We start from the raw sequence: 144,179 nt of genomic DNA, 5'->3' as shown, positions 1-144,179 counted from the left end.
AGATAATACCGTTAACATACTGAACAAAATCTGCAACCTGATACAGAAAATGAAAACTTATGTAACTACTGCAGTGGAGCATAATACTAAATAAACTCAAACCAGAACTAAAGGTTGTGTTTGAAGAACAAATTGGATCCAAATCTAGAAGAAGCACCACAGACTACATCTTCAACTTCAGAATCAGTTGCAAAAATCATTCTTAGTTCTTGACTCACTCTAAGCAGGATGACAGTTAGGTCAATAGAATGCTCCTCCTGAAAGATGTGGGAAGTCAGGGAACCTCATTGTCTCCCTGATGACTACATCTGTGAGAAGTGCACCTAAACAAGCTGGGTCATGGAGCTGGATCTAGATGTACTTGGGATCATCTGGGATGCTGAGAGCATCACAGATGAGGCTTCAGATAGATGGATGACCACCACGAAAAGTGAGGGGAGTAAGTAGACAGTGCAGAGTTCCCCTGTGACATTCCCCTCACTAAGATGTATACCTCTTTGGATTCTTTTGGGGGAAATGATCTTTCAGGGGCTAGCAGTCAGGTCTCTGGCACTGTGACTGCCTCTGAGGCTTAGGGAAAGGGTGCAGTCAGCCAGGGTGATAGTGATAGGAGACTTGATAGTGAAGGGGATAGACAGGAGATTCTGTGGCTGCAGAAGAGATGCTAGGATGGCATGTTGCCTCCTGAGTGCCAGGATCAAGAGGGGGAGGGTGTACAGTCAGAGGTTGTTGTACATGTTTGTACAAATGACGTGGGTAGAACAGAGTGAATATAGGGAGTTATATAAGAAGCAGGACCTCAAGGGTAGTGATCTCTGGATTATTCCCAGTGCCATATGCTAGCAGGGTCAGAAATAGAAAGATAGGCCAGATGAATGCATGGCTGAGGAGCTGGTGCTGGGGGCAGGGATTTGGGTTTTTGGATCATTGGGATCTCTTCAGGGGCAGAGGTGACCTGTACAAGAGGGATGGCTTGTACTTGAACCAGAAGGACCAATATCCTTGCAGGGAAACTTGCTAATGCTACATGGGAGGGTTTAAACTAGATTGACGGGGGTGGGACTCTGAGCAGGAGCGAGTCATGAGATGAAGCAGTAGCTGGTGAGAGCAAGTTTAGTAATCAGGATAGCCAGGGACACAGTAAGGGCAGGGAAAGGAATACCAGTTAAGCTGCATTTATTGTAATGTATGAGGCAAGGCAGACGAACTAAGAGTGTTGATTGGCTCTGGGGACTGGGATGTCATAGCCATAACAGACTGAGAGAAGGGCAGGACTGGCAGTTCAATGTCTCAGGATACAGGTCCTTCAGGTAGGAGAGAGGTACAGGTAAGTGAGGAGGGGTTGTTGCCTTTTTGATATGGGAGGGCATAACACCAGTACTTAGAGGTGACATTCTTTGGGGATTGTCCAGTGAGACCATATGGGTAGAACTTAAAAACAAGGAGAATCACTCTAGTGGGACTGTATTATAGCCCCTGTTTTTTCTACCCTGCCCTTCCCCCCCGCCCCCCAATAGTCAGTGGGAACTTGAGCAGGTGTATAGAAAAACTGCTCATGGTTGTAAGAATAATAGAGTTGTATTTGTGGGAGATTTTAATTTCCCCAGTATTGACTGAGCCATCCAGAGTGTTAAGGGCCTCGACAAGGTGGAATTTGTGAAATGTGTACAGACAAGTTTCCTGAGTCAATACATAGAGGGCCCTACTTGGGGGGATGCAATACTGGACCTTCTTTTCAGGAATGAGGCAGGGCAAGTAACTGAAGTGGCAGTCAGGGAGCACTTTGGCTCAAGTAACCATAATGCCATTAGTTTTAAGATGGTGATGGAAAAGGACAGGACAGGCCCACAGGTTAAGGTCCTAAACTGGAGCAGAGATAACAGTGGGGAAAATTAGGCAGGATCTAGCAAAAGTTGATTGGGTAAGCCTGTTTGAAGGGAAAGGAACAAATGGCAAGTGAAGAGTGTGATAGCAAGAATCAAGGAGCAGCATGTTCCTGTTAGAGTAAAGGGTAAACCTGGCAAGTTTGGAGAACCCTGGCTGATGAAAGATATTGAGGCTCTGGTCAGGAGGAAGGAAAAAGTGTACATTGGATTTAAAAGGTCTGGGATGAGGTGAATCCCTTGATTTTAAAAGGTTAACACTTGAGGGAAATCAGGAGAGCAAAGAGGGTATGAGATGGATCTGGCAGGTTAGTTTAAGGAAAATCCCAAGAGGTTCTATAGCTATAGAATGAGTAAAAGGGTGGCTAGGGAGAGAGAGTAGGTCCCCTTAGAGATAAGCAGGACCACCTATGTATCAAGCTGCAGGAGATGGGTGGGATTTTTAATGAATATTTCTCCTGTTTACTGAAGAGAATTGTGGTTCATCAAGAGATAAGGGAAACAAGTGGAGAGATTCATATTACCAGGGAGGTAGTATTTGCAGCCTTGCAATGCATTAAGCGGATAAATCCCAGGGCCTGACTGAATGCATTCTCAGACTTTATGGGAGGTTGGGGAAGAAATTGTGGAGGCCCTTGCAGAGATATTTGCTTCATTGTTAGCCACTGGTGAAGTTCCTGAAGACTTGGAGGTAGCTAATGCCCTTCTCATTTAAGAAGGGTAGCAAGGATAAGCCAGGGAACTACAGGCCTGTCAGCCTGACATCAGTGGTGGGGAAGTTACTGGAGGGAATTCTGAGGGACAGGATCTACCAGCATTTGGATAGACAGTCTGATGAGGAGGAGTCTGCATGGATTTGTGGATGGAAACTTGTGCTTGATGAACCTTTTAGTTTTTTGAAGAGGTAACCAAAAAAAGTAGATGAGGGTAGGGCAGTGGATGTTGTCTATTTAGACTTTATCAAGGCTCTTGACAAGATCCCACATGGTAGACAGGTCTGGAAGGTTAGGTCCCATGGAATACAGGGAGAGCTAGTTGGGTGGATTCAAAATTGGTTCTGAGCTAGGAAGCAGAGGGTAATGGTTGAAGGTTGTTTCTCGGAATGGAGGCCGGTGACTAGTGGTGTGCCACAGGGGTCGGTGTTGGGACCCTTGTTATTTGTTACGTATAAAAATGATTGGGATACGAATACACAAGGCTGGAGCAGTAAGTTTGCATATGACACAAAATTAGGTGGTGTTGATATTGAAGAAGGTTATTGTAGATTACAAGGGGATCTTGATCAGTTAGGGAAGAAGGCTGAAGAGTGACAAATGGACTTCAATATAGATAAGTGTGAGGTGGTGCATTTTGAAAAGTCAAACCAGCACAGGACTTGTACAATGAATGGTAAGGCACTAGGGAGTATAATGGAACACAGGGACCTAGGAGTACAAGTGCATAGCTTATTGAAATTGATGTCAAAGGTACATAGGGTGGTGAAAAAGGCACTTAGCACACTGGCATTCATCAGTCAGGACACTGAGTACAGGAGTTGAGACATTATGTTGCAGCTGTACAAATCATTGAGGCTGCACTTGTGGCACTATGTACAGTTTTGGTCACACTGTTATAGAAAAGACATGGTTAAACTGGAAAGAGTGCAGAAAAGATTTGAGGATGTTGCAGGGACTAGAGGGCCTGAGTTATTGGGAGAGGTTGGCCAGGCTAGGTCTTTATTCCTTGGAATGTAGGAGAATGAGGGGCGACCTTGTGGAAGTGTTTAAAATTGAGAGGCATAGATGAAATGGATAGGAAGTCTTTTTCCCCAGGGTAGGGGAGTCCAAAACTAAGGGGCATAGGTTTAGGGTGAGAGACTTAAAAGGGACCTGAGGGGCAAATTTTCATGCAGAGGGTGATTATATGTAATGAGCTGCCAGAGGAAGTGGTTGAGGCAGATACAATAGTATCATTTAAGAAGCACTTGGATAAGTACATGGAGGGGCAAGGCTTAGAGGGCTATGGGCCAAACACAGGAAATTGGGACTAGCTGTGTGGGCTGGTATGGACTGGTTGGACCAAAGGGCCTGGATCTGTGCTGTTGCTCTGTCTCTAAGAACTGGAGAAAAAAATCTGAAGGCTACAAATGATATGGAATGGTAATTTGCAAGGTGGAGAACAAAGTAATGATGTTCAACCTGTAACAATGATGCATCAATGAAAGATGGCAATGAGAAGTAAGGAAATATAATGCATATTAAATACTTTTGACATGGCATGTGCTGCTCCAAAGAAATAGATACAAAAGTGCCATTATCATTGGACCATAAGCAAAGCTGAAGAAAATTTAGAGTAGCAACAACACACTGAACTCTAAATGGCTAGTATATGCTGCTGTCATGTCAAAAGCACTCTATGGATATGAAATCCTGACATTAAGGCACTTGAAAAGTGAGTTGAGAGTATTAAAATGATTCAGAAGAATTCTACACATCTCCTACAATGAATACAGAACAAATGAATCTGTGAAAGATCAGTTTATGCAAGAAGTCAGCAAATACAAATATTTATTTGAAGGTGTAAGGAAAATGCAATTGTTGGGACATGTACCAAGAAGGCGTGGTATCATAAACAACATCAGCTTTTTGGGTGCAATAGACAGGAGGAACAAGCTGGACCACCAGCTTCAGAGACTAGAAGGGAGGACTAGGTGGGACGTCAAAGGTATTCCAACAGCCATTGCATGCTTGGGCCTAGTTTAATGACATTTTCTAGAAGTACTATTAAAAGATAAAGCATCCCATGTCTCCAATGAGCTGGTTATTTGTTAATAATAATTTCAAAATAAAACACAAATCCAATTTATTATTGCAGCTGCAAGCAAGTTATGGGCTCCCTCTCTTTCTATTTTATATACTGCACTCACTACATTAAGACATTTTTCTCCACACCTGGTTTTGGGTGGGGAGAAGGTATATTCAAATTGGAAATGAGTTTAAATAAATCCCATTAACGCTGTGGCAAATTAAACCAAGAGGTCAAGTCATGTTTTTAATTAAGGATTTGGTGGGGTGGGGGGGGGGCTGGTGGCAGGGAGAGGAGCCTGCAAAGTTGAAGAAACATTTTCAAACAGCGTCATTGCTAAAATCTAATCCAACATTTCTATCTTGATGTTATTTCAGTTTGAACCCATTGTCTTCCAACTCAACCCAGAAGACAATAACACATTGCCACAGTTCCCTGATGGGACTAAATCTATGTGCAATGTCTACTTCAATTAAAATATCCAATGAACCTTTCAAGGTGAGCAGTATCATCATTTTCTTACCACTAATGATTCTCCTTGTCACTGTCATGTTCAGTAAAGGCCATACAAACAACTAGGCAAGAAATGTAGCTGTTAAGGAAGCAAACAATTAATAACTTTAGAAGAATGGATATTTTAAGCATAATCATGGAACTATTGAGTTCCTTTTGTCACAAATAACTTCTTTAAAAATCAACTTTGTCCCTTCGCTTTCTACTGTGCAAATTACAGCCAATCACCTATTCAGTCATTTAATCAGTCATAAATGTTGCACGTTGATACACTTTGCACCATTATAATGACTCTCGTTATAATGCAACAAAATAACAAATAATATTAAATCAGCCAGCATGAAAAACATGCTGTGCAACTGTAAAATATGATTTATATTTCACTTTTTAAGATTGATAGATCTAATTTGTGACTTTGACATAAATGAGTTATCCAGTCAGCCTCTTTTGTGAAATATGAATCATCTTTCACAACTGCTCCTCAACTTCCTGTAGTAAACACTAATGTCTCCAATGCAGCTTGCTTCAGTTGTGGTTTACTTATTAATTAAGAAATGAAATAAAGGACAAGTATAAAAGAACCATAAATATTAGAAGTCTAAATTAGAAACAGAAAAATGTTGGAATTAAACATTTATCAGGATCTGCTGACAAAAAGCTTCAAGTGGAACTGCTTCATTAGATTATTAATAATGTTCTAACAAAGGGTTTACTATCATTTAGATAAAACATTAACCTTGTGCATTCTTCTAAACATTAACCCGTGGGAGCAAATAAATCAAATGTAACTTCACTTTGAAGTTAATGAAATCAGATGGGTGCATACACACATACACTCAAACACCCACTCAGTCCCCTGTGGATTCCTCTTCTTCCTGATCTCCAAATATTTCCCCAAGGAACATTTGTGGAACATCCCTTGGCCTTAAGCATGGTTCACCACCATCCACTCCCACACTCATCCTCAATGTGGTGTAAATAGGTTTAGGATTAATATATGTAAGTAGCCACTTTCTCTTTCTGATTGCTCATTTACCAAATTGATAGCAAGTGGGCCTTGAGTGTCCAAGGGAATGTTGTGTTGCTGTCATCCTCAACTGAAAGAGGCAAGTTACAGTTGAAAAATCACACCATGTATCATTCTGCTGCCAAGGTAAAGCTACTTGTGCCATTATGGCAATAACATTTAGTCAACATTGATGTCAAGTACACATGATGTAACTTGCTACACAGTTCATTTAAGATCCCAAAGACACTGTGACTCTGATCCCTCTCCATGTTTGTCTGAGCAATCCAAATGACTGTCTTTGAAGCTTTATGCTTTATCAAAATCTCACTGGATGGCTATGATCGACAGAATGGATCAGAAATTGGCAGAGCATCCCAAACCAATTTCATCCATTTTCCTTTGCATTAGACTGCTAAGGAAAGTCACCAGTAGGATCATTAGCATTTTGGACTGTGGAATTGTCAGCAATTATCCTCAAGGAGACTTTACCTGATGTGTTGAAGTGGAAGGAATGATAAATATAACTGGCAGAGGCCCATGATTTGAAATGTGGAGCCAGAAGAACTTTTTTTAGAATATGTACCTGTTTGGTTGGCTGTTGCAGCATCCCTTAATCTGGTTCTGACTTGGTACTAGATATACTGAATCAATTTATTAAAAGGGGCATCAAAACAGATTGGATGAGACTAACCCTTACCTGGGACAATTTCTTGGTGTTTCAACATATCAAAAACAATGCAACACTGGCTGTTTTGACACTGGCTTTATGCCTATGAAACTGGGTCATAACCCACCACCCCTCCCCCTCCCCCTCCCCTGGTGCCCCCCCATAATTCTATTAATTTGTAGTAGGCATTGTAAAAGTTATCATTACAATATTCTTCATTCATTTTTGAATAAAAGTTTCCAAAAGATTATTAGTTAAATTTAAAGAAACGCTTTGCAGGTATACCAAAGATCTTGATGTCATTTTACCTGAATACAGTTATTCTAGTCTAGTCTAGAGGGTTAAATTATAGAGGAGTGATCCAAACTAAGATCAGGTGTGCAAGGTGGTAATCTAATACAAAAAAACAAGAAGTCGTCAGAAAGATTAATGACACCAATTTATTATTAATGACACGTGGAAATGAGCTCCAGAAAGCAATCTGAAACATTTTCAATCAGAAGTGCACAACACAATCTTAGCTAATGCACGGTTAAGCCTATGGGGTCTTCTTCACAGAAATTATTAAACACATGATAAGATGTGAGAATAAAATTTGAGAGTTTCAGCATTGTTTTGCCCCATTCCATATTTCCCTTCCAAAATAGTCACTCTAAATGGCAGTGAATCTTAACACATATGACTCACTTGCAAACTATAACATAAAGCAACAAGTTGTGAATGAATTATTGATTGTGCCAACATAGCACAAACACTTCTCTGCAAACCAAATAAATAATTATTTGCATGATTATCAAATAAAATAGAAAGGGTGTGGTAATCACCATTAAAACCTTGATGATTTGCTGTTGAAACCTTTTTCAGGAACTGCTTATTTCACAACCTCACACAATAAGAGAATCTCACTAACAGCCTGCTAGAACCCATCTGAATTTGCCTTTATATTTGCAATATATCAACTCCTCTTGAAGATGTATCAATACATCTTCAAGAGAATCACAGAAAATATTTAAACCAAGCAGTATTGATAATTACAAAAATTGCTCCCCGTTCTCATCTATATACAGGCCATCAAATCCCAGCATTGTACTGGGACTACAACTTTTCATGACTACTCTTTCCAGTCACAAGAGAGCAACACGAGATTTGTCCCTTTGCACACGTTTCGTGACAACAAGTGTTAATGCTTATAATATAATGGCCCAGGTTTTATAACAAAGTGATAGCATTCACCTCAGGAAACCCTTTAATGAGCATATTTCTGCTACAGATCAGAGGATGGCCTGCGAACTGGATTGGCAGTACTGACATGTTTTTACTACAAGAAGATTCTAGCGGATTACCAGGTGCTTCAGAACAAGAATGTGCATTTTAATGTACATGATCAGTAACAATTAAACCATTGGTACTTATGTCATTATGATGTCTATGTTAGTCACATGATTTAGTTGCAATAACAGTAAACAACTACTACTTTCCCTTTTTATTTCCAATGTATACACAGCTATTACAGATTCATTCTGCAAATTGGTTCCCTTAAACACCTCAACCTTCTCAATTGTGCATGGGATGTTAGGCATTGCATTGGCTCTTGAAATGGAGAGTATGACAATGCTACTCTGTGGTACTTCAACAGCAGTTGGTTCTACATTTACATTGAAAGGACATTTGATGCATCATCAAATGTCCTTCCAATCTACAATTCTTGCCCTTATTATTTGATCAACACAGACACTTCTTGCCTTCTATTATGATGCAGATACCTGATAAAACCACTGGTCAAGTGACTGACTCTTCTGCCTTGTCTAAAATGCTTACTATGTCGTTTATTAATGACTTTTGTTTCATTTGCTGGCTCATTTTCTTCTCCAAATTAGGCCATAGGTACACTCAATCAATTCAGAATCAATGCCACATTAACACCACTGCCAGGATGAAATTTGGGATAGAATATGGGATATTGTGGGATGTAAATAAGAAATTAGATTGGTGGTAATTCACTGTCACAATGAAGGAACCTCCTCCAGTATGTGAACAGCTTTTTCTGCTGTACATTCAAGGTCAGGTGATAAGAAGGAATCAATGGCTGTTTGAGACTGTTGCGTGGAGTTAAGTTTTAAAGCAAATTTTCAAATGTTAAGTAAAGTATGGTCCACTGTTGGACATCAACTCCACTGGTATTCCATGTGTCACAGAGATCCACTGCAACTCTTCAATCATACATCCTGCTTTCACACAAGTACCACCTTGTCAAATGCACATTCCAAGTGGATAGTGCCATATATCATGGAAACAGGCCCTTTAGCCGACAATCTGCTGGAGGATCTGCTCAACCCACTGAGTTCCTCCAGAAGATTGTTTGTTGCTCCAGATTCCAGCATCTGCAGTCTCTTGTGTCTCCTTCAGTCTACCAAGTCCACACAGACCATCAAGCACCCATTTACCTTAAGTTTACACTAATCCCATGTTATTCTCCCCACATTCCCACCAATTCCCCCCAGATTCCACCTAGTCACTTACACACTAGGGGCAATTAGAAAAGAGAACTTAGAAATGATCATTTTCTTTTTGACAAAATTTGACACTAGCTCTTTGGAATGGTTGAATCAGCCATTTCATTGACTGCCATGGTGTCTTGCGTGATGTTGTTTTGCATTGTGAGCATATTCTGCATACTTAAGACAGCACAGCTCCGGAGACCCAGGATCAATCCTGACCTCTGGTGCTGTGTGTGCGGGGTTTTCTCGTTTCACTGTGTCCATGTGGATTTCCTCTGGTCGCTCCAGTTTCCTGCCACATCTCAAAGACATGCAGGTTGGTAGATTAATTGGCCACTGTAAGCTGGCCTCAGTTTGCAGATGAGCAGTAGAATCTGGGGGATGTTGATGGGAATGTAAGGAGAATAAAATGGTGTAGATTAGTATTACTGGTACTTAATGATTGGTACAAATTCGGTGGCCATAGGTCCTGTTTCTGTATGTCTCTATGATTGACACCGTCTGATAAATATACAAAACTCCTTACTGTGGTTTTCATGTCAATGATACTGGAGGCAACTTTCCAAAATCCATCTTCTGAGTACATCTGGGATAGTGACTTGATAACCATATTCCAAAGAACCATCAGCTGTTGGCAGTTTAAACTTTGTTATAGAATGGCTGGAGGTCTGTATTTGCCCAGGCTGGTTCATTCTCTCAGAATATGGTTTTAAACTTGCTTTAGGAGTATCATAGGTGCTGTGACCAACCATGAGTTGCAGGGTGAAAACTGTGCTTTCACTCCCTACATCTGAAGATTCATGAAATAATCCAGATTGACTACCAGTAATAACATATTGCTTCAAAGGACTATATTTTGTTTGAATAATAAGAATTGCCCATCTTGAATCCTGGAAGCGCTGACATTTCATGCTGTTTATTTAGGGCCTAGGATAACTAAGTTCATTTGTCATGGAGACATAGAGAGCTACAGCAGAGGAACAAGCCCTCTGGGTCAGAGTCTATGCTGAATATCAAACACCTACTTACGCTAATCCTACCCTAGCCCATTTTACAGAACCACAAAGTCATGAAGTCATACAGCACAAAAACAGACCCTTCAGCCCAGCATGTCAATGCCAACCTTTTTGTTGTCTGCGCTAATACTATTTGCATGCCAATCCCATTTTATTTTCCCCATATTCCCATTAACTACCCCCAGTTTCTACCCCTCAACTAAACAGTAAGGGCAATTTACAGAGGCCAATTAGCCTACCAACTCTCACATTTTTTGGGGGATGGGGGATGGGGGATGGGGGATGGGGGATGAAACCGGAGCACCTGGAGGAAACCCATGGAATCACAGGAAGACCCTCCTACTCCACGCAGACAGCACCGGAGATCAGGATGGAACCCAGGTCACAGCAACTGTGAGGCAACAGCTCTACTAGCTCTACCACCTGTTAGGACAAAAGGTCTTCCCAAAATAAACTGGTGAAATTTCTTTTCACGGAAGATGAATGTTAGCACTTCTTCTTAACTTGCATGTAGTCTTGCCTGCTCTTGTTGAGTGTGTGAAATGCAAATGTTCTTGTTGTTTCCTGTTGAGCATCTGTCCAGGAGCATTTCTCATTTATCTTAAGAAGTCAGCACAGTGGTGTCAACACCAGAGTTAGATCCAGCAAGGATAATATTGAATCATTTTCAACGATATCTGAGTCCTGCTGGATTCTCAGGTGTTTTGACCTTCATAATAGCATCAACTTTGTTTTTGCCATTAGCCATTACTGCCCATCTCCAGACCCAGATACACCACCTCTGGCTGTGCAAAATCACATTTGCAATATTTAAGTTTTATGTTGTAGTGGTTGAGGTATTTCAGAACTCCCTCCAAAATACAAAGCTTACCCTTTGCTTTGTCTATAGCAATTAGAAGGTCATCTTGGTTGCAAAGACAATGTCTTCAATTTAAGTTCTAGTCTTCTGACCCCCAACACTGAACAGTATTTGTCTGTTACAACTATTGGTAACTTGAGACACTGGCCATTGTAGCAAACCATACATTGTATCTGACCCAATACTTTCAGAGCTTTTACTGAATAGGTTCAAAAACTGGCCACCCTCTTTGCTAACAAGACGTGACTGAATTTTCTATCACTGGTATCCTTACCTATATTGGAACAATCTGCAACTATGTCAAACAGTAATACTAACAACTTGACATTAATCAGCACTGTTACTTTCCATTTTTATGGCTTCACCCCATGGTCACTTATAGAATCGATGCTGTACAGATTAAAGACTACCTTCTCTGCATCTGTTCTGATGTTATGCAGATTTCCCCCTGTGGTTTCTCACAGAAGCATTCCCCCATCTACGCCAGCACTGCATTGTATACAATTCTCCAATCTGCCACCTTGTGTTTAGATTTGCACACTGTTGCTATGTGTCCTTCCTTCTAGCATGCACAGTAGCTGGTGTCCTCAAGCACATGGAGAATGTCGCCTTGATATTTGCACCACAGATTTGCACCACTGTCATGTGGCGTTGCCTTTGATTCTGGACTAGAAGCTTGGTTGTTTTCTTTTGACTGTTAAGCTTTGGGACCAGCAGAGGATGGAACTCCTCAGCATTTTGGTTGTCAAATGCATTGAAGTTGCAGATCTACAAGCCAGATCAAATAAGAGGCTCTTTGTGCCTAATGGGTTAGACTGGACCTTATCATCATTCAAACCACATACTGATCTGTCTCCCAGTGGAAAATTAAAAAGCTCTCTGAAATTACATTGCCTTCACAAGTCTTTCACCATGATTCACTGTATCTCCCATTTTCTGGTTGTAAGCCGAAACTTGTGACTCTACATTAATCTCAGAAGGCAGCAGGTTAAAGTCCTGTTCCAGCTTTTGTACTACCTCTGTAAATCTTTAGTGTTTTGCGGAGGTGTTAGGTGCTGACTGTGGGATATATTTCAGGGCCAAATTCTGAGAGTAAAGTTGTCTCTCATTCTCTCCCTTTCTTTCTCTCCTCCTCTCTCTCTATATCTCTCACCATCTCTCTCTCTCTCTCTCTCTCTCTCTCTCTCTCTCTGTATACAGTATATCTCTCTCTCTATCTCTCTCTCTCCCTCTGTATACAGTATATCTCTCTCTCTATATCTCTCTCTCTGAGCAGCAATCAGGGCCTGAACATTCAAAACATGGTCTTAAACTTCAAGTATAGTACTGGCTTTGAAAAACATTTCCACCTATTCCATGTAAACTGCAAATGATTCACAAGCTTTATTGTACATCCTTTAGGCTGCCAATGAAACATGTTGGTCTTGCACTGCCATTTTTTTTCCATTTTTATATTGATGTAGTACTCAAGTCTCCTGTGTGTTTACCTATCTTGCTGCTGACTAACACTATCTGCTGCACTCTACCTTCACATTAAGAGCGATTGCTACTGACTGTGCCTTTCATCTCTCTCTCCCATATCTAACTTGCTATTGATCATGTAAATTCAGCAACTTGCATTATTCCCTGGAACCTTGAGAGTGTTCCTGTATTTTCCTCTTAACCTTGGTCTTTTGCAAAATGCTATCAATGAACAATGCTCCAGAGCTTTTGCAAAAAAATTTACAAATGATTGCTGTCACTGTCTATCTGGGTTGATAGTGCACACTATGTTTGTCGCCAATTGCAATGTACCCAAGGATGGATTGTGAACTAGGCTGAACGTACCGGCAAGCTGTAACTACCAGGAAATTCTAGAAGATACTAGGAGCTGCTAAACAAGGGTGTGTACTTTACTAAAGACTGACAGCAACAACTGAACACATGGTGCTTATGTCATGATGACACATTGTCACATGGCTTTCTGATATAACTATATACAAAGACGCCACAATCACCACATTAAGAATAATCCAAGATTGTGATATTTGATCTCAATCTCAATCTCAACCACATGTGTTCTCGTCGGCCATGGTCTGCCCCAAGACTAACTCCTCATGTGGTAGGTTATTGATAATGGTGAACATGCTCCAGAAACATCAGCCAAGGAGACCAGAAATGAAGAAAGTTGCCCACTAAGGATTTAATGCTCTATGTACCTGAATTTCCTCTCTTTCCACATCATTGTATGAATACTGTCCAGCAAAGGAACAATCGCATCCAAGAAATTCCACAGACAGCAAACTATAAAGCTCTTATAGTTAACTTGTAAACTCTAATTTTTTAAGCATTTTACAGAGAGCTAAATAACCAGAATAAAAGTGGAAGAAGGAATATTATAAACCAAATGTTAAAAAAATTAAACATTAATTTTTATTTCAAGATGCATGCAACTCTGAAATAGTTATCCAAGAAAAACGCAATCTATCATCAAAAAGCAAATCAGGACCCTGCACATCTGGCCCAGTTGTTCCCATTTGCCCACACTTACCTGGGCCAGATGTGGAGGGTTTCTCTCACTGGTTCACCACACCTTGAAGTCCAATGGTTTTACACAACAGCTACTGGACTCGGCACTACATGGTGTGGCGGTTCCACTCTCAAAACACACTGACAGGCTCTCACAGCCAGGAAACATTTACCTGCTGTGAAAGTTGTCAATGGTTTGGATGCGTTTTAAATGTCACTGACATTCGGAGACATCTAAGCTTATTATTGAAATAAATATTAAATAAAACAAAAATAATGAATTTATTTAAAAACACTTAGAAATAATTTTAAATATTAAATTAAAGCAAAATAATATTCATAAGGATTGCTTAGGTACCTCTTTGCTTCCTTATTCATAGGCCTGAAATCCCCAATTGAAGTCAATGCAGTCTAAGATCTTTTGTAAGATCAGGCCCAGCACAGGATGTAGAGGTAATTCCCTAATGAAATGATGGGCCATCGATGGCACGATCATAGATACAGAGCATCTAACATGCAACAATTCCTGGATTTCTGCAAGAGATCAGACCTTTGCTGGCACCCTATCCCTTAACTTCTTCTAGGGTCAGAATGATTATTATCCTTTGGTGTATCATTACACCTAATGTAAAGCAAAACACTTTTCAGGGATTACTTTTGACAGTGAGATTAGTTCATGACCAGTTTAAATTCTTATCAGTTCACTGGTTTCTGCAGATTTTTTTTATTTCTGCAGATTACACTGGAGAAGATTGCAACAGCACTCCACATGGAGGAGCTGGGAATTACGTACAGCCATTTCAGGATTTCTCCCACATGTTTAAGTCCAGTTGAGTTTACTGTCATATGCACAAGTACATGTATGCACAGGTGCAGTAGAAAACTTACTTGCAGCAGCATCACAGGCACATAGCATGAGAGGCACAACATTCAGAAGGAAATAAATAATACATAATTATACAAGAAAGAACAAAACTAGAACCAAAAAATAAACAAAGTTCAGTCCATAAGTTATTATCAGATATGCCCCATTACATTAAAGAGTATCAAAAGCCTCATCTTTACATCACATCATAAATTCTGGTCCATTGTAAATGAATCTTTTTTCTAATAACATGCCAAACAGTCCTAAAGTGTACTGACAAAGGTTCTGAGAGATGCTGGTAAGCTCTAAGTTTCTGATTGATTCAGATCATACGGATAATTACCAACAAAGAATAATGAAGAACAAAATGAGGAGAAGACTCCAGTAATGATATCTGTGTGTTTGATGTGGCTTAACCAAATAGTGTAATTTTCAAATAAATTTAAGCAGTAAGTTTTCTCTATACCTTTGTTTTTTTAATCTGTACTGGTATAGAAAATATGTGGAATTGGAATTGGTTTATGTTTCAAAAATTGAAATAACTATCATGTGCATTAATCAGTATTAACATGGCACAAGGTTGAGAAGCCAAACATGATGATCAATTAAGTCAAAGTCGATACAAGTGGTAAAAGGTACAGTATGCTAACTAGGAACATATTTGAAGCGTGCAGACCATCAAGATCAGTATACTATATTGGAACAAACTGTCATGTTTTAAACTATGAAAAGAGCATTAATTAAATCTGCAAGGAATATACAAATGACACATGATTGTCGAAAGAAGTAGATTGAGGGGCATAATATTGATTAAGGGGCAGAGATTAGCAGAAAGGTTGCAACATCTGTGAGCACTCAACATTGAAGTAAAGAAACATTGGTACCAGGGTGCAAGACTGGCTAAGTGAAAGGTAATAGATTGGGAAGTGAATGGAACAGGGTTGAATTTGTTGAGGATTAAAAATGACAAGGTGTGAGATAACTCAGGAAATTGTTAGTTACCAAGTCAGATCAAAGAGAAAAAACAAAGAATGCAGGGTCAGAAAGAAAGACAAAAAGCACAACCAGGAGGAACTGAAAAAGGCTGCGCCACAATCACTTGGGGCTTCATCGCTGAGGTTTTGAGGAACAGATTCTGACTCTCACTATCCTTAAGTAGAATTTTTTTTTTTTGCTGGGTTTAAATTACTTCATAAATCTGTTGTGCTTACAACCAGTATATACCCACAATTATAATGGTTTGTTGTGGTCATGAAAGTCCTGAGTTAGATTAAATCAAATTCCAAACATAGGAAAACCAATAATTGGCAATGTCTTGCATGTGTAATGTGTCTGATTTACAATTCAGAATCCACAACATCAAAATAGAGCCATTAGTACATAAGACTTTGCAACCATCTTCATGAGGCAACAGAACCGTCTAACGTTCCTTGAGAAATGTTAGTGTTTCATTAGATTTCCTACTGATGAAAGGTAGATAATGAAGATCTATCATATCACAGGTTGTGAAGAACATATATTACAGGTACAACTGGGCGTCTCAGTATTGATAAACAGGTTTTGCAACTACTGAAGCATGTTACTGCAGAAGGCCACTAATAGAGAAGAGAACGTTTGTCAGATGCCAATTCATTCACCGTTCTTTGAACAGGATTTTTTTTAAATCTATAATGTCTCTGAGTCATAAAGTCATTGAGCTATACAGCATGGAAACAGGCCACTTGGCCCAACCTGTCCGTGTCTACCGAGTTGCCCAACTGAGCTATTCCCATTTGCTTGTGTTTGGCCCGTATCATTCTAAACCTTTTTTTTAATCCATATAACTGTCCAAATTCCTTTTAAGTGTAGTAATTGTACGTACCCACCTCCACCACTTCCTCTGGCAGCTCATTCCATATACTCACCACCCTCTGTGTGGAAAAAGATGCCCTCATATCCCTTCCAAATCATTCCCTTCTCACTTTAAACCTATGTCCTCTAGTTTTGGACTCCCCTACCCTGCGGAATGGACTTTGGCTATGCCCGTCATGATTTTATAAACATCTATAAAGTCAATCCTCAGCCTCCTACACTCCAGGGAAAAAGGTCCCAGCCTATCCAGCCTCCTCTTAGAACCCAAAACCTCCAGTCCCAGTAACATCCTCATAAATCCTTTTTGCACCCTCTCCAGCTTAATGACATCCTTTCTATAGCAGAACAACCAGAACTGCTTACAGTATTCCGAGCGTGGTCTCACCTACATCTTGTACAGCTGTAACATGATGTCCCATTTTCTGTACTCAGTATTCTGACTGATGAAGGCAAGCATACCAAATGCCATCTTCACCACCCTGTCTACCTGTGTCACCACTTTCAAGGAACTGTGTACCTGCACCCCTAGGTCTCTCTGTTCCACCACATTCTCCAGGGCCGTACCATTTACTGTGCAAGTCCTGCCCTTGTTTGTCCTACCAAAGTAGAACACCTTGCATTTATCTGAATTAAACTCCATCTGCCATTCCTCGGCCCACTGGCCCACTGGATCAAGGCTCTATTGTAATTGGTGCAAAAATAAGGCAGAAAGGCTCACCAAGTATAATTTGGAGTTGCCATTCCAAAATTCTCCTGAAATGTTTTCTTTTTTCAGTTTCCTCTCTATGTAAAAGGTTACTGGTTGGAAACAGGTAGACTTTGCCTTTTTGCAAAACCTCCCCAACTGCTAAATGCCGTTGGTACCTTAGATTAATTTGGCAACACCTGCTCCTGCCTAGAAATACCCTGCAAGGCTTTCCTTGTGTTTTGTAACTCAAATACAACTTACCAATCTGTCTCCATTAGAGCAACTATTTCAGCTGAATAAAGACATTTAATGAAATAAAGAAAGAAACACAATTTACAGTGTGCAAGATAATTATGGAGGTCAGCATAGAGAGTAATTCAAAGGCCGTAAGCTAATTGAGAAAATCATTTGTTATTATAAACAGTGTTAAACTTTTACCACAGTCACTGAAAAGCCAAGGCTTGACAACAGTCTCAAAGTGACTTGCTCACTTTTGTTACCACTTATTCTAAACTTAAACTTGGTTATTATACTTACCCAAGCCTTTGTAAGCTATGTGAGTCAAGGGTTGTGTAATTGTTAATCAAAACACTGACAGTGGAGCATGCGTAATGAATTATATTTCTGTACCTTCAACAACATTGCTGTCAACTACATACATAAGCCCAGCTTGTTTATCTTTTGAAATGCAGCTGTTTCTGAAAATAATTTTGTTTAGTTTGTTCTGATTAATGGACAGTAGAGACTGCAATAATGTAATCTATTAAAGAGGTTTTTGGTGTGGGTGGCACATTACTGCAGGGAAATTAGGTATTCAGCCATTACAATACAATGGAATCTCAATTCATAATGAGCCTAGAACAAATCAGTTTAAGTTGTTCAATCTAAAAGTCCATATACCTGTTGTCGTGTCAGGCATGCTGACAATATATGGATTTCAACATTAGATTATGATTTTATTTTAAATGTTATCCTCAAAGGAAATGTTCATCATAGAGCATCACAATGGTGAGATAAAGTAACCATGTAACTGTACACTTAAGAACTTAAAGAAAGGAGTGGACCATTTAGTCTTTCAAGCCTATTTCATCATTCAGTTAGATCACAGCTGAACTGAGACTTGACTTCTTTCTATATGCTTTTTCAAGCACCCCTTTATATATTAGTTAACAAAAATTTATCAGCCACAGACTAAAAACTAAGAATTAGTCTAGCTTTAACTGCTGTTGGTGGATGAGAACTCTAAGGTTCTACCTCTCTTTGTGTGTAGAAGTATTTCCGAAATTATTTAGCCTCCACTATCTAGTCTTAAACTACCTAACCAGTGAAAGTAGTTTCTCTCTATATACCCATAATAACTCAATGTTACATACTTTTTCACTCCTGAAGCAAATAAAGTACTGCATATCACTTGTTTTTTTTTTAGGAGCATACTGTACTACATGGAGAACTGTGTTTCCCATTGTTTGGTACTATTAAAGCAGGTTACTGCAGAAAGACATTCATGGAAAAGGCTGTTCATTTGTCAGAAGCCAATCCATTCACCATCTTTTCAATAGGCTTTGGTAATGTCTCTGAGTTGGACCAACAATACATGGAGGAAAGCTTGCTTTAACAATAATCAGGAATTGACATCACAAAGTTCCCCTTAATATCACTAAACATCCAGAAAAAAATCAATCAAACTGTCCCTTAACCTTCAAATACAAGACATGCAGCCCTTGATTTTACAGGCCTTGCATCCTTCCTAAATTGTAGTCAGCACTAGTTGCTCACAGCAGTCTGGGCCTGGTTTAGGCAGGGCTACATATCATGTTCTGCTCCAGATGTCTTGATAAAAAGATTAGAATGTAATTAGCCATTTTCTCTGCTTGTCCATTATATTTTAATGATCTTTGTGCATGAGTCCTCAAACCTCTGTTGCATCCGGCTTTTTTATTTCCATTTAGAAAGTATTCTGTTCTACCCTTTGAGGCCCAAACTGGATAACCACACTTACCTACACAGAAATCCATTTACAGTAGTTTTCCCCATTTACTTAATTTACACATCTCTAATTTCTTACTTCTAACTACACTGCTTCTAATCGTCAAAATCTTTTTCCCATGGTAGTTGTATCAAAAACAAGAGGGCATAGTTTTAAAGTGAGAGGAAGGAGTTCTAAAGGGGATATGAGGGCAATCTTTTTTTGACTAGAGGTGGTGGTGGAACCAGCCACAATTGCTGCATTTAAAAGACATTGAGACAGACACTTAAGTAGCAAAAAACAAATTGCTGAAGGAACAGGTCAGGCAGTCTCTCTGGAGGGAAGTGGACTGTCGTCATTTTGGGTTGAGACCCTTCATCTGGATGGTGCTCCAGCAGTTTGTTTTTTGCTCCATATTCCAGCATCTGCAGTCTCTTGTGCCACCAGATACTGAAGTAGACAAGGCATAGAAGGATATGGTCCTAATGCAGGTAAATGGAATTAGTGTAGATGGACAAAAAGGTCGGCATTGTCATTGTGGGCTGAAAGGCCTGTTTCTGTGCTGCATGACTCTATGAAAAGCTAATTTTTTGCTTAAAAAAACCAATATTCAGTAGCAATAAGGGTACTCTGATTTAGTAAAGCTGGGCTGGATGAAACCCAAGCACTAAAATTAAAGTGACCTTGATAATCTTGAAAAGTAGCTTCATTGAGAAGAGGTAGACATACCCTTAGAAGCATAACAATGGCTAATATACAAATGCTTGCTGAACATGTGTTGCCCCAGTGATGCAGCAATTATAACAAGGAAAAGAAATGCCATTTGAATAAATGCCTAATTTACTTTTTACATCTCAATGTGATTTTAGATGAACTGTTAAATATTATAACAATTTTTAAAAGGTGTTTATTGTTTAAAGACTAGATTGAAGGTTGTCATATATAGGCTGCTTGCATCATTGTCTATTTGCTATTGGCAAAATTGATATTTTTTTATATTCTGCCCGGGAATTTATGGTCATCCTACCTCTTATCTATGACTCAGAAGTCTGTGGGTTCAAGACCCGCTGCAAAGTTTTGAACATAAAAATCTGGCTGTGGCAAATAACACTCATGCCACACAAGAGCCAGACAATACACTATTTCCAACAATTGCGTTTAATCAGCTCCCCATAACATGGACGGACACTGGTGCAGCTAGTAGACCTGCTGCCTCACAGCTCCAGCAACCCTGGTTTCAATCCTGACAACAGGTGTTGCCTGTGTGGAGTTTGCATGTTCACCGTGTAACTCCGTGGGTTCACTCCAGTATCCTCCCACATTCCAAAGGCATATGGGTTGGTAGGTTATTTGGTTGTATTGGTATTGGTATTGGTTTATTATTGTCACTTGTACCGAGGTACAGTGAAAAGCTTGTCTTACAAACCGATCGTACAGATCAATTCATTACACAGTGCAGTTACATTGAGATAATACAGAGTGCATTGATGTAGTACAGGTAAAAAGCAATAACAGTACAGAGTAAAGTGTCACAGCTACAGAGAAAGTGCAGTGCAATAAGGTGCAAGGTCACAACAAGGTAGATCGTGAGGTCATAGTCCATCTCATTGTATAAGGAAACCGTTCAATAGTCTTATCACAGTGGGGTAGATTGCCCCTAGTGTGCAGGTGGGTGGTAGAATCTGGGGGGAGTTGATGGAAAAGCGGGGAGAATTTTAAGAAATTGGATTAATGTAGAATTAATATGAATGGTTGCTTGATGGTTGGCACAGACCATTTGGGCCAAGGAGCCTGTTTCTGTGCTGTATGGCTCTCTGACTCTTAACATTCAATGACATTAACACTGCCAACTCCCACACCATCAACGTCCTGGGGGGATGGTGGGCAGTGGCAGTGGCAGAGGCAGAGGGAGTTTCCATTGACTAGAAACTTAAAAACAGAAAATGCTGGGAAATTTTCAGTATATCAGGCAGCAGCTGTGGAGGGAGAAACAGTCAACAGTTCGGATCTGCGACCCTTCATCACAACATATGTTCCTCACATCGTGATCATAGTGAATGACAGAACAAGTTCAAAGGGTTTGATAGCCTTCTCCTGCTCTTGTTTTCTATGTTAACAGTAACAGCCCCATAAATATTATAACCCTGAGATCAGGCCAGAGTTGGGTATCCTGTGGTGATTAACTCACCCTGAAGCTCTCCAAAGCCACTCCACCAGCTATCAATTACATGAGGAGTGTAGTAAAGTGCTCTTCACTTGAGTATAGCACCAACCTTACTCAGGAAATTTGATATCATCCAAGACAAAGTAATTGCCATCACAGGTACCCCATCCAAGATCTTAGGGATTCACTCACTGGCATTGCTACAAAATCCATCTCAGCAATCCTTCACCTCTTCAGACCCATGACCATAATCATTTAGGAGATAAAGAGCACCAACCGCATGAGAACACCACTCTCTCTAGCTCACACAACATTCTCACCTGGAAATTTGATGCTGATTCTTTATTGTTAAAAACCTGTAAATCGCTGCCTAATGGCACCCTGAGGGAATGTTCATCACAAGAATGTACATTAGACATCAAGCCAAGGCTCCATCTGCTTTCTCATAGGGTCATAGGGTCGTACAGCACATAAACAGGCCTTTCAACCTGATTCATCCATACTGACTAAGATGCCTATCTACACTAATCCCTTTTTCCTGCATTTGGTCCATATCTATCTATTCCTTTCCCATCCAGATATCTGTCCAAATACTTTTTAAATGCCTTGATTGTACTTTCCTCTACCACCTCCTCTGGCAGCTTGTTCCATATACCCACCACCTTCTGTGTGAAAAACTTGCCCCTCAGATCTCCTTTAAATATTTCCCTTCTCACCGTAAACCTATGTCCTTTAGCTTCAGACTCCCCTACCCATGGAAAAAGACTATCTACCCTATCTATGCTCCTCGTAATTTTATAAACCTTTATCAAATCACCTCTCAGCCTTCTGTGCTCCAGCAAGAACATTGAATGTATTTGATCACATAGGACTGCTTTGAAGAAGAGCTTGGGAGTTATCCTGGTCCTGGCCAATATTTACAACACACAAAGCACTGGAGGAACTCAACAGGTCAGGCAGCATCTATGGAGGAAAATGGACAGTTGGCATTTTGAGTTGAGACCTTTCATTTTGGATTCTCCAATATTTGTATCTCCAATATTTATAAGATAAGATATTTTTATTAGTCACGTGTACATTGAAACACATGGTGAAATGCATCTTTTTGCGTAGAGTGTTCTGGGGGCAGCCTGCAAGTGTCTCCACACTTCCGGCACCAACATAGCATGCCCACAACTTCCTAACCCGTACGTCTTTGGAATGTGGGAGGAAACCAGAGCACCCGGAGGAAACCCACACAGACACAGAGAGAACATACAAACTCCTTACAGACAGCGGCCGGAATTGAACCCAGGTCACCAGCGCTGTAATTCTTTATTAGAACCGATTTATCATCACTGATTGTGGGATCTTGCTGTACAAGATTCCAGCAGTTTCATTGCAGTAATGACTAAGCTTCCAAAAAACTGCTGGTGAAGCATTTTGGAACCTCACGAGGTTATGAAAAGCATTGCATAAGTACGAGCTTTTCTTTCTCTTTCATTACTTTTTTCCCTTAAAGATGATGCTCACCATGTGTGCTTATACAACAGTGAAAATAGGTGCTACATCTTGCAAGTAGATTAAGGATAGTTTAGATGGCATTATGGTTGCTAAGTGCCACAAGTGTGGCATGACTATTGAAGAAAATTATTTATCATAATGGTGCAGAATTCATCTACATAGGAGAGAGAGGGAGCTTAGATATTTCTTCCTCCCACTCTACATAAACCTTAATCGAAAGCAGAATGTTCGCAAACACATCTTAGAAATTCCTTTACTGTGATTCATGCATTTTTCTTTATATCAATAAAGGCTGTTGAATGTGTAGTTAAGTAACTGTGCTGCTGAATGTACAGGTCACATCACACAATTTGCAAAACAGAACAGTCCAAGCTTGATACTTGACAAAACATGCAGATTGTGAATTCTTCTGAAAACTTTAACCCAACCTATCACAATTGAATCAAATCTGTCTTTCACAAACTGTAACCTAGAAACAGTGCCAAGGGGTTTTATAAAACTACCAACACTGCAGCTTTCTGTGAGATATAATTACCAAGATAATTACATACAGGAGAGATATGTAAGCTAGTTAGGATGTACTTTTTAATTTGGTTTCCTTTTCACTATTAAATTATTAATCTGGAAACTTTAGTTCAAAGGCATCAAAATGTAAAACACATGGGAACATAACTTTAGCCATGCTCAGTTTTGATCCCTGTACCTGAACATTGAGGCCCTGGGTGGAGCAATATTCGACCTTCGGGAACATCACCACTAAGTATGCACAATAACACAAAGGCGCCATAGACAAAAAGTAAAACAAAGCTCAAGCTACAACTCATGATGCAGTTGTTCTTTAGGTAAGGGTCAGATGGAAAGGAGATAGGAGGACTGGATAATGGCAGGGTGAAGAAAAGTGGAAGCCCACATTCATTAATTATGGAGTCAGGAGAGATTACATTCAGGCATGACATCGAAGTTATTGCATGTAGGAGGGCCAATTGCATCATACAGGTTTTTGCTCCATAATCATGTCCTCTAGATCTTTATTTAACCCTATTAATGTATCCTTCTTTTCCTTTCTCCCTTCACAGGTTTTCCAGCTTAAATGTATCTAGACAGTTGCCTTAACTAGTCCCTGTGGTAACAAGTTGCATATTCTAACCACTTTCTGGGTAAGATTTACCTTGAACTTCCTATTGGATTATTTTTGACTTGTGTCTTCCCTGCTGACCTTATTAATCTGCAACACTGCATTTAGTAACCTGTATGTCAATATTCACAAATACTTTACTCACAAACCCTGCATCCAGTTAGACCTTCAGTGGAGATTTTACAGTTGTGAGGAATGGAGGTAAGAATAATACATAAAAAGTGCTGGAGGAACTCAGCAGGTCAGGCAGCATCCGTGGAGGGAAATAAACGGTCGGCGTTTCGGGCCGAGACCCTTCATCAGGACTGGAAAGGAAGAGGGCAGAAGCCAGAATAAGAAGGTGGGGGGAGGGGGAGGAGCACACGCAAGCAGGGGATAGGTGAGTTCAGGTGGTAGGCGAGCCAGGTGACAGGGGGAAAGTAGGTGGGTGGGGGAGGGGGGAAGATGTAATAAACTGGGAGGTGATATGTAGAAGAGGCAAAGGGCTGAAGAAGAAGGAATCTGGTAGGAAAGGACAGTGGACCATGGAATAAAGGATGGGGGAGGAGAGGAGATGGGTAGGTCATCAAGGCCAGGGAAGGGAACTACAGGAATAAGGGAAGACAAGGGAAGAATAAGGGAAGAGTGGGGGGGGGGGGGGTGGGATTACCGGAAATTAGAGAAATCGATGTTGAGGCCGTCAGGTTGGAGACTCCCAAGGCAGAATATGAGGTGTTGTTCTCCCACTCTGCTTCTGGCCTCAATGTGTCAGTAGAGGAGGCCATGGATAGACATGTCATTATGGGAGTGGGATGTGGAATTGAAGTGGCCTCCCAGTAGCCACTGATCTCCTGGTGGCCACCCACTTCAATTCCACATTGCAGGACTCTCAAGACCAACAGATAAACATGTGTACAACTCACCTATCACCTGCCAGCCTGTGCTCCTCCCCCTCCCCCAACCTTCTTATTCTGGCTTCTGCTCCCTTCCTTTCCAGTCCTGATGAAGGGTCTTGACCCGAAACGTCAAATGAACTTCCTAAACTTTTCCACTCTGTTGGTTTGCTCACTCATTTTGGAGAGGAGAAATCCTTAGCTTGATTCCAGTTGGATACCAAGTGCTGTTAATTCCAGCAATGCATGGAAAGTTATGTCAGAGTCTTAACCTACTTCTCCAGCACATCGAAGGGTCCGGTTTCCACAAGTTAATCCAACACCCTAAAGCTCCCATCTCGATAATGTTGTTAATCAATCAGCAAGAGATATTCTTAATTAAGAAAATATAAACACCTCACAATTCATCGAACATTTTTTCAGTTATTCAATTCAGAACAATTTTTATTTCCTTTCTGTGCTAATAGTTCATAAAGTGTTCCTGTAAAGAAAGTTCTCTTGCAGTAATATGAATGATATGTACTTAATTTTATCAGTGAGCCAGTCCATAAAATACATACAGTTTCAATTAAAATCTGTAAGATTATGAATATTATTTGTCATTATTCTGCCAGTAAATTGGCAGAATTCCAGAAAATCAGACATTGATCATGTATGTGATTCAGAAAAGCCACTATATTACTCCTTCGGTCTGCAACTTATTCCTCATGGAGATGATTTTTTTTAACCTAAGGAATTACAAGTATCCATTTCCTTATGACTTTTTCAATGAAATTTAGTCAATTTTCTCCTGTGCAACTCTGAAGGATTGATGTTGATGTACACAACCTCTATCTTAAACAAGCCATTCATTATATCCTCCACTCCAGGTGACAGTGTGCTATTGTCCCAGACTAAAAGACTACAATACAAAATGGTAATTTACTTACTCTATTTTGATAGGTGGGGTTCAATTTCATTGAAAATACACCTAAGATACACTGATTCTTGAAAAGTAAGATAAAAAAATTCAGTTGTAAAACAAAGCAAGAACGTTTAACTGAATAAACCCAGATTAAAAGCATTGGGTGCAACATTTACTCTCTAACTTCTGCAGCATGACATCACATGACTTCTTCCCCCAAAATGCATTGCACTATATTGGATAGATGGTTTCCTCCCACATTAAAAAGACAAACTTCATAAAAATGCAGCCATTAGTACATGGAGCTGAGTATAGTTCATAGAGGTCATTGAGGTCATAGAGTCATACAACATAGAAACAGGCCCTTAGGCCTACCAAGTCCACACTGAGCATCAAGTACCCACTCACACTAATCCTACACTAGTCCTGTATATTCTCCCCCATTATTCAAACACTCACATACAAACTAGGGGTAATTTACAATGGCCAAGTAATCTACCAATCCACCCAGAAAAACCAGAGGATATGTACACAATTGCAGGGAAAACATGCAAACTCCACATAGACAACACCAGAGGTCAAGATTGATCCCAGCTCACTGGAGCTTTGGTGAGATTTGTTTTGATGTACTCTGTGCTGTTTTGGTCATTGTACGTAAAGAAGGTTATACTTGCCTCGAGTTGGTGCACTTTAGAATCACCAGATCTATTCTTTGCTGAAGGAGTGGTTGTATGGAAAAGGTTAAGTAATGCTTATTAGAGATTAGAAGAATGAGAGGTAATCTCATTAGAACGTGCAGGGAGTGATGGGAGTTGATGCCAAGATACCGTTTCATCTAACTGAAGAATCCTGAAGGAGAGAGCTTGTCTCAACATTGAGATGAGGAGAAATTTCTTTGCACAGGGATTTGAAAATCTCTGTAATTCTCTGCCTCAATGATAGAGTATGTTCAAGGCTGAGATCCATAGAATTTGGGATATTAAGAGAAATGGGGATCAGACTGCAAAGTGAACTTGAGGCACAGAATCACCTACGAGCTTAATGAATGGTGGAGCAGGGTCAAGGGGTCATGTGCCCTATTCTACTAATTACTACAATTTCAAACAAATCTGACATTTTGATTTCAAAAATAAATTAGCAGTTGCAACTCTTACCATTGGAGCTTTGTACTACTTAACGTCTAACTTATTTTTCTCTATTAGTATGAAATGAGGCATATGGACAATCTCAGTGTGACTATGATTATAAACAGCTATAGAACCCAGTTTACAGGGTAAGGAACATGTAGCTCACAGCAGAAGCATCTGCCAAACGCTCACTGGCAGGTCTGCCACTTGCACACTTTTCTTTTCTGTAAATTCATTAATTGCTGGCAAATACATTCTGTTAACATTTTATCTCAGCAGTAGACAAAGGTTACATCCTTTGGAATACTAGCAAGGTAGTTTGTGAGGCACAGCACCTCGGGAGGTCTGTCTTCTCCAAGTCTGCCTTAGTCAACAAGCAGATGACTTTACTGGCAAATGCATTCAGCCAAATGGAAGCATTGACATTGTGCCAAACAAATCACTACTTTAAGCACACAGATCACTGTATAGCGGCATGATAACTGATGTCATTCACATTAAAACCATCTTGAGAATAAACGTTTTAAAATGCAAGTTGGAACAGAGCACTCAAAAATCCAGAGAATTTTGCATTAAAAGTGTATTGCTATGAAATAAAAAAGGAGTCAGCTTCATTTTATTGAGTAACATTTTGAAAGGAAGTATTTAAAGATGTGCATCTGAAATGATTCCATGCTTCTTATTTCAGACCATAACCATTTAAAAGTCCTGTTGAGAGTGATTTAGGCAGATTTTGTGCTGAAATTCAGTTAATGTCGTACAGAGCCATCCTTTGCATCAACCACCTGGGAAGTGCTCTATGTGGAGTAATCTGAACCCCATTGCTGAAGTGGAAATGTAGAACATACATAGAGGAGTATTTAAATTAAATTATGTTCCTACATGTGCAAACAGCGATTGAACAAGAAAGTATTACATTTTCTCCAGGAAACTGGTCCCACTTCAGTTAATGTTATCCCTATGGTACAGCTCCTTCCTGACCAAGTGCTGTTCCAGTGTCCATGAGGCAGAACCCGCCCTTCCATCCCAGGCTTTCGGTTTTTCTTTCACTTTCCAGAGCTACTGGATCAATAAAGTTGCAGGTGACTCTAAGACTGGTAAAGTTGTCAACATTTAGCAGGTGGTTTGTGTAGTAACTCTGCAGTTATCCAGAGTGAAATTCTGATCCATAATCCATGTCCTAACTTCTCATTGGCCTTCAGTGGGATTTCTTTCCTTTGTCATCTCCCAACGGGGACTGTATCTTCCTTCAGCAGAGAATTCCATCCAATCCCTTAATCATTAAATCATCTATGACTCTGAGCTCTCTATTCTATCTTCTCCATTTTATCTTCTCCACCTACCTCCACAATGCCGTGATTAGTTTATTGGCTGAAAACCCTGCATCCTGCACGTATCCTCACAGGAAACTATTACCTCAGCAGGATCAGTCTCCATGGAATCTCCTTCTGTGTCTCTCAATGATTCTCCTTTTATCTGTCTGACTAATAGTCACACCCTTCCCTTCTGCACCTGCGCTTTCCACTGAGGTGTGGTTGTTCTCTGGAGAAAACTATACAAGGATTTCTCCCTCTCCATAATATGTCAGAGTCTCACTGAGTTCCATGTCTCAGGTCATATCTTTACCAAAGACATATTTTGCCAATGTGGTAATCTCAATCTATTACATCTCACAATCACAACACTGCTATGTGAATGGTATGGATGTGGATGTAGGTAGCATGATCAATAGGTTCGTGGGTGGCACTAAGATTGGTAAAGTTGTTGATAGTGTTGAGGGTGGTCTTAGGCTACAGGGTGATATTGATGTGTTGGTGAAATGGACTGAGAAATGGCAGATAGAGTTTAATCCAGATAAATGTGAGGTGATAAACTTTGGAAGTACTAATGAGGCTAGGACATACACCATAAATGGTAAGATCCTAAGGAGTATTGAGGACCATAGGGACCTTGGTATGCAAGTCCACAGATCCTTGAAGTTGGCAGCGGAGGTAAATAATATGGTTAAGAAGGCATATGGGATACTGGCCTTCATTAGTTGGGGCATGGAGTACAAGAGCAGGGAGGTTAAGCTCCAACTTTATAAAACATTGGTCAGACCTCAACTGGAGTACTGCATGCAGTTCTGGTCACCACACTATAAGACGGATGTAATAGTGCTGGAGGAGGGTGCAGAGGGAATTCTCAAAGATGTTGCCTCGGATGGAGCAATTTAGTTATGAGGTGAGAATGGAGAAGCTAGATCTTTTTCCCTGGAGTGGAGGAAGTTAAGAGGGGACATGACTGAAGTATATAAAATCCTTTCCCCTTATCAGAGATGAATAAAACTAGAGGACATAGATTAAGGATAAGGGAGAAGAAATTTAAGGGGATCTGAGGGGGACCTTCTTCACCCAGAGAGAGGTGAGTACCTGAAGTACACTGCCAGACAAAGTGATGGAAGCAGAATCACTGACAGCATTTAAGAAGTGTCCAGATGAGCATTTGAATTGTCTCGGCATTGAAGGAAATGAGCCAAGTGCTGGAAGAGGGGTTAATGTGCATGGGTGCCCACTGGTCAGTGTGGATATGGTGGGCTGAATGGCCTGTTTCCTTGCTGCATGACTCTATAACTTCTAATTTTTATTCATTGGTTTTAACTTCGTTCTAGGTATAAAATTATTACTTGAGATCCATATTGTAATTAGTAGATGAATTTAGCTTGATTTCCAGATTAATTTAAAGCTAATTCAAAATGTTTTCATTGTTTATTAATATCCTTTTTTTGGTTATTAGCTTAATTCCTCTTTATTGTGTATAGATTTACAAAGGTAGGCCATTAAAGCCCTCAAGCATATTCCACCCATCAATGTGGTTATGGCTCATCTGTATCCAAAGTCAACATGTCTCCTTTTACCCCATTTCCTTCTAATTAACAAAACTTCTGGAATCACAAATTTAAAATGTATTAATTAAGATGGCAACAATCAGAATTTGTAAAAATGTTTCATATTTCTACCACTCTTGAAGTTTTTCCATAGTTCACCCATGACTGGCCTGCCTCTAGTTCATGCCCCTTGTCCGAGACTCTGTAACGATCCCAAAGATTGTGAAAACTTCAGTCAGATCACCCATATTCCAGGAACTACAACCCAAGTTCTGTAACCTCCTCCTATTAATGTAACTTTCGACGCTAATGCGTTATTCTGGTTAATCAATGCAGCATTCTGTCCAAAGCCAACATTTAGTTCATGAGGTGCAGCTGTTCACAATATTCTGGGTGTAACCAGACCAAAGATTTGACATAAAATCTATCATCTTCTTCTCTAGTTCTCTAAATATAAAGACCAGGTTCCATTAATTTGATTACTTTCTGCACATGTACACAACATTTACTGATTCCGAGGACATGGTCTGCATCTTACCCATGTGTCTTTGGACCTCCACTTATTCTTGATCCCCAGCATTTAAAAAATTTTCTGTTCTATCTGTTTTGGTGTCAAGATGGATGACCTTATACTTGCCTCTGTTAAAATCTATTTGACATGATTTTACACATCTCCTCAAGCTATTAATATCTCTTTGGTAATATTGCTTTAATTTTACAATACTGACCAGCTTTATGTTAGTTGGATACATGACTTTCTATTATAGTCGTTTTATAAATTTAATGAATAGTTATGGGCCTAACACAGATACTGCTGCACATCATAAGTCACATCCTGCCAATTTTTATGCATGGCCTTTATGCCCACTCTCTGTCTCCTGCTACCCAGTCAATCACCAGCCAAGTTAACACTTTGCCTTCAATTCCATCAGCTTTAACTTGAATTGACTTCACCTGACAGTCTCTAAGGAGGGACTTTACCAAATGCTGTCTGGAAGTACGTCTACAGAGATTTTCTGTCCCGTGTTTTGGGTCTTCTAAAAATTTAATCATATTCATCTGGATTGAGCTGGCCTTCACACATACAAACTGGCTTCTCTGATCAAATGAAGATGTTCAAGATCACTTAATATCCCTAATAATATGCTCTGGTAATTTAGTGTAGCAGTTAGCATAACGCTATTACATAGTCAGCGACCTGGGTTCAATTCCGGCCACTGTCTGTAAGGAGTTTGTACGTTCTCCCTGTGTCTACGTGGGTTTCCTCCGGATGCTCTGGTTTCCTCCAACATTCCAAAGATGTACAGGTTAGGAAGTTGAGGGCATGCTATGTTGGTGCAGGAAGCATGGCAACACTTCTGGGCTGCCCCGAGAAAATCCTACGCAAAAGATGCATTTCACTGTGTATTTCAATGTACATGTGACTAATAAAGATATCTTATCTTACCTTATCTTATTTGGTTACAACTCTCTGATACCCTATTACATTCTTACTAGCGGAGTGACACACGTTTTTTCCAATCTGAAGGAATAGTGCTCAAATCAAGATAATTTCAATAGTTTAGATTTAAGACAGCTGCAGTGTTTTAATTAGTTCCTTTAAAACTACCCGATCCTGTAGATCTGTCACCTTTCCCTCAATGTCAGCAAAACAAGAGAGCTGGTCATTGACTTCAGGAAGGGGAGCGGTGCACATGCTCCTGTCTACATCAACGGTGCTAAGGTCGAGAGGGGTGAGAGTTTCAAGTTCCTAGGAGTGAACATCACCGTTGTCACTTTAGCCACCAGTCAGGTGTTCCTGGTGGGACCAGTGGGGAGGCATGACTCACTGTGATGCAGAACCCAAAAGAACACTGCATCTATAGTGTAACCGGACTCTAAATGGCTTGGTGGCGGGAAGCCAAGTGGCTATGCCAAGAGAGTCATAGTTACTCCCAAGGGAAGAAGAGAGAATGTCCTGGGTGGGTGGGGTCTTTGATTATGCTGGCTATTTTACTGAGGCAGCAAGAAGTATAGAGAGTCCATAGAGGGGAGGTTGATTTCTGTGATGTGCTGAGCTGTGTCCATAACTCCCTGCAGTTTCTTGCAGTCACGGGCAGAGTAGTTGCCATTCCAAGCCATGATGCATCCAGATAGGATGCTTTCTATGGTGCATCAATTAAAAATTGGTAAGGATCGATGGGGACATGCCAAATTTCTTTAGCCTCCTGAGGAAGTAGAGGCACTAGTGAGCTTTCTTGGACATGGCATCTACGTGGTTGAACTAGGACAAGCTATTGGCGATGGGCAGAAGATACAAAAGCCTGAAAGCATGTACCACCAGGCTCAAGGACAGCTTCTATCCCACTGTTATAAGACTATTGAATGGTTCCCTAGTACAATAAAATGGACTCTTGACCTCAAACTCTACCTTGTTATGACCTTGCACGTTATTGTCCACCTACACTGCACTTTCTCTATAGCTGTTACACTTTATTCTGCATTCTATTATTGTTTTGCCTTGTAGCACCTCAATGCACTGTGTAATGAATTGATCTGTATGAATGGTATGCAAGGCAACTTTTTCACTGTACCTGGGTACAAGTGACAATAAAAAACCAATTCCAATTCCAATTCTTTGTCATTGTCATTTTGTTTATATTAGTTTTGGCAAATGCCTCTTTGTGATTGGGTATTCATTTTCACTTCATGTCTGGGATAGAATTGCTCTTCTGTTAATACTGATGAAATGCAATCATTTAACACGTGAAGCATTTTCTTACTTTTATTGACAATATCACTGCTCTATTTTTAGTGGTTTGTGTTGCCCTGGACCACCTTAATACAAGGCTCATTTCATTTAGAAATTCCAGAACCATTTCATGTTAGTTCCTTGATTTAATTAATTTCATCCCCTTAGATCTGATTAGTGAATTAAATACTTGTCAATTATATAATAACTTATAAATTTAATGACATTTACTCGAATCTTCTGCTGTCACAGGTTTAGATACAGAACTGTTTTACCAATTTCTCCCTACATTGCAGAGTGACCCTTCCACTCAGTTGCTTCTGTGTTGTCTGGCCATATAATAGGTGACACTTTAAGGACAACATTTCATAAAATCATAGGTACTTTCATTTGGGGCATGGAGTAAGAACAGCAGAGATGTAATGCTGCACCTGAGTAAATTACTATTGATATATTAACTCAGAAGAAATGGGCAGCCAACTAAATAGAATAGGAAACAACAAAGACTCTGCTTGTTGTCTAATACCGATGATAAAATGTCCAGGAAAACCCATAAACATGGAAACCAGCTTCAGGTGGAAGCTAATTTAAATATTCAAATCACTCTCAAACTTTGACTGCAATTTATTAAAGTGTGCAGAGGGTACACCCTGTCCATTTGTATCTGTCAGTGAAACCACCAAATTGGCAGTACATGAAATCATTCCCCACAATAGTCCCTCCGTGTTTCATTAAAGTATTACCACCAGCCTTAGCTCACACTGTCCACCTTCATAGGCCCAGCACAGCATCTGGTTCAATGTAAATGCTGAGCAACTTCCTGCCCTCCCACACTGGAGGGATGCAGTCAAGTGGTCAGAAAGTGCCCACAGATGAGATTTCAACCTGGAAGTGATTTGAGCATCCAGCACCAGCTTTAGATGGACCAAAAATGGCTACTTCTTGGCTTCTTGTCCCTTCCCAACATCTTTGTAATTTGTTTTGACCCTCTATGTTAAGAAAGGTGCAGAACTATGGGGAGCATTTCATAGTTATTTAGTAGGGTATTACCATGGATGAGAAGTTTCAGCTGGAAGAAGAAAATGGGCATAGGATTCAATGGAATGGATACAGTCAAAAGATGCAATGGGTGTGTTCAGGCATGTGAATAGTTTTGTTGAAGCACTGGTTGCCAACTCAGTAACTTGAAGACATGAATATAAGATTGGCAATACAGTGGCTCAGCTAGTAGAGCCACTGCCTCACAGTGTTAAACAACTGGGTTCGATCCTGACCTCTGGTGTTATCGCTGTGGAGTTTGCACATTCTCCCTAGGACTATGTGGGTTTCACCTAGATGATCTGTTTTCCTCCCAATTCCAAAAGACTTATGGGTTGGTAGGTTAATTGGCTGTTGTAAATTGCCCCTAGTGTGTAGGTGAGTGGTAGAGTTCAGGTATGTGTTGGAGAGAAGGTGGATTCTTCTCCTGTGGGATCAGGTAGCTCTGCACCATGACAACCAAGACAGCTGAAATCCTCCAGTGACAAAAGCAGTTTGGGTCGACTACCTGCAGGTTAGATGTGAAAGTTCACCCTTTGCCCGGAGACTGATGTCTATTTTACTTTTGTAGCAGTACCTGCAGGAAGCATGGCCAACTCTCCCTGGGCAGCTGTGGAGGCATTGACTAAAAAGCACAGCTTCCCATCATGCTTTGAGAGAACCAGTCTTCTAGAAGGTTCTGAACATTGGCAGAGGACTGTGAAGAACCGAACAGCTGGATGACAATAAGGACTCAACAAGGCTAGCCTTTGCAATTGGGTGGCACAGCTAGCAGAGTTGCTGCCTCACAGCCCCAGAGACCTGGGTTCAATCCTGACCTCGGGTGCTGTCTATGTGGAGTTTGCATGTTCTCCCTGTGACCATGTGTGTTTCGGCCATATCTCAAAGATGTACAGGTTGGTAAGTTAATTGGCCACTGTGACTTGGGGAGGAGTTGGGGGGGGCAAGGGAGAGAGATATTGAAGAGAATGTGGGTAGAATTAAAAAAAGGGATTAATGTAGGATTAGTTTAAAATGGGTGGTTGATAGTCGGTGTAGACTTGATGGGCCGAAGGACCTGTTTCTGTGCTGTCCCTCTCTGTGACTCTACGCTCATCTTAAGAAAGAACAGAAATGTCAGAATTTTTTTACCCTGCCATTGAAGTTTGGTAGGACCAGGAATGGCCTACAAGAAACCGTGATGGGAAGATAATCTTCTATAGCATATAAAATGGAAGCGTATAAATAAAGTGAAAAGGAAAATATGATTATGAGGAAAGGGAAGGGAATAGGATCAAAGGGGAGGACATCTCAGACAGCCTGTGCTGGTACAAAGGCTCCAATAAACTCTTCCAGTGCTTCACAGAGCTCTCTGCTTCTAAATACTGAAGGATTATAGGGCAATTCAGTAAATGTTCTTCCCTTTTCACAGAATCAAATGAAAGAATGATTAAAATATGCAACCCATGTCTCAGTTTCCATATTTATATGAAGAGCAGAATTGTAATTATACTGTGTAAGTGACCTATGAATGGTAAGGTCACAGCTCATGACAGCACGTTGGAACACATTAGTTTGCTGTAGCACATAGCAGGGTGTCTCCATGGAAGAAGAATACACTGAAATTTTACTTAAAGAGTGAGTTTCATTATCTAGATCTCTATTAAAAACACAGAGGCTGCAAAGAATTCTGATTAAATCCAATCTCTTTTCACACTTTATTCTATCCATTTCTGTTGAATTTTAAATCCCAGGGGCAATAACTTGAATCACTGAGGAATTTCTCAGTCGAAAAGAGAAGTATTTTTAGCTGAGTTGGAGTCGTAAACCTTGGGATGATTCAACATCAACCACAAATGTCAATTCAGACCCCTCACACAATAACATTTCCAAACCGTGTTCCATAACTTCTTAAAATAAAATCACGTAGTTAATGATTATTTTTACATGCTCCGGAAGAAAATTCTTCTCCTTTGAATAACCCTTAAAATCAAAATGAGAACAGTAAGTCTTCAATACTAGTATAAGAAAGGCGATTCTTTCCAACAATGTGATTTCTTTTTATTTTTAAAACAGCTCACAGAATAACAAGGTTTTGAAAATAATATCAACTGATGGGATTCACCAGACTATATAAAGTAGCACCCACAAACAATCCATTATCTTCCATATCTGTAGAATAATTAATACTGGTGAGCGCTGTATAATCGTAAACTAATCACAGGACTTAGATGTCACTGTAGCCTGAGAGAATTAACTCCCACGCTGCTTATAAACATCTCAACATAGTTGTTAAATTTCAGCTTTAAATTCAGTTCAAATAGTGAAATGCATCATTATAATTTTTTATACTGAACGTCCATGACTTTTGTTTGTTAATTGTACATTATTTCCTATTTCTCTTTGTTTAGAAAAATCCCAGTGATTTAAAAGGGCGGGATTATTTTCAACTGAAATGGTAGAAAGGCAGTGTCCTGTTAATTACAGAGATAAACAATTCATGGAAACTATGTTTCAAAGCTGCAGGTTCCTATAATTTCATCACTTAGTGTATTGTTTATAGAATAGACAATCTTCCTTTTTTTTTGAAAAAAAACAGACATTTCAGGCTTTACTGCTGTGGTGCAATCAATCCTAATTACCTTTAATCTGTTACCAGATCACCACTGGGTGTAATTACTGCAAACATTACACACATTGTTTGGTATTGTTTTGGACAACGAATGAGGTGTTCTCCTGTTGGTAGTCCAGCTTTCAATGCAGGTTTTATTCCACTTTTCTAATTGTTGAACAAACTTTTGAAAGGTCATTTTCATTATTTATTGAGATCTCGTAAATGGGACCAATTTTCTTCTCACATGATCCCATTACTGCCTTAACTAAATTAATGAAAATAACATAGTTCACTCATTTATCTTTGTTTTAGTTTAAGCTCCTCTTCATGATAAATCAGAGTAAATATGGTTCTGAATAGAGTCAGAGTAAATAGGGTTCTTATGTGAATCAACCTACCTAGTCTGGACAATATCGTTCCTTTTCAGTTTTGATGCTGAAATAAGTATTATGACAACAACAAGTTTGGAAATGCCTTTAATGTTGAACAAGGTCTCAACAGCAAAGGGGAGAAAAGGTACTGAATCAACAATGAAACACTTACTCAAAGCAATGGACTTCATTGAGTGCTTTGAAAGAGGAGGGGAAGGGAGAGAAAGAAGTTCCAAGAGTTGAGTCCTGCATGGCCATCAGGGTAAAATCCAATAGAATCTCCTGATTTTTAGGGAATATGAAGACAGGCAATAGACTTGTTTGGAAACAAGGGAAAAGATGCTAAAATTAGTTTTGCTCATCAGGATTATCTCTAGTGTTGGGGTGCTTTGAGGAAAGCAAGATCTAATTGGCTGAGCTAGATCTGGCAGTTGATAATTTATGTGCCAAATGTTCAGTATTTGGGCTTGAATAAAGATTAGTCCTGTATCAGGTGAAACAATAAAAGGAGAAAATGGTGAAGGTTTTGATCAGAAGAAGAGTATTTGAGGTGGAAATAAGGGAGAGACTAAGAAAAACAGCTGCAGAGGTGTTGTGGAAAATTGAAAGCCAAAGGTTGACAATACCAAGTTTGAGAAAATAATTCAAGATTACTTGGAATCATAGAGTCATAGAATTCTACAGCACAGAAACAGGCCTTTCGGCCCAACTTGTCTATGCTGACCAAAAGATTTTCTCTCAAAGACAGGAGCAGAAAGAAAAGAGGTTGAAAAAGAGCACAAGGATCTAAAGAATAGAGGGACAGAGCAACCTTGACATGATTGAGACCACAATGATAGAGAGGCCATATTTTCATTTATTCCTTTATCATCAGGTGTTTGTTACTTTGAGATTATGCCAAGTATCTTTTAAGTACTTGACATAATACTTCATTGGGAGTATCATGTTTTACTGTTTCATGCAAAAATCAATACATATGTGTAGATCAGTGACTGTCCACAGACCGCATATTGGCAATAGTGTTGTGCGGAGACCATGTGCGTTGATCAATGTCAATAATTAAAGATTAAGCTCCCACCCATCCTGGATGCCACCTTCTGTCTGGGTGGTCTTTGTTCTCATGTACTTCGAATCAACTTTTATGTAGATATCCTATCTGCCACCACTCCACCCAAATTCCCAGCTGATTCTAAGGCAACCATCCTTGCTGTCTACAACTCCACCGATCTTCATGCTGCCAGCAAACTTACTTATCAGACCACAGATATATAAATGTCTTGAATGAGAGTGTACAGCACACAACTTGAGACATTGAAGGATTTTTAGGGAAGATGTGAAGGACGAAGATTAAACAAATTGCTCAAAGGACCACAAAGTGCTGTTACCATGATCAATTTGAAACTGAAAAGTATAACAAAGTGGCTGGATTTGGTAAGGGTCTCATTGGTTTGGTCATTCATCAGCCAGGTTCTGGTCAAAGTCAAAATACCAAAAGGATAATTTATCAAAAATGAGGTTATGGAAGCCTTGGGATTTGTTTCTAGATGAGTAAATGTTCTTGAAGAAAATTTAGAGGAGTAAGGTACTAGAATCATCCTGTTTCTCATTCTCTCCCACTATTCAACTCACTAGATCAACCATTCAAATCCCTGTTTTTTTTTACAAGCTCTATTTAAATAATGTCTTGGCAGATAATTCCCAATTCTCTGTGTAAAGAACTTTTCTTCTCATTTTAAATATTCTTGAGAAGTACCATATGATTATTCTTGGAAATGGAAATAATGCTAAAGACCCATATGAAAGAGCCCTGGAATTTCCATTTAATAGTTCATCATTCAGTAATGATTACATCTCACAACACCAAACATCAAGTTCAATCTACCTCTTTTCTCAAGTCAGAAATTAAACTAAGTATCAACATATAAGATGAAGCACCAAGCTCATCTTCATTACTTTGGTTTGGTTTTTACATTACATTTGAACTTTCAATTTAACTCAACATTCAAAACCATTGAAGGAAACAGTCTACTCTTATTCACTAAGGACCTGAATTGTAGATATTATTCATGCTTAAGAGTGGAGTGAAGGGTGGGGGGGGGGGGGGGGGGGGAGGAGAGGTATTTGTAGCCTCTATTCTTGCAGTGAAATAGAGTTGTTTCATTCATGATGTTTCCCCTCTTGCTTTGTTGTTTCTCATGGCTTATCGGTCAAATGCTTGTTGTGAATAAATGTACTGGGATCTATCGTTGAGTCAAGAGTCCATTCTTGTGACCTAGTGCTGTGAAAAACACAGTCCTAATGACCAAGTCAATCTACTCTTAACTATCTTTATTACAAATAGCTGTTATCTCAAAGGAGTACGTTTTAAATGGAAGACATCAGTCTCCAATGTTTGCATGGAGTTAAAGACGAATAGATTTAAATGGTTTTCCTCATCTCCATTTTCTGCTAGATACTTTCTACTGAGGTCTTGGACCATGGAATGTATGCTTTTCCTCCTCGCCACACGCCCACCCCCCCTCCACCACCACAAGTAGCTTCTCACGAGAAGCCACTCCTGTCAATACGCTTGAACTCCTGTTGGGGAACACTCCAGAGGAGGTCCCATGTCAGGGAGCTTGCATCCCAGTTAACACAAGAAAATGGGAGGAGGAATGGGCCACCTGGTTGTTCACGCCTGACCTGCTATTCCATATGATCAAGGCTGATCTATCCAGGCCTTAACTCCTCTTCTGTGCAGTTCCCATAGCCCTCAGTTCTCTGAGAGATAAAGAGATATATTGGTGGTGGTGGGAGGGAGGAGAGCTGGAATTTGAACCCTATGGGGAAACCCTCATGGAGAAGAGACAGATTCCAGTGTTGCAGGGAAGTTACAAGAGATTGCAGATGCTGAAATGTGGAGCAAAAAATGAGTTGCTGGAGGAACTCAGTAGGTCAGGCAGCATCTGAGGAGGGAAGTGGATAGTTGACATTTCGGTGCTGTCTGACCTGCTGAATTTGTCAAGCAGCTTGTTTTTTGCTTGCAGGGAAGCGAGTCCCAATCTAGGGAAGGGTGATAATTCTGATCTTTAATTTTAGGAGGTTCAATTGTGGTGTGATATTGGGGGAGGAGACATTGTCTTTGATTTGGGGAGTGCAACAGAGTTTGGGGGTTATGAGGTACAGGGCAGTTGCTGAGTGGGGGTCCCAAGGTGACATGACAGAAGGGGAGAGGAAGAAGCACTTGTTCCACTTGACCCACAGATAGTTCTGCAAAGACATCCAACTTTTTTGGAAGCAGTCTTCATCTCAGGATAAAGCCTGATTATTTTAGTACAACCTCACCTCATCCAGGTATTGGTTACCTGGCCACTGTTCCTCCTCCATTTAACCCAAAAGTGGTGGGCTGAATTTGAGATTTTTTAAATTTCAACTTCCCTTCTGACTTCAAACCACCTATTTTTGGTGCATAGTGGAATAATCAGTCAAGTTATTTATGAACAGGTAGAAAGCTAGCTACATTTATTTCAAAAGTTCTTTTTTAAGTTGCTTTAGAACATAGAACAGTACAGCACAGGAATAGGCCCTTTGGCCCACTATGTTGTGTCAAACTAATTAAACACCTAACTAAACTAATCCCTTCTGCCTACACAATGTCCATATCTCTCTATTCTTTGCACATTCATGTGCCTATTTATGAGCCTCTTAAATGCCTCTACCATATTTGTCTCTACTACCACCCCAGGCACACATTCCAGGCATCCACCACTCTCTATGTAAAAAAACTTGCCCTGCACATCTCCTTTGAACTGACCCACTCTTATCTTAAATGCATACCTTCTAGTATTAGAATTTAATTGCAACTTCCAGAAATTCTTTATGCACTGTTAGTGTTGGAGTTAATAGCAGCACTTGCTTTAGTGGGGGTAGCAAAACAACCGTTGCCACAAGTGGACCAAGTTTCTGATGAACTGAACCTTGATAGATGTGTTCTTCAAACCCAAGAAACTACTCTTTACCTATGCCCATCTGTATTTGAGATCAAGTACAAGGTGCCAGCTCTGACAAATGGTGACTGCATGTCAGAACTTCACATTCACTCTAATATCATGAACAACATCATCATAAGAGAGGCCAAGGCACAACATGTCAATGTTAGCTTCAGCATGTAAGTTTTCAAAACAATAAAAAATTCTTTTTAGCCACTTCTGAGGCCTCAGGGAGACAATATTGCTCCCGTGGAGATATTCTTCACCATCTCATGTCAAATAGACAGCATGAAGCAGGGATGTGACAATGTCAGGACTGTTGCCCAGTAATATGTCCAGATGAGATATTGTGAGATTGATGTCTCCTCACCATGTGGTGAATCTTTAATTATATCTCTGTCTTGAAACCAAAGTTATTCTTAGCATCTGATTAGAATCTGCGAGTAAAATAACTGAACTAGCGGTCCAAGGACTGATACAATTATCCCATTGGAACCAAGTTTGTGTGTCAAGTATGCTTCACATTCCATTGGCTTCAATGTCATCAGTTGGTCCACCTCAAACACTGTTAGTACTATCTGGACAACTCCGAGTCACAAGTTCACAAGAACCACTCCTTCTACTATGGGACTTTCTTCTTGTGATTTCATTCCTTGCTCCAAACCAAGCACAAAACCAATAATGTTTCTCCTTGGACCTTGCTAACTGAAAATTATATTCTTTACTGACTTTCTTTTGTCTACATCTGGACATAAGAGAGGCATAGATAGGGTAGATAGTCTGAATCCTTTTCACATGGTAGGTGTATCAAGAACAAGGAGGTATTATTTTAAGGTGAGAGGAAGGAGTTTTAAGGGGATTTGATCTGAGGGGAAAGTTTTGTTTTTACATGAAGTGGTTGATATCTGGAATGCACTGGCAGAGGCCGTGGTGGAGTCAGATACGTTCACTACATTTAAAAGACATTTAAACAAGCACTTCAATAGACAAGGCATAGGACACAGTCCAATATGGGCAAATGGGATTAGTGTAGTTGGGCAAAAAGGTTGGAGTGAATGTGGTGGAACAAGGACCCATTTCTGTGTCGTAAATCTCTGTAATTTCTTTATGCGAGTAGTTTCCTTTACTGTTGATGCTCACTATCACTTAACCATCACCCTCAACCCCATAATATTTCCATCTTAACACCTTGCTCTTTCAATTAATTTTATGGGCAGAATGATGCTTTTCAACCTCTGCATTGTTCAATACCGAACTGAGCTTGAGCCTCTATCTCCTTTCCAACACCACTTACTTCCACCTCACCAGCTACCTCCACCTGTATTGCCTTGATGTCACTAGTTTCAGACTCTATGATGACTTTCCACAACATAGGCTGACTGTTTTCCTTCAATAGGAAATATATTTCATTATTGTATAGGAGACTAGTCAGCCCATTGAGACTATGCCAACGCATTGGACTTGATAGGCAGTGAACTCCACTACTGAAATTTGGCTCCTTTAAAGACAATGGAGGTGAATTGCAGAAGCAGAGTAAGTCCACGGTGCTATTATATTGCATATTCATCCACGTGGCTGGGAGTGTATGTTGACCTCCATTACTCCAATGCACTTCTCGCCTACCTCGGTATGCAAGTTTTTCACTGTACCTCAGTACAAGTGATAATAATAAGCCAATACTAATACCAATACCTCCTAGTCTCCCATCCCACTAATTCAAAGTCATCTAAAACCAGACAATATATACAAATTCCTGAAATTGTAGTCTGACTTCATTTCAAGCTCACAGACTTCCCATTAATCACATTTTAAATCTTCACTTGACCAACTTCATTGTGCATTTCAGCTGTCGCTTGGACCATTCACCAGCCCCAAGTCACTGCAAGTTATCTTCTGGTATTGGTACTTGTTTATTTTTGTCACATGTATGGAGATACAGTGGAAAGCTTTTGTTTGCATGCCATCCGAGCAGATCGTGCACCCTTGTCTCTGAGATTCATTTTTTCGCCATCAATAACAGTCTTACTCTTCTTTCCCACCTTTAAAAGTGACCTGAAGTTTTTGTAAGTAAAATGACTTTGCAAGACCACTTCCAGTAATCTCTAATATTTAGGCTCCTCTTGCAGTTTGTGGCACTTTAAAAATACTATACAATTGCAATTTGTAACACTGCTAAGCCACAGCTAATGTAGCAGTTAGTGTAATGCTATTACAGCACCAGCGACCCAGATTCAATTCCTGCCGCTGTCTGTAAGGAGTTTGTATGTTCTCCCCATGTCTGCATGGGTTTACTCCAAGTGCTCCGGTTTCCTCCCTCATTCCAAAGGTTAGGAGCTGTGGGCATGCTACATTGGTACCGGAAACGTGGCGACACTTGTGGGCTGCCCCCAGAACATTCTACGCAAAAGATGCATTTCACTGTGAATTTCGATGTATGCGTGACTAATAAAGAAATCTTATCTCCAAACTCCGTGAAGGCAAAAACAATGTAAAAAAATCCCTACTCAATTCTAACATCTACGTTGGTCAGCTAAACGGGAAGAATCAGATCATCTTTTAATTAAGCTATTAAAATGACAGCTTCATCCTGAAACAAAAGCTTAGCCTCAAAGAATTTTCTGTTTAGAATAAACACCTCCATTTACAGTACAATATAGGATTGCTCATGGATGGAATTAAATAAAATCATTATCATTACAAAGGCCTTCCAGTTCTGTCATGCATTTGACATGAAAGGTAACTGTCTTCCAAATGGGCTACTCAGCAATAAGATCCAAATTATTCTGATTGCATTTCTCGTCTACGTTATTTAATAGGGAATGCAAAACAAAGGAATAGATCCATCAAGTTACTTGGTCCTATATTTGATTTGGATTGTATTTTTCCTTAGATTTTCAAGTTTGATTGAAGTTGTTTGAAATAATGTGTTCAATGATTTGTAAAAACAAAACCATTAGTTCATTTCCTTCATCATCAATTTTATGTCAATATTATAGCATTGTCAATGATCAACTATATTTACTTTAATAAAAGCTCTAAACCATTATACTTTATTTATGAAAATCTATTGATAGCCATAATGAGGCCGAAAGACTGAATATATTATATCGATCTACAAAGAATTATTTTACACATAGATAGGTTAACTAATTTTCAAATTCTGCAAACTTTAGTCTAATGTTCCTGAAACAGTTACAAGTTGTTAGAGTAAATTTCTTATAATACACCATTTTTCAATTGTGGTTTATCTGTATGATGCCAAAATAAATTATTTGTTGAGTAATATATTTGCTGAAAATCCAAATTATGCACAATATCTAACCCTCTATGATGTGAGACTTATGAAAAGGTTCGTCACGCAATTGGTTGCATATTTGGGAAATGTTATTTATTTCAGATAAACGCAAAGTTTTGCATGCGAGATGAAAACATTTAGTAAGAGAGGTATACAATGAAAAAGGAAAGCAATTGCAAGGGGCAGCTTATAGTCATTTCCATCACAATGTGGAGACTCAGTTAAAACCTCCAAAATAATATTGGAGAACATATTATTGTCAAGGGTACATTGTTCCATACAAATTAAACTAATGCTTTATAATTGTATTAATTGGAACCAGGGTATAAATTGAGTTCATTGCAATTGAAAGGGACTAAATCACGTTGGTGAGCGTGGAAATTTCTGTTATGATCCCAATCACTGGGATGAACAATGTGATAGTTATGGGTGATTCCATTATTAAAAGGACACGCCTTTGTAAACAGGATTGAAGGTCCTATATAATCTCTGGTAACTGCCTTGAAGTGGCAAAATATACAAGTGTAGAAATTAGATAAGCATGTAGTTTTAATAAGGAATTTTAACATCTATACAGATTGGGATAGGCAGAATAGCTCATCTTAATGAGCTGTTAATACATAATAGATTTCTGCAACAGCATGTCCTGGAACCAAAAACAGAGAATATTTTAGAATTACTATTGAGTAAACAACCCACCAGTGTATGGGAATATCTACAACTATCATAATGGGTCTAAATTTACTAAACCCTTCAGCTAGCAATTTGGTAGAGAACCATAAGGGGCTTCTTCAAGGAAATCAGACACAAGCTAGATATCAGACACTGGGGCATCTGGCCTCCTGCTCTGCCACTGGACTCTGCACTGGGTGCAAAGACAGAGCAGAGAAGTCCTCTGGATGAGTAGCCAGATACTCTCTGCATCGGGCTACTCAGCACTATGCCAACCATGACAGGCATTCACAAAATGACATTTCCTTTGAAAGGGGTCATTGATATTGATAAGAAAATACTGCAAAGTGGTTGGTTTATTTTTCTTTATTTTAATTTATGCTTATGCTCTAAATACTGATCCTTTAAGATGTTTTCAAGTCATTTTATTATTTTTCTTTTTTATTGTTATTTAAAGCCATTTGAAGGCCTAGAAATGTATTTGTAAAATGACCAAAACACCATTGTACCATCAAATTTCACATTAACATTTCCTTGATTATTTTTTGCACACAATTCAATGGGATTTAATGCCAGACTTTTTCTTGGTAGGAAAATTTTATGTGTCAGTGTTATTTTTCTGGCACACCGGGTGTCCAGGCAATACTCAAACTTTGTTTGTGGTGAGATTTTCTCCCACATTGATGGTAATAAGACTGATGTGTTCGTTCACAGAGAAAACAGCTTTTAACAACACTTAAGGTTCAAATTGAACATAATTTGGAAGGCCAGACACATTTCTCCTGCTGTCATAGGCAGTATGCTGCACAGCTCTGTAAAACACATCACATGCAGACTGACTGGTTCTCCCTCACACATCGGTGACAGAAATATTAGAAGCAATCCTGCAAGAACAGAAGTGTCCCCATTATTATGGCAGGATGTAACAGAATTCCAAGTCCACTTTTTCCCTGAGGACAGAGGAAACTACATAAGCTTCTGAAGGACAGTACACTCAGAAAGCAGTTTCCCCTTGGTAGGAAGTTGCCATGGACCACGTACATAAGTATGAATGCCTGCGCTATTGACAGCACTCAAAGCAGTCAACTGCCCCTTCTAGGGATGAATTCAAGACTCAGTTTGATTAGCAATGGAAGATTCCTCACATTGCTAGTTGAAATTTCTGGCACTCCTGCAATGTAGCAGAGAATAGCAAAAAGTTATAGGAGGCATATCTCAGCAGAGGAAGCCTGCACAGATTACAAGGCAAGGACCATAAGAGTGAGGCTGACCCACTGAGAGACCAGTGCAGGCACTTGTGAGAGCTAGTAGAGGTCACAATTGCGAGGACAAGCTTGTGGAAGACTTGGCTGTTGCCTATAGGAAGCGTTGAGCAGAAGCTGCCTCCCGATAAAGCCAGGGTGAAGTGGCTTTTTGGTGCTATTTTTTGAGTCAGGTATTTTTCTCCCTTTTTGCACTCATTTTTCATTTGGTGAATATGGGACCACTTCCGCTTGTGCATAGTTTCTTCCAGTATCTGTCTACTGATTTTTGAGGAGGAATCAGGAATCTGTTGAAACCATTGGGTGGGGGTGGAATGTTGTGACTAGAATCTCGGTTTACTTCGGGTGGCTTGGTAGCTCATGTTGGTATTGCTGCCTCACAGTTCTAAGGACCTGGGTTCAATCCTGACCTTGGTTTGCTGATGACACTAAGATTGGAGGCGTTGTGGACAGCGAGGAAGGCTTTCAAACCTTGCAGAGGGATCTGGACCAACTGGAAAAATGGGCCAGAAAATGGCAAATTTAATGCAGACAAGTGTGAGGTGTTGCATTTTGGAAGGACAAATCAAGGTAGGACATACACAGTAAATGGTAGGGCACTGAGGAGTGCAGAGGAACAAAGGGATCTGGGAGTTCATATACATAATTCTTTGAAAGTAGCATCACAGGTAGACAGGGTTGTAAAGGTGGCTTTTGGCATTCTGGCATTCATAAATCAAAGTATTGAGTATAGGAGTTGGGATGTTATGGCGAGGCCAAATTTGGAGTATTGTGTGCAGTTCTGGTCACCTAACTATAGGAAAGATATCAGTAAGATTGAAAGTGCAGAGAAGGTTTTACTAGAATGTTGCCAGATCTTCCGGAGTTGAGTTACAGGGAAAGATTTAACAGGTTAGGACATTATTCCTTGGAGCGTAGAAGAATGAGGGGAGATTTGAGAGGTTTACAAAATTATGAGAGGTATAGACAGAGTAGATGCGAATAGACTCTTTCCACCTAGATTAGGAAGATAAGTACGAGAGGACATGGCTTTAGGGTGAAAGGGGATAGGTTTACGGGAACATCTTCACTCAGAGAGTGGTGGGAGTGTGGAACGAGCTGCCATCTGACGTGGTAAATGCGGGCTCATTCTTAGGTTTTAAGAATAAATTGGATAGATACATGGATGGGAGAGGTCTGGAGGATTATGGACTGGGTGCAGGTCAACGGGACTAGCAGAATAAAGTTTTGGCACAGACTAGAAGGGCTGAATGGCCTGTTTTCTGTGCTGTAGTGTTCTATGGTATGGTCTAGGTGGAGATTGCATTTTCTCTCCTATGCCATAGAATGGCATAAAATTCTTCTAGGTGTTCTAGTTTCCTTCCACATCCCGGACATGCACTGGTGAGTTAATTAGCTACAAGTTACTTCTTAAGTTAATGGCAAACAAAATTACCACATAATTAATGGCAAACAAAAAAAAGTGGAGCTGATGGGCATGTGAGAGAGAGCACAAGTTGCACAATGTGGGATAAGGGGAATGGGATTAAGGGATATTGATAAAAGTCACACAACAATTTTCCACTCATTGCTGCATTGTCTACAAAAGTTCATCTAGCACCTTCCATTTTTGGTCAATGTGACTTTTGCATTCACACATGGAAGGAGCAGTTGGCTACAGAGCTGAGCTTCTAAAAGTGTCATTCGTAACATACCTCCATAATATCTCTCCATATTTTTGCACAAGGAAACTGCTTGTGTGCACCGTTCTCTCTTGAACACACCAGCTTTTTTATTTTTCCCTAACTCCACCAATAACGTCATCTCCTTTTCACAGCACCTTCCTACACAACCATAAAGGATGCAACACCTGCTTCTTTTATCTCTTCCCTTCCTGCTGCATTGAGTACTTAACATTCTTTTCAGGTAAAGCTGCAATTTACTGGTACTGCTTCCAAATGTGCATTTCATTTACTGTTCACAACCTGGTCTCTAAATTGGCAAGACCAAATGTAGATTGTGGGGGAAAAATCCCATTCCAAACCACCTCCATTCAGTTTGAGGGTGAACCATCGTTTTAATTTCCCTCCCACTTTAACTTCTGTCTAGGTCCTCCTGCACTGATCCAATGAAGCTTTGCTCTTCAAGCTACAGCACATTATCTTCCAATTGGGCACATTACAGCCTTCTGGACTCAGCACCAAGATCAATTTCAGATAATCAGCCATTTTAGGCTGATTGTTTATTCTCATCTACTTACAGCTCCCTCAGACATAACTTTTGTTCTCTAGCCATACCATCCTTTCAGCCAACACCTCCACCTTAGGTCATTAAATCTTTCCTGGTCTCCAACACACTGCAGGCACTCCCCTTTGTTCTCTCTATTCCACTCTTTTTTCCAAAACATTTCTACCTTTTCCAGGTTCTGATGACAGGTTATCAACCTGAAATGTTTATTTCATCTCCCCACAGATGACCCATGACCTGATTAGTTCCAGCATCTACTGTTTGTTCATTTGAACTATTTAGTTATGAAGCCTTCTATCATTTATTTAAACCAGAGGAGATCTGCACCCCAATTAATTTATCCAAATTTGATGCTCGCAGAATGAAAAAAAATCAACCATGGTCTTGAAAAGTTCCATACATCTAGCAGACTTCTGGTGGAAGGTAAATGGCCCAATTCTCATTAAGAAACCCCAGAGGTTAGGCACATTAGTTTAATTCTCTACCAACCTTATCAAATCCACTATCTTAGTTAGATCTCGATCTAAATGCAGGTAAATATGCATTAGGAGTATGCAACCCATCCTCAATTTAACCCTTAAAACCCTGTTGTCTTTCTGGTGAATTTGAGCTGTCTCCCATCCTTAATCTGCTCCTTAATGTTTGGTGCATGGAACTGAATATATATAGATTTTGATCAATGTTTTATACAACTTAAACAACGGCTATGACTAAAACTGGGATTTTTTCAGGTATCTTTTGACCAGTCTGTCTTGCACTAGCAGACTATGCATGGAATCCAACAGGGCAATGAATATTCACAGGCTTCTGAGGTATTAGGCAGGATGTCTGCCCACGAAGCCTGCACCAGAATGATAGTTGGGAAGCCCGTGGATGTTCAGCCTGATGCAAACATAGTAGTCCCCATTAAAATCAATGGGCAAAAGCAGCTGTCAGGAGAAAGCTATGTACTGTTCTTATTACTAAATTTCAATGTTCTTAATTGTTTGTATTTGAAATGATGGAAAGAAAAAGCAAAGTATATTTTTAAAAAAATTGTTTAAAAACTGGTTCCAAGTTGTGTGTTTGTTATAGCCATTCAGAGATTACAACCAGATGTTTGTACTAAGATAATATCTTTATTACAGTTCTCAATGCTGAAGTTGCTTAAGTGTTGGACATTGGATCCCAGAAGAACCAGGATCACACAAAAGGCCAGCCCTGGGGCAGGTAGACAACATTCTTGGGGCAACAGATCTACATCACTGCTTCCTCCAATTAAGGGCAAAAACCATTTCTGTGAAATAAATATTAATGTTCATGCATAGGCACTTATCTCTGTGTCTCCATTGCTTGTCTCCCTCTCCACAACAAATATTTTAACGATGTTTTCCTCACATCCAAATTAAATGAACTCTCTCCTTCCATACTTAATTTCATTTTTGAGTTGCCTACTAAGAGTGCCTTTGTCCATTTGTGGCTTTCCGTCAAAACAACTTGCTAGTAGTTTTAGAATGCATAAACCTTGAGTAAGATAGAACCAAAGAGTCATGAGGAAACCACTGGAAAAGTCAAGCTTAGATGTGACAAAATGAACTAGGATCACTAAATGCAATAAAAACCCCTAAACAAATGTGAAATTGACTTTCTCCACATAAACTCAGATTGAGTCATGCAAGATAAGCGAATATATTTTAATCTGGAGCTGGTATTTTTGTGGCCCAAAATAAATTAGCAATTGCAGTTCTGTGGAAATCAGGTAGCCTGGGTGAACTCCCACAATGATTGCTGGTAGAAACTTCAAATGACATTTTTTGTCAAGTACTTACTTGATAAATGAAGTCTGCATGCAAAGACCTAGATAAGATAAAAATATAGATTTTGTTTGATTAATTGGAGGGGTGGGGTGGAATATGGACCTACATCAGAAATACATTTGAGCGTTGTGCACTTTCTGTATAAGCAAAAGTGAGCACATATTCAAGCACTTGTGTACTTAAAGCTGTTGTGTGAAAGAACCTTGCAGTTAATGTGCATGAATCTCTGAAAGTGCATGAATCACCTGAGGCCATCACAAAAATCAAAGTGATAAGATGCCCTGCCAAGATAGTTAAATGAGCAAGAAATACTATTCTCTGTGCAAGTCATTGGTCAGGTTGCCTCCAGGATATTGAATCCAATTTTGGTCGTCTCATTATGGTAGTTGAGATAGAGATACCAGAAAATGCCCAAAGTCATCTAGATTGACACCTAGTTTAAATTCACTCAGCAACTATGATAGGTTGAAGCTGGTCTCTTTACACATGGGGGGAAAAAAAAATTTAATTGAGGCCATCAAAATATAGAATTACATTCACATTACGGAGGCAATTTGAGCTGGTTAGGGGATCAATCAGGAGACATGAATACAAATTGCTAAACTCATTTACCACTGTAAAAAGTTGCTGGCTCATACAGCGAGTGCAGATTTGCTGCAAGCTTTCAAAAGGGTGATGGACAGCTTCCTGTGTGGAGCCAAAATCCCCAGCACCTTAGAAGGTAGGTGGGGATTTACAAGTCAGGCATCTACCAGTGACGGTAGTATACTAGATCTTGTTTGATGTCTTGTAATTACAGAGACATATCCCAGAATTTCTGCCCAAGACATCTTTTTTCCTGCCTCTCCCAGGAACATTTCAAGGCCAGTGCATGGGAGACAGAAGGAAAATGCCCTCCCCCCCAAAAAAATGTAGAGGCTGGAGATGTGAAATTAAAAAAACAAAATTCTGGAAAAACTCAGGTCAGGCAGCATCTGTGGAAAGAGGAAAATGTTAACTTTTAAGAACAAGGACCCTGCATCAGAACTCTTCCATATTGGGTGTTCTTCTCCTGCCTTTCATTATTGTACATTCAAAGATGTTGACTGAGACCACTTTGATGTTATATCAGAGTTTATCAATTGTAATATACCATGACAAATCAAAGTAATCATGTGTGATGCATCCCCAAAGGCTGCACCACAGGTCATGCGATCTTCGTAACATCCAAAAGTTGACACGTAACTGAACACCTTTGATATACAATGGCCTAATAATCAATGAAACACCCTTGGTCCAAAAGATCTTACTACAACAAGAATGTTTTGTTAATGGTAAACTTTAAGTATCTATGCCTCTGAACTAATTAGTCAGAAATCTACAGAAATATAATTAAAGGTATCACTTCTTCCCACCCCCCCATGCCCATATCTGTATCATACAAGTTTTAAATACTGTTGACAATGCACCCTTGTTCTAATTATGTTTAAATGTAGAATACATTTTAACATAATTAAACTCCATGAACAGAATTACTTCTGCTTAAAAGATACATGGAGCTAAATCTATAACTGTAATTCAAAAACATTTTCAATGAGTTTTATACAAGGCTGCAGTAGGTAAGCACACTACTTTGTTATGCGCTTATATGGAATAGAAACAGTGAGCTGTAATTTCAGAATGCTAGAAGCTAAAATGGTCTGTCAAAACAGTAACTTTATTTGAGAATTATAGCCAGTACAGAGGTAAATTTATAGTTCAAAAGTATTTAAATCATGAAAAAGATTTTTAAAAACATCCTTAGGTGTGGTACATTACATCTCTAGTTACTAATTTAGGATTGTCTTCCAATGATTATCATACCCATTACATTTTACCTTGATATATATGATTGCGTAGCACAATAATATTTTGGCTATTTAAGCTCTATTGACCACAACCAAAGATCATATTAATGTTGAGGGATGTGTAAAGAACTTGCTTCCTTTTTTGTAAAGGGAAAACAAAAAATATGGTAGAAGTTCCCTTTTGGCTTGACTGCAGGATGAGGGTGTGGGCAGGGGAAGGGAAGGCAAACTAGTAGAAAACAAGTATGTAAATTCAAAATTGCAAACCATTCCACACATTAACAAACCAACTAAAGCAATTAAACCAATCAAAATCACTCATGAATGTAACGCCTTAGTCTTTCATTACTGTACAAATGTGAATAATTATTGAAAAAGATTTAAAAAGTTTATTGCCATCTCACTTGATTGTAAGAACTTGTGGGCTTTAAAATTCAGTATTTAAACTGCACATCCCTCAAAAAGTTATAGTTTCTTATTTTATATTATTAAAGAAGGTATTTGTCAACTTGATACCAGAGAGACAGACAAAGCTCAAATTTGACCTAATGTGAATATCTTTTCAACTTCCCATACCAATTATGGAATGGGGCCTAATTTTATTTAGCTTCAAGAATGTGTAACTTGCTATGATCCACATTTATGTATATTAAAAGCCTACATTTTGTTTTATTAAAAAGTTAAAGCAAATTATAGAAAGAGTTCCTGAAATGATTCAACTGTACTTTTATCAGTGATATATTATAGGAATGTTTTCTTTATTTTAAATGCTATCCATAGCTTTGAACTCGCTGAGAGCCTGCACTGGTGAGACATGCTTTTTCTGAGATGATCTTTTAACTTTGTGAATATCATCATTTTTCTCCCTCTTTACCAAGGGCTTCTTTTCTGGAGCCCTCATCTTCCACGAAACAGCAGGCATGTTCAATGATGCCATGCCAAGAGACTTCTGGTATTTAGTGGATGCCACGTAGGAAGCTTTAACTGTTTGCACAACAGCATTCATCAAGTTCTTTGCAGCTTGGATCAGAGACATTGCACTATCCACCTGTAAATGTATAAAATTTAAGAAACTTTAAAACTTTTTCAATCTTTATATTCTGGTGTTAAAATTGGACATCAAAACTACTCTGATGCTTAAGACATCAAATTTTCTATGAATGAATTAGTTTTATGTACAATTTTGCCTTATAGTGCACAACAATGTCCTTTGCCAAATTTTACTTTTAATACACCTTCAAGATTAATTTAAAATTGCTGATTATACACTAAGTTATTTCCTAATTTCTCCATTGCTCTCCTGAAATTATTGGCTTGAGATACAGCCTCATTGGTTTTGATAGCTGTCCAATACCTTAGAAAATGGCCGATCTTCACAAGCGAGCCTGCACAGCAAGTATGGCATACAAATGATTCTAGCCAAGCCAAATCTCGCCCTTACCAACAGCTTTCCAGGATGGCTATGCATATATGAGACCTAACCAAACCTTGACAGATGGTAAGCGATCAGTAGATAATCTAACTCTTAGGTTAATACAGTAATGAATCATGTTTAAACATTTCATATGGAAACTCTCCAACTCAATTCATATTTTGTAGTAACAATGGTTAATGCTTCAATTCTATAGCAAATAGCTAAAAATGTTGTAAAAATAATATACCAAGAAAAAGTAGACCTCTGTATTAAATTTCAGATTTGCAAACTGCCCCCCAAGAAAATTTAATCTAAACATAGAATTGATCTAGAGTGAAATGCATTTGTGCTGCTTCATCTTTCTCACCTTATCCAATAAAACTTAAGACATACGCCTAAAAATTCTTAGTGTTACGAGTTTTCAGAGATGCTGGCATCCGTCCGTGAAACATCAAGCACTGCCTATATCATCTTTCTCTCCCAAGATTTACTTGGTCAAGTACTAAAATTATTATGTATATTGCACAGCTAAAGTTGTCATCTTAACTGGGCATGGTAAAGTTGCAATGTAGAGAGAAACTTAAATGTTATTTTCTGTGAATAGCTCTAAGGATTTAACTCAGTTGGCATAATCCACTGTGTTGTGTAAATTAGGCAGAATACTGGAAAAACTAGTCAATTTAGAACCTTGTAATTTATTTTCAGCAACATATAGATATTTGGCTTGCCAATTAATGTAGTCGATTCATCTAACATATTGATAATGTTAATGTTAAGAATTTGCTGCATATTACTAACTCTCTATTACTTGATTAACTTTTCTAGTCCACAGCAATGTACTTGAAGATTGGCAAAAACTTAGGTGGATCAGACATATCAATTTTAAATTTACATATACAGGATACTGAAATTCTATGGGAGCTCTGTGCGACTCCAACTGTTATACCAACAGAACCTAGTTGAAAAAGGTAAGGAACTGATTGTGCCTCAGATTTACAGGTTGTTTTCAATAGGGCTAAAACATTTTTCCAACCTTTACAAAGAAAATGACAAGTATGTTGCAAATGAACGACTACCAATACAACCTACTTAGTTCACGTCTGGATAACTCAGCACCCAGAAGTAACTGGTCTGAAGAACCAAGGAAATTAAAGCACCCAGAAGTAACTGGTCTGAAGTACCAAGGAAATTAAAGTCAACAGCCTCCAGACATGAAGCTATGGGGTCCATCATGGGGGACCGAGTACAAGCTATTACCCTGCACTGAACTACCAAATGATTAGATTGCCACACCATAAGAGCTAAAGAGTAGAGGGCTTAAAGTAACCCTCTGCTGCCCAACACCACCCCAACCAGCCAGACACACAATTTTCTGTCTACACTGTATAGGTGCACGTCAAGTATACACATACCACCATGCAAATGAGCTGCCCTACTGTTGGCCCAGAAAGCATGGTATAGAAAGCCAATGTCTGCTACAATCTCAATATAACAGTCCATATTTTTCAGTAATTACAGAATACTTACTCCAGACACAATGAGCTCTCCACCTAGGTTTTGGACTTCTGCCTTTACTTTGCTACAGATGTTCAACTGATGGCAATACAAAGCAATACGCTGCAGATAAGCCAATAAATCTTGCTTACAGCTGGAGTCTGGACACTGCAAAAGAAAATTCCAGTTAAGAATTTCATAATTCCTATGAATAATCAGCTATTTCAATTCTGAGAGAAAAACATCAGCATTTCAAACTCATGATTTAACTTCATATTTATATTCTATATTGCAAGAAGATTTGAGCACAAGAGTAGCAATGTCTTGCACTTTTTAAATAGTGCCTTGGTGATGTTGCATTTGGAATAGTGTGTACAGGCCTGGACACGCGGCTCAAGGAAGATAAATGCAAACTATCATGCTGCAAATCACCAGATTAATTTCTGGATGACAGGTTTGTTGTACAAGGAGAATAAGCAGACTATGCCTTTACTCTTCGAGAGTATAGAAAAATGAATTAATTTCATTGAAATGTATAATTTCTTATGGGCTTGAGAGGATGGATACACAGTTGGTGTTTCCATTGACTCCTGGTTCAAAATATCCCAGCCAAACTCAAACTAAGGAGTTGGCCTAGCAGGACGCAGGTGAGAAGAAATTTTTCACCCAGTGGATGGTGAATCTTTGCAAGTTACCATGCAAGAGGGCTGCAGAGGCTTGGGCAAGACAAAGATCCCTAGATTTCAGATATCAAGCAAATTTAGGGATATGGGGTTCATGTGAAAAGTGGTGCTGAGGTGAGCTGACAAGTTCAGTTAGAGGCAGAGTCTGCTGGATCCAGACTCCAATCATCATGACCTCCAGAATCAACTTTAACTAGCATGGATAACCTGAAAATAGAAATGACCTGTACGATTCCCTATGATTAGGTAACAGTTTATCTGCATCATCCGGCTGGCAAAATCAACAAAATTAAATTCAGAATTTGCAGAAGGATTCCAACAAAAATTGCAGAAGTTTATCTGAAATTAGTACCAAAGGAGCTTGTGTACATTATTTAGCCTCCAGTATTCCAGAGAGAGATTCAATATTGACAAGGTAAAAAGCTTAGAAATGCTCATGCTGCTAGCCCATCTTCACAAATAGACAAATGACTGGCAGGTCTGAACATCTCTGGGCAAAAGACCAATCATATTTCATTCTAAACCTTCAAATAGTTAACACCCTCTGCTTGATTGTCTCTTAAGACACAAATCCCTTCATTAGTAACCAATACTAATGCAGTCTGCCTTTTTTGACTCACATCTGATACTGAAAGGAACTCTTGGATGGGAGGCAACAATACTGCAATAATTTTTTCTTTAAACCTGCTGAAACTGATTTAATTAAGTGTTCCTCTGCAATATTTTACCATTTACTTATGCTGGAGTGATGCCTGACTCCTCTATAAGCAAAAAACTAAAGTACATTACATGGAAGAAAGCTGCGATAAATGGGTCAAAAATATTACCAAAGATTTTAGTACCTTTGTGCAGGGCTTTTTGTAATCCTACCTTCTATTCTGCTATTGTGTTTTGAAATTACAAGAAATGATCTACCTCAGGAATTTTTTCAACGAATCCCCCACAGATCAATCTGTACTCTAAGCTTTCGTCACAACTTTAATGCCGATATACATTCACTACTGGTATTGCTGGTTTTACATTTTAAACAGAGTCAGGTTGTATGTTTTTCTATTAAAAGATGGATCTATGTGGGCTAACTGGGTAATTAACCTGCAAGTAATTAGCTAGCTTTTCAATCAACTCAGGACTGAAAATCTCATGAACAATTCAGACTGTGTATATCCCTGGTAATACATGACAAACCTAAATGAGCCGAGTACAAATATCTTTAAATGCAAAATTATAGGAAAACTAATTAGCTTTCATCTATTATGTGCTAATTTAATATTTTATATCAACTCTCTACAAATTGGATGTTGACAAAAATACTCAAAGGTGAAAGACCACACCAAAAGATTTTTCAAAAGATAATGTAAGATTTTGAAAAAAGCTATTTTAAATTAAAGTTATGAAGATAGACAAAAGTTTTGCCATTACAACCTGGCACAAAAATATATACCTCTGTATACAGATGAATAGAATAATTTTTCCGATTTCATTCAGCAGGCAATTTGATTAACCTGATCTGCTTTTCCAGCTAAGTGTTTCAAATTAAAAACAATTCTAATTCTTAAAACTAATGGATTTTAGCACCACTATTATGTTAAAAGTACTGCTTGTTACAAGTACTGTTTATTCAGACTTAACATCCGTAGCAACATGTAACTGAAGCAATCGGCAAAGACTGCATCGAGATGAAAAGGTCTTCAAGTCACCTTGCACCACATGGATTTGAGTACTCCCACAATATTGAGCAAAACAAGCAGTGAGCAAGTTCAGATGTCCGCACCTGCTTGCTCTCATGTTATTTACCAAATTACACATTTTAATTGTGAATAGTGAAAATTACAGCAATTATGTACTAGAATTTATAATTTATCGGTTGTATGTTATCCTCTATTTTCTAAAAGATCCAGTATTGTAGTTAATGTGCTGCATTTAAAAATGACAAAAATCCTATTAAATTGCTAATTACATTCCAGTTTCCTGTGGTAAGCTGTTGCAAGAAAACTTAAATGGATAGTCAATGAAACAGATTGTTGGCAAGTCAGTGCATAAATTTTAAAACTCATTAATGTGCCTATTTTAATATTCTATATAGTTTGGAAAAAAAAAGCTTTGCAGGGTTCAGAAGCCTAATTCAAGTACCCACTATACCATAATGTTTCACAGCCAACGAGGAAATGGGCTTCAGATGTCCTACATGGAGATCTTGGATGGACAAGGCACATCTTGGTACTTCTGATAATATCCCAGATAATTCCACATCCATTTTTGTTCATCACTGCCACCTACCATCGAGGACGAGGGCAGGGTGGGGGAAGAGAGAGAACGAGAGCAAGAGCCAGAAACATGGGGGTGGGGAAGAAAGCAATGTGCCTGAAGACTCACGTGATCAGCAATAGTACGCCCAAGTTTATCCATTCTTGAACCTGCTTCAGCAATTTTTTTGGCTGCACTGATTACATCAGATGTATTCTTTAGTGGACCTTTCCCTCTGCAAAGGAGATCAGTAGCAGCAAATATTAAACATAGCAACTTACACATAACAACCTGTACTTACAGAATGCCCCAAGGATTTTTACAAAATTTAACACCAAATTAAGGAGCTAGTAGGGCTACTGAGCAAAAGCTTGGCCAAGGTACAATAAAACTCTGATACCGTGTAATCCCATTATTCAGAAATCCCTACAATTCGGCATGTAGGTTAGCTGGTTTTGTTTCCTCCACACCCTTTAAACTCACTGGGACCCCATTTCCCATGCTTACTTCAAAGGGCCCTGTTTTCCTGCCCCCATTTCCCAAGCTGCCTTCAAATTCACCAGGTTCACTAGAGAGTGTATCATATTACTGTGTAACATTCAAAATAAAATGGGGAATTCAGACTAGGAGTAATATCCATTACTTCAAACAAAAAACCTTAAGGTCTGGTACAACTGAAGTCCCAAGAGTGCAAGATTATCAGAGTTTTAAGTTTAAAGGAGTTTCTTACATGATAAAGTAGTATATAGGTACAGGGGGTTAGGGAAGCAATTTCAAAGCTTAGATACTTGGCAACTGAAATTGCATCATTGAACTATAAGCTACAATTCAGCACTAAATAACACACCTGGTGAAGTCTGTCATCTCCATCATAATCATGCACATCTGCTTGGCTAAGACAATAATATCATTTCCACTGTCATCCCATTTGGAAACTTCTGCATCCAGCTTGATTTTCTCCTCCTCAAAGCTGGCTACCTGCTCAGCAATCTTTGCTTTCTGCTCCTGTGGAAGCTGGGCCATAATGGCCTGAAAAACAAAAAGAATCACAGCTAGATAAGACTTAAAAAGCTAAAGACCGTCCAAATGTCACAAATGTGAATTATTAAAACAGGACACAAAGCTGACAGCTGAATCTTGTTTTTCAAATAGAAAAATCTCAAGTAAATTTTATTTCTAAGCACTATTAATCTAATCGTTACAACAAAAAAACTTGCAAACTTCACAGAAAATAAATAAAATAGAATGCCCACTCTGATATTGTGGACATCTGATATAATTGGAATTTTTCTTCTTCGTGAGTGAGATCAACACCACCATAATAAAAGCATACATTGAACATTATTTTTAAAACACCACCTGATCTTGAAGATATTCAAGCAGCCCAGCCAAACAGTAGGAAAATAATGATTTTTCTGATGCTGATCCGTATGTGCACAAAATTCAAAGTTTAAAGTATCACAACATAATATCTTCAGGTTTTGTTTAAAAGTACATAGTTATTGGCTATTCAATACCTCATGTTTTTCTAAGAATATGATTAAACGATTTTAGTTTAGAATTCTAGTTTAGGATTTATTTTTTATTCAAAGAACAAAAACAAAAGATTTTTTTTTAGAAAGGTTTAACTTGCCAAATTGAGTCACTTTCTACAGACTAACTTGACCATACTGCCGTGCAATTTCTGCACTTTTCATAGAGTCAGAGTCGTATGGCACAGAAACGGGCCCTTCAGCCTGCCACATCCATGCTGACATTTTAGCCCATCTACACTAATCCCATTTGCCTGCCTTAGGGCCATATCCTTCTACACCTGGCCTATTTAAGCATCTAAATGCTTCTTAACTGTTGTTATCGTTTCCGATTTCACCACCTCCTCTGGCAGAACATTCCAGATATGAACACCTAAAAAAAATTACCCTTCAAGATCCCAATTAAAACTCTTTCCCCTCACCTTAAACTTACACCCTCTTATTTTTGATACCCCTACTATGCATAAAAGATTCTGACTATCTACGCCATCTATGCCTTTCATAAGTACTATCTGATTATCCTGTAGCCTCCTCCACTCCAGGGAAAACAAACACAGCCTATCCAATATCTCCCCATAACTGAAGTCCTTCAATCCAGGCAACGTCCTGGTGCATCTCCTCTGCGCTCTCTCCAGGATCAACATTCTTCATTTGCTGCCAATCAAAGGAATTTTTTTTTTGAAAAGGTGCACAACAGGTTGAGAGCTTCAGACATTCATCTAATGCATACCCTGGATGTAGTACTTTCATCAAACAGCACAATGAACATCTCTGCATATTCATGCAATCTATTCATTTGCTGAGACTAACTGGCTTTCTATTTTATTTGTTGCTGTACTTAATACAGCAGCAAATAAAAATTAAATGAATATGTTGCTTGGCTCCCAATTGCAATTGTAAATGGTTCAATTTTGCAAGAACCAAAAAATTGTGAGCCTGTATTCTTCCTGACGCTGCACATGCAGTTACATTGTTTGCACATGCAAGTACATGCCCTTGCAAATACATGCAGAGTACCGGCATATGCAGCTTTTTTTTTGACACTTTCTTTAATTTCTCCAAATGGGTAAATATTCTGCTGATAACTGCTGTGAAAGAGTGAGACAAAAATTGAACATGTTAAGCTTTATTTACAAAGGCTATTAGAAATTAACACAATAAACAATACAAGCAGGAAATCCACAAATGAACAAAACTACTTTTCAACTCAGCTCTGTACTACAAAACATTGGTCTTGCTGATGCTCTACAGTGCTTCCCTTATTTGGATAAGATGCCTTAATCCCAGCTTCAGAAATACAGCACATAACATTTTCATTTCCCTTTCCCATCGACTTCAAAACACCCATTTTCCAACAGTGGTAGACAGTGCCAAAAATCAGAGCAGCTGAGCACTGTGGAACTGTCCATTGGGAACTGTACTGAAACTGCCCAAACTCATTCTTCAGATCCTAACAGCTGTCATCTACGTTCAGTCTGCCTCGGCTGTATTCAAAACAAATTCCCATTTGATAGAGGACAGCATTCTGTAGTCTTACATTTTCCACAGCTATTTTAAAGAAAATCATGCAAGCACCCCTCCCCCCAAAAAGGTTCAATTAAAATTTTTTTATTATAAAAGATTCTACTGCAATTAGGCAAAATAATTAAATTACAAGTTATTTACTGCATGATATGACTTTTATTTTCTCCTTAATTAGTTATGCAGCAGTTTATTAACTGATTTCGATGGTTGACTTAAAGGCTCACATTTAATAACTTTGTACAGCTGTCTGTTGTTCCCCATAAATCGGGTAACACACTCAACAGCCAAGGTTTTGGTATTTAAAAGCAGTTAAAGTACAACAAAGAGACTTGTGTAATAAGATGTGTATTAACCAACTATAGAGTTAATAGACACATAATATGCAACTTCTTACCCTTGCACTTTGCCCATTTATAAGCTGGTCTTCCTGCGTCTGGACACTAGTTCTACTTTGTACATCAAAGTCTTCGGTTTCAAAGTCTGAGTCATCCAATTCTTCAGGAGTCTGGTGAGGGGTTTGGGTGGGGGGGGTGGGGGGGTGGTGGTGGTGTTGCGTAGGGAAAGTTGTATTAATACATTGACATTGGGAAAACCGAAAATGATTGCAGTACTGACATTTAAATAGATGCATACTTGGTTTGAAAATTTCAAGTTTTCAAATATGTAAATTGTACTGCAGTGAAACTTTTCAATATTAAGGACGGTCACAAGCTCAAAAATAACTGCTGCTAGATAACACCAACAGTAGGTTACCCTACAATAGTGCAATTACGCATTCACTAATTTTATAATTTCTAGATGACAGGTAAACAAATGAAAGACATTAGATTGTCTATTCTTGCTAGACACAAATCTGTACACAAAAGATTATTATCCAAAATCTTACTTTATGCAAGCCATTCCCCCAGATGAATTAATCACTATTTTACTTTCCACTAATTGGGCTCACTGGCAGCTATTCAAAAGCTTGTGCAGATTAAACCAAAATTTCTAACCTCAAGGTCATAACTAGTATGATTTTGAATGATTTTCAGAATAAGGGAACTTATTACTGTACCTTAATAAACTGGAAAATAGCTTAATTTTTCCTTAATTTTGAGGAAACTACCCACAGGTAAAAGCTTGATGCTGATCAGAAATGCTCACGTTTTGTGATAAATATATTTTCAACTGCATTAATTAAATCTGACCAGATTATCACTCAATTATAACATATTATTTAAAAGTCTTCTTATAGATTTTAAACACACTGATAACATTGTGAACACAAAGAAACCAACCCACTTCTAAACAGATGCAATTTTATCTTAATCAATTTCACCTGATGCAGGAACCCTGTAACTGCCTCTCTTTCATCATTATTGACTAATTAGTGACTATGAAATGTCATCCTTAATTTGTAATTAAGAGTGGCATTTAAACTTTAAACACCAATCCTGCATATGGTTACATCTTGTTGTGATATTGTTCTGCTGGAGAAGGGGTACTTCTGCAGCAAAAAAAAAACATTAGTTCCACGAATTATATTAATTGGTCCATTGAACATTGTTAAACACTTCAGCTACTTTAACCTGTGTCAGCTAACCACTTCACCTCTGTGGTGATAATAACCTGGTGGAACAATTCAATATGCCTAACATTTCTACTGGCTGCAGTTAAATACTGGCAATCTTGGCAAAGTAGTTGCAATTATTTTGGCCGACCGCACTCTGATGATAAGGGTAAAAGCCTCAATCAGTACTGAGAAACATCGTTTGCTGGTTTGAGAAAATGAGTGAACTGAGCCTTCAGTATGCAAATTTTTTTAAAAAAAGATGAAAATTACTTAAAGTCCAGATTAAGTGATAAATTGATTTTTGTAGAGCTACTTTTGAAATAAGAACACTCAATCAGACGTAGAATTATAAAATGACGAAGGACAGAAGAAGCTCTTCTGAAAATAAACTGAGCTGCCTACAAGGCAGTAGGGGATGGCCAGCAGGATTACCAATTATTAGCCAGGAATGTTGTAGATATAGTTGCTGCTCTGTGATAACCTCAGCCATTGAGGTGGTTGATAAGAACAACCAACAGTATTTCAAGTAATAATTTTTGTTGTAGTCTTGAATTTCTAATTAATCTCAAAATATTTCATTTAAACAGCACAATTTTAGCAACGTTGCCCACGGATTGGAAAAACATACTCACTCTAATCATTAGTACAGCTTTCCTGATATCACGAATACCATCGTAGACCAGGCGTGAAGCATCAATGAACTCATTCTCATCCAGCTGCTGAGCAGGATTGGCACTAAGTGCTTCCACAGCAGCTTCCACTTGCTCAGTAAATCGTGGCATAACTGCATATGGAAAATGGATGAACTGCATTAATTTCACACACTAGTCATATACACATTAAATATAATTATTTTTTTCAGTTTTTATCTATGCATACTACATTCAGAGTTACTGAGCCACCTTAGAAAAGTATTGATTACCATTTGCTTCCACTAAATAATGACAGTTTTTAAGAACTGTTAGCAATCAGCCAATAGTCAACAGGATAAACTCCATTATTTAAACTTAGGTTTTTATTCCACAGAGCAGGATACTTGAAATTATTGCAACAGCAGCCAACAGTATTTCAAATAATAACTTGTGTTAGCCTTGAATTTCGTCATCACTTTGTCTCAGGTGCAGCATTGTTACTTTGCTTTTTTCCTGCAATTTTTTTTTTTAAGTCATAAAAACACAAGAAAATAGGAGTATGCCACCAGATTCCTCAAGTCTGTTCTACCATTCATGATGATCATGGCTCATCTATGCTGGTTTCAACTTCTCTTCTGTGCTCCTTAGCCCTCAATCTTTCAAATACATCTTCACCTTAAATACATCACCACCCTCATGGGCAGAAAATTCCAGAGATTCACTACTTTGAGAGAAGAAATTTCTACATACTTCGGTTTTAAATGACTGGCCCCTATTTTACAGTTATATCTCCTTGTCTGCGACTTTCCCACTGGAGAAAACATTTCAACATCTACACTGTCAAGCCCCCTTAGGATATTATATGTTTAAATAGGTCATTACTTATTCTTCTGAACTCCAAGGAATACAAACCCAAACAGCCTAGCCACATTGGTGGGCCTGGAATCAGAAAGGCCATCAGATTGCTGAACGGTCCATGGTCACTACTTCGTTATTCCTATTTTTTTGGGTACTATTTTGTAATTTATAGTAATTTTATGTCTTTGCACTACTGCTGCCATAAAACAACAAATTCCACGACATACAAGTCAGTGATAATAAACATGATTCTGATTCAGAAAAGGTAGATTTCCAGTTCCTGTAACAGAGATTAGCTTTATTTCCACATTTTTTAAAACTTAATTTCCACAGCAACCATAGTGGATTGGAACCAGCATCTTGGATCAATGGTCCAAAATTCTGGGGGCTTTTCCAGAAACAACTTCTAGACTATCATTCTCCTTGTTACTGATGAAGCAATGTTTGCTAAAGAAATCCCAACTAATGGGCAAGACAGTAAATCTTCCAATTCTTCATTTTCATGGGAATGTGTTGGCAAGATCTCATTTATTTGGACTAGATCCCCAATATTCCAGGTTCATGCCCTGTACAATGGATTTCAATGGCACATTTTCAGGCAACCAGATCATACAGGAGTTACCCCATATGCCATTGGTTTTCAAATCTCAAGCTATGGAATTAGTTGGTATGTAATTTACATCCATAAGCCCAGAGATCAGTGACTAAGGTCTTAATAAATCACCCTCCACTCCCCCCCCCCCCCCCCCCAAATATTTCTGATCCACTGATCTAGGTGCAACTGATCTGATCTGCTACAACATGCAGAAGTGTCCTTGGGAGCTGGCATAACGAGATTTGACACAAACACTGTTTCTATGGAAACGCTGACTTCAACAATATGTCCCATCTGCCCCAATGCTCAAACTTATAGCTCATGTTGCCCTGAAAGTAGAAACTTTGTCCTAAATTTGTGACAACATGGCCAGTAGTCTTGAGAGAAGTGAATTGATGCAGTGTTGCATTATATGATGTGGGAGAAGGAGGCCATGTGAGTAGTTGGCACTGTTTTGTTTGTTCACAACCATAGCCTAGCCTAATATGATGCATGGAGAATGAACAGTTCAAAATTATGAAATATTACCAGTATTAGACAACAGCTTGGTTGCTTCCAGAACTTTTTCAGTGTAGACTCCAGGTTCATAGTTGTCCATTTCTGAAGTGACAACATGTACAACTCTTGCAGCACGCCCTCGAATTGCACCAGCTGTACGGTCTAGTCCATCTACATCTCTCTCTTGGAGTGCGATAACACATTTATTTACATCTTCGAGGATGTGATTCTCTGTTTAAAGGAAAGCGTATTTGGTTTAATAGAAAACTGGTCTAAAATAAATTCAGTTCTCTTCAAATCATTTTTTTTAAATACAAGGCTCAGTTCAATTGCTCCCTCTAATCAGAATGTTGTTTTCCCAGATTTAGGCTCATAACTTGGAATGCATAATGTAGTAGTGAATTCAAGTTCAATCCTTCAAAATGCAGTACTTGCTAGAGCTATTACAGGAATAGTTCTTTGAAGAAAATATTTCCTTTTCCAATGCTTCAGCTGTCTGTTAAAAGATTTTGTAGTATTCAAACAAGCTGGGAGTCTTAACTTGACCACTCTCCCCCTTATTTCACCCAAAACTGATTTATCAGATAGTCATGTATACAAATCAGATGTCCAACCTACCCGAGTAACATGAAATTGTAGGGTTTGAGATGTCTCAGATACGTGATTCTTCAAATTTTGCAGAATTAGTGAACACAAGGGAGTTATTTTAAACTATGTAATATTCCATGTACACAGACTTAAAATGCAAAGAAAGCCAACATACATTTTTTTTAACATCCACTGCATAAACTTACATGCACCATTTCCAGCAATAAATAATTACACATTATAATGTCAAAGCTGCAGTGCTGACAAAAGACTTGTATTACAATTAGTGAAACAGAATAGTTTCACAAGTAAATAACAAGTTCTTTATAAATCAAAAAAGAAAATTATGGTTTCATAATATAGACACATAACCATAATGCATACCTACCTTGTGCCTTAATGTTTCAATATCAGTGAGCACTGTTCAATAATCAATTTCCACTTCTCCCCTTAGAAACCTCAAAATCAAAACCTAGACTGATTTTCAATAATAACATGGTTAGTCAATGACCCTGTGGTTCAATAACCATGTGATTATTCAATCAGATTTAAGTCAACAAAATCCACTTTCAAGAGAAGTGGAAAAAGTCAAAATCCTTTGGAAAAAGAAAACTGGAAATAGACATCAAAAGATATTCCAGAACAATTTTAGATATTGGACAAGGGATTGAAGAACATACCTCTTAAATTTGACTTGTAATCTATCTGGGCATTTGCAAGTGAAATATAGGTCTTTGGTTTCAAAGAAATACAAGTAGAATTCTTCAGTAAAACATTTAAACCTTCAGCATTTAGAATATTTTAGGTTTTTTTTTGATGCTGGTGCTAAACCTCACTTGTCAATGATTACTTTAACACACACATGAAGAATTATGTAGATGAGTAAAGCTGAAAGTGCCTAGTAATCGGTTAGCCAACATGAAAGCTGAATTGCAATTAATTCATCTATGAAGTGTTCTAAATTTTAAACTTTGTTGCTAAATCATTACAATGACTACGAATTTGATATATAAAGAATTAATGTAGAGCAAACAGAATACTGACAAGTCCTTATTAGTCTGTGGGATAAACTTTAAGCATGATTATATCTCTTAAAAATATACCTTGTGCATCCAAATTAATTGAAGTACAATGCAAACACACTTAATGTGCACCCATTTAAGTTGTGAATAATTGTTCATCTTGGGTTTTGTTTACAAATGCATTAAACTGCTTTATTCTAACAGAAATACCTGAAACACACAAGAAGTCATCAATGGAAGTAATGTCATCCACAGCATCTGTCAGCACACGCACTTGTTTCTCCCATAATTCTTTGAAGAGATCCATATTGTCCTGGGCTACCTTACTCTGAGGTTTAGCCGCTAGTGCCAGGGCAGCATTGATGACCTAAAAAGTGCAATGTAATAAATAAATATCTGTATGAATGCATTATTTTAAAATAATCAGTTGCATGCATTGATAATGAAGTCATTTATTTAACAGTACACATCTTGCAAAAATCTTAAAATAGTCACTTACTTAAACCTTAAGACCAACATTAGTGATTTAGCAGTGACTGGTTAACAAAGCCGCTGCCAGTGTTACTTTCCAGTTGTTGAAATTTGTCAGTGACTATGACTGAAATAAGAGACAACACTGAACTACCAAATTATTTACAAGCTTCCTATAAAAAAAGATCTTAAAGGAAAAGTAAAATTTATCATTTTCATTTCATAGGCTAAATACTTTAGAAACAAATAAAAGCAACTCTGATTACATTATAGAATGAATAAGATATTTTGCCAAACCTGTGGGCAAAGGCCTTCAAGCTGAGTGGCTGCCATGCGAACTAGTTTCACACCTTCTTCATTGTTGGAAATGGAGCATGCAAGGTTGGCAACCTACAATTAAAAGTATTAACAACAGTGTTCCACGGCTTCATAGACAAGCAACTAGTCCCAGTTTAGTTATCAACTCTGTACAAAGATTAGGCAGACTTTAAGTGAGAGATCAAGAATTGGTGAACAGAATCAACAATTTGGCCCAGCAAAAAAGGAAAAAAAAAGTGGCTTCCAGAAATTTAAAATAAAAGCAGCAAAGCTGAAAATACTTGTCAGTTCTGATAACACCTGGAGAGGGAAACAGTTGTTTGGGGTCACTGAATCAGAAAGGATGAGCCAGTTCGGATGATATTTCATTGATAAGAAACATTTAATCATGCAAATTTGTTCAAAGTTAGCATTCCTTGCTTCCCTCAGCCCACCACAGAGAGAGGGTGACAGGTGTTACTTACACATGGAATAATGGAACATTTAAAGAAAATCAAAGATAATGAATCTTTCAAATTCACAAGATATTTCCAGCCAATATACCAGCAATCAGAAAGTTTTAATGAAAGGATGACTGCTGCTAAACTGAAATTGACATGCTTGAGTTAGCAATGATGAAAACATGCACTTACCTCAACTAATTTGCTGGCATGGTCACGGAATACTTGGGCGTATTCTTTCACTTCTTTCTCATTGCCATTCTTGGCTGCTTCAATCAAAACTAGAAGAGGTACATTGGTCTCCAAGAAAGAGTCTGATACATGATCCATGACAGCTTTCCTAAGCTGTTAAAAATAATTGAAATCAAAGTTTATATCTGAACAATGCAAATACAGCAGTACATGCCCTTCAGTAAGCATGCATTACATTCAAGTTTAATTAACTAAAGGTATGTCAGGTTTGGGCAGCTAAATCCTTATATTTATAAGCAGGTTGAATATTGCATTTATACTTTTCAGCCTTCGAGACCAAACTATGCCGATAAAGAGTTACTTGTTTAATTTTGTTGTTCCCTTGCAAAGAACTACAAAAACTCGTTAGAAAATGCATTGCATGCCAGAATAGCTTTCCAGTATCAGCTTCCTCAGTTCCCAATATTTTACTGCTTAGGCTTTTTTTGAGCAGTTTTAAAAAGATGTTCTCTATGATCATAGACATCCAGCAAAATTTCCTCATCAGTTTTGGCTAGAAATTTAATCCAGTTAAGTTGGCCTTTATTCTTGTCACAGTGCATCTATTATGTATCCTAAGTGAGTAAGAATTCAATGACTTCCTGCCACAATTCAGTGAAAAACAAAAAGCAAACTCACTATACTCATGGACCTTCCGCAGTGCACATCGGCAACAATCAAGAGAAATAATCAACGTAGCAACATGGAAAACTAAGCAAACACATTTGAAATGCATTTTCAGTAAAATCAACAAGTTTTATTTTGTTTTATAGCAGTTACCTCCAATTTTTACATAGCAACTGTACACAGTATGGTTTATCCTCAATGCAAGCCAAATGTGGTTGATGTGAAGCTATATTCAACTATTTTAAACGGCAATCTATTTAAACCGGAAGTTACACTATAAAGTGGAAAATATAGTATAACACAGGGAACTGGAAGGATACAAAAATAAGTTGTTACCGTATCAGGTGGTTATTATACATGATCAAACAGTGTAAGAGGATCTTAAGATTTATTTGCAGGTATAATGAAATTATAAAAATGCAAACAAATATTAACAGTGAAGACAGGTGAGAAATTTTTAAATTACATGCAGACTAATTCCTTGATATTTGGCGTACAGAAAAAGGGCAAATAAAAAAAAACATGGTGAGAAGGGAACATTTGGGAAAAAAAAGTGATCACCACTGAATTAGAAGCTACATAAAAATGAACAAAAAGAGTTAGCGTAAAAAAAAATTAGTGGCAACACAACAGTATACAATCTTTAATAAGTACCGAAAAAAGTCAAAGCACAGTCAAGAGTGTGAAACCACAAAATGGAAGATTTAAGAATGAGGGAATAGTAAAAATAATGCCTAATAAACATTTCTGCCAGGTTTTAAATGATATATGAAATGGGATAGTAGGGCTCCCCCAAGGGAATATGGAGGTACACATTAAAAACATTGGAGATTAGTCTACAAAGGGATCTGAATGCAAGGTATGATACTATCAATACAATCATACCAGCCTGTTGTTCAACTAGTCTGAGTAAACCATTTAGAGGGCTTTTCAAGGTTGACAGACTAAGGAGCAACTTGGTTATATCCAACTTCATGCTAGCTAAGAGCTTGGTTTTTACTGTTTTAACATGATGGTTTCGATACTACTGAATGATTTGCTGGTCTACCACAGAAAGCTTAAGAGTCAACCACACAGCAGCAAGTCTAAATTTGTATTGAAGGCATTAGAGAACCAGATTTTTAAACAAAAAAATTACATGGTATTTTCATAATTACTAATACTGAAACTGTACCATTTTACGTTCTTTCTGCAGTATTGGTGAGTAGCAAGAAAATAAAATTAGGTTCTTCAAAACAAACAAAATGCTTTAATGACTTAATAATCTAATCTTTGATTGAATGATCCTAGGTTCCGCTACTATTTATTTAACAGCAGAGCTATATTTTCAATTCAACAACCAAGACAATTGAATTGTCAAGTAATAAAAGCATATTATTCTATAATTTAGCTAAAATTCGGCATGACATAACAGAAATTGTTAAATGGATATCGATAAGGGACATCACTTAGTGTACTTGATTTTTGATTTAGACATAAAGAAACACTTTCTGCTCATCATTAACTGAAGTTCCAAGGGGCAAATTTCTAACATACATAACTACACAAAATCATATTGTATTTGATACAAAAAAACAATTTAAAAACAAAATTTTGTTTTTTGTTTAAATATCAATGTTTAATACTCCAGATTTTGAAAAATGATGGCAAGAAAAGCAAGCTGACAATTGTACTGAATTACATTTTTACAGGCAGTCCTCAAGTTAAGAATGCCCAACTTATGAACAGTCCTACATAAGAACAAGCTCTCAATATTAAATTCAAATGTTTGATATACCTACATATATTCATTCCTATGAATGGCAAATCTAGCTTCCTCTCTCCCTACTTTTAGTAATTTTCTTTATCAGTCTTGTGCTTTTGATGCCATTCAATACAAAATACTGTAGAGGTATGATTACCATACTGAGTGATTTTTTTTGGGGTATTCTGTACTTTTAAGACCTTAATTTAAAATGTCAAAAATCAACAAACATGACATTTAAGCCGACCCAACCATTTTCAATGCTGGATATCCTCTAAATTACAGGTTTTTCAAAAAAATGTACTTAAATACAGGAACTAAGGAAGCCTTTAAGACTTTACCCATATTTTTAAAATACATTTTCAATTGTCAACTTTTGATATAGACCCCAAGAAAGAAAGCTTCAACAGTTTTATTTTATACCTGTACAAAGATGAACTGAGTTCTATCTGAGATTCAGAAATATGTTTCAGTATATTACCATTTTAAGCACCAACACAAATTAACTAGGGCCCTGCCTTCGTCACAAGACCTCCATTTGCATGCCCAAATTCAGGAGTTGACCACAATAAAAAAAACATCCGTAAGGAAAAAGGAGATAGAAGTTGGCCTCATGGAGACTTAAGAACAAAGCACATTTCCTGATTTTAACAACTGATAATTGCAGAATCTATATATAATCTGATTAACATGGCTTACTCATGTGACTGCAAATTAAGTTAAAGGAACTTCAAACGGACACTTTGTGCACCATGGACTCACTTTTAAAGGCATTATTTTAAAAAAAGTGTTGCACCTATTTGAACGTAAAGGAAGTCCTTTTTAACTGTTACTTCCCAAGTTTACCATACCTGTCTACGCAAGTCCCTTGTCTTTTTGGTCATTTTGTCAATTGCAGCATTAAGTGCATCGCCCCTTTCTTTTCGACCAGCCTGAAAGAAAAATGAAGTGTAATACAACAAATGCTGTGACAATACATTAAAAAAGTACCTCTTTGAGAGAATGCACTCAGAACTATAAATATCAAAACAGCAGCAACAGATCAGTACTTTTACACTTCTAATCCAAATATACAAAAATGGATAATTCTGAACTGGCTTCTTACACCACGAATAACCTTAAGTAACGAATGCACAGTTAAAATGATAATACGTTTTAAACATTACAATAATGGCCCTAGATGCCCAGACTCTCCATAATTAGAGAAAAACTAAAAACACTACAAATACTCTTTCCAAAGATATAAACTTCAAATGGAAAGCTTTTAACTTCATCCTCCACACTTGCATCCTTGCAATAATTCAGGTTTTAATAACTGAACACACCTTCAGATAATCAAAGTATTCAGCCATTCAGAAAAAGCCTCTATTATCTCATTAATGCAGTTATAGTGTACTAAGCAAAGATCAGCCACCCTCTTCCTTGCACTTATATCTTCCAGGGCCCAAACCTTTGCAGTTATCATTAACAAATGTATTCAAAACATTTTTTTTCTTCTATGAATCTTACTGCTTTATACAAATGCATAGATCATTACACCTGCTGAATTTGTGCAATTACTTTTAGAGGTTATCGAGCAGAGGAAAGCACTTGCCTGCCTGTTTTTATTGTAACCCATTCCCATAGAGGGGGATGTGAAAAGAAGCCTCAGTTTCATTAAAAATGTAACAAATGTATGTGTACATACAGAACACAAATTGCACCACAGATCATCTAATATTAATGCACTACTTGAGGACACTGCATTGGTGCCAATTACTCAACCTGAAAATGCAATCAAGTTTAAAACATTAGAATCAAGAAATGCAGTCTTTAAAATCTTACTAGTATTCTGAGAATTGTCTGACAGTTTAATCAGCATAAACTAACTCAAATTAGAATAAACAGAAAAAGCCTCAACAAAAATCTGAACATACCATAGCAAAGTTATGTAACATTTGAAAGTACAGTCCAATCAGTTCAAAAAGGATGTGCTTTACATCTTCCAGCAAATGACATGTTCTAAATCAAAACATTTTTGCAAAGAGTAATTACGCACCATGCTAAAAAGGTGCATTATTTTGTCTGTATTAATACACAGAATTAAAATCCTTTTTTTTCCTAATTTACAAACTGTTTTTTGGATGTGAACTGTATAACTACAACTTGAAATCCGAGAGAGGACAAGGACATGACAACACATAAAACAAGATGCTAGGATTTCACATTTTAAAGAGCAATTCCACAATTTTGAATAGTAATGTATCTCTTTTCACTAATATTGCCTCAATTGGCATTCTGCCCGAATCAAAACTGAAACACATTTGGGAATTGTATTATACAACAATATATTCATATAGATAACAAAAAAAATGACAGTAGTATTCTGTGTCTGCATTGGCAGTCAATAAGATTACAACTGTTTTTTGTTTATCTCAATGCCATTTTCCTGTATTAACTCCATATCCTTTGATTTCCTTCATTTCCAAAAATATCAATTTTTGCCTTGAACATACTCAGAGCCTACAAATCCCTCGGGTAGAGAATTTTAAAGATTTCCCTACTTTATGGATGCCAAAATCCTGAATTGCTGACAGTTCTAGATGCTCCAGCTGGGGAAACATCATCCCTTCATCCATCCCAGCAACATTTTTGCACATTTCACTGAGGTCACATCTCATTCTTTTAAGCTCACGAAACACAAGCCCATTCTCCTGACAGGGCAATTCGCACCCTATTCCAGGAATCAATCCACTAGTAATGCAAATAATGAGCATAGTTAGACAAGTGTTTAAAATAACAAAACAGTGAAAACTATGAATGCTTTTTCCTCTCCAACTTGCTTAGTCCACAATCTTACTGTGCACTTAAAAAAAGGCATTTTGTTCTACATTAACGAATGAAAACAATCAATTTTGTGCAGGTGGCCTTTTGAGGTACACATTCAAAATAAAATAATTGATTAGATGTGAAACATCTAGTGCAGCACATAATTTTACAGGAGGAAAACAAGCACCACATTTATGACAGAAATTCACCAAGTTAGATGGTGTATTATTGCAGCAGCTACATGCGAGATATAATTCTTACCAATAATTTCCAAATTATAGTTGTGCTACAGAGAAACTATTTCTCCCAACAAGGAAAATCTTGTGCAAGCTTTCCTGGTCATTCTTGTGCTCCTCCTAGTGGCAGCAGTATTGGAACATATAGGCTTTCTGCCTTTCAAGCCAGGAATACTTAAAAACAGCAGTTTAACGAGAAAGGCTTGGGGGAGTTGGAAGGAGGGAGAAATGGTTGTTTTGTAGAAAAAACATTCATGACCAAGTAACAACTTCTTCTGCAAAGAACTAACTCGTTTATTTTTCCATGGACCTTTCCACATGGAAGGTTATTAGAATTGATGATTTTGCATGTACTGAGGGTGGCATGTTGAACTTAAATCTTGAAACATAGCCAATGTGATCCTTTACACGATAAAAAATTTGGCTCACCACTGAAAACATGACTCACAGAAGTTCCCCATTGTGAATTGCATCCACTGGGAACTACATAAAGGATACTCATGTATATTCAAAGTAGGACTTTAATGAGCTAGTTACACAGGACGTGAAACAGTTGTGAATGAAGTTCAGCATAATAGTCGTCATCTTCTTAGCTAGTCCCTTGGATTCGAGAGCAACTTGCTTCCATTCCAGTTCTGTGGATTTTGATGTGGGTGATAAGGCCAATGTGAGTCTGTGAATCTGCAAGTGTGGCAAGAGATATTTGATTGGGTAGGCAAGAGATATTTGATTGGCTGGCATGCCTTTAATCAGGCCTTCTGTGCACTCTTGTACTCCCAATAAATGGATTTGTTCTCAATGCCATCCCAAATGCTGCTTCTTCATTTTGAGCAGTTATTGGGCAAGGATTCTCATAAATCAGTGAGGTTGTTACATTTTCCAGGAAGGGTTTGAGAACATCCTTGAATTTTTTTCTGTCCAACTCTTGCCGTGATGGACTCAATATATCATGACTGTTTTGGGAGTTTAGTGCTTTAGATAGTCCACATCTCAGAAGCACAGAAGAGGTCAGGGATTACTGATACCCTGCAGACAATGAGCTTTGTGCTGTATTGCAGGTCTTGATTTTCATTTTCCTTTCAATGGCCAGGCCATTGAAATACCCCAGATAGACAGCTATCATGAGTTATTACTATGTCTGCCTTCATAAGTAGCTATCAGACTACAGGATGCTGTTTGCATCTTCCAAGGCCTCATCATGGCCCTCCAATGACTGCGTAGGGTTACACAGCAAGGGCCAGTTGGTAGATGACCTTTGTTCTGAAGAAGTGCAAGGCCCGAATTATCAATGATAGCTTGGAGTTTGGCATTTGAACAATTACATTTGCAAGTGTTGCCTGCATACTGCAGCTCAATAATTGAAGTTGGTTGTAGAGGGCAAGTAATGTGGGTTGGACAGTGTTCATTATCTAATACATGCATCAGAAGCACAAGGAAACCCAATGTAAACAGTGGAAGGAGCACAGTACATCAAACTATCCACAACCCTGTCAAGCCCTTCCTACTCCATATGGGAAGGAGACTGTAGATTCCACATTGCTCTTGCCTGTCACCTCAAAACCCACCAAACTGGAATAGAAGCAAGCCATCCTCTATATTGAGAGATAAAAGGAGGAAATTAGCATGACCTCCAACAGCCTTCCTAGTGAAGTACGCCAGTGCAGTGAGAAAGAGAGAAAAGTGTTGGGGTAATGACGGCGCCTTTCCTGATATCCATCTGCACAGATTGGATCTGTTAAAATCATGGTTTGCATGCCATCATGAAGATGCAAGTTGGAGACCAATTTTTATAGGCAGCCCCAGAGTCTTCCTCAATTTACATGGGTTACACTATCTACCCATCTATCCAATTCATTGTGCTGATGCTGCACCCAGCATTTCTGTAGGGAGAGGAGTATGTCCATTGTACCTCTAAGATGGATAGAATTCACATTGCAATTTGGAGCGCAACTCTTCATCTATTGGGAGAGTAGTCAAGGATGACTCCAATGATGAATTTCCCTGCAATGGACAGAAGGGAAACTCCTCCATTGTTACTACAATCAAATCTTTCTTCTTTCTTTAAGATGGCCACAATTATGCTGTCTGAGGTTGATTCTCATGTATTCTTCTTCCCAGATATGGGAGAGAAGATTATGAATTTATGTCTGAAGTTCCTATCAACTATTAGAAGTTCAGCAGGAATACTTGTCTGCTCCTCAGGTGTTCTTGAATTTGCCATGTGCCAATGAAAAACATGTTGGTTAAGGATGGAGAATAAACTGGACTGGATAGTTTGCTGTGGAATAGAGTCAAGGTTGCTCAGATCAAGGAAAGAATCACTGTTCAGGACTTCTTCAAAGTGCTCTTTGAGCAGGCATTAACCACCTCTGATTTTGCTAAGTTATTCTCCATTCATGGTTCTCAACAAGTTGGGCCTTGGATGTTAGACTATAGTTGGCTTTGAAGAATCCACGCATGTGATGCTAAACAGCAAGTTTCTACCCCAAGAACATCTTGTAGTCCCAATTCACTAGTTGTTTGATCTCCTGGTCATTCTCATCACACTAGTCTTGATAGAGGCCAAATGTGCTAAATATGGTAGACTTCAGGGCAGCTTGAAATCAGAGGCCGTCAGTAGTTAGTATTGCATTGCCAGGCTTATAATTCACCAGCAATGTATATATATGTAATTGCAATCAAGCCACATTTTTATGTTTTAAATCAATAGATTTATTTTTTAAATATTTAAACAAACCAAGAACAAGGTAGTTGGCTTGGCTAATAAAAATCCAGACAAGTATCGACACACAAAAGGAATATGGCCTGAGGTGGTCGCTAACACCATTTTAAAGCAGATATTGGTATTAAACCAACATCAGGTATAAAAAGACACCAATACAATTTGCAAGAGAAGACTTAAAGTTCCAGAAGTTTAAAGTAACATCACTACCAATTGTTTCAGTGAATTTTACAAGACATTTTATACATTTTTGAAAGTCATCAGCAATGCCAATTTAGACTTGTGATGGAAATTAAGAACAGAATGGAAGCAAGCCATCTAAGAAAATGAAAAATTGCCAGACATGAAAATTTAGCCATCTTGGCCAGCCCAAAAGAATCAATGTTGCTAAATCAATGCAGACCTCAACCTCAGTGCACCTGCTGTCAGTGCCAGCATTATTTAACCAACCTGAGTTGCCAGATCCAGACTACCCAGCACAATGGCACCAATAAATCTCAGTAAAAGCCTGTATATTCTAGATAGAATGCATATTGCAGCATGAACGTGTAGCAAGGAAAATTGCACCAACTTTGCAATGATCTCCAAGAATCTCTTTTGGAATGTTCTTCTGCTGGCCCAAAGTCATGACTAAATATTCTATCCTGAAAGGAGAAATTTGACTTCCTGCCCTAAATACAAGCACATACTGTAGGAACACTATATTCAGCTACAGCCAAATAACCACAATGCCCAAATGCAACCTCAGCATATGCAAAAACCTGCCACCATCCTCCTCCAAACACCTTATAACATTGGTGTAACCACAGATACCCACTGTGCTGCCAGCAATCATGATGAAAATAAAGCTCCACAGTTTAGTTGCTAATATAACAACTTTTTGAAAAGAATCCCAAATAATTCAGGCTGACAACTCAGCCAGAAGTGACCTGCTGATCAAATCCCACCAGGAATGAGTTCGCCACCCCCACCTACCTTCTAATCCAGTCAGGATATAAAACTTGATTTTGTGCTATTTTAATCAAGCCAGTAAGGTGCAATCAAAATAGTTACAGGTAATACAAATTACACTCAAGTATTCAACATTGCAATGGGAATAAGGAGAGTCAAACAAAACTATGGTCACAGTCCATAAAACATATGCTTTGTTCAACAGTGAGAATATTTAGGTAAAACCACAATACCACACCATTAAGTACAGTTGCCTTAACTCCAGGAACCTGGGATCGATTCTAACCTTGGGTACTGTGTGTGGAGTTTGCATATTCTCCCCGTGGTTTCTGCCAGGTGTCCCAGTTTCTTCCTAAAGACCTGGTAGGTTAAATGGCTGCTGTAAATTACCTTTTGATATAATTAAGTGACAGAAAAATCAAAGAGGAGTTGATGTGCAAGAGAAAAATCTGCAGGAGAAAATAAAGGGGGAATGGGACTGCTCAACTGGGAACTGGCATAAACTCAATAGGCTAAATGGCTCTCTTCTGTGCTGCATGCCACATGAGAATGAGCTATGCAACACATTTAGTGATTGAGCACTTTGTGCAAAATGAATTCAAACTTTGCATTAGTTGCCATTAAAAATGCTAATAAAAGGAAAACGACGACTTAGGTATATTGTATCATTTTTATAAATGAGATTTCAGAGATAAATTAGTGCCAGATCGAAGAAGAAAGCACAGCATTAAATACCAAGCATAGAACAGTTCTAACCTCACTTTTAATTTTAGAACAAAAGAATGTTTAATTATGTAAAGCAACAATGTAGGACAAAGAGGGGCTATTTTGCTTTTTATGCCCATGCATTCCAGGTCTTTAAGCAAATTCCACTTCACATTTCCCAGTTCATTTATCTGTAGATTACTGTTCCAGGTGCTCATTTTAGATTTTTTTTACTCCAAAAGTAAAAATGTGATTTCACAATCTTTTCAAGTATAAATGGAAGAGCAAAATATCATTTACTGCCTGGACCAATTCCTATAAATTTACCAGCCATTTGTGTTGAGTAATAATTAAGAATATTAACCATCTCTGATTAAATTAAAGGGATTTCTTCCAAGGTTTTTCTCCCCTTCATCATAAGATACAACTTTGTGACAAAATAATCCAAATTTCCATAAAACTTAAGCAATTTCATAATTACTACAAGGCATCACAATTTCTGTTTTGTTATTTTATAAGCTCTTTCATGTCTAGTAATTGAGTAAACTATTAGGTTATTAAGATGTTCAGTACTATGGGGTTAAGCTAAAGCTGGTTTAAAAAGTATTTAAACACAAAATATTTGGCCAAAAAAGCAATAAAACTAAAAATTTAAGTTCGAATGTGTAATCTGCGCAGTAATCTATCCATGCCTCAGTAACACTAAAGGAGCTTCTAATCAGTCTTTCCTTCCTTCTAAAGTCAGCTCCAATAAAAGGCCTCATATTTAAAGTCATTTACCTAGATAAATCTATCAAAGAGTACAATTTACAAGCTGGAAAAATAGTCAGAATTAGCACTACATGCCTCCATTATATGGATAAAGTTGGAAACAGTGTAAGTTGTTTTGTGGTATCAAGATCAGGAAACAAAAATGTGCAACCCCTTTACTCCCTTTTCTGCCATACCTACAGTTAAAGGCAATACATATTATTAACCAGCACATAAAATCCTGCCATTCAACTAGACAACTTCAGCTACTTAATTAGCAGTCCAAACTACTGTCTTCAAATTAAGTTATAATTTAATTTTACGATTAGAAAATATTTTAACATTTGAAGTTGATTAACTTTAAAAATTGTAAATCAACATGCTATTAAGTATAAAGATTAGTTCTTTTCTGTGAAGGCAAGAAACTTTTTGCAGAAAATCTTCATGCAATATGCTTCAAGTCGCAAGCATAAACTGCAAATGAATCCCAATGCCCACATAAAACCTGAAAATTACACAGCTCTTAGAAATAAATCAATGCAATTTTTAGAATTTTAGTGTAGCAAGGTATTCCAGAAACTAAAATTACTGAACAATATTCAATATATCCAGTTAAACTCATAATTACTGTCCAGTGTTCGTCATATTTCAGGAGAGTTCTCAGCAAAGATAACAAAACTGATTAAAAACTTTGATATTCAAAGGAAAGGGGATATGAAGGACAAATTTGCCATAGATGCACAAGGAAAAAGCATACTGAAGAGTTTAGTGTTATAATTTAGGAAGCTGAAGATTATCAAAGTTCTAAAACTATTTTAATCCATGGACATTTGGGGAGTTCAGTACATAACTAAAAGAACATTTTTGGCAAATTTCAATTTATACAGAACAAAATCATGGTATGGTGATTGTAGATTTTGTGTTCAATAAAAGACAGTAGAAAGTGGATGCTGTGCTTTAGGTACAAGTCCCAGAATCAGTTAGGACATTGATGAGTTTGAAAAAAGATGGCCTCTACTGAAAACAACATGTTAAAGCTACTGGATAGTTATTCCACTTTTCCATTCAAACAAGCTCATTTGCGAGATTTTGATCCATGGCCTTTGTGTTATTCCCATTACAATTCAATAATAAAAATCAGTGTTGGCACCTGTGCACGATACAACTGCCCCCATAGCACAGGGCATCCCTAAGTAGTTTGCTCCATACCCCAACCTGTCACTCGTTCTGGCTGCATAGCAGCTTCTCATGGGTAAGTAATTTAGTTAATATAGATCTTCCCTAAACAATACAGCAAAGCCATGAACAAAGATTAAAAATAGTGATTGTAACTTTCAAGCCACTCACTTTACCAGTGCTTTGAAATCTGTGAAAATGGGAAATCCTCTAAACTTTCAGAAAGCTGAAATAATCCTGTGATTTTAAAGTGAGCAGAGTTCATTTTCTTCACATCCCAACTGCTTTATTTCTATTTTACTTAGCTCTCATGTTCCTGTTTATAATCTCCTCTAGCTATCCTCACATCAAGAATAGTAACTAGCAGCGTAGTATTCTTTAGCAGAGATGAAAAAGAAAATGAAAAAATACCAAGGCATCAGGTGTTAGCACTTTTATCTTGGGTTGACACAGATGATGGAATAATTTGATTACGGCAAAAATGCACAATATTAATTATTAACAAGAAATAAGATTATGAATTTGATTTTAAAATATAACCATCCTGTATGTTACTCAAGTATAATCACACAAGCTATTATACAAAGATGCCACATTGTCTTGCTCAGTAACATGCAACATAAAAAAGGTCTTGTAAGTCATTGCAAAGACTTCCTTCATCTGAAAATGTAATGAACATTACAAGTGCTGGCCGAATGCAAATCCTCAACTAGTTAGCAATGTGCAACTCTTAAAGAAGCAGCCAAAAACCAAGGAAAAAAATATGGGTGTAGTTTTCACAATTTTAACTGTGGATTCAACGGCAGAGCTTGGAGATAGAAACAGCAATGGTCTTCCCTGGGATTGAATTGCACAAAATGACTTTAAACCAGTCCAAAGTTGAGACTTGCATGTTATGCATCTCTGATGCATAGATTTGCTCTCTCAATATCACATCACTGAAATAGCTTACTGCAAAAGAAAAACCAAATACATGAGCTCAAATGCACATTTTGAGTCCATTTTTCTCCTGCAAAAATAGATTCAGATAAATATACAAACAGAAACCTACTTCTTTTAGCAAATGGCGATATTAATGAGTTTTGAACAAATTATAAATTATTCACCATCCAATTCTCTCCCAAAGTGGGAGGTCTGAAGAATTCAAAATTCTTAAAAGGTACAACAAAAATCAAGTTATTTGTTTTGAAAAAAGTATTCATTTTAAACATTCTCAAATTCTAATCTACTGAATTACTAGTTTTGATATTAATTAACCTGCATAGAGCTCTGCACCAGCACCACTGCTGGAATGATCACATTTATCAGTCATATATTTATCTATGACGTCAAACTGGGGGACACAGTAAAGTCTCCAAATGCCAAGACTGTTCATTACAAATTCCATTTAAAATTCCTCAACACTATACAGTGGGAAGAGCACAGCAAAAGGAGAACAAGACACTGGACAGTAATTCAATTGATGTTAAGAAAGCCTACTGCAACATTTATGCTCAAGAACGGGAACTGTTGAATTCCACTTTAGAAAATGACCCAAAAGATGAATCACATAGAAACCCACTCCACTTAATTTTAGTTTTAGCAACTGTTAAAAACATTAGCCATAATCATGAGCCTTCAAAATGGCATTGGCAAGCTTCAGAATGAAAATAGGAAGCCCAGAGACAATTTTTTCTTCATTATACACATAACAGGGCGGACCCTTTCTACTAGATATGCTCGAGAGTTGAACAGATATTTAATACTAGACAGCGTTAAGGAAGTAAACCATCAAGGGGTTCAATGAAAAACAAAGATTTTTGTCAAGCAGCACTTTTAACTGGAGTAACCCAGATCTGTCCTTTTGTTCTGACTGGTGCATTAGGCTATTCAAGCACAGGAACAAGATCCACACAACCACTGTTACTCTGGCATTAAATTTACAACTTTAAAACTATAAACCTTATCTGTGACATTTAGGTGAATTGGAATGGCTTTGTTGATGGTGGGAGCCTCAATAGGAAGGAGAGATAGACCACCCACATGGCATTTCTACAAAAAAATGGCTGCAACTGCTTCAACCTCGTCTTTGACATTCATGTGAAGGGCTCTGTCGTTGAAGACAAGGATAGGCTCAGAGCTGCCACCTCCTGTTATTTACCCACCAACAAGCAGAACTTTGATCTCACTTGCTGATTGCAGGAATATACGTTACATTCACTGTGTAACAAGCACATAGCTTCATGATGCTCAAGTTGGCACTATTTTTAGGTCTGATGCTGCTTTTGACATTCCCTTTTGTGCCCTCATTGAACCTGGGTTGTTGCCCTAGCTTAATGGTACTGGGCAAGTGGACAATACGTTGGGCCATGAGATTGCAGATTGTTCAGGAAAACAATTCTGCTTGTGATGGCATGCAGCACCTCATAGATGCCCAACTCAAGCTGCTAGATCTGTTCCGAATTTATGAGATTTAACACAATGGAAATGTTAGCCCTGACGTGCCTTCAGTGAGAAACCAGGATTTTGTCTGCACAAGGATTATATAGTTGTCACTCCTAATTCAGCTGTCCGGCTGAAGATTGATAAGAGTGAATCGTGAAGCCAAGGTCAAATGTGTTTATCTCTTACCAGTTCTCTTGCCATCTGCCACAGGCCTAGTCTGCCTAGTACATCCTTCTAGACTTTACAAGCCTGATCAATTGGTGTTCTTCCAAGCCAGTGATGAACACCAAAATCCCCCAACCAGCAGACATTCTATGCCCTTGCTGCTCTTGTTTCTTTCAAGTGGTGCTTAACATGGAGGACTACTGCATGAAGATAGAGATGGCAATCACCATTAGGCTTCCTTAATTGTTGTTTTTGAACTAATACCATGTGACCTCATGGGGTGGGGAGACAATATTGTGCACTCTAAGTCCATTTACTCCCAACTGCTGCCACCTGGTCTGTTCCAGTTGTGCAAGACAATCCAACAATCAAGATGGAGGAGATTGAGACACTTAATGAAAGTTATTCTATGAATATGACTTGTCAGCGATTTTTTTGCATAAGCAGACAGCGAGATAGCTCTCCCAGTTGAGATACCAGAGCTCAAAATATAGAGGTTCGTGAAAATCAGTGAACTGAACAAGTTATAATGACATAGCTACACAAATAATTTTGAATGAAAATCCAATCTAAATAATTGAATTTAAACTTCCCTACTGCCACAGAGGGATTTGAATTAAAATCTCTGCATCATTAGTTCAAACCTCTGGATTTCAAGTCAGTAAACTATTCAGCATATTAACATTCTTCTTGAAGCGTGCCTTCCCCCTACCATTGTGGGGCAGAGATCTCAAATACACCTCTATTTCCTGCACCTCTACTCTCACTCCTCCTAAACAGAGCAAGAACCAACTTTCCAGTCCTTACCACAACCACCTCTGTATTCAACAGATCATCATTTGCAATTTCCACCAACTCCAGTAAGATTTCACAACTAGAGATTCCCTCACCCATTCAGTATTTCAAAGGGATCACTCTCTCTGCGACTCCCTGGTCTGCTCTTCTGTCCTCACCAACCACTCCTCGCCTTATGTAACTTTCCATGCAACAGAAAGAGATGCATCACCTATCCTTTCACCTCTTCTGTTTCTACCATCCAAGGACCTAAAGAGTGGACGCAACGTTCTACTTGCAATTCTTCCAATCTATCGTATTGCACTCAGTGTTTACAATGTGATTTAAAATGAAGAAACTAAAACAGAGATTGTGTTCACTTTGCAAAGCACCTGCATTCAGTGCACAAGTGTGCTCCCAAGCTTCTGGTTGCCTTCCTCTAAATCACCAATATACTTCCACTCTGATCTTTTTGTCTGTGGTCTCCTACACTGTTAGGACAAGCCCAATGCAAGCCTGAGGAACAACACCTCATCTTCCAGTAAGGTATTTTGCAACCTTCAGGACTCGATATCAAATTCTCCAGCTTTACATAACTCAATCTGCATCAGACTGACATTTCTGCTTATCATTTTTGTTCAGCTTTTCTTTTCTTCTATTTGTATAGTACGGCCTGCTGGGCATATCCCATGTCCTTTCCATTAGCAATACATTACACAAGCAAAGCAGCACAATCTGCCATTTAACTGCCACATTAAGTTATATGGCCTCGCCCCATCAGGGGAACACTCTTGTTCTACCTACCCTTCTCCCACCTTCTTACTATTGAAAACTAGCTTACTTTTTCCCTTTCCCAATTCTGAAGAATGCTCAGACTTGAAACATTAAATTTTTCTCTTTCCACAATGTTGTCTGATCTGCTAAGTATTCCCAACATTCTCTTTTTATTTCAGACTTCCAGCAGACTAACAATGCTATCAACATACAAGCAACAAGTTCTAAGACCAGGAAATGGACAGCAGATTTACCATCTAACTAAGGCAGTGAGGGTTACCCTTATTCTCATATTCCACTCCACTAGACTCGCCATTAAATGGATCATGCTTTGTAATTTCTGCCACCCACACACACACAACAGGGCATAGAACACTACAGCACAGTACAGGCCCCTTGGCCCATGATGTTGTGCTAACATTTTATCCTTCTCCAAGATCTATCTAACCCTTCCCTCCCACATAACCCTCCATTTTTCAATCATTCGTGAGCCTAAGATTCTCTTAAATGCCTCTAATGTATCTGCCTCCAACACCTCTGCCAGCAGTGCGTTCCACACACACACACCACTGTGTTTAAAAAAACCTACCTCTGACATCCCCCCCATACCTTCCTCCAATCACCTTAAAATTATGCCCCTCACGTTAGCCATTTTCACCCTGAGAAAAAGTCTCTAACTGTCCACTCAATCTATTCCTCTTATCATCTTGTACGCCTCTATCAAGACACCTCTCATCCTCCTTCTCTCCAAAGAGAAAAGCCCTAGTTTGCTCAACCTATCCTGATAAGACATGCTCTCCAATCCAGGCAGCATCCTGGTAAATCTCCTCTGCACCCTCTCTAAAGCTTCCACATCCTTCCTATAATGAGGCGACCAGAACTAAACACAATACTCCAAGTTTGGTCTAACCAGAATTCTATAGAGTTGCAACACTACCTCACAGCTTTTTAACTCAATATCCCGACTAATGAAGGCCAACACACCGTACACCTTCTTAACCCCACCAACCTGTGAGGCAACCTCGAGAGATCTATGGATATGGACCCCAAGATCCCTCCGTTCCTCCACACTGCTAAGAGTCCTGCCATTAACCTTCAAATTCGATCTTCCAAAGTGTATCACTTCACACTTTTCTGGGTTGAACTCCATCTGCCACTTCTCACCCCCAGCTCTGCATCCTATCTATGTCCTGTTGTAACCTACAGCAACCTACATTATCCACACCACCAACCTTCGTGTCATCTGCAAACTTACTAACCCACCCTGCCACATCCTCATCCAAGTCATTTATAAATATCACAAAGAGCAGGGGTCCCAGAACAGAACCCTGAGGAACACCACTGGTCACCAACCTCCAGGCAGAATATATGCCATCTACAACCACCCTCTGACTTCTATGGGCAAGCCAATTCTGAATCCACACTGTCAAGTTTCCCTGGATCCCATGCCTCCTGACTTTCTGAATGAGCTTTCCATGAGGAACCGAATCAAACGCCTTACTAAAATCCACGTATACCACATCCACTGCTCTACCTTCAATGTGCTTTGTCACATCCTCAAAGAATTCAGTTAGGTTCATGAGGCATGACATGCCCCTCATAAAGCCATGCTGACTGTCCCTAATCAGCCCATGCTTCTCCAAATACACATAAATCCTGCTTCTAAGAATCTTCTCCAGTAATTTTCCCCACCACTGTAATATGACTCACTGTGGCCAGCAAGGGTGCAAAGATCATCGTCAAAGGTGCAGCGATCTCTTCCCTCACTTCCTGTAATAATCTTGGATTTATTCTGTCCAGCCTCGGTAATTTATCTATCCTAATGTTTTTTCAGTGTTCCAGGACATCCTCTTTCCTCACATTGACGTGCCTTCACGTATCAGCCTGTTGAATGCCATCCTCACAAATGTCATAGTCTCTCTCACTCGAATATTGAAAGTATTAAGGACCTCCCATACCTCTTCCAACTCCAGGCGTATTTCCTCTTTTATCCCTGATCATTCCTACCCTCACTCTAGTCATCCTCCTATGTGTGTAGAACACCTTGGGGTTTTCCTTAATCCTACTTGCTGTTTGCTTAATCGGACACATTGGTTCACTCTTCCTCTCCATCAATACTCACTCCTTTTCTCATAACACTTTCCTGTGCAACCACTGGTCATGCAACATTAGCTCTTACGACTTCCCTCCTACATTCCATGATCCTAAACACCCTCCTAAGCAAAGCAATCATTCAGTTGTATTTATTTCAATTCAGCATACCAGATTAAGTGCTCACAATGTATTATGGAAACACATGCAAACTGAATGACTGAGTTCTCAACTGCCTGTCACTTTAATTCACCATTCCACTTCCACCCCTCACCTTCAGCCTCCTACATTTTTCCAATGAAGTTCAGCACAAGCTTGAGGAACAGAATGAAGCTGGATGCATTACAACCTTCTTTCAACACTTAATTCAAATAATCTGCCATTCCAGATTTCTCTCTCACACTTTTAGGATTCATCGTCCATCCCCACTCTTCATGCATCTAGTACGTTCAGATTTCTTTTTTCCTTATCTACCCTGCCCCTTGGCTCTGTTTTGTTACTCACTTTTACCACCCCCTTTCAGCAGTTCCATCACCACTTACCTTCCCTTCGTTTCCTTATCTCTGCAATTTAAAACTTTTGGTTTTTAACCATTCCTAAGCTCTGATGAGAGGGCAGTGAAATGAAATGTTAACACAAGTACCCTCTTCATAGAAACTGACCGACCTGCTGAATATTTCCATTTTCATTTTGTGTGACAACACTCAGATTTTTGGACTGCAGGCAAATCAATGGCTATGGGTATTAGACATGAAAGTGGAATGTCAGCAAGCTCAAGGTATGGCCTACTCTTGCTTTTATTTATGTTCTTATGAACTGGATGCAAGAACATTTGCTGCTGATGGTATAAAGAATTCAAAAACACCAGGAAAAGCGTCAAGGAAATTTGGGTCTGAATCAGCATTGCTTTCTTTGCCAGACTGTCTTCATCATACACTTGCTGCGAGATGCACCACATGAACAATGTTGACATGGTATGGCATTGGATGAAGAGTCCCAACATATGCACTGCAACACAACAAACAAAAATTCTATTTGAATGTTTTAAAAGTTGCTTAAAAATAAATTACGATTAGACATTGAATCTGATCTTGGTTGTTCTCTCCCCGCGAGTGTGGGTTTCCCCAGGTGCTTTGACTTCTTCCTACGTGCCAAAGACATTCTAGTAGGTTAAGTAGCTACTGATAATTTCCACTAGTGTACCTGATGGCAAGAGAACTGGGAGTTGAAGGGCATATGGGAAAGAATAGGTTACACAGAAATAAGTGGGGGAATGGGACTGATGGGAACACTTTGAGAGTCTGCACAGACTTGATGGGCAAGAAAGAATTGGAGAATATGAATGTAAACCAGCAAGGATGGCCAGTTTTCACCTGCTTGACTAATTATTTGTAAATGGTCAAGACTGGTTGTGTCACTTGCAATTCCACTAAATATCAGCTTTCTGCCCCTTAACTCAGGATAGGAGCCCTTAATCAGTCTTAAAGAAAATTGCACCCAAACACCAATATGTACTTGTGCCAGAAGATGGCAAGTGTTAGACACCTACTTTTCAATAGTATTTGCATATCTTAGAAGATGTGAAATCACAAACATATGGGTGCAAAGAAAACTGTAAAATATTCTGTGTCTTAGACTTTTAAGCATGATTACTCTATAATCAATTACTACTTTTAACTGGAGCTCCAAGATGCAATTGCAATCTCAATGCAAAATACGTTCATAAAGTTAACTGCTTACACAACCATCTGTCAGTGCAGTTGGCATTAAATGCCGCAAATGCCATCTTTCATATTTCTTTTTAAATCTGTTTTTATTTCATGTGCTATCCCAATGCAACTTTTGGTGAGTACAGTACTGGATATTTACTGCAGCACAGCACTGCTAACACTGCAAGGAATGACATCATTTCTAACTGGAACTCTACATCTGAACTTCTTAAAAATATTTATTGGTCATTTCTAAAATCACTGAGTAGAAATTCATCCCTGATCACATGTACTAAATATCCAATACAGTATAAGTGTTGTACCATAATCAGGAAACTGAATATCAGAAATACACAACATCCAAGATCTTTTATTAATTTAATGCATGCTATTGACAATAAATTCTATGCCACAGTAGTAATTTCATACAAAGCTCAATGACCAATAATTTGAGAAGCACAATGAGAAATAGTTCACAAACGATCACAACTGAAAATTTTCCAAAATTGTGTGTTTCTAGCCAAATGTGTACAACTTTTGTTTGTGCTGCCCAAATCCATGCTCTTCCTCAAATATTCACCTACATCCCTCTGGGGTGTCAAGGTTGCAATTAACACCACGCTAAAGAAAGCAACTCTAAATGCAGCATTTGCCTAGTACCCTACTGAAATGTAAGATTATGTTCACAACTGAATGGAATGTACCTTGAACACACAATGTTGAAATCTATTGGCAGGGATGCTACTATTAAGACCAAAGCTTTTTCATTGAAAAAAAGTCCAGGCAATATTAATTCTGATGGTTTATGGTTACATGTAACCATATCTGAAATGGATTAATGAATGCAAGGAAGGCAAAGTATATGATATTCTAAGAACAAAGCTCCTTGTTTCATTAATCCTGCCATCCATCAGTAAGGCCGCCTTAAAATGTTCAATCTGCCATCTTGCCTTTTGGCATTAAACGTAGAGTCCTATACATCATTCTCTATGGCTTTAAAGAGAGATGATTAAAAAGTGACCTTTATTGAAAGTGAACTTGCAGACATCAGGGTGGGGCAAGATTAGGTTCAGCTGCATAGTTGTTTACTGTCCCTCCTCTACACAGATACAATCACTTCTGAAGGTACTAGAGGGCAATGTGTCTGCAGAATTTTACAGCAGCAAACCAGAAATAAAATGAGTGATGAAAGAGAGTTTTATCAGTTTTACATTTGAAAATAGCATTAAACCATAATAATATGATAGCATATTTAGATATGCTTTCAGCCTAAGGATTACATAAAAGTATTTCTCCAGTTCAACATATATCTAATACAGATTTGACTAAGAATTAAAATCCTGTGGGGGGCCATTTTAAAGCTGTTCTGCCTTAATGTTTAAAACTGATGTTATATTAAGGTTACAGACAGAACTATCACTCATGAAATGCAGTGATAATTCAAGAAAGCAATTCAGATTTCTCCATTTCATCATCTTTTGATGATGCTTTCATTTATCAGTATTTTTGTCTAATATCAAAACATACAGTAACTAAAAACAGGGAGATCAGATTATAGAATGTATTAAAATTATTCAATTTTTGATTCAAATCAAGCAACTTGTACCTGAAAATATTTTTATGACAGCTATATTACCTTTTTCCAAAGGTAAGCTAATTGTTTTTTTTTGAGAGTTTTTTTTGGTACAAGGCATTTACTGTAATAATAAGCTGTAATTTGACTGATAAGCATAACTCTAGACAAATTATTTACAATACTTCCCCATTTTATTTATTAGTCATTTTCGATGCTTCAGTGTCTGTTCATCCAATTTGCAGACTGCATGCAGCATGAAGCTCATCATCATGCTACTGAAAAGCCTGAAAACATTGCACGTCACAAGCTTACGCCAGCCTGCCACCAATCTGCAAGTCTGCGTTCTTGCAGCACCAGCACAGCATTCCGTTCCAAAGAAGCTTTCAGTCAATGTGTTCGCACCGCTAGCTAGTCTCTGCACAAGTACTTCATTACCATCAACAAGTTAAGGACAGGACCACCAGCTGTGCAGCCGAAGGTTTGGGCTTCAATTAAGCAATTGAATGGACAAGAGAAGGAAATGTTTGTTTTCATTCATTCGCGAGAAAAATTACTATAGTCCTAAGCCAGTGGAAATCAAAGAAGGGCAAGGGCAAAGCTTTGGGAGGAAACGTTACAGCTGAGATAGGTGAAGAATTACTATGGCATTTTTCTTTTTGCCTCCAACTGGAGTACTCGCCATTGTCTTATGTGAAAGCAAATAGAAATCCTTTTGTATTGTGTCCTTTCAAAAGCTGCCTCTTCCACTGGAACTTCTTTCCAGCTCACTGCTCAAGTCGTCTCAACAGAAGGATAGTTGAATGCAGTCTCCAATGTGCAGAAGAGAATGGGTAAGTGTTTTCTTTTCAAATGAGATTTTCAAAACCCAAAAAGGAAGGGAAGTGATGCAGAGGATGAAGGGGGAAGGAGCAATTACTTATCTTGCTAGAAACAAATAGAATGTTTCTGTCTTTTGAAAAGAAAATCAAGTCTTATAATTCTGTCATCGTCTATCACTCTAAATAGCTTTTGTGGGGGAGGTGAACAAAATACCTAAATCAACATATATGATGGGCTGTTTAGGCTAAAAACCTAAATGAATTTCATTTGATTGCCACCTACAGGTTTGCATTCGAAGTGGCCATTGGGGGGGCCAACAACGGTGGCATTGTGTGTGATGAGCATGTTGTTGAAAATGCTGCCTGCCTCAGGCGCAGCATGTCCACAGAAATGCAGATGCGAGGAGCTGCTCTTTTACTGCGATTCTCAAGGTTTTCAAGGAGTACCCGATAACATCTCCCATGGGTCTATCGGCTTGTCACTCAGGCACAATAGTTTTTTTGAACTGCAAAACGATCAGTTTACAAGCTTCAGCCAACTTGCGTGGCTCTATTTAGATCACAACCAGATTTCTGTTATTCAAGAGGATGCCTTCCAAGGACTATATAAACTCAAAGAATTAATCCTCAGCTACAATAGGATTGTGCGTCTAGCAAATACCACGTTCAGCCAGCTGATTAACTTGCAGAACCTGGACCTGTCATTTAATCAAATTACTTCTCTACAACCGGAGCAATTCCACAGCTTACGGAAACTTCAGACACTGCATCTACGTGCCAATTCACTAAGGACCATTCCCATAAGGGTTTTCTGGGACTGCCGAAGCCTGGAGTTTTTGGATATAAGCAACAATCGTTTACGAAGTCTGGCTCGTAATGGCTTTGCAGGATTAATCAAACTCAAGGAGCTTCACCTAGAGCACAACCAGCTGACAAAGATTAATTTTGCTCATTTCCCTCGGCTAATCAGCCTCCAAACACTATTTTTGCAGTGGAACAAAATTAGTATCTTGTTATGCGGAATGGAATGGACCTGGGACACATTGGAAAAACTTGATGTGACAGGAAATGAAATTAGAACAATTGACCCTTTAGTTTTCCTTACAATGCCAAACCTCAAGATACTTCTGATGGATTCAAACAAGCTAACTACCCTGGATGCTCAGATTGTTAACTCGTGGAAATCTCTAACACACATCGGTCTTTCTGGCAACATGTGGGTCTGTAACAAAAGTATTTGTGCCCTAGCCTCCTGGCTAAGCAATTTCCAAGGCCGATGGGAGAACTCAATGGTCTGTGCTAGCCCAGAGCACACACAAGGCGAGGACATCTTAGATGCAGTTCATGGATTTCAAATCTGCAGCAATCTTTCAGCAGCCACCACACAGATAACCACTGGCTATATGGATCCTACACAGCAGCCAGAAGCTACTGAGTATGTAACAAAATTAACATCCATAGACTCCACTACAGAGGATATTGAAAATCCAACTATAGAAACAACTGCTGAAGACTTCCTTGAGCCTGATAATACTCTCTTTACACACAGGATAATAACTGGAACAATGGCTCTATTGTTCTCCTTTTTTCTCATTATCCTTGTGGTGTACATTTCACGGAAATGCTGCCCCCCTACCCTGAGACGTATAAGGCACTGCTCCATGATGCAACACCGAAGGCAAATTCGCCATCAAGCCAGGCAGCCTATGGCAGATTTATCTACACAAGTACCCTACAATGAATATGAACCCACCCATGAGGAAGGCGCACTGGTGATCATAAATGGTTATGGACAATGTAAATGTCAGCAGCTGCCTTATAAAGAATGTGAAGTATAAATTAATGAGCTCATGTAACCAACATACACAGTTTAAGAAATGGGAAATCTGTGAGTAAAATGCTTTCAACTTTTAACTACAGAACTGAACTTTAATATTTTTTATTTCCAGAATAAAGTTACCAAAATTCTGGCAGTGGTTCTCTTTCTCTAAACTGTACTTAATGCTTCAGATGAAATTCAACTTAAATATTTCAGTCTGGATTGTCTGCCAGAACTGGCCATTCTAGTTAGTTTTCTAACAGCTATTTTATCTGATTGTGACAGAAATTATTAAGATTTCACATAGATAATTATGGCAAGTTACAAGAACATTTAAAAAAAAACTTCCTCAGCCACTTTAAGCTAGACAGGCATTAAAGATTAAAACATACTATTTGTCTTCTTTCATCCTCATCAGTATCTCTTCAAAAAAAGAATCTTTAGATAAACCAGCTGGTACATGTTAAATATTGGGCTCAATTTGAATTTGTGCCCAAACTATTATGCTAGACAGAAATTAGAAATAATTAATAACAAGTTGTCTTGATTTTGATATTGAAAAGCACAGGTCTTCTGACTGAAAGGAGGCTTTTTCTGGCTCAATAAATCAGCAGTTTACAATTTAAAGACCATCAATAGATGCTTTCATAAAATTTGTTTGCAAAATACTCAATTGTATGATAATTTTCCTCAGTCTTGAATAAAATGATCCAAAAAGGTTAAATATCATGATCAAAGGATCATAGGATATCACAGCTAATCTGCACTTCATACTTTCAATAGAAACACATTTCAATAAGTTTGTAATATTAGTCTCATGGTTATGTAAAACATCTATTTGCAGTTTAGTAAACGGCTATAGTTTCTACTTGAAATGCTACTTTAAACAAATGCATACAGCAAAGCTCTAATGATTAGGTTCAAGAGATAAACCACAATTGGGACTTAAAAAAAAAATCGGAGTCGTGAAATGTAATTGTGACCCATCTGATGAAATAACATGTTACAGAATTATCATGCATGATTAACCTACTATTTTTTAATTGCTATGAAAGATATTAACTTAAAATGCCATATATCTAAGGAAAAATGGCAGCATGTGGGAATCACCTGGAATTTCAAATTGTGATATGGGAGAGAAGCTGTGAAGTACCATTGCAAAATAATCAGGAACATGCAGAGAAATGAAATGAGGTTGAACTCTGCAAATATAAACAAAGGGATATAGATGGTATTCAACTACTTTTTTCTCATGCGTGCTTCTATCCACCATCTTAAACTCTCACATTTTGTTATCTACTTCACTCCTGGCACTCAAATGCAGTCATTATACAAGAATGAGAAAGCAAAAGCAAGAATAGGTACAGTCAAAGAATGAGCAAATGATTTAGAGAGACAGATAGAAAATAAGAATCAATAGGTCCCATAAAAATCATATGAAAAATGCTGGGGTAGCATTGGAACATGCATTATAATACAGATCTACAAGTGATTATCTGGAGATTTCATAATTCAAAGTAACATTGAATTTAATAGCAGCATACTGCCCCCTTTACTGAATAGCTTGAAAATAAAAATGCTGTGAAATTATGTACTTTATCTGAAATGATCAAAACCAAACTCATGCGCTTTGGGTTAAGATGTGTAATTTACAAGCCATTTAAATCAAAAGTACAGCAGATCAGTACGTGGGGAGAATATAGCGAAGATACTGACTCCTGATCTTCACTCAGGACTGTATTAAAATCTAGTAACTCCCCCCTCCTCCAAAATTAATTTCATAATGAGCAAAGCTCCTAATTAAAATCATTGTACAAATTAACATCCAAATAGAAATGTCTAATTATCTGCATTAGACCAGACCAATTCACTAATCAGTTGTAATCTGTATTTCTTCATGCTTCCACTCATTGTTCTTAGGCTCACTCATTGTTATCTACTGTCCTCCCATCACTCAAGTGCAATCATTCTACCACATGAATACTGAAGAAGAAGAGCTAGAAGGGGTGTCTTCAACATATGAGCAAATAATTTAGTGAGACTGCTAGAGAGCAAGAATTAGTAGGCACCAGCAAAAGATCTGACAATGCTGGCACTGGAATATGCATTAGAAGGCAAATTGGTTCTTCAAGAACTCAGCAAAACTCAGTTTTGGTTGGGCGAGGTTTTCCCACAACTACCACAATTCTTCCTCACCAACACAAATATTTTGAAATTAACCCAAATACAGCCAAAACATAAATGATTAAAATGCACTGCACAAGTACTTGCATGTTAGCACAAAACCAGATGCTCCATTGAGATGTGACACAAATGATAATTCACATGGGAAAAGAACATGTCACTGGACAATAACAAGTGTTATAAGTACAAACCTATAATGTATGCTTACAGGGAACATTAGCCTACATGCAGCTCAGGGAAAAAAAAAATCAGATTTGAGAATACTCAATACCAAGCAGAAAAAGAAATCCCCAGATCTCACCTTAATTTTAATTAATTTAAAACAAGCAAATTTTTATTATTTTGACAAATCAGAATCAATACTGAGAAATCTCATGTGCATTTGACAGATGTAACTAAAATGCACACCTAAAAATTACTGACTAAATTTTACCTTAATTTTCCACTTACAGCTTGGGCTGCAATTTTCTTAATATATTAAATATGTTGATTAAAATGCAGCACAATTTAAAATCCAGAAAGCTTTAAAAAAAATTGCAGGTAGTGGAAGGAAGTCTCCAGTAAGCACTTTTTTTTTCATTCTTGTGGAGAAATAAAATTTGTCCAGCTAACATGTCAATAATGTTCAATGGAAACTCTAGATAAATAGCTAATGTCATATCTTTGCTGATAATATTCAAGGTTTAAAGTACATCAATGAAAAATTATATTTGAGTAGTTAACGTTAATCCCTAGATGCTTTAGCATAATTTGTAAGAAACAAATTAAAGCCCTTCCTTGATAGAGCTTTTAAATTGTGTTTCTCATTTTGAGCTGGTACTTTAACATTTTAAAAAAAGTGTTAGATTTTCTGACCATTAAGACAAGACAAAAAACAAAACCAAAGATAGTAGAGTTAATTACTGGTCTATCTTGAGATAGCTAATCTCATCAGGGGAGTTGGTGGGTACACTGCGGACAGATTTGTGCAGCCTCAGGCTAGAATTGGGCAAAGAAGAAAAATGATTAGTGTTCTACAGCCTGACTGCTGTTCAGTGACCTCTGCTGGAAGTTTGTATATGGACAATGAATGAGGAGAGCTTGGAGAGACCCATACCATCTGTCAAGGAACATCAGTAATAGGATCAATCGAACAATATGTAGTATACTACCTTCATGAAGATAAGGAAAATGGGTTGAGGAAAGGGATAGAGAAAATGATACAAATTTTGATGATATGTTGCCATTTCCTACTTTTAAAACAAGAAAATTCACTGCTGAAGCCTTCATGTCCATCTACATCAGACAAATGGACAGAGGGTAACAGATTAATATACCATCCAAGATGGTGGGTTAGAAATTTGTCCTTCACAGTATGCCAGTGCAAGTTGTGTGAAGGATGCAGAGAGGCTTCAAGAGGATATAATCAGAAAAAATTAGTGTATACAAAAAAATTCAAATAATGCAAATTGGTTCAGCAAAACAAAAATGTGGAGTTTATTAAGAAAAATTTACTTTGCTAAGAAAGTTCACTCAAAGAAATATTTCCAAAGTTCAGGGAAAAATCAAATTACTTGTGAATTACAAATTAAAAATCACAATTTTTAAAAATGGTTTATCCTTTGAGTAATGGTCAGTAATATTTTCAAAAGTGAATAGCTTCAAGGAGAAACAGAATTGAGAATTTACCATCTTCATGACTTTTGAGTAATTCTGTCAGCTCAAGAAGATTCAGATTTTGACACTAGCTTTCTGAAAAGATTGGTTGGCAAAAAAATACAAGGGAAGCTGCTGCTGATTAAATACTACAGGCAGGGGATCGCTGGAAGCATCCTAAAACTTCCCAATTGGTGCACCAATTACATCCTACTGTTGATCTAATTATGCTGGAGGTAATTGGGTGGTGCAAATACCACATTGTTATCAGATTGAATAAAATTCTTTTGGGTGGAGAGGTTTTCTTGGATGTCATTTGAAAAGTTGAATGGCTTCTGCAAGCAGCATACAGGCATGTCAGGTCCACCATCCGAGTCTAAGGCAAGAAGGACCTGAAGTTTTAGCCCTGGCAAGTAGACCAGCATTTGTCATTCTTGATTTGTACAGAACTACACCTGGATAGAATGCTTAAAAAAAATAAACTGTTCATAAATCTGTACTGCAGTACAAATAGCAAAATTTAATAAGAGCATAATTATAGAATTCCATAATACAAAAGCAGCAAATAATAGATTGATGCTAAAAAAGTGAAAACTCTTCAAAATCCTTTCCCAGAAAGGAACACAATGCCATGAAGTCTCCTCAGGAAATTGTATTTGTTATTTCTTTGTAGAGCATTTTCTTCAGTATACCATTTAACTGTGTTGCAAAATTTACCATACACGTTTGGACATATGGACAGGTTTTCCGTTATAAATATGGACATGCAAATTTATTATGGGAGCTGGTTGTAACTACAAGCTCCTGCTAGTTTGCAGTTCTATAGCACCTTAAGTGGCAGATAAGTATAATGTCTGTGACAAGTCTACACAGGCAGCTTTCTTACAGAGCTGGCCCTGGAATTTGATAAAAATTTCAATAATGCTGGAACATACTTTCTAAGCATACTCTACTTGAATACCAGACCGTCTCTCGACTCCATGGACAAAACCACTGAAATACTTCAGCACAACTATAACGTCAATTCCCAAACATGCTTTTATAATACTGGCTGAAATTATTACACAGTAAAGCAATAATTGCTGACTGTTCCATCTACTAATTCAGTTTATGGGTATCCTATCAAGTTAAAACATGGATGTTCAATGGGCAATAGTGAAATTTGAAAAATCGCAGAAGTCTTAATAGATTTAAAAATAATTTGTATCAAGTGCATTGTGTATTTTCAAGCATAGGTAGAGGAAGCTATTGTAATACTTGTTGCTCACTATAAGCAAACAGCTTTGTATCAAAAACAAATTTCTCTAATCCTTGTCCTATCATTATTGGGCCCCCTGCCAGTAGAAATATCTTTGTCCCATCCACCAATACAACACATCAGTTTTGAATGCCACAATTAAATCCAGCCTTAACCTCCTCTGCCACAAGGAGGCCAATCCCAGCTTCTTTGGTCCTTCTTCATAACTGAAGTTCCTAATCTGTGACATTAGTGGAACATATCAGTAACTTAGCTACATCATTTAAGTAAACTGGCAGTTTTGAAGAAATTCTGAAATTGTTACTTCATTCACAATTGCCCAAAGAAAGCCTCCTTGAACAGCTGCAGTGTGTGTGTGTGTGTGTGTGTGTGTGTGTGTGTGTGTGTGTGTGTGTGTGTGTGTGTGTGTGTGTGTGTGTGTGTGTGAAGGTGATCTGACACTTATTTAATAAGGATTTCTTGTCCCAAGCAGGAAGCCCAAAGAGGAAAATGCAAGACTTCAAAGGGTACTGGAGGTATTGGTGCTCCAGGTCCCATAATGAGTTATGTATAGTATATTCACTAAATGTTCTTATACGAGCAACAAATGGCAAACTTCAAATGGTGCATTGCAAATCATTTGACTCACCCATCACAAAATCACATTAAAGATTATCCATCAACATTTCCTTCTACACTTTCAACATGAGAATACAAGCTGTACAATTGGCCTCTCAAATCTGGTCCACCATTCTATGGATCAAACCTGATCATAATCCTGGCCTCAACATCACTTTCTCACACTTCTATCATCTTTCAACTCCCTGGTAGTTTAAATGCATGTCAATTTCCACAAATATATTTAATGAACCACATCCACAGCTCTGAGATAGAGAATTCCAAAGTCCTGATGCAGGGTTTCAACCCCAAACATCAACAATCCCTTTCCTCCCACAGATGCTGCTCGACCTGCTGAGTTCCTCCAGCAGATTACTTGCTGCTCCAGATTCCAACATCTGCAGTCTCCTGTGCCTATACATAGGCTCAGCATGCTCATATGCCAAGCCCTTCATTATAGGAGTCAACCTAGTGAACCTTCTCAGCATTACCTCCAATGCAAACACATCCTTAAGCACAGAGACCATGGTACACATTAATCCAGGTGCAATCTTGCTAGTGCATTATAAAGTTGCATCAAAGCTTCCCTACTGTGACACTCCATACCCCCTGCAATAAAGGCCAACATTCCATTAGCATTCCTAATAACTTGCCATATCTGCATGCTAACTTTGTGACTTGTGCTGGGACTTCCAGATTCCTTTGTACCACCACACTTTAAATAATAATGTGATTTTTCATTCTACTTTGCTTTTGTATCCTTGACCACATCTTGCTAGCCTACTTTTGTATAAAATAGCAAATCTACCTTTGTATAAAATAGCAAATTTGTCTACAGTACTTAGTCCTGTCAACTAAATCATCAACATAGTATACAAATAGCTGAGGCCGCAGCCCTTATTCATACAAATCCACACTAGTTACTGACTGACAATCCAAAAATCACCCATTTATCCTGATTCTCTATTTTCTGTTACATAGCCATTCCCTTTGAATCCAATATATTACCCCAATCCCAAGCACTCTTATCTTGTGCAGTTACCTTTTATGTGGCAGGTTATCAATTGCTTTCTGGAAATACAAACACACCGCATCTACTGGTTCCCCTATATTCATATTATTTGTTACAGAATTCTATCAGATCATCTTTTCATAAAACCATGCTGATTTATGGTTTTCCAAATATCCTGCTATAACCTTTTTAAAATGGATTCCAGTATTTTCCCAATGACAAACACTAGGCTATATGGCCTATAGTTTCCTGCTATTTGTCTCCCTCCTTCCTTGGAAAGTGGTGTTACATTTGCAGTTTACCAACCTCTTGAATCTCTCCAGAACTTGAACTTAATTTTGGTGGATGACAACCAATACATTCACCATTTCTGTAGCAATTTTCTTTAAGACCACTGGACATAGGAAATCGGGCCCAAGGGACTTGTCAGTCCCATTAGTATGCCTGATCTTATTCCCCTCCCCCCCAAGTGAGATTATTTTGTCACTTTCTTATTATTGGGATGTTTATAAGTCTTCTACTCTCTAATGACCGATCCAAAGTAATTATTTAGAACTTCTGTTGCTCAACTATTTCCCCATCATTAACTCCCCAGTCTCATCTTCTAAGGGAATAAAACCTTAGTTTTAGCTGTATATTTTTAAAAAAAATATAGACCTGTAGAAGTCCATTGTCTAATTTTATACTATTTGCTCATTTACTCTCATACCCCAGCTTCTCCCCCTTTACAACTTAGACCATTTCTAAAAACAATTGTATAGCTGAAATCATAACAATGGGGAATTTTACAGCAACAAGAAAAACAAAATTTACTTCCATGAGCAAAGACATATTCTATTTAATCTTCATATAAAGTCAGTTTAGAATCAATTTTGAAGCATTACTGTGACAAAACTGAAACTGGGATCTTACATTTTTTGTATTACAAACTTATAACTTACAACCGATATAGTTTAATTAGCATTGGTATCAAAAGAGTAAAATGATTAAAACTTTGATGAAACTGAGAAAACACTTTGGCATCATCATTAATTCAGTTTACCAAAACACATCTAAAATTCATCTTCAATATAAAACTGATCACCATATTCGCCTGAAGTATGAATTTTAATGTATGAATTTTAATGTTTGAATTTCTGAAACTGCAAGGTACAAAATGAAAATCCATAAATTAGTGTTAAAATTTGAAATCCTAAAATCTAGTATCTTTGTCATTTAACATTTAAACAATATTTTAAACCGGACTGTCCAAGGTCTGCTTAAGTAGTCAGCTGTGAAAAGTTATCACCGCATTGAAAAGTCTAACTAAAAGAAAACATGCACAGATCTGCCCTCCGAAATAAAAAAGGGCACTGAAAACAGCATTTTAAATTTACACTGGGGAAATAAGCATTCTACTTTGAGAGACTATCCCTAACAATAGCACTAAGTTTATCTATGAGTGCCACCTAGATGGAGAGAAGGGTGGTGCAGGTTCATAGCAAGTTTAGCTACTCGAAATTATCTTAAATATAATTAATTTCACAAGGAAGGATCTAATTAATATCATATTGGATACCAAAGCAATTATTGAAGCTGTATTCTTAGTCTATTATGAGTCTGTATGCACAGTTAAGACCCATGATTGCACTTTTCAATCATTTCAATACACCAGCCATCAAGTTTGTACTCATTAAAATATCTCTTCCATTAAAAATAAAACTTCAGTTTTAACAAATCCAGATAAAAATGGAATAAAAAGCTACATGCCATATGAACTTGACATCAACACCACAGTTCTAGTCTAAATTTGGTTCAAAATGTAAATCACTGGCCAGGCCACACTTAAAATTGCATGTTCTGTTTTGAATACTGTCATCAAAAGTACATCAAGTTGAGCATGACTTTTTTTTGTTGGCCAGGGGTGGTGATTGTGGTTCCAGGGAGTAACATTTACAAATCTTTGAAGATGGCAGATGGAAAAGTTCACAAAATGCATGACTTTATAAATTACAGAACTGAATACAAAAATAAGGAAGTCATGGGAAAGAGTTGCAAACCACTAGTTAGGCCTCAGCTAGGAGTATTTTTGTACACTTCAGATTTGTGATTATGTGGAGAAATTAGAAAAGTAACAGATAAGAGTAGGGTGCATCAAAACTGAACAGCTCTTTCAAAAGTGGTGCCAACATAATAGGCTGAAAAAATTTCTTTTCATTCAAGGTCATTGTCAGGCAAAAGTAATCCTTCAGTTTCATTGATGACCTTCGGAGTTCAGAAAATTTAGCAGTAATTGTAAAAGCATTATAAACCACAACTTGGAAAACTGGGTGGGAGCAGATAAAAATGGAAGAATTTTATTAAGCTTTGAATGAAACCCATTTTACTTTTGTTCGCTCAAAATTATCAGAAATCTATGTTCTGCATTCTTTAAATCATCTCCCTGTATCTGCTGAATAATTAGTTCACTTCTGCTAGCTATTAGAGTTCTTTCTATAAGATCAGCTATTCTTAAAAGAATGCTTAAAAAACACAGCTTTGCAAAGATTCATTTCAAATTGATCCAACAACTTGGTGAGGCGCCCAGAAATATACCGCTGTATCTGAATGGCCTCGTTGACGTTTCACACCAATTAAATCATATACAAGACAGACCATTGTGCTTGTGTTGATTCTTTCAAAGAGCATCCATTTTGATGCATTGCAAATTATTTCCCCTCAAAGTTATCCAGTTCCATTTACCAAGTTATTACTTAATCTTTCTTCACCAACCTTAAAGTACATTCCAAATCATAATACTAAATGCACTGTTCTCACTTCACCCATGGTTCTTCTGCCATGACCCCATTCATTAGAATAGCAATTAAACTTGCAAGACAAATTGTTAGCTGTTAAGCATTTTGGGATGCCCTATGGCCAAGGTGGTAACTATTTAAAATGACATTTTTTCCTGCATCCTTCAGTTTTATGCCAAACATTTGTGAAAAGGAACAAGTTTTCAAACCAATGTATTTTCCTTAATGTTTGTAATGCAGTCTTTTACTCCAATTAATACATGAGAAATGTCCCTCATTTCTTAATTCATCCATCCATTTAATGGATCCAGATCCCTTAAAAGTTTTAAAACATGATCACAGCTTTGTATGAAAATTGTATTATTCCTTTTCATAATTCTAATGAAATGGTAACAGTAAACATCCTGGAAGAATATTTAAAACTACAGTCCTTCACTTAATTTCTATCCCTCCACACTCCCCTCCAATTCTGCCAACTATTGCTCATTCCTAAGCAAATTTACAAAATTACAAGTTTAATCAATATGCCTTAAAGGATTTATAAAACTCATTAGCATCCTCTGGTGGTAGAATGAGCACCATAAATAGACTAAGCACCAGAAAAACTAATTTCAACTGTTGTCAACTACAATATTAAAATAAACTTTGATTTCATTAAATAAAACATCCAATACATGGCAAGATATACAATTCCATGTCTGTGCTACAGCTTGATCCATAATGAATAGTGCAACCAAATGGACTAATCCAATTAGTTCTAGAAATTGAAATACACAAGAAATCCTGGTGGCAGGTGTAACTGTTAAGGTTATCATTTAATACTTATTCCCAACTTGTTTCAAGGAGGTCACAGTGAACCACCTTCACAAACTGCTGCAGCTGCTCAGGAGGTCTTTTTAAATCTCCATTTGTTCATTGGATGCGAAAACATGACCGACTTGGCCAGCACTAACTGTCACCCTCTAATTGTTTTGCCATGACTTCTCAGAAGACAGTTTAAAAAAAACACCAGATTACTATGGGGGGAAAAAAGCCATAGGAGTAAGGATAGAAGATGTCCTTTTCCCAACTTTAGTGGATCAGATGAGTTTTGCAACAATGTGGCAGCTTCAAGGCCATCATTACTGAGAGAAGTTCATGCTTTCAGATTTATTTCATTAGTTGTAGTTTCCCAGTTGCGATGGTGGATTCAAATCTGCATCACTGGAATGCTCATCTAGGGCTTTGGATTTTAGCTCAGTAACTTACCATGCCACTCTTCCCCATAACTCCATAATTTTAGACTCTGTGACCAGAAGTAATGGTGTTCACCAATTCTGATGAAAACTACAAATGAATATGGAGTGATCTCTACGGGATGGACTTCACTTCTGACGTTTGAGCTACTCAGTGTTTCTGTATTATATCTCAGTTTTTTTGGGGGTTGGAAGGTAAGTAAGTGGAAGGGGCATAATTTTCTGGCAAAACTACTCGACAAGAAATAAAAAAAAATTATTGAACATTTTACAAAATGAGAGCATACACAAGATTGAAATGATAAACCTTCCAATACAAAGGCATTTATTTAATAAAATGTCTTTTGAACTTTCAGAGGAACTTGCAACATTCAGATACATAAGAAAATAGGAGTAGGTGACCAGGCTCCTCAAGTCTACCCCACCATGCAATATGGTCATGGCTGATCTATGCTGGCCTCAACTCCTCTTCTGAGCCAGCTCCCCATAACCCTCAATTCCTCGATCTTTCAAAAATTTATCTATCTCCACCTTAAATATATCCAATGATCTGGCTTCCACCACCCTTGGGTACAGAACCTCATAGATTTACTATCTCAAAATGCATTTTTATGTAGCTTGGTTTTAAATGACCATCCCTTTATTCTGCAGCTATATCCCCTGGTTTATGATTCTCCTACTAATGAAAACATTGCAACGTCGACCATGTGAATCCCCCTTAGAAATGTGCATATTTGAATAAGGTCACGCCTCATTCTTCTTTACACGAAATGGAAATACTAATACCATCTGTTCCATGAAAAATGGCTGGCAATTTTTGTTTTAAAAATAAAGCTACCTTATACTACACTTTTGAGCAAGCACATTCTGGACTCTCACAAAGAAGTAGTCCTCACCGGCTGACAATTTCCTGGCTGCAATCTACACTAATGGTGGCATACAAAGCAGAGTTATCTCCCTGCACATGCGCTGAGGAATCTGCCCATTGAACCTGCCCCAGATTCAATCCCAGAAGTGGGGAGCAGTGGCCTTTTTAAAAAATGCTAGTCATTTTTCATGGAATAGTCACGTATGATTTATTTCACTGGAAAGGAATGGTTATGTGATAGAAAGGCAAGTTTTTAAACTATAGTGTTTGCTTTAAATGTTTTTAATTATTGAAGCAATAAGTGTTCAAAATGATTTAAATTTAATTGCTTAATGTACGAATGCATTTGAATATCAGGGATATCAAAAGATCAACTTGCATGGCTTTGTGGCCATCATATTCTTTTACCCCAGCTGTTTTGTGGGTAGGTCTTATTCTGAATCTCCCATATGAAAGTCTTACAATGTGCTAGACTGCACTATTTTGGTTCTAAATTACAAGTCATTTGTTACAATCATTTGCTTTAAAGTCAGAGACATACCTAGGCACTTATTACAATTCAGCATGCTATTAAATACACTCCATTGAACAGTGCAATAATGATCAGTATCACAGGGGTCTGTGTTTCCCACTCCACAATAAAAGCTTTGTAATTAGCTTCTTTCCAAATTACTTATTTCTGATCAAATCTACATATAGTTCTGAAATAGCACAGTGACCAAGTGGTCTTGTGCTATGAATGGCACAGACTATTTATCAGCCTGCTTATGTTGTACAACATACACTGCTTAACTATTGTTCAATGAATTGTGAATGGAACTGATGTACAATCATCAAGCATCTCCACTTTTGATATTTCCATAGTCAGTTGTACAGCACAGAAACAGACCCTTCAGCCCCAATCATCCATGCCAACCGTGAAGGCTTTCCATGCTAATCCATTTGCCCACGTTACACCCATGTCCCTCTACTCCTTTCCAATTTAAATATCTGTCCAAACACCTTTTAAACATCATAATTGTATGTGCCTCTACCACTTCATCTGGCAGTTTGTTCCATATAACCACCATCATTTGTGAAGAAATACTTGCCCCTCAGCTCTTTGTGATGGAAGGGTGTTCATCTATGAAGCAGCTGAAGTGATTGGAAAAAGGACCCTGGCAGGGGGAATTCCTGGGGCCAAAATGACTGGCCTCACAAAGCCCAAGACACTTCTTAGCTGGTGAGACATGATACATGTAGGGATTGTGATGGATACTGGGACACTGATAAGAAACTACGATTCAGAAAGTATCAATACATCCAACTGCTGTGTGACTAAGCATAAATAAAAATCAACAAATGTATGCTGTTTAGGTTGCAGAATTCTGTTTTAACACTTGCAATATGAAAATTTATACTGTTACAAAGCCACTACAAACCCCTAAATTGTGTTTTAAGATTAATTTGTAGTTGAGAGCCTAATATTTATACAAGTAATGCTTGACCGTACATGTCATCTTTGCAACATTAATTCATAATATTTAATGCAAATCTCTGCTCTCATGAAATATTTGGCAAGTGGAAATTTCTAACCTATGTGATGTGCTTGCAGAATCCCAGTGTACTACTGGTGGTTGAAATGAGAGCAGATAGTATGGGGCAGAAAGAATACAAGGTTGGAAACAGCAGAAAGCACAAAGATAGATCAAAGTTTGATAAATTATGTAGCAAACTGCTAACATGAATTTTCACTCCTCCTCTTCCCCCCCCCCCACCCCACAAAAAAAAATCAGGCTAGGTTCAACACAGTGGAATTTCCCCAACAGCAGCAAGTCATCTATGCTCACCTATTTGCTTGAGCAGATATCTTTGTGAAAACTCCCCTGAACCAAGGTGGCTCTGACCCAATCAGCAAGACCCTGCTTAATACATGGGCTTCTGCTCATCAAATGGACAGAAAACTAACAATCCATGCAGTATTGAATGAGCTGGAGGCTCAGCTGCCACTGCTGCCCCACAGGATAGAGCAAGCTGTGGTTGGCCATTAGCCCTAAGGTGCCAGATCCTGAGGTACCACCCTGGGACACCATGGCTTTGTAACAAGCTCCCTGCTTTTAAATATCTATAATCCAAACTAAAAACTATTCAAATGGATTGAAATATAAATAAAATTTAAAGAACTTCTTTTGAGCACTAGAAATTTATAAAACTTGAAGATTAACTAATAGAAATAAATCAGTTACCTTTTCAATCAGAATTCTATATTTTTCCTGTTTTGATTTCTTGGGGATCCCCCACTGTGTCCCACCAGTGACTGTCAGAAAACTTTTTGCCCCTTCCCATTTAAAGCCAAATGATAAAAGAAACTTTTTAGCAATTTTTCATCTAATTTAGCCTGGTGTCAGTTTTTGTGATGAATCTTGGAACATGTTTAAATACAAATTCTGTAAAGGGCCACTGGATATTTCTCAAAAGAAACAGTACTCTCTACATTGAATTAGGGGTCAAAGACTTATTAATCAGTGATCATCATACGGTTGCAACTTGATATTGTCACTACATTCAATGTCCTGTAGAAATCTTTACAGATTCTGGAGAGTGCTCAAGATCTCCCCTTTGAGAGCCCAAATATTAAAGACTTCAGAAAATATGAATTGCTACATTACAGTCAAAAAAATTACACCACGAGCAAATAATTTTTGTTCACTGTACAAATGAGAGTATGCTGAGGGTTCAAAAAGTCCAAGGAGTCAAGGACTAAGGTAACAGTAATCGCATTAGCATTCATTACCATTCATCAATAAATATACAAAATGCTTACTAGGAAGAACTTAATCTCATTCCCCATCAGCAAAATACATCTCAAATTTATTTACTGCCAAACACATTTAGCAATTCTTATCAATAGCATGAGAAGAATTTCTGATGTCTAACACAGACAGTATAATTAATCTTAACCTGCTGATAAAATTATTTTCAAGTATTTGGTAGTATTTAAAATGGACCTTGACCAGTCAACCAATCCACCTGCAGAGAGCCTTACTGAATGCAGATATGGCACTTCTTTTTTGTACAAACCTGAAATCTTTCATTTGTCAACCATCCATCCTCAAAAAGCAATCTGTACTGTATTTGGAAGTAACAACTGAAGCCGACCATAACCAATACAGTGAATAATGATTGAACCACAGCAGTTTTACCACCCTGTCTCTCGGGCAGCATAAAATGACAAATGGAATTTTACCAGCATCAATTTAAATGAGAGGACTGACTTGACTTCCAAATAGCAATGCCTAAGATGTTATTTCTCCTCAATAAATGACGAACCCTGATCTTGCATGCAGTGAAAGCCATGTGAAAATTCCTGAAACACTGACGAGATCAAAGCACTTTCAACTGTACCACACAAACTAAATTCAGTTAATTTGTTATTAGATCATTGGAATCAGCTGTATTTCAAGAAGCCATTTGCAGCTGAAACTCTAGTTCCAACTCCTGTGGCAATGCCACATTGAATCAAGTTTCAGAACCTTGATATCCCAAATGCACCCTGTTGAGTTCCCAACCCCATAACCTCATCATAACAGGGTCTGTTTTCTCTCTACACAATATCATTTGTCTCCAGAAGCTACTAATACACTCATCTATGCCTTTGAAATAGTCATGTGTAGATAATGTTTTCTAGGTAGAGTTTCAATTCAGGCCACCACAGTCATAGCACGGCTACAGGATGTAGTGCAGCAGGTCACTAATAACTCTTTGGAAACCAAAGGGCAGCAAATACATTCAAGCATATATTGCTGTACCTTCACTGCCACCAAGACAAAAATCATCGAATTCCCGAGCCAACAGCATTGTGCAAGTACTTTCACGACACTTTCAGACTATAAAGATTCTAAGCAGCCCACCATGATCTTAATGTCAGCTGGGGTTGGGTAATAAATTCCGGCCATTTCAATAATGTCCATAACCATAAAGAATGAATAATAAAAGATCCACCTCGTTTAAAACTCAGCTGTCTGATTCCACACCATACCAAATTCCATTGATCTACACCGTGTCTCTCCAATACAGATTTCACGTTCAGCCTGAAGTTCTTCATTGTCCACATCAATAAGGGTCATGCCTTTGGCCAGTTAAACCTCTAACTCTTCAATGATCTCTTTAAACCAGTCTTTCTCTTCCTCTTTCACAATCCTCCATGGGATCCATGCTCAACCAAGCTTTGAATTATCTATCCAGTAAATTATTTAAATTCAGCATTGCAGTATGTTTAAAAATATAAATATTCAGGTAATTTCAGGCTGCTCAAAATCAAGAACATGATTAAAAATATTCCCATCCTCAATAAAGATCAGCTTAACAACATGAAAATTGGCTCATACCCAATAATTCCAATAGTTTCTAGAGCATCCAGTTTTAGAAAGGGACATGAGCATGAAGAAAAATTGATTTTTTAACTGCAGTTATAGAACAGCTCTCTCTCATTTATGAGAGAAGCTACATAAAACATGCTTCAAAATAGACCTTTCACATATCTAATGATAAAAGTACTTATAGTTTTCCCTGTTGGAGATGCACAAATTACTTATCCAGCAGGACTGGCACACAAAAAGTGTTCCTCAGGAGTGCACAAAAGGACAGGATTTTCTAACTTGCAGCTCATATTATAATTCTAGATGAGTCTGCTATTGTAACCATGTAAAGCTCCACTGAACAAATCCAAAGAGAAGTTAGCAATTGTTTTTTTACCCCTCTTAAACACACACATTTATGCCAATATGCAAGCATCAAAGTGTGGAAAGGAATTATTGATGTTGAATGTTACCTTTTTACTTAGAAAACAATTTCAGCCTTATCACTTTCAACTATAGCAACAAATCAATAAACAGAATAAAAAATTATAAGATCTTATGTTCTATGTATGTTCTCTCTGTGATCTCAAATCCAACATACATGAACAGTATTAGAAGATTGTTTAGTAAAAACATCATCTGAGAAACTGAATCGAATGAAAAAAAATTCTAAGTCTCATAATTATTTGGTGTTATAATAGTTACAGCTAATACTGTCACCATACTGCAGAGCTGTGGGGTTTAAATCCACTTTTTGCATGCCACCAGGCACTGAGCAGTCTTGCTTCCTCAATGACTAATTTTCAACTTTGGTAAGTAGCCTTGCACCAATAAGGTACCAGAAAGTCCACAGCTTTGGCAGGAAATTCAAGGACACACAATGTGCATCATATACATGTATCACTGTGGCCTACCAAGAAAATTCTGAATTTTTATCTTCATGTCACTTCCATCCAAAAAATTCAAAGGCCAATTCTAAAGCTGAGCAATTGAAAAAGAAAGTCATACCTTTTAATTTTGAACACAAAGCCAGGCATGAGATTTTAACTTATAAATGTATAATAAACTCCAAGCCTGCAAACAACCTTATTAATCTGCCAAGTAATTTGGGCCACCTGTGCATTTTGCTCTAGTCATTTATTCCTCATTGTGGTTTAGTTGAAGACCTATGTGCCGGTGCTGAGCCTGGCCACGACTACTTTGAAAGCAAAGAATGAGGATGTGGATTAAAGTTGTGGTCAACAATTCAAGATCGTAACTTTGTTTTGAATCTTGCAGTATATTCAGAATTGTAGTGGTAGTTGCAAAGTGGATCAGAGTAATTATTCAAACCTATCTGTATCAACCTTTACAATAAACTTCATACAAAGTGGCAAAATAATAAAAAGCTGAAAACTATGCAACATTCCCAATGTCTACACTTTCTCTTAATGCTTCAGTTGTTTGATTTCCTGGTCTCTAGATCATTGATAATTTGTAATGCCTCAAAAATAGGATAAAGTATGAATCTGAACATTACCTTGTTACAGTTACACTGTCTATTGGTAACTAGGTAGGAAATTCATTTATTAAAAAAAATTAAATTAAAAAATATTTGGCTTGGAGATATTTTATATGTTGACACTTGTAATATTCCTTGCAAAAGGACATCAAATATTACTTCAGCAATCTCATGTTGGCTTTGTGACTATTGATGGATGATCATCAGTACATTTCCAATAAATAATTCTTAAAGCAAGATTTAAAATGGGTGTTATTTCTGATTCATTTGTAATCAGCATTGTTCGCTGGACAGATAGCAAGTAGTGAGAGATTTCATTGCAGTAACATTTTATGATCAATTAAACTAACAGGACACGATAACAAAATGCAATAACAAAAAAACTTTTTATTAGAAATAAAAAGTACGTCAACTGGTGTTTTACACCACACAAAAGAAATAAAATCAGATTACAACCCAATCATCTCTAATTTCAGTATACTGTTTCCCTGGATTCTACAAGATTTCATTAAAGTATGCTACATTTGTATTATTTAACAGAAATTAGTCCATGGATTATGGCCCAGATTTTCCAGTCAATGGCAAAGGGCTAGCACTAAAGAGAGGTACAGACAATTGTGGTGGGAGTTTCCTTTTTTCAGATGCAAGCTGTTATTAGGAAAGTTGTTTTAGAAGATTTGTGCTATCCAGTAACAATGATATAAAGCTACCTGAGCAGCCAGAGTGAAGAATTGAGGCAGGGAGCATACCAGGAAATAAAAGGCTAGTATTAAGAGGAGAGGAAAAAATTAAAAACCGAGGTACACACATGGATAAAGATATTAGCTAAAATATCAAGCATTGAAAAAGTAATTCCATTATAAAATAATTTAAGAGAGCAAATTAAACTCCTTCCAGAAAGGTGTCTTTTTCCAGGAAAGTTATTCAGCATAAAAATAGATCAGCAAGCTGTAAAAAGATTCAGTTACACCTCAGTCAAAAATGTTTTAAAATTTACAGATTTTGTTTTTACAAACAGAAGAATGCACAAAACTTGAACTTCAGTAATTCTGTGCTGGCTGGCTCAAAAACAACTTGTTCATCCTGAAGAGCAGGGAATCACTGAGAGCAACACGTACAGACTACATTTTCAAATGTCAACATGGCTTTCAGAAGTTGCTGAGTTTCATTGATCAATTATACCATTCTTATACTATTCAACAAATTTGACTCCATTATAACCTAGAAGTTGCTATTAGTTTCAACAATGCTTACAATTTTATTCTCATTACAACTCCAAATTTCAGAGCTGATTTCCAAGTTGGATTCTGCACTGCGAAATAATTTCCCAGCCTCAATATTCAATTGTACATTTTGGAAAAAGCCACAGCAAGTATAAGTACTCAAATCTCAAAACAGTAAAGTCTTGAAATGAACTTCATTTGACTTACATTGCCCATATATTCAGAAAGGAGATCCTGCAAAGCCTGTCGTACAGCATTACACTCAGCCACAATGCGCTCACGTCGATCATCGCGTGTACAAGAAGAATCTGCCATTAGTGCAGCTCCACTAATGATGCTCTCAAGTCGTTCTTCCAGAGATGGTCTGAAGCGTTCCTCACTGAAGCTCAATGGATCTACAATTATTTGTTTCTATTGGGGCAAAGAAAAATGGTTTACAAAAGATCAATCCTTCTTGAAAAGTGTCAGAAAAATGCAAGTTACAAAACAGCAAGTTTCATTAAAACTACTTCATATTGGTTGCACAACACTGATATAAAAAATGCAAGCAATTGCAATGAAGGAAGAAATAAATGAATCCCAACTCCGCATGCACTGAAGTGTAGGCAATGTTTTTTTGTATTTGAAAAGCATAGGCACATATCTGTAGACTCTCTAGATTCTCTATCCTTTATCTCAGTATTATTAAAATATTATGCCACCATTTGCAAGTTTCAATTTGGCTAAAGCTATCATTATGAATCATTTAAGTCAAGGAACACATTAAAATTTAGGTTCATTGATTTGTATATGTTCAAAATAACCCTTCATTTTCCAATTTGGTTTTCATCCACTGATGACACTTTCTACAGCTGCAAGTCTACAGGACAATGAAAGAATGCAAGTCTCAAGGGTAAGTGGCACTGTGAATGGTTGGATTGCCAGATCTTGGAGGTTACGTGCTGAACTTTTCTGAATTAATTACAGAGCTGAACTATGCAAAACCTGGGATGTTATGTTGCAGTTGCATAAGACACTGGTGAGGCCACATTTGTAATACTATATTCAGTTTTGGTCGCCCTGCTGTAGGAAAGGTACCATTAAGTTGGAAAGAGTCCAGAAAAGATTTTTCAAGGATGCTGCCAAGACGAGAGACTGAGTTATAAAGAGGTTGAGGAGGCTAGGATTTTATTCATTGGTGTGTAGCAGAACAAATGGTGATCTTACAGAGATGTACAAAATCATGAGGGGTATAGATAGGGTGAATGCATACAGTCTTCTCCCCCAGGGTTGGGGAATCAAGAACTAGGGGGCAGAGGTTTAAGGTGAGAGAAGAGTGAATAGGAACCTGAGGGGCAACTTTTTTTTTTAAACCCAGAGGGTAGTCCATATATGGAACCAGCTGCCAGAGGAAGTGGTTGAGGCAGATACACTAACAACATTTAAAAGATAGTTGGACAGATTTAGATGGATATGGGCCACATAAGGACAAATGGGACTAGCTTAGATGAGCATCTTGATCAGCATGGATCAGTTGGGCTGAAGAGCCTGTTTCCATACTGTACAACTATGTTATATCCATGATCATAACCTCTCAAATAATCATAAATCCTTATACCCACGCACAATGTTACAATTTATCTTTCATTAAAATCAACTTCTATTAGTATAATTCTTATTAATCCAAGACTCTTCCCAAAATTAGAACCCATTATAAACTATTATGAAAGCTTTGCCATGTTCAGGAGGGTACAAACTCCTGAATAACACAAATATAAACACCAATCTAATTGATAGATAAGGGAGGTAAACAGAGTAGGACAAAGCATTGATGGCAATGCCAAGGATGGCCATTAGTGGGTAGTGTGGCAAGTTTAGAGCAGGGTCATTCAGAGGGAGAGTTTTCATAATTAATATTAGTTACTTTAAGCACAAGCCTCAACATGCTCCAGGTCCAAATAGCGGCACACCAGCAGCTTTACTTCATTTGGAGTTTGAGGAGATTTGGTATGTCACCAAAGACTCTTGCAAATTTCTACAGATGTACAGTGGAGAGCATTCTGATTGGTTGCATCACCACCTGGTATGGAGGCTCCAATGCTGAGGATCAAAAGAGGCTGCAGAGCATTGTAGTCTCAGCCAGCTCCATCACGAACACAGCCCTCCCCACTATCAAGGGTATCAAGAGGCGGTGCCTCAAGGCAGCGGCATCCATCATTAAGGACCCTCACCAACCGGGACATGCCCTCTTCACATTACCACCATCGGTGAGGAGGTACAGGAGCCTGAAAACCCACACTCAATGTTTCAGGAACAGCTACTTCCCTTCCGCCATCAGATTTCTGAACAGTCCATGAACACTACCTCGTTATTCCTCTTTTGCACTATCTTTACATCTTGCACTGTACTGCTGCTGCAAAACAACAGATTTCACGACATGTGTCAGTGATAATAAATCTGATTCTGAAGTGACCAGCTTGCAGGTCATTTTGCAGAAAATGGCTTGCACATTATGTGCTGGACAACTTAATTCAAAAAAGAATTACCATTTATGAATCCCTAATTACACTTTTTCCTCCCTAGTTTAGTTGGTTGCGCATTATGCTCATTTGCAAGCAACAATAATCAGCAATCAAGTTCACATGATCATGTACAAGACACAAAAACCTTTCACAGAACTGGGTTATTATAATGTACTTCCTTAATTCTAATGATCAGTATCTATTTAAAGTTATATGTACTTACATCAAATCGATTCAGGGCATCTGCCAATTCTCCAGCACTACTTTGCTGACCTAGGTTGACATCCTCTGATGCGGTTGCCTGGGCTGCATTTGAAATCCCAGTAACAGCCTGCGTCAACTGCTTATATATCAGATCCCGGTTAGCTTTGTAAGCAGCCACATCTGGGTGCTGGAGGCAAGCCTGTGAAGCAGTGTACAGCATAGGGATATTCTTCTGCAGAACTCCTCGTGCAGCAGCCATTTGGTCTCTATGATGAATATCCTTCAATTCCTTTAAAAACACCATACAAATATTTACATAAACATGCACCAAGGTTGCCTAGTACATGGCAGTGATGTGTTATTAAGATACAAGATATCTTTATTAGTCACACGTACTTCACTGTGTTTCGATGTACATCTTGTGTCGAGTGTTCTGGGGGCAGCCTGCAAGTGTCGCCACGCTTCCAGCGCCAACATAGTATGCCCACAACTTCCTAACCCATATGTCTTTGGAATGTGGGAGGAAACCGGAGCACCCAGAGGAAACCCATGGAGACACAGGGAGAACATACAAACTCCTTACAGACAGCTGCCAGAATTTGACCTAGGTCACTGGCGCTGTAATAGCGTTACACTAACCGCTACACTACCATGCCTGCCCATTTATATTTCGATACCTATCATTTTCTATAGTGGGCAGTCAACTTATTGGATAAAAAGATATAATGGTCTGTATTGCTTTTGTTGATACATAACTGTCAAGTTTCAGCCTCTCCCACCCAGTATTAAATATGTTTCAGATTGCTGGTTTTGCCACCTTTCTCCCAACTTCTTAATAAACAGAACATTCAAAACAAATTTCATTAGAGATTTCATAAGAGATGAGAGCTTCTTAAAAAAAAAGACAGCATATTGTTGAGATAGCAGTGCTAACAAACTTCCTGAAAAAATATTAAATGGAATGGGTTACAAACGACTTGCTATCTGTTAAAAATGTCATACTAAAACAAGAGTACACATTTCAAAATGAGAATTAAGCCAGGAGATTAAGAACTTTTTTGCAAAAACAAATAGAAATATTAAAATACAGCAGTCAGTGTTTGCACCATCTTAACCACACATCTACAGTTACTGAACTACATAGTGTATCAGGTTTATCTTCTCACCTTGCTGAAAGAGAGAAATGTTCTTGAATTCCATTACATAGTTATACTAATGATTATTTCTAAAACACAAATTTATGGTTCATACCTGCTGTCTTTTAGCTGCCATTAGATTCAGTTTGTCCACCTCTGGTTTCAATGCCTTAAACTGTATCCCAAGCTCTTGCTCATTGTTAGCATTCCTCACTTTTACAAGTGTTTCTTCAACCTAGAAGGCCAAACTCATTAACTAGACATCTAAAAATCAAAATAAGGCAACACAGTACAAAATTGCTATACATGAAATTCTACACACTGGATTGATTGTGCTCATGAGTCTTCCACGATCTACTACTTAGGACAATTCACTGGGTACCCTCCTTACATGGTGGTCTCTCCAACATAACTCATTATTTTCCAATTCTCATTCATTCACTTAACTCTCCCTACGCCCAGCAATAAATTGAAGAGTCAATATGCATTAAAATCACAGCATCTCTCCTCAGTGGTGTTAAATATTACTGACGAGATACCGTACTAGCTGCAGATTGGCTGGGTGGAGTGTGTCATCTTGTACTGATTGAAAATATGTTCTAGTAGTAATTTCAGTACACCAAGATTAACAGAGGGGGGAAATAAAAGGTTGACATATGGCTCTTGTTCATGGAGTACCATGAAATACCATGAAATATACTCTAAGAGCTCCACTTCTGGAGTCTCAGACAACTCATCCTTTCCCAAACCTGTCTTCACACCAAAACCCAATAGATTATCAAGTTTACACTCCCTTTTGCAGTCTTTTCCTTTCCTAAACACAACAGCAAGAAAAGTTGAACAGCAGCTTTCAGTCAAACATACAACCAACTTTCATGCAACTACATTCAAGCCATCTTTATATTGATACGGTAGCAGTGAGTATTCTGTGGTCCTTGGAAATTGAGCCAAAATACTTGTGACCATTCACAAAAAAATTCCCTAATCTTTCTCTTTCCTCACCACTTATTTTCCATTGTTCAGTATTGCAGAGTCTGAATAATGGACAATCAGCTTAATCAGGTTTATAGATAATCTAATGCTCCTTGATATGGTTATCTGTATAATACTGGGTCACGCAAGGATATTTTGTAATTTACATACTGTGCACAAGGTCATTTGAATATGACCATCATTTCCCCCCAAAAATAAACCATGCAGAACCATGACATTTAAAACTGAAGTCAAACATTTTTCACCATTAGTATATTTAAATTACCTTGTATGGAATTAATCAACCCACAAATAGGTTGATGTTCTGACAGTAACCCGTCCAAGGCTAAATACACTAATATTTTTTTAAAAGGTGTCAGATTTAGTTTAGAACAATCACATATCCTGTTTAACCAATTTGATTGAATTATCTTTTGAAGAGCTAATAAAGTGTACTGATGAGAACACTGTAGTTGATGTAGTTTTCATGCACTTCTACAAAGTCTTTAACAAGGTCCCACATGGGAGACTGGTCCAAAAGGTTAAAACCTGTGCAATCCAAAATAAATTGGCAAATTGGATCCAAAATTGGCTCGGTCACATCAAGCAGAAGGTGATGACAGAGGGTTGTTTTTGTGATTGGATGACCGTGATCAGTCATGTACCATAGGGATCCATGCTGGAAACCTTGATGTTTGTTACATACATTAATCATTTGTATACAAATGCAGGAAGTATGATTAGTTGGTATGCATATGACATGAAAATTGGTGGTGGTGTTGATAATGAGGAAGGTAGTCTTAGGTTACTGGATGATATTGATCAATTGGCAAGATGTGGAGAGCAATAGCAAAAGGAATTTAATCCTGATAAAGTGCAGTGTGATCCATTTTTGGAGGACTAATAACAATAGGATATACAGAATGATAGGGCTCTAGGTGTATCGAGAAACAGAAGGACCTTCTGTATACAATTCCCTGAGGTGACAGCATAAGCAGAAAAGGTGGTGAAGAAGGCATACATAATACTTGCCTTTGTTAGCCAGAGCATAGAATACAAGAGCAGGAAGGATATGGTACAATTTTATAAAGCATTACTTAGACCACAGCTGGAGTACTGAACGTCACATGATAGGAATGACATGATTGCACTGTAAAGTGTGCACATGAGATTCATCAGCATATTACCTGGGATGGAGTGTTTCAGGTTTGAGGAGAGTCCAGGTAGACTGGATTTATTTTCCTTACAGCAGAGAAGGCTGAGGGGGGACCTGATAGAAGTATTCAGAATTAAGTGGCATGGAGAGGCAGTCTAAAACTAGAGGGCATGGGTTAGGGCAAGGGATTCCCAGTTGCGAAGCAGAGGAAGAACTTTTTCCACCCAGAGGGTTAATGGAGGCAAGTAGTCTCTCAACAATTAAATCGTATCGCCAGAGCAGAGAAAGCTATGGACCAAGAGCTGGAATTAGTATAGATGTGTACTTGATAGTCAGCATGGACATGGTGGGCTGAAGGGCCTGATTTTGTGCAGTATGACTATGACTCCACAACTCTAAATATATGTTATCTGTAAACTATAAGAGTCCTCAAATAATTGAGGATTTTTTTTGCTTCAGTTTTATTCTATGTACTTTAGCAGAATCCAAGAATTAAAATTATAATCTTAACCTCTAAATTGGATTTAAAAATAGGTCCCTGAAGCAAGAGGCCAATAAGAACCCAGGACACACCCAGTCCTTAAAGGGAATTGAACAAGTATTTTCATGAACTTGGCTAACTGAAAGAATTACTCAAGACTATCCTGCTGAAAAACAGTTACTATTGATCAGTTGAAATTTGGTAACTCTGAAATGTCCCCAAACCATATTATCCTTCCAATGCCAGAAGTTACATCAGAACAGTGGCTACATTACTGCTTTAGGCAAATAATTAAAGTAACAATACAAATTTTAAATCAAGATTAGATAGTTCTGATTAAGGGAAAATTCAGCACAGAACTTACAACTTTCAATTGTACAAGTAGTTTGTAAACATCTGCCATGTCAGCTAGGATAAGAAGGCGAGTAACAGCGGACAGCAATGCTCGTGCAGCTCGAACCATGTTGCCTCGCTTCATGGCAGAACAAGGGTCTTCTGCAAATTCAGAGGAAGCACTCCTCATTGTTTCACCTGCATTTTATGAAGTTGAAAGGGAAAAGTTAGAAATTCGATTATTAATATAAATATTGCTAAAAATTACACCATCACATTTTGTAAACAGAAAATCAAAATATAGAACAAGGTTGGGACTGATAACCAACCATGCCAAGTAGGATTAGGAGTAGGAATAGGATGTGTGGAGCCTTGTGTGCAAATTACTCACTGCATTCACCCAGTTCCACTGGACTCCAAACCTAATCTATTACATTTTCACATATCTCAAGACAATTTAGAATCATAAAACGGCTACAGCTCGAGAAGCCAACCATTCAGTTCATTATATCTACCCTGGCTCTCTACCAGTGCAGTTCTACAGCTCCACTCAATGACCCTTTCTCTGTCATTTTGCAAATTTTCCCCTATCATATACAGTGGCATGCACAAGTTTGGGCACCCCGGTCAAAATTTCTGCTACTGTGAATAGCTAAGCGAGTAAAAGATGACCTGATTTCCAAAAAGTATAAAGTTAAAGATGACATTTCTTTAATATCAAGATTACTTTTTTATTCCCATCTTTTACAGTTTCAAAATAACAAAACAAATGGAAAAGGGCCCAAAGCAAAAGTTTGGGCACCCTGCATGGTCAGTACTTAGTAACACCCCTTTTGGCAAGTATCACAGCTTGTAAATACTTTCTGTAGCCAGCTAAGAGTCTTTCAGTTCTTGTTTGGGGGATTTTCACCCATTCTTCCTTGCAAAAGGCTTCTAGTTCTGAGAGACTCGTGGGCCATCTTGTACGCACTGCTCTTTTGAGGTCCATGCACAGATTTTCAGGTCATGGGACTGTGAGGGCCATGGCAAAACCTTCAGCTTGTGCCTCTTGAGGTAGTCCATTGTGGATTTTTGAAGTGTGTTTAGGATTGTTATCCTGTTGTAGAAGCCATCCTCTTTTCACCTTCAGCTTTTTTTTTAAACAGACTGTGTGATGTTTGCTTCCAGAATTTGCTGGTATTTAATTGAATTCATTCTTCCCTCTACCAGTGAAATGTTCCCCGTGCCACTGGCTGCAACAAGCCCAAAGCATGATCGATCCACCCCCGTGCGTAACAGTTGGAGAGGTGTTCTTTTCATGAAATTCTGCACCCTTTTTTCTCCAAACATACCTTTGCTCATTGCAGCCAAAAAGTTCTATTTTAACTTCATCAGTCCACAGGACTTGTTTCCAAAATGCATCAGGCTTGTTTAGATGTTCCTTTGCAAATTTCTGATGCTGAATTTTGTGGCGAGGACACAGGAAAGTTTAGTCTCAGGACCTGCATCCTAGGGTTTTGAAGATGGTGATTATGGAGATAATGGATGCACTGATTATCATCTTCCAAAACTAGATTTTACCACAATCCCCACAGACTAAAAGGTAGCAAATGTTACTCAACTACTTAAGGAGAAAACCGAGAACTATAGACTAATTAGTTTGACGTCAGTAGTTGGAAAAGTGCTGAAGTCTATGTTTAAGGAAGTTGCAACAAGGTACTTGGAAAATAACAGAGTGAACTATTTCTGAGAGATCTCATGTTTGACAATTATGTTGCAATTGAGATTGTAACCAGCTGATTGGCATATTTGGACTTTCAGAAGGCCTTTGATAAGGTGCCACACAAAAGTGATTATTCAACAAAATTAAAGTGCAGAGTTTTGGTTGTAATATCCTGGTGTGGAATGAAGATGGAATAATGGAGAGAAAACATTACGGTCGTTTTCAGATTGGAAGGGTGCCCTGGGCGCAGCTATTTATATTCTATATGTATTTGGATGCAGGAATCAAATGCACGATATCCAAGTTTGTGGATGATACAAAGCAGTGTAGCAATGTGGGCTGTGAGCAGGATGGAGCGAGAGCAACAAAAGGTTCACCAGACTGACTTCTGAGAGGGCAGATTGGTCACAGGGCGAGATCAACAGGCTAGGTGTCTATTAAGTTTACAAGACTGAGGTGATGTCATTGAAATGCACAAAATTCTCATAGGGCTTATCAGGGCAGATGTTTTTTCACTGGCTGAGCCATCTAGAAGCAAGAACTATAATCTCAGAACAAGGGACCAGCAATTCAGGACAGATGAGAAGAAATGTCTTTGTGCACGGGGTGGTGAATCTTTAGAATTCACAATGGAAAATGACTGAGTCTTCATGCCATTGTGCATATTAAAGACAGATATTAATAGATTTTTAGATAGTAAGGGAATTAAGGGATAAGAGGTTCATGTAGGATAGTTGTACTAAGGTAGATTAGCAGTGATCATTTTGAATGGTGGAGCAGGCATGAGGGACTGAATGGCTACCCACTCCTTTTATGTTCTTATGAATAGATTTATCAATTAAGTATGGTTATTGAAATTTTATTCAAAGAGGATTAAAACAAAAAATCCTAAAAGGATGAACAGTTAAGTGTTCTTTTAACACTGGATTGTGGTCTAGTATAGTGGACCTGAATTCTATGTTACTATATCCTTCCAACCCTTGAGGCACCAAATGATCTGACTCCTCATTCTCACTACCTTCAACTGACTCCTTTCTCCCTCTCTCACGTTCACATGAAGTACTTATTAAACACAAGGGATGGGGGCACAAACTTGCCAGAGATAATAAAGTATGCAACTACAGCCAAGGTTTGGACCCAATGCACCTACCAAATAAACAAATATGCCTGATGTTCTAGAAGTCTTCGCACATTAATCAAAGCACTAACATTTTTAAATATCTAAAAAGAAATTACATTAGCTAACAAACTATTTCCATTGAATTTACTGATACTTAGAAGCAGTGACTAGCTTTGAGATCACATGGTGCAGTTAACTAAGACAGCACAGCATGCAGCAGGAAGCTACTTGAAACAAATAGTCTGGAAAGTGATCACTGTAGTTATACAGGCAACAATTGGTTCTCCCAAGTGAACATATAAATACCTTGACAAAATTCAAGATGCAGCCTTGGAGCCAAACTTTAATGTGTGGACAGCAGGACCAAGTAAATTTGCTTTCACGTAAATATATCTGTTATTCATCTCAACTGCAAAGTGTTAATTGTGCCACTCTGAAAAGACTGTTTCTGAAACATAGTTTCTATTTGCCCAACTTTTAATGGATGGTGTTTCAGCTTCAGCTCAGTCATCAACTCCCTAATGCTCTAGCCTGGAAATAAAGGAATATGGCTTTAATTTCCCCTTCTCCTACTGTTCAAAAGTGATGACTCCTGATCCTTTCTCCCAATCCAAACCCTGCCCACACCAATAATCTATTAATTCTCTTCTCAAATAGAAATATTTTTACCAATACCCTTGTTAAACAGATTAGATCTAGATAAGTTAGACCAAACAACACTGAAAGCAATTACCCCCCCTAAATATTAACCTGATTTGTGAGAACAAATAGTTTTAAACCAGGAAATAGGATTTAAACCTTGTTGCAGCCAATAAACAAATTGAATTTCATGGAAACTAGGTGTACTATTTATATATTGTCACAAACCAGCAACAAAAGAAACACACTGAGCATGATTCAGTGTTAAAAACTATTTTATTAATCACTACTTATGATAATACGTAAAATAAAAGTTAAAAAAAAATGTTAGTATGTTAGAATTCAAAAATGTTAAACCTCGAACGTTAACCCCAAAACTAAACTCTTCGTGTGTGTGTGTGACAAAGTCCAAAACTCCCAGTTCCTGAATGGTTCTTAAAGTTCAGTTCCGCAAGCCATAAGGTGAAACATGAGCAAGGGCTTCTTCAACAACCACCGTTGTCTGAAGATAAGATGTAGATGTAGAAAAACATAGAGAGAGTACATACGAAATCCAAATGTTCCACGATGGAACCCAAACGACACTTCAGTGTTTACTCGGTAGTGACTTCCTCACCCCGAAAAGCATCCGAACCGTGGTCGTCCACATACAAATACCTGTTTCCTTCTACAGGTCAGCAACAAAGTGAACTCCACCGGATTACTTCCAACTTCCATACATGGATTTCAGTGGCAAACACAGTTATTGTTTCTCATCCATCGATAGAGAAAACAAGCAGGCTGGTGTCTCTCTCCCTTCTCTCTCTCTCTCTCTCTCCCCTTCTTCTTCTGCCTTCTTCAACAACGTCATTACGTCCTTTATCTTCTATTGACGTAAGCACACCCCACACACACATACACACACACTCTCTATCTTAAAGGGACTTTCACTGAGTCCGTAACAATATTGATTCACAAATGAAACTTCATTGACTAAATTCAATTCAACTACCTGTATTGTGTTTATAAGTGCAGTGGAAAGGGGGAGTTAAAATAGCACAAGGATACCGATACAGGAAAGGCTATATTTAAGGATGCTTTAATTCCACTATTTTTAAAAGAACATTTTCCTTTCCATAAAACTGCAAACTGAATAACTTTCCCATAAAGTATGATATTTATTAAATATAATTATGGATACAGTGCAGCAAGGGTATAAAACAAAAAAAACACTTGGAAAAACAGTTCAATGATTCAGATCACAACATAAAATGGACACACCACAATGAAAAAACATTATGTTATCAAAATATATCATTTAATGAAGATTAGAAAAATAAATTAAAAAGAAGTGAAAGGCTACTTGTCAGTAGAATTCCACAGCAAGGAAATGACTCAGCTGCAAATTCCACAAGCTTTACTTTACCTTTTATGGAGAACACAAGGTATCCTCGCCCACTTTCCACTACAGTACAAGATAACATCACTTGCACAGTCGCACCTACTGTAACATGATCTGCAAAATGACTCACTCAACATAACAATGATCTTTCGCCCATTTCTGCCACCAAACTGTACAACTGTAGCAATCTGTTTATCAGACAGTAAAGACTTGCAAAATCAGAGGTCTGAATGCAACATTAAATCCAGACCTGGTTTGCCTAATTTGATGAGTGCAAACAATTGCTTCATACACAAGAGGAAATTCTCCTTGTATCCTGGCCAGAATTCCTGCCTTAAACATTATCGAAAAAGCTGGGTGACAAGTTGTATTAAATAATTCAGGGAATGGAGCAAATATCTAGTCAGAGGTGACCAGAGATATTTGAAATTGCTTCTGATCCAATTTGTGTATTGTGCAAATTGAGAATTATACCACTAGTTTATGCTTCAATTTAAATTATTCTTGCAAATTATTATTTTGCAGTTAGAATAAAAGCAATGGCCTAATAACATGCTTACCACTCAGTACTGCACTCATTCCCAACCAATAACCTACAATCCAGTGCCTCACTGTGACCATTCAGGTTCAGATTTCATCACAGCCTTGGTCTAAACATGTACCAAAGAGATGAATTCAGAGGTGAAGAGAGACTGACCAGCCTTGACATCAAGCCCTGATAAAACTGAAGTTGATGGACATCAAGAGGAAACCACTAAAGGTTAAAGCCATATCTTAGAGGGAAGATGGTTCCTCAGGGCAATGCTGAAGGCCCAACTATCTGCAGCAGCTTTATCAATGAACACTTATTACATCAAAATCAGAAGTGAAGATGCTCACTGATAATTACACAAATTCAATTTCCATTTGCACCTTCAAAACTTGTGACCCTTTACCACGGACAAGAGCAAAGACCACAAACATCCCCCCAGGACATGCACAATTCCAACTTGGAAACAGTACCCTCTTCCTTCACCATTATCAGATCTAAATCCTGGAACTCCTTACTCAACAGATCTGCAGCTGTTCAAAGTGACTCAGCATCACCAAAAAGTAAACAATTAAAATCAATGTTTCTGAACATTAGTGACATTCAGAAACAGTCATGTCCTTCACTGGTCTAACTGTTAGCTAAGCTACTATCCAAGTTTCTGCCATCTCTGACCACCCCCCCCTCCCCCCCACACACAATGCTTCATGGGCACTTATGCTCCTGCCAACTCTTGTTATGCATGCTTTGCTATCATACAGGGCAGTCTATTTACAAGTGGTATCAGGCTGAGCAACAAATTAACAGAACCTGCAAGAGTTCACAGCTACCAATTTAGTCAGAAGCACAGACACCCTGCTTTTGTTAGCAGTTCTGGTCATTTCTCAAATCATAAGAGGTAAAGAACTGTATTATGAAGATTTAGGCTTATTAGGCAAGTCTTCTCATGTACCAAGTGGGTTACCCAACACACTTTTTTCCTCAACACAACTGAGGGCAAGGTACTAATAGGCTTGGAGGGACTTAAAGAATACATTGCACATTAAAGTGCCACTGTTAGAGAGACAAGGCTTGGCTAATGTAGTTTCATATAGTACAGGTACCTATAGAGATCTGCACAACATTTTTTTTTTGTATGGGATAGTTACACATACCTTGTTTACGTACATCCTCCACAGCTGCTGTCAGTTCTTCCTTCAGGTATTGGCTCTCATGAGCAATTTTCTCACCCTTCTCCAAGAAGTTCTGTGTTGCCTGTTCCACAGAGGCAGCCAAAACATGTGCTTTCTTGGAACGTCCTTTCTTTTTGTTAGATGGCCCCCTGTTGCTGGTATTAACCAAGGTAGTCACCTGAAATGTAAAATTTTCATCTTAAAATCATGATAAACATTGGAAGATCTGTAAGCAGAACTTGCATTTATATAGCATCGATGTTAAAGGGTGACCAAAGGCTTGGTTTGGAAGAGGTCCAAGTTGCTGCAGCAAATGCCAGTGTATGGCTAGAGCAAAGAGGGATGGACATGCGAAGGAGACTAGCTACAGGTGTGAGGGAATGGGATTTTCTCCAAGAGCTGGCATAAACTCAATGGGCTAAATGGATTCCTATGTCATAAGAAATTAGGAAAGTCATGAAAAAAAGCTGGTGCAGCAGACAGACTGAAGGAAGACCAGAAGTATACAGCAGTAGGTGGTAGAAAACTCAAGCAATCATTCAGCAAGAAATGAGGTGATTGGGTGGGGGTTAGATTGATAGGAATTGCCATTTGCAGCTTCAACTGTTTTTAAAAAGAACACAGAAAGAACAGTTGATAATTTCACTGTGTGTAGCACCCGTTCTACACAAAGTTACAATGACACCAAAAGCAGGAGACTACTGCATGTGGTAACACAAAAGTCCTAGAGTTCCAACTCTAGGATGTAAAAGGATGTTGGTGAAAAGAAGTGGACTGACATGCCCCTCAGGAAGCAAAATTTTTCCACGGAACTACACTGGCTATTATTCACGTACAAGTCACTCAGCAAAGGTATACCAAAACTACTCAAACTCTTTCAGCATCCCTTCCTGTGCCACAAATGCCAGTTGCTATTCTGGACAAGCTTCTTGAAAATCTGTTTTTCTTTTCTGAAATACTGGGTAACCCTGCAAAATTGTGCAAGTGTCCAGTCCCATAGTTATCTAGATCTAATATGCAATCCATAAAGAAAGAAAGCAGACCAACTCCATATCATTTCTACTTAAAAACTGAAAGACAAATAGTTTACATATCAACAGCTATTTACAATTTCCACGTTGACAACTATTTGGCTTAACATTCATGTAATGGTTCAAAGGGTTTAAAGAAAACAGCACTCTAATCGGATAAAACCAGCAACACAAAATGATCACATTTTTCTCCTAAACAACAAAGTGACCCTCTTATAAGCAATACTCCAGTCTCTGCTTTCCAAAACATCCCCCACCTCAGGTGCTCTGAAATGGGGAGTCTCAGGATTTAAGCATGAATAGAAAACTGGTTCCTCCAGAGCAGGTCCAGAATTTACTTAGGGAGGGAAAGCTGCACAAGGGCATCTTTAATAATCATTGGGAATGACTTCAGGAAGTGCTTCATCACCCAAATGGATACACTAACTGCACCCCCCAAAAACAAAAACAAAATCAAAATCAAGGTGAACAACATTAAAAGAAAACAATTTTTCTTTTATTTTTCATCAACACGAAGGGACATGGGAATGAAATAAATTGGGCTCAAATTCTTAAGTGAATTTAAATAGCAGTATCAACTCATAGGATTGAATCCTCTATTCCTTCCCATATGCCATTTCAATAGCTCATTTCTAAGAACACCAAGTTAAAACTCAAATCTGCAGAATTCAACTAACATTAAAAAAAAATTAAAAATAGCAAATTGGCTAAGATTTGACAAATATAGTGCCCAATAGCACTCCTTTCCCAAAGTGCTTATTTTCTTTGTGTGATGCAAGTAAGAACACCAATCTAAAACCTTTAGAATAACTACTGCCAAACAGCACAAATTTTCCATATTATTTTCTTTTAAATAACCAAACTTCCCCCTTCCCCACTGTTAGATAGCCAATTTAGAATTTTATTTAACCCTGTCCAGAGTCACTTACCTGTGTGACCAAAGGTTCCAATAAACGTTCCACTGCCAGCGTCCTTATTTCCAAATTTTTCGGATCCCATTTGAAACTAATATTCTGAGTGTTTATAGTCGTCATGCTTGCTTGCCTGTCAGATTAAAAGTCAACACGCAAAACTTAAAACCTGAAGGAATCAGGCAAAGCAATAATCAAGCAAACAAAGTAACATTTTCAATTAGAAGTGAACTGTGCATCCATAGCCCAGGGACAATTGCAGAACTACAATGGTGCAAAACCAAAGTTTGGAGACTAATATAAAATGAGCAGCAACGAGCAAAAAGATGGCAATTTAAGTTTAAGACTACTTACACACTTTATACTTGATAGCAACTTTCATTTCTAAATACAGTAAAGCTCTGGTGATCCAGCACCCTCTAGACTTTCAATTCACTTTTGTTTTTAAAAATGTTACACAGTAGTATAATAAAATTTTCGTGAACCCAATGAGTTTAAAGGGAGCAGGGCAAAACAGGACTCGATGAATCAGATGTTCGGAAATCCTAATGGTTCAGCAATCGGATACTGAACCATTATGATTTTTACTGAAGATTCAAACCTGCAGAAGAGCAAATCTAGCTAGACCAGAAAAATAAATCATGTGAATATTATTTTTAAATATTTGAAATGCTGCAATAATTTTAATTTTAGCATTTTACAGCAGCATTTTTCTCTGAACTATCGGCAAAATAAACCAAATATTCTGGATAATTGCACTTAAACTCCCATTTCTTTTTTCATACCCCAATTATGGGATACATGAAAAAGTAGGTCTGCAGCCCTGCCAACAGAATGAAGTGCTGAACAAGCATATGCATGTTACTGTGAGGTCAACTGATATTAGAGATATCTCCAAAAAACTACCAAAGCTAAAGTACCTGCATAGAACATGCATTTATTTCTGATGTTCATTTACCAAGGTCCTTGAATGTGTTGCTTCTATATTAAAACCTTTCAAAGTTTCTATTTCAGACATGACACCCCAGGTGAGGAGGGAAGAGTGGAAATAGCAACAGAGGCTAGGAGGTGATAGGGCTGCAGATGGAATCTGATAGGAAGGGAAGGTGGTGCATGGAATCAAAGAGGTGGGGTAGGGAAATTGAAGCAGTAGGGAGAGGGGACCCAGTGGGTGATGGGCAGATGGAATGGACGGAGGAGAGAGAAAACCAAGGTGTTGGGATCAGCACCTCATATTCCACCTGGGTAGTCTACAACCGAACGGCATGAATATTGATTTCTCAGATTTTAGGTAAACTGCTCCTCCTGATCTACCCAGTTCCTCCCACACCCACCACAGTCCCCCATCACCCCATTTTTTTTGATAAGTGTTCCATGTTACAGCAAAGACTGCTGTAGAGGTTTATGAAATAGGTGCATACAGTATGTACCTAAAGTTTTCAACTAAAGAGGAGCTATTCAAGATCAACAATCAGTACTCAAACAGAAGATACTGATGTAATAAATTTTACAGGTCATTTCCACAGCAAAATCATGTGACAGTGACAAATTCCTTTAGAACTTCATAGAAAGCAATTGCAGCAGCCCAATTATACAAAGAAGTGAACCACAGAGTCAAACTATGGCTCAAAGATTAACATAATTCCAAATTCAATATTTGTAATATAGTTCTTTTCTAATTTACAACAGCAGTGGATATTAAAAATTGGTATTAAAAACTGAAAGATTTAAACAATCTCACTTTGTCCTTTTTTCTCATTGAAGTCTGCAATAAATGAACACACATTAAAATAGGGCAAGATCAGGGCAAAAATAGTTGTTCCGAACAACAGTTCTGAGGTTATCTCCCATTCTCTTTGTAGGCTTGTGGAACAAAATAACTATGGCTTGGTATTGACATCATCTCCCCAAATAATCCCCAGAGAAATCAGCCTTAAGAGGAACAAAAGCAAGGATAAGGAAATGGAAAGAAACTATTTTTCACATTCATCTGCTTGCTCATCTTCTCAGAATTGTACAGCACAGAAACTGGCCTTTTGGCCCTGAAAGAGAACTATAATTTAAATCTGTATTACAGTTTGGGCAATATAATGCAATGCTCTCCATAGACAATTTTTAGATTTTTTGTTTTATATACTCATTCAAGGGATGTGAGCTGCACAAGCTGAGCCAGCATTTAATTACTCATCTCTAACTGCCCTTGAGAAAATGGTGGTGAGCTGCCTTCTTGAACTGCTGCATTCCTTGACATGTGGGTATACCCACAATGCTGTTAGAGCGATACATTTTGAAGTCAACATGGTGTGTGGTTTGGAGGTCAACTTCCAAGTGATGTTCCCATACTTTTGCTGACCTTGACCTTCCAGCTAGTAGAGGTCAAGGGTTTGGAAGGAGCTGGCTAGGGAGTCTTGGTGAGTTACTGCAGTGCATCCTATAGAATGGTACTGTACCTCAGTGGTGGATTGAGTGAATGGTTGTGTGGATAGGGTGCCTATCAAGCAGGCTGCTATGTCCTGTATGGTGGCGAGCTTCTTGAGTGTTGTTGAAGTTGCACTCATCCAGGCAAATGGAGAGTATTCCAATACACTCCCAATTTGAGACTTGTAGATGGTGGATGGGCTTTGGGGAGTTAGAAGGCGAGTTGCTTACCAAAGGATTCCTAGTCTCTGACCTGCTCTTGTAGTCACGTGTGTATATAGCTACTCCATTTTATTTTCAATTAACCTAGTGAACCTTCTCTGCATTGCTTCTATTGCAAATACATCCTTACATTAATATGGACATCAAAGCTTTATATGCCAGATGCACTCTCACCAGCTCCCTGTAAAGTTGCATTACTTTAATTCTCCATAGCCCCTGCAATTAAGCCCAGCATTCTATTAGCCTTCCTCGTTACCTGCATGCTATCTTTCTGTATTTCATGTACTGGGACCCCAGATCCCTTTTTGTACAATAACTTTGTATACTCACTTTAAATAATGTAATTTTCATTCTCTTCCCTCCCCCCCTACAAAGTAAATAACCTCACATTTTTCTACATTATACCCCATCTGCCACTTTTTTTGCCCACTAACTTAACCCATCTATCTCTTTGCAGGCTTTGTGTGTCATTCTCACAACTTCCTAGCCCACCTGCCTTTGTATCACAAGCAATAATGTCTACAGTATGCTTGGTCCCTTCAACCAAGTTACTAATATAGATACAAAACTATTGATGCCTCAGTCTGAAAATGACCCATTCATCCCAACTCTATTTTCTATTAGTTAACTGCTTCCCCATCTCCATCTGTAACACCATATTCTGTATTCTGTTATTGCTTTTCTCTTTGTACTTCCCTGATGTATTATGTTTTGAAATGATCTGTATGGATGGCATGATATATTGTATCTTGGTGCACATGGTAATAATAAACCAATTACATTACTCCAATGATGTGCCTTCTGTTCACCTTCCTATTGTGCTTACTAACTTATGTTTGCTATTTAAGTGTTACTTCAATTCAAACTTTCCATTACTATTTTTCATTCTAATGTCTTTTAACCTTATAATCCAGAGATATCCAAACTCTAATTTTAACTTTTTGAACTCTGCAAATCCAATGACTTTTTTCTGCTGAAATGCAGTTGCAGTGCATCACAACTTTAAAATTGTGGATTTGATCACACTGTGGCTTCAAATGATAGGCCAGTCAATAATGCAGCAAATTTTTTAACAAGTTCAACAACTTTGAAAAATAATAAAACCCTTTATTTCTAAACATATTTACCAATGTTTAACATTGACAGAAAAAGAATTTAAAAACAGACCTCTAGCATAAATCACTACATTACGATTAACAATAAATTTGGTTTTATTTCTTTCTGTAAATTCAGATCAATGCCAATCAGGAAACATGATCAAAAGGATAAGCAACCTACTTCCAAGACTCTGCAAAAGTGGGTATTTGTAGGCAGAATTAAATCTCCAAAATAATTTCAAGTAGCAGTGAACAGCATAGAGTGGAAAAGTTAATTTTGCAATAAGAACACAAGATTCACTATTTTTGTAATAATAATGAGTTTGGAATCAAATAAAATACTCCATTTACGCACTTTGCAGATTTACAGATGATACTAAAATAGGTGGTATAGTGGACAGTGAAGGTTATCAACTTTACAGGGGATCTTGATCAGATGAATAAGTGGGCCGAAGAATGGCAAATGTAATTTAATTCAGATAAGTGTAAGGTGTTGCGCTTTAAAAAGTCAAATCAAGATAGGACTTTCAGTGAATAGCAGGGCCCTGCACAGTGTTGTGGAATGGAGGGGCCTTAGTGTACATAGTTCCCTGAAAGTGGAGTCACAGGTAGACAGGGTGGTGAAGTATTCTGGCATGCTGGTCTTCATCAGTCAAGACAGAGTATAAAAGTTGAGAGATCATGGTGCGGTTGTACAGGACACTGGTGAGGCGACACTTGGAGTATTATAGTCAACTTTGGTTGCCCTGCTACAGGAAAGATGTTATTAAACTGGAAAGAGTGCTGAAAAGATTTACAAGGACATTGCCAGGACTTGCGGGACTGAGTTATAGGGAGAGGTTGAAAAGGCCAGAACTTTATTCCTTAGAGCATAGGAAACTGAAGGGTGATCTTATAGAGGTGTATAAAATTATGAGGGGCATAGATAGGGTGAATGCAGTCTTTTACCCAGGATTGGGGAATCAAAAAATATAGGGCATAGGTTTAAGGGTTAATAGGAACTTGAGGGGTAACTTTTTTTCTTAAAAAAAACAAAGAGTGGTATGCATGTTGAATAAGCTGCCAGAGGAAATGGTTGAGGCAGGTACAGTAACAACTTCTAAAAGACAATTGGACAGGTACATGGATTGGAAAGGTTTAGAAGGTTATGGACCAAACGCTGGCAAATGGGAACAATTTGGATGGGGCATCTTGGTCGGCATGGACCAGTTGGACGAAGGGCCTGTTTCCATGCTGTATAATTCTATGACTTGCATATTCAAGCTCTTTCCAAAATTTACCAATCAATAGACAGCAAAATATATGTAACAATATAAATTCTTGATGCAAAAACTATGAAGTTCTAATTTTTACCCTTAACATCCTTTTCTACCACCAGACGTGCCATTTCACTCACTGAGTTACCACTGAAGAAACTTCCTTTACATAGCTGCCTTCAAAATTACAGGACAATTGAGTACTTGAAATGTGGATATTAACTGATTACGCATGTAACAATTTATTCAGAGGAACATTAATGAGTAACCAGATAGATTTTTTTCCCATGATAATGGTTGAATGATAAAACATTGCCCATAAAAATAAACTTACAGAACAGGAATAGACCACGTGTTTCAATGCTGGGAAAAACAACAATCTAGTTAGGCTAGTCCCACATCCCACCTGTGATCTGGAATGATTCTACAAACAAGTGGTCATCCACCTACATTTTCTGAAGTGTTGAAGGTTTCTTCCTCTCCTACCTTTTCAAACATCAAGCTCCAAGCTCCCACTACTCTTTGAGTGAATTTATTTTTCCCTAATCTCCCTTCTACCAATTATCTTAAATCTATAAAACAACAACGAAAAACTGCATATAATGGAAATCTGAAATAAAAATAGAAAATGTTGGCAACACATTGCAGGTCAGGCAGCATTTGGGGAAAATCTGTTCTAATGTTTCAGGTCAAAAAACCCCAGTCAGCTGCTTAGTGTATCCAATCATTTCTGATTATGTTGTTTTTGTCTGAAACCTCTCTCGTTATTGGTTACCTTATCAAATCTTTAATTTTGTTTGATTAAATCTCACCTCAACTTGTTTCAAAGGCAGCAACTTCAGCCTTGGCCACCTTGCCTCAAAATTAAAACTTTAATCCCATTAGCCTCCAGTGCATTTTCAAATGCTTTCATATTATTTTCTATCATATAGTGAGCAAAACTGTATATTGTACTCTAGCTAGAGTTTAACCAATGGTATATAACATTCCAGCATTAGTTCCAAGTATGCATTGTTTCCTTGAATATTTTGTGCTTGGATTGGTCACACCCATTCCACTTGCTTGTTTGAATAGTAGCATGTGGCCCACTGCATCACTGGAGCAGTGGCTGGGGGTTTCCAAAAAACACTTATCAGACAAAATGCACATTCCAGAGCTCCACTCAACCCAAATACATGTCTCCAGTGTGGAGGAAATCCAATCGACCACTATCTGAGTAATGGCTATATTACTTCTGAGCCAAGGTCTATACATTTTGTTTTTGAATGGAACTTAGGGCAGTCACCCCACCCTCAAGACAAACCAGAAAACATTTGAAACAACCATCAATGCACAGGTAATACAACCATGATTACAAATTATTTCCAAATATAATTGTGCCCGAAAAAGCTCCCCAAACTAAACATTCTTTAAAGTTTGCTAATAGCATGAAATCCACGTCTATTGTTTGATTATTACCTACACAGTGCAATTTTAATCCTATATTTACAGGCGACTGGAGTCACCCTGCTGTACAACTTTGGTGATCTATACTGGTCAAACGCTTAAGATTCAAACGAAATTTAACAGAAAGCCAATAGGACTTAGAAAAGTTGAAATCCTATTTCCATTTATAGCTGCTCTTCAAAAATACTTCCTCACACGTTGGCAAAAATGTAGGTTAGGCATTTAATTGGTTCCCCAAAACATGATGATAAACTTTTTACAATCGAAGTCAGTTTCAGGGAGTTTCAATTCCGGGAGTGAATGAGGTGCTGGCACAAAAAACAAACCAAGAGTACAACCACTATGACCCACAAGTTCACAACAGTGGGAAAATATTTCTGAACACTTCTCCCAACTTTCATTTATCACGACAAAAAAAACTTATTTGTCGAGTAGATTGTTTTCGAACTGATCTTTTCTGAAACAAGAGGCTCAAAAGCCCCACAACAAAACTTTTTTTTGAAGAGAAACGATTTTACCCACAGCGCAACCTCGCCATTTAGGCATTCCAGAAATACTTTAAAATCATGGAGTTCTGGGATTAACATTTGAGTTGTTTCGCTTGGCGTCTGCAATATATAGTTTCAGTAATTCAAAGTGAGAGTCACCAGACTTTCCGATCTTCCACTGCAAAAAGTGTACTAATTGCACTGTGAAGGGGGTGGAAGAGACTTTAGACTTGTGCAAGTAAATGTTCAGATTGCGTGCGCAGGGGCTGAAAGCAGCCGGATGGCGGGCGTTGCCTGGCAGGGGAAGGACCGGCCCGGAAAGGCCCGACCTCCCTACTCCGGTGTCCCGAGAACAATAACAAGGGAGAACGCGGCCTAACGCTGGCAGCCGGGAGCCCGGGGAGGTCGCGCTCCTTCCAAAACAACCACCACCACCACAACCGGGCGGGCGGAGGAAGAATTAAAAAAAATCTGTGCAGCCGCCCGACCGCAAAAGGAAACTCTCCAGCTTATTAAAACAAAACCTCAAGAGTGAAGCCGGGTTCGAGGCGAGGCGGCGCCGTCCCGAGCCACTGGGCGGCCATTTAAACTTCCAAGAGTTTGAAACGGAACTTTCCAACGGCCGCGGCGGCGCTGAGCCCCCAGCCCGGGCCGGCGGCGCCAATGCCCCCCTCCCCTCCCTCCAACGCCTCTCACTTACTTGGTTAAAGTTTGATGTTGCCTTCCCCCCTTTTCCAAGCAGTTTCTTAGGCACTGGCTCCTGTCCGGTTAACTCCCAGCCGCTTATTTCTTCCTCGTCCAACACTAGTTTGGAAGCCGAGTCTGTCTCTGCGAGTCACCGAACTGTCGAGGGAGGGGGGTGGAGGACGAGGAGGTGGGGGCGGCTAGAAGCGCTTCCGAGTAAAGTAGCCGCACCCCCCCACCCGCACCAAGGGCGACGGTCGGAAGTGCGGAGCAGGCAGGAAACGAGGGGGAAAATCGGGCGATGCCCACCCCCAGGGTTCGAGTGGCGAGACGGCGATGGGACTGCGAGGTGGGTGCGGGCAGGCGAGCAGCGGCGGGAGGGCAGCGCAGTGCTGGGAAGAGTTGGAACTGATCTCAGCGCCACACCCAGAGCAGCTGTGTCATGGAGTCAGGTGTGTGTGGTTACAGAGGAGCTGGGAAAAACACGCCGAGCATTTCGCCACACGTTCACGGCTGAATGTTTCTTCGTAAAACACATACCTTTTTTCCCGTTAAATTGCTCAGTTCATTTTTTGCCTTTTATTCTTTGACTTTTATTCTTTGACTTCGCACCGAATGGCTCATTTACATGCGTGTTTACTTTTCCCCATTTAATTTAAAGTGGCTCAAGATAATAAACCAACCACAGGCTGTTATATAATAAAACATTGCATCCTTAAATCCCTGGCCACATGGGCTGTGGTTTTTGACCAGGTCATCCAAATAAGTCTCTAAATTGGACTAGCTGCAGTTGAGAGGAAGTGAGGCGCAGAGGAGGAAATTATTTGTAAAACTTATCAAACTATTCTTGCTACTGCAACGTCCAGTGTACTCCAACAAAATGCTGCTTCCTTGTTCAGTAAACTAAAGTGGATTCTATATGAAAGGAAACTAAAGAGAATAGGAAATTATTTTTTCACTTTGGGACACTTGTTAAATACACTTTTCACAGTCAGTTGATTTTTTTAATCGTATAAAATAGTTTATCTTAAAATGGGTATACTGTAATCAAAATGCTCTCCCGTAACTGCTCTTAATTACGCTGGTTGTATATTGAATATGTTTAGAGAGAAATAGCTGGGGGATTCAAATAGTCTTGGTATCATTCCCTATCACAAAGATTCTGTGAAATGGTAATACAAACAAACAAGTAGGGTACTTATTTAATAAAAGCTTACTGTCAAGATAGCATTTTCCTACTCTGGCTTTCTTCACAGAAACGAGGAGACTGCAGTCAAAATCAGGTTTATTATTACTGACATATGTCATGAAATTTGTTGTTTTGAGGCAGCAAGACATAAAAATTACTATAAGTTACAGAAGTAAGTAAATAGTGCAAAAGAAATAGTGTGAGACTTGTAGGAAATTTCACACTATATATCGCTGCAAGAACGCACACCAGTTGGCTACATCATTATTATAAAAGTGGAACCAACCACTGGTTTAGCATGCTGGCCTTTATCAGTCAGGCATTGAAAATAGGAGTTGGGACATTATGTTGAAGTTGTACAAGTCATTGGTGAGGCCGCACTTGGAGTACTGTGTACAGTTTTGGTCACCCTGATGTAGGAAAGACGTGGTTAAACTGGAAAGAGTACAGAAAAGATTTACAAGGATGTTGCGAGGACTAGAGGGCGTGAATTATCGGCAGAGGTTGGCTAGGCTAGGTCTTTATTCCTTGGAATACAGGAGAATGAGGGGCATTGATAAGGTGGATGGTAACAGTCTTTTCCCCAGGGTAGGGGAGTCCAAAACTAGGAGGCATAGATTTAGGGTGAGAGGGGAAAGATTTAAAAGGGACTTGAGGGGCAACTGTTCACGCAGAGGGTGGTGAGTATGTGGGATGAGCTGCCAGAGGAAGTGGTTGAGGCAGATCCAATAGTATCATTTAAGAAGCACTTGGATAGGTACATGGAGGGGTGGGGCTTAGAGGGATATGGGTTGAATGCAGGGGATTGGGACTAGCTGGGTGGGCACAGTGGTTGGCATAGACTCATTGGGCCAAAGGGCCTGTATCCATTGCTGTATTGCTCCATGACTCTAACCAAATGGCATGTTATGTTTCTTGCCCTCCTTTTAATGAAAAAAAAACAAAACTCCAAAATAACTGTACCATCTCAATGTGCTCCATTTTGGCAAAATCCATCAGTGGTGTACCTATACTTTTGCACTTCTGGTTTCCCTGTTGAAAAACACCTGCATATTCATCTGAGAGTTGTGCAGCTGAAGTGGTTGCTTTCCGTGAAACAACCTGAGTGATTCTGTTCCCCTTTCAGTCTTATCTGCTGTACTTTACTACTTACGAAGTAGGCATGACATCTTTCTGCTATAATTGGTTATTGGTTTACTATTGTCACATGTACTGAGATAATGAAAAACTTCGTTTTGCATGCCATCCACAAAGATAATTTCAAAACATAAGTACATCAAGGTAGTACCAAGGAAAAAAACAATAACAGAATGTAGTGTTACAGTTACAGAGAACGTGTTGTGCAGATAGATAATAAGGTGCAAGGGTTCATCTTTATTGTACAAGAGGTACATTCAGGAGTCTTATAACAGCAGGATAGAAGCTGTCCTTGATCCTGGTCATGCATGATTTCAGTCTTTTGTATCTTCTGTGCAATGGGGGGGGGGGGGGAGAGAATAGAGAATGTCTGGGATGGGAGGGGTCTTTGATTACGTTGGGTGCTTTCTTGAGGCAGCTGGAGGTGCAAACAGAGTCCATTGGAGGGGAGGCTGGTTTTCGTGATGGACTGAGCTGTGTCCACAACTCTGTAATTTCTTGTGGTCTTGGACAGAGCAGTTGCCATACCAAGCTGTAATGCATCACTGATTGGATGAAATGCATATCATCTTTCAATTCTTTAGGTTCACCACCTTAAAAGAGCATCTCCCAAACAGCTTCAATGCACTCTTGCTATTCACTGCGAGCACATCTCTTTCTAACTGCAGTATGGATGGCTTTAGGGAACAGCAAGTGATTTTCTCCAAGTCCAGTTGAAGTGATACTGTTCGACCTTGCACCAACATCTTGGCTGTTGGTTTTCCTTTCTCAGAATGATCCCCTTTGGTGCCATCTACATTGTTTTTAAACTGGTATTCTGAATCTGACCATGGCTGCTTCCCTACATGGCTCATCTCATTCACTCCATGAATTTTCATTGTCCTCTGCAATATGCTGAGTTTGCATAAATGAACTTCCGATCTATACACTTCTCATTTTCCCCATACATTTCTTTTTCAGATGCTAGTGTTGTCATCCATCATACAAGATCTAAACAATCTTGCCATTACTGTATACTGTTTTTAATGATTTTTAAGACCACATTGCATGCATTTCCACCTCACCCCCTCACCCATATGCAGGACATTTTTTATTCAGCTACTCGTATTGCTGTCTATATGAGAACAATATTAGCCATACTTTCCAAATCTGCCTTTTGTCTCCTTTTTCACTGAATGTACTTTCTCCTGTTGTCCATTTTTAGCCTGGCTTTGGAATAGCCCAGCAGGTTTGCATGTCTGAGTACTTTTATAACTTTAACTGTCTCATGAGGTAGCCTTCCCTTTGAGCTGGATTCCCAGGTCCTATCTATAATGAACAAATCCTTCAAACCTCCATAATCTTAAATTGGTTAAGAAGGCATTAAAAGACCCTCCCTGTACTTTTGACTGTAAAGAACCGATAATATTCATCTGTATCTTGGCAAATTGTAATGTGCTTTAATGCATCTAATGCATTCTCCTGGGTCTCAATGGAGGGCTAAAATGATACAGTTCTCTCCCCTTGTGACCAATGAGACACTCTCAACTTCTCCAGTTTATCTGCCATAGCCAGCTCAAATTACAATATGAACTCTTCCATCTAATGTCTCATTCTTAAGACAATTTACTTTCCTGGAAATCCAGTGGCTCAGCTGGTTGTATTTCATAGTGTTCTCTCTTAATGGCATCATAGACCTCAAGTCTCTTGACGCTCATCCACACGTTACCTCATCATGGAGGTATCATACCTGGCATTTGATACTGCTTTCGGAATCAGACAAGACATCTAAATTTAATGATGTCAGAAATTCTAGCTGATTAATCTCAAGAAAATTAGCTAGCTTCGATCAGCAATAAGTGTATTTTGTGTAAAACAAAATACAAGTGTAAACTTGTCAAGGAAGCATTTTCTCACTATGACTCACTCTAGAGATAGACTGATTTTCAGCGAGGTCAAATCTCTTTCCAAAGTACTGAGCATTGGTCACATGAAGCAATTATTAAAGTTGTACTAAGCAATATTGCATGTGACATGTTATTACAGACAATTTGAAAACATTAAGGGATTCACAATTGTAAGATAACCGTATACAGAACTCTAATGAACTTCATGACTGTCTAGCTATATTTTTAAGATGACTATACTTCACTTTAAAATTAGTGTCAGCAATTGCTGCAGCTTTGCTTTTTCCATTTACTTTGAAACGTGCCATTAACAGGGTATGCTACTAATCAAAGTAGTAGTTTAGATTCACAAGTTGCAATGCACTTCCCTGTAGCTGTAACACTTTACTCTATTCTGTTATTGTTTTTACCCTGTACTACCTCAATGCCTTGTGTAATGAATTGATCTGTACGAACGGTATGCAAGACAAGGTTTTCACTGTACCTTGGTACAAGTGACAATAATAAACCAATACCAATTCATAAGATATAGTGTGAAGTTCCTAGGCGTAGTGGTTAAGTACCACCTCCTGTGAGCCTGAATCATTGGAATAAGAAAATGTCCTTTTTAAATTTGCAACGATTTGCCTTAATTTAGAACTTTTACTTGGAGCCCTCTCCCCACCTACCCCAAAAAAAGACCCTAAAAGCACACAAGTAATGAAATACTTTTCTCAGTCAATGCTGAAATAATGACCTTAGCCAAAATTGCAAGGTATTTGGATGAGTCTGAATGACTATCAGGGCTTTCACCAATGATTTCTGGAAAATACCTGCATATGGATACTGCATTAACCCAAGATTAATGTTAGATCCAAAAGTCAATAATTGACTTCCACTTTAATGTCTTTACAATCAATATTGGTAGGAAGAGCATTTAGTTTTTGTCATACAATCTCTCCTCCCCCACTCCTGAATGTACTGGCTTATGCTAGGACATCTCTAACTGCTCTGGGGCTTGAATTATTCATGAGTGCTTTTTTTAGGTTATTGTTTGGCAAAATCAAGGATTTAAAACAAAATATTTCGGCAAATGCATCCACTTTGTGTCCAGAGTAAACTGCAATAGGAATAAAAATACATGCTCATTCAAAGTGATTCACTGCCATTTGATTTATAGTATTCTGAGTTGTCCCTCTGCAATGCTGCCTGTCCCTCTCTCACCCCCAAGTTACCCATGTCATATTACTGGGTATAGGATTCTATTATATATTTAAAAATACATGTGATTGGTAAGTGATTTCTTCACAGTATCCACATTTTTGAAAGCCATGTTCTTAAAACAAAGTGCATGGTCGACAGTACAAAATTTATTGTCAAACCAGTGTTTCATTGGGATAAGTAAAAATCCAGTTTTTACTCAATGGGTGTTGGGGGATTATTTATTTTTATCCCAATTAATATCAATCAAAACTGAACAATTTAAGCCCTATATATGCTATAGAATTGTCTAGGACATCTCCTAACTGGCAATTTTTAAAATATAATAATTATTGTTAGCAACTATTTAATAATGGGGTGTGATGTGCTCAAGCCTGCTTTTTATTCACAGAAATCCGTTCTAAAAGCCTTTGCTGTTAGATAGGGAATAGAAACAGGAATCCTGGTGGATTTGTTAAAATAAATTAAATGTAGATTTGTTTAGGATTGGCAGAATACAAAATGAAAGGAAGACTTTCCATCTACTCTGTTCATCCTAGTTCATTTTAAAGATCTATCCAGTTCCTTTCCTTTCCCAATTTGTTCTTAAGGAAATATTTATAATGTGTTTTAACTTTATGGTATTTTTCAAATTGCACACTTTATCTACCAATAACAGCATATTTACAAAGTAGTTATTAAAAGTTGTGTGTTTACTGCTACTGATATTTTAAAATGATATACACATTTCCCTCCAAATTTCATTTATCTTTAGGGAAATACTGGATGTCTCTAGTTTTATTAACAGAATAATTGACCCATTTTTAGGTTAGCACTGCTTGTTTTGCTTATTCCTTCCTGCAATATTAAGTCATGGTGGAGGTGCAGGTCAGCTAAGAATCAGATTGGGTGGGTTGGGCTTTGAATAAAAACCAGACTGGGTAAAGACATCAGATGTCTTTCCCTAAAGACCAACAGTGAACCAGATGGTTTTTTATAATGTTGGCACTATTGGCCATATTACAGATACTACCTTTTAATTGCAGAGTTAATCAACAAATTCAATCACAAACAACCATTTTGGGATTTGAACTTTTGATTATTAGTCCAAGCATGGAGTTCAGTGTACAATATGATACAGCTTTGGAACCAACAAAATTGCCCCATACCTTTCGTGAAAATAAATCAAAACTGCAGAAACTGGAAATCTGAAATAAAAACAGTAAATGCTGGAAACACTCGGCAAGTCAGGCAGTGTCAGTTGAAGAGAAAGAGAAATTAGTTTTAGTTCTGAGACCCTTCATCGTTCCTTGTATTAATTCTTTTATCCAGTATCTCACAATGGATAGCATAATTTGAAAGACAATGGTAACAATGCCTTTGTACAAATTCCGATGGACCATAATTTACACTTAAGGGGACATACCTTAGTATTGATCTTCAACCACCAGAGTTGATGTGACAGTTAGAGGCAGATTATGGTTCTTTGCATGTGTTAACAGGGTTGTGGGACATGCCCGGAAGGCCAGGCTATGCTATCAGCGAGAGAAACAAGCCAAAAATCACAGATGGAAGGCTGACAGAAATAGCCAGCTCTCATATAGACAGAAGGAAAGAAAGAAAGAGTGAGTTAATTAAAATTGGAGAATTCAATAGCGTCTAGATGGTTGCAATATGCCCAGACAGATGAAGTGTTTTTCCTCAAGCTTGTGTTAGACCTTGTAACAGTGCAGGAGGCCACAGACAGATGGGTCAAAATGGATATGTGATAGAAAATTAAAGTGGCAGGCAGTCGGAAGCTCAGAGTCACTCTCTGAACTGACCTTCAAAATGATCACCCAATATTTGTTTGGTCTCTCCCACATTAACTCATTTTGTTTCACCATTTCAGAGATGCTCCCCTTGTCTATCCATCCTCCTGCAACTGAAAACTAACCTTTTCTCTTTCTGAGTTCTGATGAAGGTTGTCAGACTCGAAATGTTAGCTCTGTTTCTCTTTCCACGGATGCTGTCCAAGGCATTTCCAAAATTTTCTATTTCAGATTTTCAGTATCTACAGTCTTCTTCATTTTTGTGACTTTCCCCAAGTCATCCTGACTTCTAATAGTAGAACACATGTGCAATCTGAATTCAGTTATTGCTTTTCCCTTGCACTACCTCGATATACTGATGTGATGAAATGATCTATATGGATGGCATGCAAAAAAGTTTTACACTGTACCTCAGTAAATGTGACAATAATAAACCAATTTATCAATCTCATCTGCAGTATTCACTGTCCTAACTACAGATTACACATACCTTGTGTTTCAAATGCAAATACTGCCTCTAAGTTACCCCTTAAATTATGTGCAGTGACAGTTTGAGACGGTGGCTGGGAATGTGAAATTGTACAAATGTATTCTTGCTACTTTTCCACTTCCTAGCCAGGTAACACTTCCTATGTCCAAAATGAAAAAGGAGTAAGGATGAATTTGTGAGATGGAAGGAAGATGTATTTGCTCATGTCATCTGCTGCTTGTAAATAACAGTGCAAGTTGGGAGGGATGTGGGATGTAAAGGATTTGGCGAGGACACTATCTTTGGTGGTTTCAGCCGTCTTGCCGGTCACAGCTTCAGCAACAAGAACCCCTAAAAAAATAAAACTTTCCTCTCCTAAGTGGAATAAAATGGTCCCTTAGATCACTTTTCCCAGTATCCGGTGTCTCAAGTTATCCTTGCAGAGTCCAAGCAATAACAAAGGTTATTAGTGACACCTGAAAGTTGGAAAAAGTCAAACTAACCAAAATTAACTGCAGATTAGAGCTGAAACTCATTCCAACGCTGCTACCTCAACATACGTTCAAAGTGAGCTTCCTAGATTTTCTACAAATCAGATATAGGAAATCCTTATAAACAAGATTTCTCAGCTGCCAGCTTCTGTTTACTTGTTAAATTTACTTGGCTGTTCCATTGGCTACACAAAAGATATACCTCTGAAGGCAGTAGCATTAGTATAGCATGTAACTCATTTTAAGAGCACTTTGATAGATCAGCTATTGAATATCTGACAGGATTTCATTAGTTAAGAGTGAAAGAACTTGCTTGGTTGAAGGGGTTACATACAAAAACCCTGAAGTGTCAGATTTCAGGGGAGGTCAGGAATGAATGGCATGCCGCTGCTGACATTGCTGGCCTGATTTGGCTCAACTCCATGGAAATCTGAGCTTCATTATGTGTTGTATGCAATTATCATTTAACTGCACACGTCACTTCTAAGAATAGCGAGATATAACATTTAGACAAACATTAGCAGCTCTCCTAGCAGTTTCTGAGTTATGGTATTAATGAAGAAAAGATTGATTCCTACATTTATATGAAGTAATATTTTAAACTTTGCAAAGCTTAATAAGTTTTCATTCATAAAATCAAAAATCCGTGGCTTGGGAGAAATTCATTCAGTCCATGTCTATGCAAGCTGAATTAAAAAAAGCTGTTCAGACTAACCCCACTTCCCCAGTTCTCAATCCATAGTCCCATGGCCTGTAACACACAGTTATTTTTTGATGAGGTTTTCTGCCTCCATCACTCTTTCAGGCAATAGTTCAAGACCCCATCACTTCTGGATGAAAAATAATCCCTAAATGTTCTTCTAATCTTTTTGCCAATTACCTCAATTCCATTTGTGTAGGCTATTTTATTCACAAGTTCAAGTCGATGAAACTTTCAAGGTTACTTGCTAAGTACATCTCATTCTCTATACAAGAAATGATTTTCTGATGATGCCAAGTTACTATCAAAATTATGAATAAAAAATTCAAGTATTATTTTAACAACAGTGTTATATGTAATGCTCTTCAGATTCTGCGAAATCAGATCAGCCAATATTAATAGAAGCATTCTCTGCATTCTCCTATTTGGCTCCAACTAGTCTTGCCAAATTCTCTGCTGCAAGTTGTTTTGACAAAAGGATAGCTCCTTGCAAGTTACTGAGCAGAGTACACAACAGCAATAAAGTATGCCTGACACTTAGGCAACACCTTCACTGCCCTGAATTCAGATTGAATAAGTGGAACACTGGCATAAACTAATACTTTTGTGATGCAGCTGAAAGTTGATTTGAGGGTAGTGAGTATGTGACAGTAAGAAAAAGTGCAGATATTATAAGTAGATGCTACTACTGGAATATTAGAAAACAAGAATAATTCATATGACCATTTGACCCTACTCAGCCTTCAGTAACATCATTGCTGTTCTTTTACTTCAACTTCAGATGCCTGACCCAAATCCATCTCTCCCAAATCTGTTGATCACGGATTAAATATACTTAACAACTGAGCACCATAATCCCCTTAAAGTACATTTTTCCAAAGACTTACAATATTTTGTTTTTCCTCATTTCAGTCTTAAATTGTTAAGCCTTCATTCTGTGACTACAGTCCCCAAGGTCCAGACTTCCTAATTAAGAGAAACTGCTTCACAGCAATATATAGAGATTACATTACTGTACTAATGATCAGCAGACAAGAGGTCAAACTGCATGCAAGTTCAAATCCCATCATACCATCTGGGGAATTTCAAGCAATGAAGAATAAAAATACTTTTAACAATAATAGTGACCAAGATAATTTCAGAACATTACAAAACAAAAACTGGTCCACTTATGTACTTTGAGAAAAGAAATCTACCTTACCTGGTCTGGATCATGTGCATCTCCAGGTCAGCATCAAAGTAATTAACTTTTAACTGCTCTCTTAAGGCTAAGCAATCTCGATTTGGTGGTGGATGGTGGCGAATGTGGGGGTTGGAGAAACTGAGGAGAATAAAAAGGAATTAGTATAGGATTAGTGCAAATGGGTACTTGATGGTTGGCTTTATGGTTGGTCAAAGGACTTTTTCCACGCTGCTTGACTCTGTGACACCACATCCTCACTGACAAGCAGGAAAATCTAGAAGTGGTCTACAATTAGGAAGCATTCGTTCTTTGATTCTGGATCTAACAAAACCTCATAGCAACAGGTCCATGTAGGCAAGGAAACCTCCTGCTGATTACAACCAAATACCCTTCTTCACCTGATGAATCGGTACTCCTTCATATTGAATACCATGGGAAAGAAACATTGAGTATGGCAAGAATACTCCGGGAGGAGAGGGACTCCAACAAATGGCTTCAAAGCAAAACTGTTCATTAATCTGCAAAAGATATAACGTAGGCTAGTGGCAATGTGGTGAAAAAACATGAGGGAAACACTTAATTGACCCTATCCTTGCTTACTAATCCTCTGAAAATGCATCCATCCATGATAGTCTAGGTAATTTCATCACATTTAGACCAGTGTAGAAACTAACCACTCTAAGCAAAATGGGATCTGTTCAGGACAGAACTGTGAATTCAAAAATGGGCATTGGTGAGATACTAGGGACCAGCAGTGACAGCAGAATTGTATTCTCCTACAATTAGTAAGGTATATCCCTCATTGCACATCACTAATAAGACAGGAGACCACTTTAGTTCAATAGGAATGTACACCACCAGATACAGTTAAGAATGAAGTGGAAACCAAGTCACAATATTGGACTGTGTATGCTACAAAGAAGTAATAGGCACTGCTAAGCAATGTCTCTACAAACTGATCAGATTGAAGCTCTTAATTTCTAGTCAAAAAATGGTGATGAAAAGGAGATATTTCCATTCTCATTAATGGAGAGCTTGACTAGAAGACTCAGTAGAAATTTTTGCAACCATCTTCAATTATAGGTGATGAAACTATGTTAGTCTCATCTTGACCATTAAAATGATTATCTTCAGTTAACTTGATTTATTCCATGTGCTCTTAAGGGCCATCTGAACATAGTAAATACAAACAAGGCAATAGGCCCCA

The 144,179-nt window shown here is 38.3% G+C and overlaps 2 protein-coding genes across 2 annotated transcripts; one reads left to right on the top strand and one right to left on the bottom strand.

Moving 5' to 3' along the window:
* Positions 1–51,307: 51,307 nt before the first annotated feature.
* Positions 51,308–133,480, bottom strand: ctnna1 (catenin (cadherin-associated protein), alpha 1). The gene is made up of 18 exons (XM_052013603.1): positions 132,944–133,480; positions 125,335–125,449; positions 123,357–123,552; positions 116,863–117,029; positions 114,005–114,124; positions 112,773–113,042; positions 110,256–110,459; positions 70,778–70,858; positions 67,517–67,669; positions 66,864–66,956; positions 66,306–66,462; positions 64,516–64,716; positions 62,535–62,686; positions 60,742–60,852; positions 58,139–58,320; positions 57,421–57,526; positions 54,398–54,532; positions 51,308–52,504 (listed from the first exon to the last, which is right to left on the bottom strand). Exons 2-18 carry the CDS (start codon positions 125,437–125,439, stop codon positions 52,220–52,222), a joined length of 2,718 nt encoding a protein of 905 aa, XP_051869563.1. The 5' UTR covers positions 125,440–125,449; positions 132,944–133,480; the 3' UTR covers positions 51,308–52,219.
* lrrtm2 (leucine rich repeat transmembrane neuronal 2) lies at positions 89,182–91,464 on the top strand. Its single transcript, XM_052013604.1, has 2 exons — positions 89,182–89,617; positions 89,891–91,464. The coding sequence occupies exons 1-2, from the start codon at positions 89,614–89,616 to the stop codon at positions 91,441–91,443; spliced, it is 1,557 nt and encodes a 518-aa protein (XP_051869564.1). The 5' UTR covers positions 89,182–89,613; the 3' UTR covers positions 91,444–91,464.
* Positions 133,481–144,179: the final 10,699 nt, after the last annotated feature.

Source organism: Pristis pectinata, chromosome 4, assembly GCF_009764475.1.
Source record: "Pristis pectinata isolate sPriPec2 chromosome 4, sPriPec2.1.pri, whole genome shotgun sequence".
NCBI lineage: Eukaryota > Metazoa > Chordata > Chondrichthyes > Rhinopristiformes > Pristidae > Pristis > Pristis pectinata.
This window is presented reverse-complemented; position numbering and strand designations above follow the sequence as displayed.

Coding starts and splice junctions, on each gene's coding strand:
- ctnna1 (XM_052013603.1), bottom strand. CDS start 125,439: ATGACGACTATAAACACTCAGAATATTAGTTTCAAATGGGATCCGAAA. Junction 117,030..123,356: donor GGAGGATGTACGTAAACAAG/GTATGTGTAACT, acceptor CATAAAATGCAG/GTGAAACAATGAGGAGTGCT. Junction 58,321..60,741: donor TAAATGGGCAAAGTGCAAGG/GTAAGAAGTTGC, acceptor TTTGTTTTTCAG/GCCATTATGGCCCAGCTTCC.